The 144,179-nt window shown below is 44.2% G+C and overlaps 3 protein-coding genes across 3 annotated transcripts in view; all 3 read left to right on the forward strand.

The window, feature by feature from the left end:
* LOC137411570 (inositol 1,4,5-triphosphate receptor associated 2-like) overlaps positions 1–40,136 on the forward strand; it is a 169,520-nt gene extending 129,384 nt beyond the window's left edge. Inside the window, exons 15-17 of the mRNA XM_078781155.1 lie at positions 930–1,025; positions 39,288–39,346; positions 39,551–40,136. Coding sequence (XP_078637281.1) covers positions 930–1,025; positions 39,288–39,346; positions 39,551–39,719 — 324 coding nt within the window. The 3' untranslated portion in view covers positions 39,720–40,136. The remainder of the gene's footprint in view (positions 1–929; positions 1,026–39,287; positions 39,347–39,550) is intronic.
* Positions 40,137–73,819: 33,683 nt separating this feature from the next.
* LOC144893085 (uncharacterized) lies at positions 73,820–90,927 on the forward strand. Its single transcript, XM_078782733.1, has 8 exons — positions 73,820–73,945; positions 74,051–74,062; positions 74,302–74,380; positions 74,508–74,656; positions 79,452–79,545; positions 79,621–79,859; positions 84,533–84,636; positions 90,654–90,927. The coding sequence occupies exons 1-8, from the start codon at positions 73,820–73,822 to the stop codon at positions 90,925–90,927; spliced, it is 1,077 nt and encodes a 358-aa protein (XP_078638859.1).
* A 1,487-nt stretch (positions 90,928–92,414) lies between these two features.
* Positions 92,415–117,641, forward strand: LOC144893086 (dynein axonemal intermediate chain 7-like). The gene is made up of 8 exons (XM_078782735.1): positions 92,415–92,456; positions 92,753–92,837; positions 93,365–93,519; positions 100,028–100,235; positions 109,766–110,013; positions 116,540–116,716; positions 116,870–116,983; positions 117,172–117,641. The coding sequence occupies exons 1-8, from the start codon at positions 92,415–92,417 to the stop codon at positions 117,460–117,462; spliced, it is 1,320 nt and encodes a 439-aa protein (XP_078638861.1). The 3' UTR covers positions 117,463–117,641.
* Positions 117,642–144,179: the final 26,538 nt, after the last annotated feature.

Genomic DNA, 144,179 nt, shown 5'->3' on the forward strand with positions numbered 1-144,179 from the left:
ATATTCGGTCGGGCTGTAATGCGAACACCATGGCGGCCCGGTCAGCACCACACCCTTGGAAAGGACTTCGATGCTGTGCAGAGATCGAAGGAAGCCTCCTTGTTCAACAATCGAGGGTGCAAATTGACTCCATCATCTATTCTCTATAGATGAATGGCTCTATTCTCATCATCTTTCGCAAATCATCATTTGTCTTCCTCTCTCTCAACGATACTCCGCACATCCGTCGAACCATTCGCATTTCCACCCTTTCCAACCTTCGTTGCTGCTCTACGTTCATTACCCATGTCTCGCTCCCATAAATCATAACACTTCTCACACATGCAGCATACACCTTTCCCTTCAGCTTCAACGACACTCCCCTCCTCATCAGCACGCCACTCAGTTCCCGAAACTTCTTCCATGCACATCTCGCTCTTGCAACCGTTGCCGAGTCTGATCCACCTTCTCCATTCAGCATGTCTCCGAGGTAGCAAAATTAGATTAGACATCCCACAATGCACTGCATTTTTAAGATTGTGGCACCCAGTAACGAAGGTTTTTCTTGTGTCAGTGTGAGAGCTGTGGAGAAATAGAGCTTTCATTTTTAGTGGATAATATGCACCCCAAAGTTTGATCAAGTATTTCTGGGGGAAAAAAGTGCAGCTTATACACAAGTAATTACAGTATTGCATCTACATATGGAAATTGTGGATGCATTTTTTTCTTTCTAATGTGCATGAATGTAAAGTATGGTTTTCTTTGGCAACCTATTTATTTCAAAATAGCAAAGTTTGTAAGAAAAGGCACACATGATGGTGGCAAACAGAGGTAGTAGAAATTAATACATTTAATGGACAAAGCCCCTCATTAAACAAATATCTAAAGATGAGGAAGGTCTACAATGAAAAATGGTAACTAATTCACGTTCTTGTCTGCTGCATGTCCAGGAAGTCGAGTCACAGCTACCTTCTCCTTTCTGTGGTATTCTACCTTCCTACACGGGCCGATCGGCACTCCCCATTGATATTTCTCCCTTGCTGCAGGTAGGTATCTGCATGTGCCACTTGTTCCTGCAACAAAAGGTGCTACCTACACGTTGTGCGAGTTCCTGTGTCAGCACCACTTACAGCAGGGTTCAGTGTGGTAGTGAAGTTAATTTAGGGAATTTTCCATCTGAAGGTAGCACTTTACAAGGATACTTTGGACATTGTTGAAAACCATCAAAAGGTTCCTTTTCAGACATTGTTTCCTCCTGCAACTAATAACTGACATGCGAGTCAGAGATATCACCAACATGGCATTCATTGTTGGAGTCATGATATGTTTTATCGTATTTGTAGGAAACCATGTTTGATAGTTTTTAATGTACAAGTCGTTTGACAGTACAAGGAAAAGTTGCCAACATTGATAGTTCGATACTAGAAGTCTAAAATCGCTGATCTCTTTTACACACACTGATCCTTTCCCATTTTTCCCTTCTGGTCATTGTTACTTGTTTTTGTGTTAGTCTGAGAATCAAGTTTAAAAAGGACCACTAAAAATCAATTTTGTTGCACCCATCCCCTCCACAACATTACTTGTATGGTACCTTTGAAAAGAGAAAAGCTTCATTAGTATCATGAGCTAGGGTGTCACTTTCTACGCACACTTTCGAGCGAGTTATGTGTGGTTTTGTGAGGTGCCCCGCTGCTTGCAAAAAAACGGACATATTGTAGTTTTCATATCACGATAGCCTAGTGTGGGCTTAACGGCTAAGGTGGCTGTCTTTTTTTTGTGTGTGTGTGTATACAAGATCGAGACTCGTGTAAGACTACATTAATGACAAAAAAAACAAACGGACACATCAGACAAAATAAAGGGAGCGGGAGACAAGATGGGGAGAGAGGGGGAAGCACACAAGTACAACATTTGTGAGCAGGCACATCAGGAGATCTGTGGGAGGGAGAGGGCTTTGGGGGGAGGAGGCGTGGGAAAGGGGGGGAGGGGAGTGGTGGGTGGGAGAGGTATAAAACACATGGACACAGCTCGGACTTCCAGGAAAGAAGTCGGTATTTCATAAAAGTGGATCTGGGGTGAATTAACAGCGGTAGAACAGATCAAGGTTTTGGATGGGGGGAGATAAGAGATGGTGGTGAACAGCTGTTTTAAAAACCTGGAGGGATGAGTGGGATTGAAGAGAGTGAGGGAGTTTGTTTCAGAGGCGGGAGAAAAGAGCAATGAAAGAGTGAAGGTGAGCAGGGAGTCTTGATTTTGGCAGTTTCACCAGAAGAGGGTTGCAGGCAGATCTTGTGCGACCTGTATGAGTATTTGGGGGACATAGCACAGCCAGGGTTTTTTTTTTTTTTTTTTGTATACAAGATCGAGGCTCGTGAAAGAGCGAACATTAATCACACAGAAAGACAAACAGACACACAAAACAAATAACATCGGGAGCGGTAGACAAGATGGGGAGAGAGGGGGAAGGACACAAACACAACATTTGAGAGCAGGGACCGAGAGACATGGAGACATCGAGAGAACTGTGGGAGGGAGAGGGCTTTGGGGGGAAGGCATGGGAAGGGGGGGGGGGGGTGGGAGAGGTATAAAACATATGGACACTGCCAAGACTTCCAGGAAAGAAGTTGGAATTTCAAACAAGGTGGATCTGGGGTGAATTAGTGGGGGTAGAAAAGATCAAGGTTTTGGATGGGGGAAGATAAGAGATGGTGGTGAACAGCTGTTTTGAAGACCTGGAGGGAGGAGTGTGATTGAAGTGAGTGTGGGAGTTTGTTCCAGAGGCGGGAGAAAAGAGGAATGAAAGAGTGAAAGTGAGCAGAGAGCCGAGATTTCGGCAGTTTAACCATCAGAGGGTGGCTGGCAGATCTTGTGCGACCTGTAGGAATATTTGGGGGACAGAGCACAGAGAGAGCTGGGGGAGCAAGGCCGGAGAGGAGTCGGTAGAAGACAGAAAGACCACCTACCTGCCTGCGGTGAGTGAGTGAAAGGCCCTCAGAGATAGCTTCATCGCGGGAGATTCCAATGATTCTGAAAGCTTTGGATTCAACAGCGTGAAGCCGAGCCAGGTGTGAGGCAGGAGCACCAGCCCATAGGGGAGAACAGTATTCCATTGAGCTGCGGATGAAAGCCTTGTATGTGGTGAGGAGCTCAGGTGTGCCTAGGAAGGACTTCGCACGACGGAGGATGCCCAGTCGGCGACTGGCTTTGGAGGCCAGCTTGGAAATGTGGTTTTCCCAAGAAAGATCATGGCAGATGGTGAGACCCAAAAGCTTGAGCGACAGAACTTCTTGGAGAGGATTGTTGAGAAAGTAGATGGGAGGGTTGTCCAGTCGATCTTTTCGGAGAGACATAGTAAGAGTGTGAGATTTGTCAGGATTGAAAGACATGTTCCACATGTTTGACCAGTCTGTGATTTTGTCCAGGTCTTCAGAGAGTGAAGACGCTGCAGACTGCCGATCTGAGGGAAGAGGAATGGAGCGGCAGAGAGTGGAGTCATCAGCAAAGAGATACAGAGAATTTTCCAGAGAGTCGGAGAGATCATTGATAAAGACCAGAAAAAGCACAGGGCCCAGCACACTGCCTTGGGGAACTCCAGCCTGAACGGGAAGGGGAGATGAGAGAAATCCATTCAGGGCCACACGTTGACTACGACCAGAGAGGAAGTCCGCAAGCCATGCATGGAGATTTCCATGGATACCATAGGAGGAGAGTTTGGTGAGCAGAGCTGGATGCCAGACCGTATCGAAGGCACGTGATATGTCAAGGGAGACAGCTCTGATTTCCTGTTTGGCATTGAGGACCTCCATCCATTGCTGAGACAGCAGAAGCAGCATGTCCAGAGTAGAGTGACCTGGTCTGAAACCAAATTGATGATCAGAGATCAAGCCATTGGAGAAGAGGAAAGATTTCATATCCAAAGCAATGATGGATTCCATGACTTTACTGATAATTGGGAGCAGGCTGATTGAAGCTGGGGGGGGGGGGGGGGGGGGTTGTAGGGGGCTGGGCCAGAGAGGAGTCGGTAGAATACAGAAAGACTACCAACCTGCCTGCGGTGAGTGAATGAAAGGCCCTCAGAGTTAGCTTCATCGAGGGAGATTCCAATGATTCTGAAAGTTTTGGTTTCAACAGCGTGAAGATGAGCTAGGTGTGACGCAGGAGCACCAGCCCACAGGGGAGAGCAGTATTCCATTGAGCTGCGGATGAAAGCCGTGTATGTGGTGAGGAGCTCAGGTGTGCCAAGGAAGGACTTCGCACGAGGGAGAATGCCCAGTCGGCGACTGGCTTTGGAGGCCAGCTTGGAAATGTGTTTTCCCAGGAAAGATCATGGCAGATTGTGAGACTCAAGAGCTTGAGTGACAGAACTTCTTTGAGAGGATTGTTGAGAAAGTAGATGGGAAGGTTGTCCAGACGGTCTTTTCGAAGAGACATAGTGAGAGTGTGAGATTTGTCAGGATTGAAAGACATGTTCTACTTGTTTGACCAGTCTGTTATTTTGTCCAGGTCGACAGAGAGTGAGGAGGCTGCAGACTGCTGATCTGAGGGATGAGGAATGGAGCGGCAGAGAGTGGAGTCATCAGAAAAGAGATAGAGAGGACTTTCCCGAGAGTCGGAGAGATCATCGATGAAGACCAGAACAAGCACAGGGCCCAGAACACTGCCTTGGGGAACTCCAGCCAGAACAGGAAGGGGAGATGAGGGAAATCCATTCAGGGCCACACGTTGACTATGACCAGAGAGGAGGTCCGCAAGCCCTGCGTGGAGATTTCCATGGATACCATAGGAGGAGCGTTTGGTGAGCAGAGTGGGGTGCCAGACCGTATCGAAGGCATGTGATATGTCAAGGGAGACGGGTCTAATTTCCTCTTTGACATTGAGGACCTCCATCCATTGTTGTGAGACGGCAGAAGCAGCATGTCCAGAGTAGAGTGACCTGGTCTGAATCCAAATTGATGATCAGAGATCAAGCCATTGGAGAAGAGGAAGGATTTGATATCCGAAGCAATGATGGATTCCATGACTTTGCTGATAATTGGGAGGAGGCTGATTGGTCTGTTGTTGCAAGGATCTGTTTTTGCACATTTTTTGTGGACAGCGGTAATGTTGGCTGCTTTCCAAGCTGAAGGCAGATGACCTTGAGCAAAAGAGAGGGTGAAGAGGACAGAGAGAGGGTGTGAAAGAGTGGCAGAGCAGGATTTTAGGACCCTTGGGCTGATGCCGTCTGGTCCAGTTGCAGTATCAGAGTCGAGGATTGACAGAAACTTCTCCACCTGTTAGGAGAGAAGGACACAGAGTCCAGGAGCAGTTGGGTACGACTGGGTACGGTGGGTACAGAGAGAGGCAGGTTTGGGAAACAAGATTTTGAGGCAAACAGATTTGAGACATTCAGCTTTTTCACTTTGCAGGGAGGCTGATTGTAGCTGTGTAGCCGTTTGTGGTAAGGGAGGGGATGGAGGGGGAACAAACACCAGAAATAGATTTGACAAGACACCCACCAGAATTTGGAAGAGGAAGACAGGTTTGAGAGTAGAGAAATATTGTTTCCTTGCTCTCCTGAGGGTCGACACACCCTTACTTGTTCCAGGCTTTGTGAAAGTAAATGAGATTGCCTTCTGTTGGATTTGCCTTCCAGGAGGCGAAGGCAAGTTGTTTCAGGGCAACTGCCTCACTACAAGAATCCGTGTACCATGCACGGGAGGAAGGGTATGACAACTGAAGACGGGATGGGATAAATCTGTGCATGAGAGAGAGCAGTTTACTTTGGAAGAATTCCCAGGATGAGTTGATGTCAGAGGCAGTAGAGATGGCAGACCAGTCCAGATGATTGATGTCTGCTTGAAGACCGTGTCAGTTGGCCTGAGTGAAATGCCAGACTCGTCGACGTTGAGGAGGCTCTCTGAGAATGGCCAGAGAGATGTCCACTTTAACAAGCATATGGTCAGATGAACCGATTGGAGCAGAAGAAGAGCAGCAGACGTTTGCAGGGAAGTTTGTCATAACCAAGTCTAGAAGAGAAGATACTCCATTGGCTGAGATCCGGGTCAGGAAATTGACAGATTGTGTCAATCCCAGTGAGTCACAGAAGTCTTTGCTGATGTGCCATGGCTGGTGAGAGAGGAACCCACACCCAACCAGCTGGCATGATGACAGTTGAAATCACCACATATGAGGAAGAGAGAGTTGGTATGAGTCGATAGAAGTTGGTCCATGTTATCAGACAGCAAAATGTAAATGGAGTCATCACTGTTTGGTGGACGGTACAGAACACATATGAACAAAAGGTGGGAGCGAAGGGGAAGCCGTAGCCAGAGGTACTCCTGGGGGTGAGGTGGAGAGAGGGCAGTTCTGGGAGAGTGAGGAAGAGAGTTTTTGATAAAGATCGTGACCCCACCTCCAGGACGAAGCTCAGGTCTATCAGGCTTGAAACCTTCAAGTCGTGAGTATGAGCCTGTCTTCCGTTGAATTAACACCAGGTGGGTTAACTCAGCCTGTCATCCTTCCGAGGTTGGCAAAATGAGTACCAACTTACTGGTTATAGAGAGGCATTGCATCAGCAGCAGTGGCTCCCCCAGAAAATGATGCAACCAGCAGGCATAGGCTGCACATGAACCACCACCATATCAATATGACCAAACTTGTTGTAGACATATTGTCATACATATTGATATTCTGTTACAAAATTCCTTTTTCAGGTAATAGAAAATATTTGTGTGGTCGATGACGTTTTAAAAAATTATCTTTGAGAGTTTGATTTGGAAATCATTCATTAGATGTTGGAAGAGGTAAGTATATGGCAATAGATGATATCCCATAACTTAAATTACGGTCATATATCTTGAACCGACTTTGTTAATTACATGCAAAATAATACAAGAAAAGCATAATTATAATTGGGACAAAAAGCAGAGAAACAATACCAATATAGCCTAGTATGGTAATTAGACATTCTATGCCTTGTGTATTTATTTCTCTAAAACTGAGGAAGTAACCGGAGGAAGTAACCGCATTCACGGAAGTGACGTCTTGTTGGTCACCGAAAGGGAGCACATGCAATATCAGTGTTAGCCCCAGTCGCCATTTTTTCCCACTCAGGAAATGTGAATTTATTCCATTCAAAACTTTTGCCACACACATCTGCATTGGATTGATCGCATGACAATTCCGGTTGTTTTCACATTTATAATGCTAGAAGTGAGACGTTCGTAAAAAATGTTTGCTGTAAAAATATATGCGGGTGAGTAATTTTATTCAGTCATTTGAAATTCCATTATCACTTTGATAATATATTTCCAAAATAATCGAAATTTTCTTTATGAAACAAAAGTAAATCCACAAGCCTGTAATTTATATTCTTTACATCTGTGCTGTGATGTTTGTGATTCTCTTGGCCCCATCATTTTTGAAGACATTTACTCTAGTATTATGTATTGAGTAAAAAGATAAAGAACATGAAGATCGACATGTCCCCACAAAAACGCAATTATATCAGATACTGTTACAATGCACGTTACGAAAGGCAGTATTATTTTAATATGAGTACATGGTGATTGAATTCCTGGAAACTTTATTTTTAAGCTGTGAAGCCTCTTCAGTATTCGGCCTTCCATGCATCCATCCAGGCATCCTTCAAAAATGAAGAAGAACCCATCTAACCCACCATGTTTAATTCTAAAGGGTTCTAAAGGCTAATTCTAAAGGCTAATTATAATGGTTAATTCTAAAGGCTAATTATAAAGGTTAATTCTAAAGGCTAATTATAAAGGCTAATTATAAAGGTTAATTACAAAGGCTAATTCTAAAGGCTAATTCTAAAGGCTAATTCTAAAGGCTAATTCTAAAGCCTAATTCTAAAGGCTAATTCTAAAGGCTAATTCTAAAGGCTAATTCTAAAGGCTAATTCTAAAGGCTAATTCGAAAGGCTAATTCGAAAGGCTAATTATAAAGGCTAATTATAAAGGTTAATTCTAAAGGCTAATTACAAAGGCTAATTATAAAGGTTAATTCTAAAGGCTAATAATAAAGGTTAATTCTAAAGGCTAATTATAAAGGCTAATTCTAAAGGTTAATTATAAAGGCAAATTCTAAAGGTTAATTATAAAGGCTAATTATAAAGGTTAATTATAAAGGCGAATTCTAAAGGCTAATTCTAAAGGCTAATTTTAAAGGCTAATTCTAAAGGCCAATTATAAAGGCTAATTATAAAGGCTAATTATAAAGGCTAATTATAAAGGCTAATTATAAAGGCTAATTATAAAGGCTAATTATAAAGGCTAATTATAAAGGCTAATTCTAAAGGCTAATTATAAAGGTTAATTCTAAAGGCTAATTACAAAGGCTAATTATAAAGGTTAATTCTAAAGGCTAATTATAAAGGTTAATTATAAAGGCTAATTATAAAGGCTAATTATAAAGGTTAATTCTAAAGGCTAATTCTAAAGGCTAATTCTAAAGGCTAATTCTAAAGGCCAATTCTAAAGGTTAATTCTTTAGGCTAATTCTAAAGGCTAATTCTAAAGGCTAATTATAAAGGCTAATTCTAAAGGCTAATTATAAAGGCTAATTATAAAGGCTAATTATAAAGGTTAATTATAAAGGTTAATTCTAAAGGCTAATTCTAAAGGCTAATTCTAAAGGCTAATTCTAAAGGCTAATTATAAAGGTTAATTCTAAAGGCTAATTATAAAGGCTAATTATAAAGGTTAATTCTAAAGGCTAATTCTAAAGGCTAATTATAAAGGCTAATTATAAAGGTTAATTATAAAGGCTAATTCTAAAGGCTAATTATAAAGGCTAATTATAAAGGCTAATTCTAAAGGCTAATTATAAAGGTTAATTATAAAGGTTAATTCTAAAGGCTAATTCTAAAGGCTAATTTTAAAGGCTAATTATAAAGGCTAATTATAAAGGTTAATTATAAAGGTTAATTCTAAAGGCTAATTCTAAAGGCTAATTCTAAAGGTTAATTCTAAAGGTTAATTATAAAGGCTAATTATAAAGGTTAATTCTAAAGGCTAATTCTAAAGGCTAATTATAAAGGCTAATTATAAAGGCTAATTATAAAGGCTAATTATAAAGGCTAATTATAAAGGTTAATTCTAAAGGCTAATTATAAAGGCTAATTCTAAAGGCTAATTATAAAGGCTAATTCTAAAGGCTTATTATAAAGGCTAATTCTAAAGGTTAATTCTAAAGGCTAATTATAAAGGCTAATTATAAAGGCTAATTCTAAAGGCTAATTATAAAGGCTAATTCTAAAGGCTAATTCTAAAGGCTAATTCTAAAGGCTAATTCTAAAGGCTAATTATAAAGGCTAATTCTAAAGGCTAATTATAAAGGTTAATTCTAAAGGCTAATTCTAAAGGCTAATTCTAAAGGCTAATTATAAAGGCTAATTATAAAGGCTAATTATAAAGGTTAATTCTAAAGGCTAATTCTAAAGGCTAATTATAAAGGCTAATTATAAAGGCTAATTATAAAGGCTAATTATAAAGGCTAATTATAAAGGTTAATTATAAAGGTTAATTCTAAAGGCTAATTCTAAAGGTTAATTCTAAAGGCTAATTCTAAAGGCTAATTCTAAAGGCTAATTCTAAAGGCTAATTATAAAGGTTAATTCTAAAGGCTAATTCTAAAGGCTAATTATAAAGGCTAATTCTAAAGGTTAAGGTGTGCAGCGGGGTGAAAAATAAGAAAATTAAAACATTGTTGTTTTTCATGTCAAAGTGTTCTTTGAAGTATATATTTTCAGAATCAAACTGTTTTGATTGGTACTTATTTCCAAAGAAATTTGGTCCAAATTATTTCCAAAGAATCACTTATTTCCAAAGAAATAAGTTGAAATAACTTGAAAACTAATCATCCAAGTTGAATGAAATTTGGCATTAATAATCATCTCAACATGTTGGATGAATTAATGATGGCTTTTTAAGATACCCCTACAACAAATTGAGTTTTGAAAAAAATCCTTGTATTTTTCTTTAAAAACAAAGAAAAAATATTTTGTGTAATTATCATTACAATTTACTGAAAAGCCATCATAGTCCAGGACCTGACTCACATATGTATGCAAATAATTTAGGAGAGGATACCTCAACTGTTATAGGCTAATATCACCCCCAGGAACAACCTGGGATGTGTGCCAAAATCTCTATCCGGGGCGAAAAGCCCGAAAATGACCACGCCCTTTAAAAAATGACCACGACCTTTTTCATAGGAAGTGCTATTTCCGACATAGCTCTATCTTCTATACCGTTGGAGCTACAGATTTTCTGAGGTGCTTAAAATGTTCAGAATGGCCATGTTTAAGAGGTCATATATTTCCAAATGGGTTTTCTACGAGAAAATGACTAAAAAGCGTTAGGTCAACTTATTACCATACAACTACCTACATACTGGAATTGCCATATCATAGTAAAGAAAGCGAGCATTTGATTATTGTAAAGAAATTGTATTTTCAATTATACTATTATCAATGGAATGTTAACTTAAAATGAAAAAAAACAAAAAAAAAACTTATTACTTTAGTAGGCAGCAGTACCGAGAGAGCTTAATGTTTCAAAGATCAGCAGGGAATTTGCCCAACAGCCAACAATACAACTTTGAACACCACAATAGTACTGTTTATGTGTCACATAAACCAGGGTTGGGAACAGGAACATGAAGAGTAACACAACAGAGTCCAGTTATGAGGATGATGAGCAGTGTTCATTCAGTGATAGGGTTTTTACAACAATCACCTCCTTTGCATATGCAGTACTTGCAACACTTGAAATCAGCTACCCTGCATGGACACCCATTCTTACGAGCACACTTGCCACACCTACAGGGATCTGGCAGGCCTTCGGGTTTTGAGATCACAATCTCCGGGACTAATAAACTGCCCCTTACAAAACCATAAGACTCGGCATTCATAATCAAGGTGGCGTCTCTAAATGGGGCTTGGACCCACAGTTGCTGTTGGTAATAGCCTCTTTGGATATGTTTTCTTGCATTAGTTGACGTGCAAGCGGTTCTCTCAAAGTCCATCTTGAGGGCATTGCTATCAAATGCAGCGACACGCAGGTCGTCAAATATCTCCAGGTCTGTTGATGGTTTGAGACACTTGACCAAGAATGTCTCCGCCATCTCTATTGTGCTTTCTGTTAGCTGTGGGCAGTCGAAATTCAGGATCAGAGAGGAATTTCCTAGTTTGCGGACAGCATTCAGGGCTGCAAGTTTAGTTGATATCTTGCTGGTTGTATCGCACCCAGTCAGCGCATGGAGTGCTGGGAGACACTTTGTGAGCTCGTCTCCCAGTGCTGTGCAGATATCATAGAGTGGTAATATTGATCTTTTCACTCCTGAGTTGTGGACGAGCCAGAGCTCTTGGAGGCCAATATCTCTCCAATTGACTGTGATGTGGTATAACAGGCACACAAAGACATCTGTGTCACCTGATGACAGCGTCACAGATGTAGGTCTTGACCGGTGACTTAGAATGTCCTCCACATGAAACAACAACCCTAACCCTAACCCTAACCCTAACCCTAACATCCAAAAGGCTAATTATAAAGGTTAATTATAAAGGTTAATTCTAAAGGCTAATTCTAAAGGTTAATTCTAAAGGCTAATTCTAAAGGCTAATCATAAAGGCTAATTATAAAGGTTAATTCTAAAGGCTAATTCTAAAGGCTAATTCCAAAGGCTAATTCTAAAGGCTAATTCTAAAGGCTAATTCTAAAGGCTAATTCTAAAGGCTAATTCTAAAGGCTAATTATAAAGGCTAATTATAAAGGCTAATTATAAAGGCTAATTATAAAGGCTAATTATAAAGGTTAATTATAAAGGTTAATTCTAAAGGCTAATTCTAAAGGCTAATTCTAAAGGTTAATTCTAAAGGCTAATTCTAAAGGCTAATCATAAAGGCTAATTATAAAGGTTAATTCTAAAGGCTAATTCCAAAGGCTAATTCTAAAGGCTAATTATAAAGGTTAATTCTAAAGGCTAATTCTAAAGGCTAATTCTAAAGGTTAAGGTGTGCAGTGGGGTAAAAAAAAACAAAAAAAAAAACATTGTTGTTTTTCATGTCAAAGTGTTCTTTGAAGGATATATTTTCAGAATCAAACTGTTTTGAATGGGACTTATTTCCAAAGAAATTTGGTCCAAATTATTTCCAAAGAAATTTGGTCCAAATTATTTCCAAAGAATCACTTATTTCCAAAGAAATAATTTGAAATAACTTGAAAACTAATCATCCAAATTGAATGAAATTTGGCAGTTAAATTAATCATCTTAACATGTTGGATGAATTAATGATGGCTTTTTAAGATACCCCTACTACAAATTGAGTTGTGAAAAAAATCCTTGTATTTTTCTTTAAAAACAAAGAAAAAATATTTTGTGTAATTATCATTACAATTCACTGAAAAGCCATCACTGGTCTCTTTGGATATACCCATACTAACTACCCAAAGGGATAAATAACAGATTGACTGACGCAGTTAGCAGTAGTTCCAGTTTCAATTATGTCAACCAAAAAAACATATTTTTGTATGTGTCTAGAAAATTAAAGCTCACATGTTTATTGTCCCCAGTCACACAGCGGAGCGAAAGGGGGACTATGGTTTTCCCCTCCGTCCATGTGTCCGTCCGTACGTCCATCCTTCCGTCCGTCCGTGCGTGTGTGCTTGCGTGCGTGCGGGCGTGTGTGTGTGCATGCGTAAGCGAAGGACCGCATTCGAATTTGGTGTGTGGGTGCAACCCAAGTCAAAATCCAAGATGGCCGCCGCCATGTATGTCTGATTTCATGGATGTCTGAACCGTGTGAGCTGAATATCTTGAAAAATAAGCGAAGTACCAACTTCTAATCTGGTGTGTGGGTGTATCGAGGCATAAGGAAGAACGCTGTTGAAAATTGGGTCGCCACGTCAAAATCCAAGATGGCCGCCACCATATATATGTCTGAACCTTGTGAGCGAAATATCTTGAAAAATAAGCGAAGTACCAACTTCTAATCTGGTGTGTGGGTGTATCTAGGCACAAGCAAGAAGGCTGTTTAAAATTGGGTCGCCACGTCAAAATCCAAGATGGCCGCCGCCATGTATGTCTGAACCTTGTGAGATGAATATCTTGAAAAATAAGCGAAGTACCAACTTCTAATTTGGTGTGTGGGTGTATCTCGGCATAAGGAAGAACGCCATTGAAAATTGTGTCGCCACGTCAAAATCAAAGATGGCCGCCACCATATATATGTCTGAACCTTGTGAGCGAAATATCTTGAAAAATAAGCGAAGTACCAACTTCTAATCTGGTGTGTGGGTGTATCTAGGCATAAGGAAGAACGCTATTGAAAATTGGGTCGCCACGTCAAAATCCAAGATGGCCGCCCCTCATGTATGTCTGAACCTTGTGAGCAAAATATCATATCATAGCATGTTTTCTGCGTCTTCCACTTTGTCAACTCACATCACTTCCCTGACGGGGGACCGAGGCGTAACGCTTGTTTGTATCTGAAATTCACTTGTGTCTGTATTTTTGGATTCCTCATACTCTAAGCTTTCGAGCAGTATTTGGTTTGTGGGGAGTATATACCGGGAGCCCAGGGGGGTCAGCCTAGCTGGAAAGTTAACCAATTTTCATGCATATAGCAATGGTCCATGTGCATGTCCATATAAGGAAATGGACGTCTGCCGGGCACATTATGGTGGGTGTGGTCAAAAGGGCCATTAGAAAGGGACTCCAAAATTGAGCTAGATCAGCTCTGTGAGTTAACCTGGTGAAACCTACTGGAAAATGTTCGGCATAGTCCCAGATATCATGAATGACCACTGCCAGACAGTTTCAGTGGTGGGTTGTGCCTACCAGACTTACATAACCGGTCCCCCAAAATTGAGCTAGATCAGCTCGTGAGTTAACCCGGTGAAACGTCCTGGAAAATGTTCGGCATAGTCCCAGATATCATTGATGACCACTGCCAGACAGTTTCAGTGGTGGGTTATGCCTGCCAGACACCCCCGAATGACTCCACCCCCAAAATTGAGCTATATCAGCTCGTAAGTTAACCCGGTGAAACCTACTGGAAAATGTTCGGCATAGTCCCAGATATCATGAATGGCCACTGCCAGACATTTTCAGTGGTGGGTTGTGCCCGCCAGACACCCCCGAATGCCTCCACCCCCAAAATTGAGCGAAGTCAGCTCATAAGTTAACCCGGTGAAACCTACTGGAAAATGTTCGGCATAGTCCCAGATATCATGAATGGCCACTGCCAGACATTTTCAGTGGTGGGTTGTGCCCGCCAGACACCCCCGAATGCCTCCACCCCTAAAATTGCGCTAGATCAGCTCGTAAGTTAACCCGGTGAAACCTACTGGAAAATGTTCGGCATAGTCCCAGAAATCATGAATGACCACTGCCAGCCAAGTTTCAGTGGTGGGGTGTGCCCGCCAGACAGCCCCAATGCCACCACCCCAAAATTGAGCTCGATCAGGTCGAGAGTTAACCTGATGATAATAAAATTGAGAATAAAATACTGTGGAATAACAGCAACATAACTTTTGAAAATCAGATGTTTTATTTCAAGTCATGGGGAAAGCAGGGATTTGTAAGGTATAACACGTCATTTGTCGTGGGTATTGTGAAGACGCTGACGTTATCTGTTTAATGTAATACGTTGCCGAATACGTTAAATGTAATACGTTAAACCCATCCCTCTCTGTACCCACCATACCCAGTCGTACCCTGCTGCTCCTGGACTCCGTGTCCTTTCCTCCTGACAAGGTGGAAAAGTTTCTGTCAACCCTCGACTCTGATTCTGCAACTGGACCCGACGGCATCAGCCCACGGGTCCTAAAATCCTGCTCTGCTGCTCTATCTCACCCTCTCTCTGTTCTCTTCACCCTCTCTTTTGCTCAAGGTCAACTGCCATCTGCTTGGAAATCAGCCAACATCACCGCTTTGCACAAAAAAGGTGCAAAAACAGATCCTAGCAACTACAGACCAATCAGCCTTCTCCCAATTATCAGCAAAGTCATGGAATCCATCATTGCTTCGGATATGAAATCTTTCCTCTTCTCCAATGGCTTGATCTCTGATCATCAATTTGGTTTCAGACCAGGTCACTCTACTCTGGACATGCTGCTTCTGCTGTCTCAACAATGGATGGAGGTCCTCAATGCCAAACAGGAAATTAGAGCTGTCTCCCTCGACATATCACGTGCCTTCGACACGGTCTGGCACCCCGCTCTGCTCACCAAACTCTCCTCCTTTGGTATCCATGGAAATCTCCACGCATGGCTGGCGGACTTCCTCTCTAGTCGTCGTCAACGTGTGGCCCTGAATGGGTTTCTCTCATCTCCTCTTCCTGTTCAGGCTGGAGTTCCCCAAGGCAGTGTTCTGGGCCCCGTGCTTTTTCTGGTCTTCATCAATGATCTCTCTGACTCTCTCGAAAATCCTCTCTATCTCTTTGCTGATGACTCCACTCTCTGCCGCTCCATTCCTCTTCCCTCAGATCGGCAGTCTGCTGCCTCCTCACTCTCTGAAGACCTGGACAAAATCACAGACTGGTCAAACAAGTGGAACATGTCTTTCAATCCTGACAAATCTCACACTCTTACTATGTCTCTCCGAAAAGATCGACTGGACAACCCTCCCATCTACTTTCTCAACAATCCTCTCCAAGAAGTTCTGTTGCTCAAGATTTTGGGTCTCACTATCTGCCATGATCTTTCTTGGGAAAACCACATTTCCAAGCTGGCCTCCAAAGCCAGTCGCCGACTGGGCATCCTCCGTCGTGCGAAGTCCTTCCTCGGCACACCTGAGCTCCTCACCACATACAAGGCTTTCATCCGCAGCTCAATGGAATACTGTTCTCCCCTATGGGCCGGTGCTCCTGCCTCACACCTAGCTCGGCTTCACGCTGTTGAAACCAAAGCTTTCAGAATTATTGGAATCTCCCGCGATGAAGCTATCTCTGAGGGCCTTTCACTCACTCACCGCAGGCAGGTAGGTGGTCTTTCTGTCTTCTACCGACTCCTCTCCGGCCTTGCACCCCCAGCTCTCTCTGTGCTCTGTCCCCCAAATATTCCTACAGGTCGCACAAGATCTGCCAGCAACCCTCTGATGGTTAAACTGCCGAAATCTCGGCTCTCTGCTCACCTTCACTCTTTCATTCCTCTTTTCTCCCGCCTCTGGAACAAACTCCCTCACTCCCTTCAATCCCACTCCTCCCTCCAGGTCTTTAAAACAGCTGTTCACCACCATCTCTTATCTTCCCCCATCCAAAACCTTGATCTTTTCTACCCCCGCTAATTCACCCCAGATCCACCTTGTTTGAAATTCCAACTTCTTTCCTGGAAGTCCTGGCAGTGTCCATATGTTTTATACCTCTCCCACCGCCCCCTTCCCATGCCCCCCCCCCCCCCCCAAAGCCCTCGCCCTCTCTCAGATCTCTCGATGTCTCCATGTCTCTCGGTCCCTGCTCTCAAATGTTGTGTTTGTGTCCTTCCCCCTCTCTCCCCATCTTGTCTACCGCTCCCGATGTTATATGTTTTATGTGTCGGTTTGTCTTTCTGTGTGATTAATGTTCGCTCTTTCACGAGCCTCGATCTTGTATACAAAAAAACAAAAAAAAAACTATTATTTCCCTTTAAGTTCGTAATATTAAAGAAAGCGTTTCCGATATCATGGTTGGATAAATTGCATACTGCTGAAACAGGTATGGATTAGTCAGGGGAACAATTTATGGAAATGTCAACTGAAAATGCTATCAATGTTTTAAACATGAAAACAAAACACTTCTACTCATTGACTGTGGAGAAAAAAAGAAAAAGAAAAAGATAGAACCTGATGTATTTAATCTTTGGCAACAACGATGAGCTGTGGTACCATGAGGTCGATGCTGACATCAGTACCATGTGGTTTTACGGTACCATGAGTGCTGCTGTAAATGGCATCCGATGCCATTGCAGGTACCTTTCGGTCGACTAACTTGTAAGTTAGTGTCATGCCACCAAGGAGACATCTGAAGAACAGGTCCAGCTGTGCTGGTATCTCTGGCGGTGCATTCCTTCAAATTTTGGACTGTTGCAGGATTTGGGGTCTTGGTCTTCAGGAGCTGCATCATCAGAGATCTAAGATGGAGAGCGGCCCATCTTAACTTGTTATCCTGTTCATACCGTTTAGAATCCTCATAAAGGCGAGCCTTGGCATCCTCTTCTGGAAGAGCAGAAGTATAGATGAAGTTGCCTTTCCGAGGGTCTGCCAGTTTTATTGTGATTTTTTTTCTTCTTTGAAATGTCTTTTACCTTCCTGGTAAGATTTTGAGCTGTGTAGGCCTGGATGTCTGCCCCATCTCCTCAGACACTGGTGTAGTCCTCTTTGTACATGCAAGTAAATCACTAACTAACACAGATCGTTGCTTTCCTAGCACCTCGTTCTGGATATATGAAAGCAGAGATGCAAATGCTCTCTTGTGGTAGGACTGAGATGAGCTCCCTTCATTGGGCCTATCTTGATCATCAGTCTTCCTCAGGAACTGGACCCGGCATGATTTGTGGTATTCTGCTTCCTTTGCGATCAGGTCCACGCCACTCCGAATGAGACTCTTGATACGTTCGTTTTTCGAAGACTTTACCCGATGGCAAAGTGACTCACAACCGGCAACTGTCGCTATCTTCAGTCTGGGCTCCTCTTTTTCCATTTTTCTTACGGATTTTGCCACAGAAAATACAAGTCCCTTTCAACAGGCCCTGCTGATCCGACTTGGGTAGGACACTGCAGCGTCTTGTTTGGATAGAAGCCTTTTTGGCAGTAGGTTCATCAGGTGGCAGGGGTTCTGTTAGGTGCTTCACTGCTGTGTAATGCTTAAGACAAGAAGGGTGAGAGCTGACAGTAGATTCGTGATCACTGCTTACCAAAATCTGTTGTGTGAGAATAATGCATTGTATTAAAAAATCCCCAGAGCCACACTTTTGCTAACACCCATTATAAAAAGAAATGACTGCAGTAATATTAAATATTAATTGAGAGGAATCAAAATTGACATTTTTCGTAGAATGGGCATTAGCTTACCTTGAGGGAAATGGTTCAGTCACATGTACAAGAATGATCATAATGGTCCAGTCAGACACGAAAAATATATGCCTTCATTTTCCTCAATCAATCCCTCAAAAAACGCACTTTTCATTGTGAGGCAGTTACAGGAGAAGTACGTGGAGAAGAGGAAGAAGTTGTTTCTTGGGTTTGTTGATCTGGAGAAAGCATTCGATAGGGTTCAACAACAACACAACATGCATTTTAAGGCCATTTTCCCTGCTAGAGCGGGGGTTAGCCTTGCGGCCCCCATGACAATCTTCTCCATTTTGCCCTATTTTCTGCATCTCTCCTTGTTAACCCCCTTGCCCGCATTTCTTCTTCCACCATCTTTAGCCAAGTCTTTCTCGGTCTTCCCCGTCCTCTACTTCCTTCTACATTCATTTCCATCACTCTTCTCAACCAGTCACTTTCATCCTTCCTCAACACATGACCAAACCATCTCAACCTGTTCCTCTTTACAGCATCAATCACAGGCAATATTCCCATCATCTTTCGCAATTCATCATTTGTCTTCCTCTCTCTCAACGATACTCCGCACATCCATCGAACCATTCGCATTTCCACCCTTTCCAGCCTTCATTGCTGCTCTAGGTTCATTACCCATGTCTCGCTCCCATAAATCATAACACTTCTCACACATGCAGCATACACCTTTCCCTTCAGCTTCAGCGACACTCTCCTCCTCATCAGCACGCCACTCAGTTACCGAAACTTCTTCCATGCACATCTCACTCGAGCAACCATTGCTGAGTCTGATCCACCTTCTCCATACAGCATGTCTCCGAGGTAGCAAAATGTTTTCACACCTTCCAGCTTCACGCCGTCTCCAAGATCCAAGTCAACATTTCCTCCATCTGCAGCTCCCTCTGTGCACACCTTACATTTGAATGTAGCTGCCACACTGGTAAATGACCCTCTCAGACCACTACATTTTTGATGAACCCACTCAGCGCACATTGTACATTGAATGGAGTTCACTCTGGCACCCTTCCTGCACACAGCACACGGCCACTTCCCAGTTCTTTCCACCTCACCACATGCTTTACCACTTGCCATAACCTTCGTCTTTCCGATATTCACCTTCAGACATTTTGTCTCCATACATTCCTTCCACTTGTTCATCTTTTCCTTCAGTCCATCCATACTTTCCGCAATCAACACCAGATCATCTGCATACAACAACTCCCACGGTAAACCCTCCTTTACGTTCTGAGCCAGCACCTCCATCACAGCTACAAATAGTAGTGAACTTAGTACCGACCCCTGATGCACTCCCACCTTCACCTCAAACTCACCACTGTTTCCGTCCTTCGTCCTTACAGCTGTGTGCGCTCATTTGTACATTGCCATCACTACTCTGATCAACCATTCCTCCACTCCTAACTTCCTCAATGCCCATGTCAATACTTTGCGTGGAACCCTATCGAATGCTTTCTCCAGATCAACAAACCCAACAAACAACTTCTTCCTCTTCTCCATGTACTTCTCCTGCAACTGCCTCACAACGAAAAGCGCATCTGTCGTTCCTCTTCCTGGCATAAATCCAAACTGCATTTCGTCGATCTTCACTTTCTTCCTTATCCTCCTCTCCAACACCCTTTCCAATACCTTCATTCCATGCTCCAATAACTTTATCGCTCGGTACGAGCCACACTCCAGAGGGTCACCTTTCCCCTTGTATAGAGGGACGAGGGTACTCAGTTCCCAACCACTGGAATGCGGCCTTCTTTCACCACCAGATTACAGATCTCTGTTATTCTCTTCACACCCCAACTTCCTGCTGCCTTCAACATATCTCCCACAACTCCATGCAAAGTATTGACATGGGCATTGAGGAAGTTAGGAGTGGAGGAATGGTTGATCAGAGTAGTGATGGCAATGTACAAAAGAGCGTGCATAGCTGTAAGGACGAAGGATGGGAACAGTGGTGAGTTTGAGGTGAAGGTGGGAGTGCATCAGGGGTCGGTACTAAGTCCACTACTATTTGTAGCTGTGATGGAGGTGCTGGCTCAGAACGTAAAGGAGGGTTTACCGTGGGAGTTGTTGTATGCAGATGATCTGGTGTTGATTGCGGAAAGTATGGATGGACTGAAGGAAAAGATGAACAAGTGGAAGGAATGTATGGAGACAAAAGGTCTGAAGGTGAATATCGGAAAGACGAAGGTGATGGCAAGTGGTAAAGCATGTGGTGAGGTGGAAAGAACTGGGAAGTGGCCCTGTGCTGTGTGCAGGAAGGGTGTCAGAGTGAACTCCATTCAATGTGCAATGTGCGCTGAGTGGGTTCATCAAAAATGTAGTGGTCTGAGAGGGTCATTAACCAGTGTGGCAGCTACATTCAAATGTAAGGTGTGCACAGAGGGAGCTGCAGATGGAGGAAATGTTGACTTGGATCTTGGAGACGGCGTGAAGCTGGAAGGTGTGAAAACATTTTGCTACCTCGGAGACATGCTGAATGGAGAAGGTGGTTCAGACTCGGCAATGGTTGCTGGAGTGAGATGTGCATGGAAGAAGTTTCAGGAACTGAGTGGCGTGCTGATGATGAGGGGAGTGTCGTTGAAGCTGAAGGGAAAGGTGTATGCTGCATGTGTGAGAAGTGTTATGATTTATGGGAGCGAGACATGGGTAATGAACGTAGAGCAGCAACGAAGGTTGGAAAGGGTGGAAATGCGAATGGTTCGACGGATGTGCGGAGTATCGTTGAGAGAGAGGAAGACAAATGATGAATTGCAAAAGATGATGGGAATAGAGCCTGTGATTGATGCTGTGAAGAGGAACAGGTTGAGATGGTTTGGTCATGTGTTGAGGAAGGATGAAAGTGACTGGTTGAGAAGTGATGGAAATGAATGTAGAAGGAAGTAGAGGATGGGGAAGACCGAGAAAGACTTGGCTAAAGATGGTGGAAGAAGAAATGCGGGCAAGGGGGTTAACAAGGAGAGATGCAGAAAATAAGGCAAAATGGAGAAGATTGTCATGGGGACCGCAAGGCTAACCCCCGCTCTAGTAGGGAAAATGGCCTTTAAAATGCATGTTGTTGTTGTTGTTCCCTCAATCAAGAAAAGAGCATAAATTCACATTGTTTAGCTTTAAAGTTAATGACCGTACAGCTTAGCATATAGGCTCCACTTGTTGTATATAGTGTGAGTAACCTTGGCTGCATAAGGTTCATTGACATGTCTATATCAGTGGATCAGGTAGGCCTAATTAATGGACAAGTGGCCCTCCATATGATGGATGGACAGCATCAGCAGGAGGGTGAGGGTTAGGTGAATTATATGCATTTTGTGATTAGGCCTCAGCGCTATTCTGGTAACATACACGTTCCTGATGGATTCAAAGGGATGTAGATGTACATGTACCGCTTTGCATCATCATAAATACACTGATTCTGAGTATAGTTACAAAGGAGAGACCTCTCTTAAATCTTTAAGTTTTAAAGCTTGATTAATGAGATAATAGGTGGCAGCATGATATCTATGGGGAGCAATTTAAGTAACAAAACATACCTCTCGTACTGCTTCTAATATCTTCTTGGATGTGTTGATGACTGATCATTAATAAAATGAGTTGGGTTGCAGTGAAAAGAGAACTTGACCACTTGATTCCTATTTTAAACTGACTATTTCCCACACATATACCAGTAAAAGTGTCACAAAAAGTAATACATGTAAAGTAACACGCCTGGCACCTTGTTGTCCAGGTTCAGGCTTGGTCAAATACATGCTATATTGATAATTGTGAGTAAATTACAAAGCCACAGAATCGAGAGATAAATTGGGCTTTTTCTCAGCTCAATCTAGCCGTCTCGCTTAATTTTGGGGTGGTGGCATTCGGGGGTGTCTGGCGGGCATAACCCACCACCGAAACTGTCTGGCAGTGGTCATTCATGATATCTGGGACTATGCCAAACATTTTCCAGTAAGTTTCACCGGGTTAATTCACGAGCTGATCTAGCTCAATTTTGGAGTACCGGTTATGTAAGTCTGGCGGGCGCACCCCACCATTGAAAATGTCTGGCAGTGGCCATTCATGATATCTGGGACTATGCCGAACTATTTCATGTAGGTTTCACCGGGTTAACTTACTTGCTGATCGAGCTCAATTTTGGGGGTGGAGGCATTCGGGGGTGTCTGGCGGGCACAACCCACCACTGAAAAAATGTCTGGCAGTGGCCATTCATGATATCTGGGACTCTGCCAAACATTTTCCAGTAGGTTTCACCGGGTTAACTTACGAGCTGATCTAGTTCAATTTTGGGGGTGTCTGGCAGGCATAACCCACCACTGAAACTGTCTGGCATTGGTCATTCATGATATCTGGGACTATGCCGAACATTTTCCAGTAAGTTTCACCGGGTTAACTCACGAGCTGATCTCGCTCAATTTTTGGGTACCGGTTATGTAAGTCTGTTAGGCACAACCCACCACTGAAACTGTCTGGCAGTGGTCATTCATGATATCTGGGACTATGCCGAACATTTTCCAGTCGGTTTCACCAGGTTAACTCACAGAGCTGATCTTGCTCAATTTTGGGGTCCCTTTCTAATGGCCCTTTTGACCACACCCACCATAATGTGCCCGGCAGACGTCCATTTCCTTATATAGACATGCACATGGACCATTGCTATATACATGAAAATTGGTTACCTTTCCAGCTAGGCTGACCCCCCTGGGCTCCCGGTCTAGTAGCTTCACTGGAAAGACTGATAATTTCAATTTATTGATGGCACGTGAAACGTGCTATTTTACCCCACTGCGCACCTTAATTATAAAGGTTAATTCTAAAGGCTAATTCGAAAGGTTAATTCTAAAGGCTAATTCTAAAGGCTAATTATAAAGGTTAATTCTAAAGGCTAATTATAAAGGCTAATTATAAAGGTTAATTATAAAGGTTAATTCTAAAGGCTAATTCTAAAGGCTAATTATAAAGGTTAATTATAAAGGCTAATTATAAAGGCTCTTTATAAAGGTAATTCTAAAGGTTAATTATAAAGGTTAATTCTAAAGGCTAGTTATAAAGGCTAATTATAACGGTTAATTATAAAGGCTAATTATAAAGGCTAATTTGGAAGGCTAATTATAAAGGTTAATTCTAAAGGCAAATTCCAAAGGCTAATTATCAAGGCTAATTATCAAGGCTAATTATAAAGGTTAATTCTAAAGGCTAATTATAAAGGCTCTTTATAAAGGTAATTCTAAAGGTTTATTATAAAGGTTAATTATAAAGGCTGATTGTAAAGGCTGATTCTAAAGGCTAATTTTAAAGGCTAATTATAAAGGTTTATTATAAAGGTTTATTATAAAGGCTAATTATAAAGGCTAATTATAAAGGCTAATTATAAAGGCTAATTACAAAGGCTAATTATGAAGGCTAATTCTAAAGGCTAATTATAAAGTCTAATTCCAAAGGCTAATTCTAAAGGCTAATTATAAAGTCTAATTCTAAAGGCTAATTATAAAGGTTTATTCTGAAGGCTAATTATATAGGCTAATAAAGGCTAATTCCAAAGGCTAATTCCAAAGGCTAATTCCAAAGGCTAATTCCAAAGGCTAATTATAAAGGTTAATTCTAAAGGCTAATTCTAAAGGCTAATTATAAAGGCCAATTCTAAAGGCCAATTCTAAAGGGTAATTATAAAGGCCAATTATAAAGGCTAACTCTAAAGGCTAATTCTAAAGGCTAATTCTAAAGGCTAATTCTAAAGGCTAACTCTAAAGGCTAATTCTAAAGGCTAATTCTAAAGTCTAATTATAAAGGCTAATTATAAAGGCTAATTCCAAAGGCCAATTCTAAAGGTTAATTCTAAAGGCTAATTCTAAAGGCTAATTATAAAGGCCAATTCTAAAGGCTAATTCTAAAGGCCAATTCTAAAGGGTCATTATAAAGGCCAATTATAAAGGCTTATTATAAAGGCTAATTATAAAGGCTTATTATAAAGGCTAATTCTAAAGGCTAATTATAAAGGCCAATTATAAAGGCTAATTATAAAGGCTAATTATAAAGGCCAATTATAAAGACCAATTATAAAGGCCAATTATAAAGGCTAATTATAATGGCCAATTATAAAAGCTAATTATAAAGGCTAATTCTAAAGGCTAATTCTAAAGGCTAATTATAAAGGCTTATTATAAAGGCTAATTATAAAGGCTAATTCTAAAGGCTAATTATAATGGCTCATTATAAAGGCTAATTATAAAGGCTAATTATAAAGGCTTATTTTAAAGGCTAATTACAAAGGCTAATTATAAAGGCTTATTATAAAGGCTAATTTTAAAGGCTAATTATAAAGGCTAATTATAAAAGCTAATTATAAAGGCTTATTATAAAGGCTAATTATGAAGGCTAATTATAAAAGCTAATTATATAGGCTTATTATAAAGGCTAATTCTAAAGGTTAATTATAAAGGTTAATTCTAAAGGCTAATTATAAAGGCTAATTATAAAGGCTAACTATAAAGGCTAATTCTAAAGGCTAATTATAAAGGTTAATTCTAAAGGCTAATTCCAAAGGCTAATTATAAAGGCTAATTATAAAGGCTAATTCCAAAGGCTAATTCTAAAGGCTAATTCCAAAGGCTGATTATAAAGGCTAATTCTAAAGGCTAATTCCAAAGGCTAATTCCAAAGGCTGATTATAAAGGCTAATTCTAAAGGCTAATTATAAAGGCTAATTCTAAAGGCTAATTATAAAGGCTAATTCTAAAGGCTAATTATAAAGGCTAATTATAAAGGCTAATTATAAAGGCTAATTCTAAAGGCTAATTCTAAAGGCTAATTCCAAAGGCTGATTATAAAGGCTAATTCTAAAGGCTAATTCCAAAGGCTAATTATAAAGGCTAATTATAAAGGCTAATTATAAAGGCTAATTCTAAAGGCTAATTCTAAAGGCTAATTCCAAAGGCTGATTATAAAGGCTAATTCTAAAGGCTAATTCCAAAGGCTAATTCCAAAGTGTAATTCTAAAGGCGAATTCTAAAGGCTAATTATGAAGGCTAATTCTAAAGGCTAACTCCAAAGGCTAATTATAAAGGCTAATTATAAAGGCTAATTATAAAGGCTAATTATAAAGGCTAATTTTAAAGGCTAATTATGAAGGCTAATTATAAAGGCTAATTATAAAGGCTAATTATAAAGGCTAATTTTAAAGGCTAATTATGAAGGCTTGTTTTCAAGGCTAATTGTAATGGGTTTGGCTCATTTCTAGGCGTTGCCTATTTCATATTAAAAATGCCAAAGTGAACGGATTCCTTGAACATGGGTGGGATTTTTTTTTTCCCCAATACCAATGAATCATTTACATACAGTATCTGATATTGATTGTAATATGTAATCAGCATTTAGTGACAACTGTCACAAATTATTTATACATTTTAATACCAACATTATTGTGCAAAGAAAAGCAAGTATTTGTAATACCGTATCACAATAAAAACACTAACTGTTACAGTCATCATGAACAGTGTTCATTCTATATCGGAGGATTCACTGTCACTTCCTCAATTCAATGAGCTGCTACCAGCAAGCTTCTGCGGGTTTTAGCACTCATCATCTCCTTCACAGCCACATGCTGCTGTACAATGTAGACCTTGTGAAGAACAGCTCCAGTGTCCTTCACATTGTGATGCTTTGCATCCGCATGTTACAACTTATAAAATTACCTTTGTTGCGGGATCCTGTGACATCAATTGTGAGTTTCATCACATTGCATTTCCCATCGATTCCCAATTGGTGATGGATTGGTTTCTCGCGACCTCTTCCAAATGTTGGTCTGATAATTCACTCTTTAAAGGTGTTGATTAAGGCATTGAGAGGATGAAGGAAGATATTAATTATTGGCCTGTTTTCTTCAGAACAGTTTGTACTATGTTTCATTTACGTCATCTGTTGTGCTCTTTGCATCATACATCTTGCAAATGAGTTTGCCGCAAATTGTTTGGTGTCTTTTTTTTTTTCACATCATTTTTTTTTTTCTATACTCAGTCGAGGCTCATGTAAAAGCTAGTGAAGAAAGTGGTGCGGCATTGTGGATGTTTGTTCGATTGTGCTTGAGAGCTTTTGTCTTTCCAATAATGAATAGGCCACTAATGCAATCACAGCTCGTCAAATATGCAAACCAGGGAGCAAAGAACAAATTACAGGACCCAACATTCAGTAACATCACTGATGGAGATGTATCGGAGTTTATCTCTTCGTCCAGTTTTGAACCATAGACGTGTATCAAGTCGTGTGAAAAATGAATAGAATGCACTTCTACATCTGTGTCGGGTGACCAAACAAGACATGAGTTTTTCCCCTTACAGCATCTGCAGTATGAAGGATCAATTAAGTATCTACTTCTTCTTGTGTAGTCTTCAGGTACTGCACTGTGGATGATCCTACAGTTGATACCTTCTGGAGATCACAATCCAGCTCAAACCCACTAGCGAGAACAAGAAATTTCCCTAATTGCATTTTTTCAGTGTCAACATCTGACCACATCTCACACAAGAACCAGACAAGAGATGCCTTGTCTTTGGATGAAGACAATCGTTTTTTCCCCAACTTTTTTGTGGTCCATGTGTCTTAATTTTAATGAAGTTTATTTGATTGAATCTTGCATGTGCAAATTATTTGAACAAGTTGTCTACATTGTGTCTGTCAAATATGGCATATCGGTCACAGTGAAAATCGTGCAAAGGTTTTGCATTCCTCCATGTTTTTCCCTGCCACATCTGCCACATCTTCCATCACTCGATCTGCATCTCGTTTCATCACAGTCACCTCTTTAAATTCGGATTTGGACAAATAGCCAAGTCTGCCTCAAAAGAAACTCGGAGTTCTATTCAGATGTCGAAGATTCTTCTCTGAACAGTTGCTTCAACAATATAAAGGACTGATTCGTCCTTGTATAGAGTACTGCTCCCACATCTGGGGTGGTTCCAGCTCCACATACTTACTGCACAGAATTGAATCCAAATTAATCCGACCTATCTCTCCCAATCTGACCTCAAAAATCGACCTGCTCGAATTACGCCACAAAGGTGGATCTCTTTCTCGTTTCTACAGGTATTACTTCGCTTTCTGCTCCCGATAACTTGTGTACCTCAGCCATTACCGAGACCACGGAATACTTGACAAGGCACTACATCGCATGATTATTGTGTGGCCATTGGCAACTCAAGGGTGGGCCGTTATGATGTTTGTTTCTTATCATCCACTCCCAAACTCTGGAACTCTTTACCTTCTCATGTCTTTCCAAACACTTATGACCTTCCCCTTTTCAAAAAGCAGATTTTTTACTTCCTCAAAAACTCTCAGACTATTCTCTCTTTCTTCAGTTCTCTATCAATGCAGCTCTTTTATTTAAGGACTGGCCTCGATGAGGACTATTTAGTCCGTGACTGGAGCCTTCAACATTAAAAAAAAATGATGGTCCTTTCGTTAATGACCCATGCTGCTTTGTCTCCTGGTTGACGGGCCATTTCAGTTTGCACATCGACTACATTCTCCAGCTCAGCAAGTAGTGTACTCTTGGTAGCTTTCCTTCGTGTGCCATCCACATGCACCAATGAGTAAGGAGCTGAAGGAAGTTCCAAGTTGAATACTGTTCTCAAATCACCTTCCCTCATCTTAGTTACAATAATTATTCCGCTAAACAGCTCAATGTCTGCATTCAATGATGCCAACTGCACTGCTGTACTAGGTTTCTTCTTAGCAGAAGCTGTGAGAGTGGTAAATGTCTTGATCTTCAACTTGTGTTAGAAGAATCTGATACTTACTTTCTGATATTTTGTTTCCACAAAATTGTTCATTGCAGTGATGTCAGTAGCCTTGATATTGACCATATAATTTGCTGTGTCATCTGGTATAACATCACCAGTAGCCAGGTTACAAGACTGACTTCTTCCCCGCTGAAGGTGTCTATCATTTGATTGTGCACTGTCGATAATCTTCTGTACATCATCTTCATCTCTCTCTTTTAGTTTCTCACTTTCTTCTTTGTGTACCTGTTTTGCTTGGTTTCCATTGATGCCAAATTTACTCATCCTTGTCATAGCAGCACATATCGATGCCCGATCATGTGCTGTGAGGAACCATCTATTAGGCGCACCCGATGATGCCGCCACTTGTCTTCCTGTCACGGTTGGCAGATTGTTCCAGTGCCATGGCTGTCGAAACCTGAGTGTGCCTACCTTCAGATCTTTTGACAGGATGATTTCTTTTTGTTCATTTTTCCTGCATCTGTGCATGCAATTTCCTGTGCGCTCAGTGTGTTATGTTTGAAAGCCTTATTAGTCCCCTACCGGTGTGCACCGGAGGGGACTATAGGTTTGCAAGCCGTCCTTCCGTCAGTCAGTCCGTCACGCAAAGAACAGTTTTCCGGACTTTTTTTCCTAAACTCTTAACGCTAATAATTTCAAACTTGGTACATGGTTTCCTCATGATAAGTTACAGATCAAGCTCGAACTTCACGACGTTTCGATCATTTTTGACAAAGTTATGGCACTTTGAACTTTGGGAATTCTGATGATCCTTAACTCAGTGCCATTTTAAGTTTTAATTTCCTTTAAAAAGGATTTTCTCTGCAATAATAGGATCGATTGAGATCAAATTTTCACTGAAGGGGGGACTCAGTCTGGAGAATATTTTAATGGTAATTATGACGTCACATGTCACGTGGTTTGGCCGCCATATTGTTTTTCGTGAAAACACGAAAACCCCTTTTTCTCTGCAACGGCTGAACAGATCGAGGCCAAACTTTGTGGCCAGAATCGCATACCCATGACGAACCAAAAAGTCAGCGAGCATGACATCATGCGTCACATGGTTTCAGAGTTATGACGTTTTTAAGCATGAACCTTTAAAACCGAGCTCCTCCCTCATTTTTGATCCAATCGAGGGGAAACTTCACAGATCTGTTCAGCATGTCAGTCTACTAAAATGTCCTTTTGGAATTTGCGATAGGGCACGTGGTTTGGCATATATCGTTAATTAAACGGAAATTTAAAAGAAAATGGATATCTCTTGAATCGCTAGTACCTCAGACCGTGAGTTGGTAATTATATAATTCACACAGTGCAATACGTCCAGGCGGCTCCACGGAGCAACCTTGCGGGCTTATCAACGAGGCGAGGCGTGACACACATGTGTCTCAGCATACCTCAGATCAACTTTGAAAACCAGCATCAACTGTGCATAAATTTGCATATTTGATCATTTTTGACAAAGTTATGGCACTTTGAACTTTGGTAGGGGACATGTATTGCAGTGCAATACTCAGAATGCTTGTTAAACCCTTGTTTATTTGTTATCCATCTCCGTTTCGGTATGGGATCACGACGGTTCATGGAAAAAGCTTTTCAACCTTTTCAGAGTTTTGTTCCAAGGGCTCTTTTCAGGATTGTCACCGAACCCCGGATTGCCCCCAGTTGTAGTTCATTTGTGGTAATATTCCTGGGTATTGTTTTTAAAATCTTAGTGAGGTTCTTCTTTATCACTCCTGTTGCTCCAATTATCACTGGTACAATGTTGACGCTCTTCAGCTTCCAGGATGTTCTCACTTCATTCTTGAGGTCGTGGTATTTGGTCATTTTCATGATTTTTGGGATGTTTTGGCCAAAATCGCTGGGTCCTGATATCTCACTCAATCAGCAATGCTGGCTTTTCCTTTTTGTTCCTGAGTACAATGTCCGGATGCAATGTTTTGTTTTATATGTTCATGCTCAATGGAATCATTAGGTCGTACATCAGCACGACGTCCTCATTTTAAATGATTTCCCTTCGTGATGCTTCCTTGAGTTTTCTGGTATTGGGATGTTAATTTTTTTGCAGATATGCCAATGAATTACTTTGTATACTTTGTTGTGCCATTGTGGGTAAAGTTCTTCTGATCGGTGTGTGTGTGTGTGTGTGTGTGTGTGTGTGTGTGTGTGTGTGTGTGTGTGTGTGTGTGTGTGTGTGTGTGTGTGTGTGTGTGTGTGTGTGTGTGTGTGTGTGTGTGTGTGTGTGTGTGTGTGTGTGTGTGTGTGTGTGTGTGTGTGTGTGTGTGTGTGTGTGTGTGTGTGTGTGTGTGTGTGTGTGTGTGTGTGTGTGTGGTGTGCACACAGCTTTCTCAGGCCAATTGACATCTATTGGCCTGAGGAAGCCTGCAGTGAAGCGGGTGAAACGTCGCCTGAGACCGAGTCTGCTCTTGCTTATTTCCTCAAATTTGTAGATTATATATACTTTTTTTTGTTTTTTTTTACTTTCTGGCTGGAAGCACCTTCTTTAAAAAAAATACACCGGTGTATTGCAAGATTGTGTCGCTAAAATAAAACTTTCTATTTCCTGAGTATTCACACCCCTTCACTTTTTCACATTTCGTTGTTACAGCCTGAATTTAAAATGGATAAAATTGAGATTATTTTTTAATCACTGGCCTACACACAATACCCCATAATGGTCATGTATATATATATATCTATATATATATCTACATATATATATATCTATATATATATATATATATATATATATATATATATATATATATATATATATATATATATATATATATATATATATATAATTATATATATATATATATATATATATATATATATATATATATGTATATATATGTATATAGATGTATATATATATATATATATATATATATATATATATATATATATATATATATATATATATATATATATATATTGTTATGAATTTGGTAGAGCAACATCTAGAGCTAGGTAGATCTGAATAGGTAGGTATTCGGCTGTCGTGACAGGGACTCTACATGTAATAAGTTCTTGATGTTTAGGCGTTTGTCGGGGGAAGATGTATGATTGTGGATCTACCTGGAGGTTCGAGTGTTAAATAGTGAGGGATTAAAGGTAACGCCCCTGTGAGTCTCACCTAGTAGTCAAACCTTTGTCCATTATGGCACTGCAAACCACATAAACATTAGTTAGGTCCTTAGCGCAACATTAAATAATTCCTTTCCCTGACAATGACTTCGGAACAAATGGACAGGAAACCAGGCCAAAAACACCGCCACAATTGGCCGCCACCATTTACACCTCCAAGGCCTACAAACCTCGCCTGGCACGTGTTATAACACAAGGACCGCGGGGTCGCGGACGGGGAGCGTGGAGTGGTTGTGCAGAGGGCGTGACCTGAGCGAGTTGGGAGGCTTTTGATTGGCTGAGGAGTGCGCCAATGTGACGTCATCGGCGAGAGATATTAGCGACGGTCGGACGCCATTTTAAAGGCAGTTCGTTGAACAGTTGGCACACAGCAGGCAGTTCGTTGAACAGTTGGCACACAGCAGGCAGTTCGTTGGCAGTTGGCTGCTAGCAATCCCGGTGTAAGTTGAGAGCAGAGCAGTTCGGAGGCGCGCTGAACCGAGTGCAGGCGAGACCAGTCCCGGAGCGAGTTGGAAGGACGAGGCGTGCAGTTGCACCTGCGCGCTCTCTCCTCCTTTTCGCCATTCCTCTTGGTTCTGGAGTTTGTGCCCGCGTTGGAGGTCGTCGACGCATGGTGCTTTTTGGTGCGTGGTGCTCGGCCTTGTGGGACTTGGAGCGAGGGACCTCGTGGTGTGCGATCGGGCCGAAAGGAGCGGTGTTGGACGGCCGCCACAAAGACGACGAAAGACAGACAAGATAAGCCCGCATCCGCGTACATTTTGAACGACGTGACGTATTCCTTTCGTAATTCATCTCCCTCGTTTTGTGTTTGCTGTCAGTCGTGTGGGGACGTCCCGATCTAGGATATTAGATTTACCGGCGTTGCTTTGTCACTGTCTTTGCTTTTATTTAATAAATCCTTGTATTATTTTTGTATATATCTGAACGCAGTTTCCTGGGTGTTTGATTTTAATAGGTAAGGTTGCGGAGCCTTCGCTGTGTCCCGCCATTCCGCGCGTTTATGCTTGATTGGAATCCGCTATTGAGTTTTCGCCTCGGGAGTGTAAAGTCTCGCAATCGGCCATCCGTAACTGTGGTGTTAATCACGGTTGCGTAACAATATATATATATATATATATATATATATATATATATATATATATATATATATATATATATATATATATATATATATATATATATATATATATACATATATACAGTGAAACCTTGACTTACGAGTTTAATTCGTTCTGTGACCGAGCTCGTAACTCAATTTGCTCGTTTCTCAAATTAAATTTCCCCATTGAAATGCTATTAATCCGTTCCAGCCCGCCAAAAACCACACCAATTTTTTTTTAAATATACAGTATATATAAAAATATCTCGCGCTTTATATTTCACCTGTATGCAGCATACAAGTTGGCAGGATGGCCTGGACTGGAGGTACGCACACTTGACTCTAAACTGTCCAGCCTGGGTTTGAATCCCGACCCAGCTATAACCTGTCATGGGTGAATCACAGGCAGGGTGATTCATCAATGTGTGTACCGCTAAACTGGGCGCCCCGTTTGCGTCCCATTAGTTGTTGGATGTTAAGGATCTCACCGTGTTTTCCACAAAGAGAAGGCGAGCTATCGTCGGCACTCTGAACAAGTTGTGGCCTGGCATGCTCTTCTCCTCTGCCGTTATATACGTCCTCCTCGGCATCTTTTTCCAGAAGAGCCCTGTCTCGTCACAGTTGAAGATTTGCTGGGGGATGTATCGTTCGGCTTCTATCAGTTCGGCAAAAGTTATAATAAAATCTTCAGCTGCCTTCACATCCGCCTCACCAAGTCGACAACACGCACACCTCGCTCATGTTTTTCGACGATTGCGTGTTTTATATCCAAGCACATCATCCTCTTCTTCTTCTCAGTACTGCCCTTGGCACTCAATTTATTAGGACCCATGGTTAAAACTAAGAAATTTTCCAAAATAACCAAAATGCGAAAACAAAGCAGCAGCGATATACGGCAGAGATGCTTGCACGGCAAGATAACCACGTGACCGGAACCCACCTGGTGGCGGGTGGCGTAAGCTCGTAACTCAGATCTCGGCTCGCATCTCAAAGCAATAAACCGCCCGAGCGACGGCTCGTATCTCGGAAAACTCGTAAGTTGGTGCACTCGTAAGTCAAGGTTTCACTGTATATATATATATATACAGTCACGTGAAAAAGTAAGTACACCCCATGTAAAGTTTTGACTTTTTCAACATATTTCAACATGCAGCTATTTGATCTTCATTTCAACAATATTGATAGATAAAGGTGATATAATTTAACAAATATCATGAAACATTTACATTTTGTAGTCCATTGTATCATTTAAAGAAACATAAATGCAAATTTCACATGTAGAAAAAGTAAGTACACCCCTACATTTATCACGACTTCAGATACCTAAAATTAGAATCAGGTGCACCTGCTCAGGTGCAAATGATTAGAACATCGTCAGAGAGGATCTTGGAGGAACCTGTCTTATTTAAACCTCAGACATTTAGTTTGGTTTGCTCTTTGTTGTTGAAGTGTGCGGCGTCACCATGCCTAGATCAAAAGAGCTCGCTGAGGCCTTCAGAAAGAAGGTTATAGATGCCTACGAGTCGTTGAAGGGATTTAAAAAGATCTCCAAACAATTTGAAATCAATCATTTGACTGTCTGGAAGATCATCTACAAGTGGAGAAGATTCCAAACAACTGCCAACTTGTTCAGGCCAGGCCGCCCGAGCAAGTTCAGCCCGAGAGCAGACCGCAAGATGCTGAAAGAAGTCTCGAAGAACCCCAGAATGTCATCACGGGACTTACAGGTAGCTCTTGCCACTGTTTTTTTGAATACTGAATCGAGGCTCGTGAAAGAGCTAACATTTATTTCACAAACAAATCAACCAGACAAATAAGATATATAAAAAGAGGGAGCGGAAGACAAGATGGGGAGAGAAGGGGAAGCACACAAACATAACATTTGAGAGCAAGGAGATGTGTGGAGGGAGAGGGATGTCAAATGTCAAAGTGCACGAGTCTACCATTAGAAAGAGGCTGCACAAATTTGATCTACAAGGGAGGTGTGCCACGCGGAAACCTTTGCTTTCTCGAAAGAACATCAGGGCAAGACCAAAGTTTGCCAATGAACACCTAGGCAAAGACCAGCACTTCTGGAACAATGTGCTCTTGACCAAAGCATTTGACCTGATGCATTTGACCTGAAGAAAACCAAAGACAGCATTTGACCACAAGAACCTGATACCAACTGTAAAGCATGGTGATGGAAATATTATGGTGTGGGGCAGCTTTGCTGCATCAGGGCCTCGGCAGCTCACCATCATAGAATCCACTATGAATTCTTCATTGTACCTGAGGGTGCTTGAGGATAATGTGAGGCTATCTGTCGGAAAGTTTAAGCTCAACCGAAGGTGGACCTTGCAACATGACAATGATCCACCAAGTAAATCCAGTAACCAGTAAATCCACCAAGGAATGGCTGAAAAGAAAGAAATGGAGGGTTCTGGAATGGCCAGGTGAAAGCCCGGATCTAAATCCCATCGAGATGTTGTGGGGGGATTTGAAACGAGCTGTGCATGCAAGAAACCCCTCAAACATCGCACAGCTGAAAGAATTCTGCATGGAGGAGTGGGAAAAAAATTCTCCCAGTAGATGTCAGAGACTGGTAGACAGTTATAAGAAACGCCTACTTGAGGTTGTTTATGCCAAAGGGGGCAATACCACCTATGAGAGCCATGGGTGTACCTACTTTTTCCACATGCGAAATTTGCATTTATTGTCCCCCGTCGCACCGCGTAGCGAAAGGGGGGACTATGGTTTTCCCCTCTGTCCGTGTGTGCGTGCGTCCGTGCGTGTGTGCATGCGTGCAAACGTGCGTGCGTGCGTAAGCGAAGGACCGAATTCTAATTTGGTGTGTGGGTGCAACCCACGTCAAAATCCAAGATGGCTGCCACCATGTATGTCTGTACCTTGTGAGCGGAATATCTTGAAAAATAAGCGAAGTACCAACTTCTAATCTGGTGTGTGGGTGTATCTAGGCATAAGGAAGAAAGCTATTGAAAATTGGGTCGCCACGTCAAAATCCAAGATGGCCACCGCCATGTATGTCTGAACCTTGTGAGCGGAATATCATGAAAAATAAGCGAAGTACCAAGTTCTATTCTGGTGTGTGGGTGTATCTAGGCATAAGGAAGAACGCCATTGAAAATTGGGTCGCCACGTCAAAATCCAAGATAGCCACCGCCATGTATGTCTGAACCTTGTGAGCGGAATATCTTGAAAAATAAGCGAAGTACCAACTTCTAATCTGGTGTTTGGGTGTATCTCGGCATAAGGAAGAACGCTATTGAAAATTGGGTCGCCACGTCAAAATCCAAGATAGCCACTGCCATGTATGTCTGAACCTTGTGAGCGGAATATCTTGAAAAATAAGCGAAGTACCAACTTCTAATCTGGTGTGTGGGTGTATCTACGCATAAGGGAGAACGCTATTGAAAATTGGGTCGCCACGTCAAAATCCAAGATGGCCGCCACCATATATACGTCTGAAACTTATGAGCGAAATATCTTGAAAAATAAACGAACTACTAACTTCTAATCTGGTGTGTGGGTGTATCTACGCATAAGGGAGAACGCTATTGAAAATTGGGTCGCCACGTCAAAATCCAAGATGGCTGCCTTGCGTCTTCCACTTTGTCAACTCACATCACTTCAACGACGGGGGACCGAGGCGTAACGCGTGTTTATTTAAATTATACAATGGACTACAAAATGTAAATGTTTCATGATATTTGTTATATTATATCACCTTTAACTATCAATATTGTTGAAATGAAGATCAAATAGCTGTATGTTGAAATATGTTGAAAAAGTCAAAACTTTACATGGGGTGTACTTACTTTCTCACGTGACTGTATATATAGATATATCATATGTGCATACAGTATTCTAAAAAAAAAATCACTGACATTATGGGGTATTGTGTGTAGGCCAGTGATAAAAAAAATAATCTCAATTTTATCCATTTTAAATTCAGGCTGTAACACAACGAAATGTGAAAAAGTGAAGGGGTGTGAGTACTCAGGAAATAGAAAAAGTCTTCTTTTAGCGACACAATCTTGCAATACACCGAATATGGACGAAGTTATGTTTTCACTGCTGTCAGGATATCTCAAAGTTGCAGATGGATTCGGACAAAATTTGGTGGAGAGTTTGGGTGTGTGACGGGGATTAATTTATTTGATTTTGGTGAACATCCGGATCCGGATACTGTAATTATTTACACCACCGAAGGTGGGTGGAGGTTATTTTTTCATCCCTGTCTGGTTGTTTGTTTGTCTTTGTTTATTTTATTTTTTTGTGAACAGGATTTCTCATAAAGGTGTCGACGGATTCAGGCGAAACTTAGTGGACAGGTTGGGTTTGTGACAAGGACGAAATTATTACATTTTGGTGAATATCTGGATCCGGATACTATAATTTTTAAGTGACTTCACCATTGAGAGATAGGGTCAAAAAAGATATATAGCATAATGTTACAAAAAATATTGGACAGCTTATGACAAAACTAGGTGGATGAGTTGGTTAGGTGAAGAGAACAAGCCGATTCGATTTTGGTTAAGGTCTGGATGCAGATCCGACCTATCAGTGTGATACAAGACGTATACTGTTCAGCCTGCCGGAGGTAGTAATATCCACTTGTTTTAACGAAAATACACAGGCAACAGTTTGTGGATTTTCCAACACTAAATAATAATAATAACCCATAAAGCATCTGAAAATGCAAAGCTCGTCGGCTTTGTACTCGGACTTGTTTCGTATGCTAAACATGACGAAGACTTTAAAAAAAATTTTTCAAAAAAGATTGACGATTTTAAGCGACCGTGGTCTTTTCACTTCAAAAGCAAGTAACCCAATATGCAAACCCTGCTCAAATTTGAAGGCAATCAGATGGAAATTGATGATTTTCTGACTTTGACCTTTTAACCTTGTTGACAGAACACAGGTTACACTCAATTTGGGTCAATTGGGTCGCTGACATATTAATGTTTTTGGCAACCTTCATCTTTTGATCTAAAAACATAAAAAAACAATTGGCAAACCAATTCGGTGACCTAATATGCAAATTCTTCCAATTTCAGGTCAATTTGATGAACATTGAAGAATTGGAGATAGGTTCATATAATTTGGTCAAAGTGACGCTGACATTTTGACCAAATTATATGAATTTATCTCCATATTTTCATGAAAGCTTTGAAAATTTGATGATAAAATCCCAAATGGCCCGGAGAGACAGACACACATAAGTGATTGCAAAACCCAGTCTCCCGCTGCATGGGGGATGTGCTAATTTTTGAAGTGAGCAACACCAGTCACATTAATGTGAATTACAAGAAATCACAATATATATAAAAAAAATAACCACCTTTAGAGGCCATTTTTCCCCGCAAGCTGGGGTTGGCCTTTTTCGGGAACCGTGGTTGTTGTTGTTTTTTGGTCCCCTTTTTGAAGCAATGTTTTATGGCCGGATGCCCTTCCTGACGCCAACCCTTTTTGCCGCCTTTAACGACAAACAGGGAATTACCAGTGAACTGGTACTCAATTAGCCGACCTCGGAAGGATGACAGGCTGAGTCAACCCCCCTGGCGTTAATTCAGCGATCGACCGGGATTCGAACCCAGGATCCTAGTATCCTAAGCCGGCACCCTAGCCGCTAGCCCAACAAGAAATCACAATATGAGTTGCAAACTAGTGAATATGTGAAATTAGTTTTAATCAGCTTGTTCCCTTGCTTGAAAGTCTGAGTGGGTTCAGAATGATGTCAAGGAAGCAACATTCAACAGAACAGCTTTTTTTCTTTTCTTTTTTTCTTTTTAATATGTAGAAGGCTCCAGGCATGGACTATGTAGTCGATATCGAGGCCAGGCCTAAATAATAAAACATGTGAAGATCCAAACTCTGTGAGAAGGACACACTGAAGTAAGAAAAGCTGAATATCTACAACGGTGTGAGATACACTTTGCAACACCTGAAATAAACTGGCTCGATACAAGACAAGAAAAGGCCAGGAAGACGCAGAAGAACCTCCCCAAGGCAAGATAAGCACTAGAAGTTGCTCAGCTTGAAGGAGAGAAGAAAATCAAGTCAGCTGCTGTCAAATGGAAGGAGAGCAGGCATGAACATTAACATGTAGTCCAGCATTGTCCACAGAAGGCTGATTGGAGTCTGTCTCGATGGCAGCGTTGCAGCAAAGAGATCAAAGAATAACGTGAAAAGAATGAAATTTGCAAGGCAGCACCAACATTGGACAACTGAACAATGGAATTGGGTACTCTGGTCTGATGAATTGGAAGTTTGAACTTTTTGGATTTAAGAGATGCCAGTTCGTGCGCCGAAGACCTGAAGATCGTTATGGCACACAGTGTTTGTAGCCTCCTGTTAAACACAGGAGACTCAGAGATGTAGGAAAACTTGTAAAAAATCAATGAGACACCAACAACAGAGAAGTACAAGCAAATACTGCAGCACAATGCAGTTCCATGGGGAAATTGTTTAATCGGAAGAAGATTCATTTTCCAACAAGATAATCAAAACACACTTCCAATATAGTAAAACAGTATTTGGAGAACAATGTAACTGGTGTGCTCCAAGTGTTAGAATGGCCACCCCAGTGTCCAGACATTAGACCCATATAGGTCAAATGGAATTAACTGGAAACAAAGAAGAACAGGAGGAACTCAGCCAACCTTAAAGAAGTGTGGAATGTACTATCGGATATTTGGCACAATATTCCTGTAAGTCCTTCAGTCTGATACAGGAAGGAATCTGTAAAAGACTGTTGGCACTCAAGAAGGAAGTGCTGGGAACAACATATTCACCAATACAATGAAATTAAATTCCCTTTTTAAGGCCATTTTTCCTGCTAGAGCGGGCGTTAGCCTTGCAGGCCCCATGACAATCATCATGGTTCCCTTTTTGAGGCAATGTTTTTATGGCCGGATTCCCTTCCTGACGCCGAACCTTTAGTCGCCTCTTTCAGGGATACTGTGTACCTATTCTAAACCGGGGCACGCACCGGCATGATACGACAAAATAACACCGATCTTATTTCTCGAGTCGTTTATTTCACACACATTTATAAAGGCTGGCAATTAAAAAATAATAAACACATATGACCGTTATCAATTTGATGAATTTACCCTCAAAGGAAAAGTATAAATATCATTGGAATAATCGAAAGTTTGCACAGTGCTGTTACTGTATAATGAATACATCATGTTATGGTTTTGATGACAACTTTGTTTTACCATTGTATGTTTGGTAACCAGACTGAACCGGCTGAAGACAAAAAGCAGAGCCTGAGCACCAAAGCACCCTGTGCATGCAGGTAAATGATGCATGCAGCCAGTTTTCATTGCCTTTATTGATATGTGAATGATTTAAGAGTCCTCCTTCAGCTGCTGATTCCTTTGGACATGGTAGACTCTGAGAGTATAAATGCTTTTCTTATTCTATTTATTTTCTTTCAATGACTGTTCACCTGAAACACAATGATGACTGTGCACACCTACCTTTCCCTCCCCTCTTGCAGACTTTTTCTACCTTGGTTGCTGTTCTTTTTCTGCTTCATTGCTTGTGTTTGGCTATTTGTCATCGCAGCATATTCTTGTGGGCCATTCAGTGGCACCTCAAACCATCCATTCTGTAGTTTCCTCGAGCCATACGTGTCCTTAACCTGGCGGGAGGCGCCACCGATGTGACTTTTTATTCAGGCAATAATTTATTCACTGCATTAACTTAGTAATGCACTTTCTGTTTGCACATTTAGTTGCTGATACTTAACAGCATTAACAATAATAAACATGCTTTGGGTTAACATGGCTGAGTTGACTTTTTAGTGCTTTATATGACCTCTTTGTCACTTTAATATCCGAATTGTTGTTGCTTCATAAATTCGGTTATCTTAAATTTGTTTGTTACAGAACCCTTGTTGATGTTCCTTTCCTGGTTCTTGTTCTTTTGGATAAAAAAAATGTGTATTGCAACCCTGATTTATTATGACCCAGGAACCTGCAGATGTTGAGGAAATGTTAGCCAAGTCTGTGGTTTCTGTTTCATGTTTGCATTGTATTTTATTGTTGAATAAAGTTGCAATCGATGATTGATCCATCCACCTCAACAAAATATACTTTTGGAGATGAGAACAAGCCGATTCAATGTTGGTTCAGGTCTGGATGCAAATCCGGCCAGCCCATTAGTGAGATACAAAACGTAAACTGTTCTCTACCAAAAAGTATGCTCTCTACCGAGTGCCGTTCTCGTTAACTCAGTCCTCCTTTGGTGGTTTTCACCCCTCAGCCCAAATTGGGCTAAGGGGTGTTGTTGTCATGAGTGGGCGTCCGGGCGTCTGTCAACTTTTGGTTTCCGTCAATTTCAAGGAGAACGGCTTGTCCGATTAAATCCATTTTTGCAGTGTGTGTTGGGGTTGAGTAGAGGAAGGTTCCTTTCGAAAATGGGCGCTTCGATTTTCAATATGGCCGCCACGGTAGCCATCTTGAAATTGGTTTCCATCAATTTCGAGCATAACGGCTTGTCCGATTAAATCCATTTTTGCAGTGTGTGTTGGGGTTGAGTAGAGGAAGGTTCCTTTCGAAAATGGGCGCTTCGATTTTCAATATGGCCGCCACGGTAGCCATCTTGAAATTGCTTTCCACCATGCATGGGCTGAGAGCTTACGCCTGCTTTGCGGTGCTATTTTTTTTACTCCTGTTTGTCTGTCGGTCTCTGTCTGTGAGCAGGATATCTCAAAGGTTATGGACGGATTCAGACGAACCCTGGTGGACAGGTTGGGTGTGTGACAAGGACGAATTGATTAGATTTTGAAGATCCGAATACTATCCTTTTTTTGTCGAAATATCTCACTGGAAGCTGGTGATGGGAGTAAAAGTAGCATCACTACCCCCGAGAAGATTTTATATTTTGTACAGTATATTAATATCCTTTAAATTGTAGGATTCTAAACATGTTTTATTATCGCCAATATCCAAACGAATACATTTTTAAAATAAAAATGAATTGTAAATTGCTGAAGTACAAAATTAATATTGTTGATGCAATTTTACCAACTATTTCATCATTGCTTTTTCCACGGACATTTAATCTTATGTGCACATGAAAGCAATTGAACACATTTGGTAACGATGACATCACTCCGAGCGATTCGTCCTATGACTCCATTACAGGTTTAGACTGCTGCTTGGTCCTGTTGGTGGTATACTTCCCCTTTTTCAAATATTGTTAATAGTATGTACTTGTTACCCTGCGCTCGCGAAGCGAAAAGTGGGGTTAATCATTCATGTGCGTACATGTGCCGTGTGCGTACGTGTCTGCATTTTATAAATTCATTTTCTCGGCAACTGTTGGTCCGATTGACATGAAATTTTCACCATAGGAGCACCTCCTCCTGTAGAACATTTTAATGATTATTATGACGTCATATGTCACGTGGTGCATGCGCCATCTTGGAAAAACTTCACACCTCTATCTGAAACGACTCCATCGGAAAAAAATTGAGACCTGGCTCATTGTCAAGTACTCCCTATGGGGAATAAGATATGTTAATGATGTCATCGGTGCCTTCGTTGTGACGTCGTAATTCGACAAGTACAACACTTATCCGATCATTATTTAAAAAAAAAAAAAAAAGTTAGCAACTGTTGGTCTGATCAACACGAAATTTTCCCCATAGGAGTGCCTCCTTTAGAATATTTTATTGATAATCATGACGTCATAGGTCATGTGGTACAGGCGCTATCTTGGAAAAACCGAAAATTGTTGCACCTCTATCTCCAAAACTGCTGCATGGAAAAAATTGAAACATGGCTCATTGTAAAGAACTCCATATGGGGAATAGGTGTTGTGAACGATGACCTCATTGGTGCCATAATTATGACGTCATAATTCGACAGGGACAACGCTTAGTCTGATCAGTTTGAAATGTATTGAGCATGATCTATGCAACAATTATATTAGAGAATATAAATTTATGTCATCAGTCACGTGGTCTGGCAGCCATATTGGATCAAAGAAAAAAATGTTCAAAAACAGAAGAGTTGGCGCGCAACAAGTTGACTGCGCAGGGTAAGTATTCTATGAATACCATCTAGTTTTGTATGCAGCCTGTGGCTGCTAGTTATATTGTTTCTTTAAGCGCTGCTGTGTCGCTGATGCAGTGTCCCTGTTACCTGTAAGCTGGTACCCATTTGTATGACCTTGGAAGGCTGACACGCCTGGTGTTATTTCAACGGCATGACAGGGGCTCAAACTCAAAACCCGAAGATAATTCGACAATGGGCCAATTGGGAAACGCGCATTTAAAGCACTCTTAAAAGATAAACAGCACGATTGGGAAACACATTTAATGCGCTATTGAAAGAATAACTTGACACCTCTTATCCATGTCACTTTCCCCATGGTTATATCTGAACGACCTGATTGGTCACACGGCCATGTATTGTTTAACCCCAATATGGGACCATTCGTAAGACTGGACTTTTGTTTTATGTAATACTGGACTTTTGTTTGAGGGATGCGGATGGTGGTGCATGCTGATACAGGCTTAATCAAAGAAGAAGAAGAACACTCCTTTTGAATCTTCAGATGTATCAGGCTGCCAAAGCAGTTTGTGAGGCTATTGGGCACAATCCTGGGTGGGTCACCACTCCAACGCAGGATACACAAATGGATCATTCCTCCAAGAAAGCTGGTACTCAATTTGCTGACCTCAGAAGGATGACAGGCTGCGTCAACCCACCTCGTGTTAATTCAACAGAATGACAGGGGCTGGAACTCAGGACCCTGAGATCTCACACCAGCCCCTTTAATCGTAAAGCTGACACCAGGCGTCAAGGCTTAATTAAACCATACTAAGTTTTATTAGACATCCGATTAGATTTTTTGGGGTCCCTCTTCATAACATTCGACCCAAACAAAGCCAATGGAAATCTGATGCAACAAACTCGGGCAGTGTCTAATTAGCAGGGGCCTACAGGCCTGATGTCTTTGGTCCACCAGAAAATCCAAAATGGCGGCCATATTTTGTTTGGTTGCCATGGTGTTTGGAGTCGAATGACAAATGTGGGAAGGTTCTGGCAGCTGTCTGGAAAAAAAAAAGCGTGACTGCTGTACAAACATATGGGAAACCTTGGTGGGGTAGTTGGTCTTCAAGCATTATGTTGCATTGTGATTGTATTATTGTGTGTGATGGTATTATTGTGTGTGATGGTATTATTGTGTGTGATGGTGATGAGGCAGATTGATTAGAGCAGAGTCACCATTCCAAATGTCACCATTGCAATCCAAAGCAACTTTCGCAGCAACCGGAAATGCTGCAAGAGCGACGTTGTTGCCGCCAGGTGGCCAGAGGCTGCATGTCCACTTGATATTATTATCCTGTATTCAGGTTGGCTTCTGAGTTTTATTATCAATTTCATTATTAGTCTGAATTTTAATGGGGTGGTAATTTTCTCGTAACAGTTGCGTAATATCTTAGGGGGTGTCGTCTGTCTGCTGAGCGTTACAGAGCGGTAGGGTGGGGTGAGTTTTCGATTCGAGAAAAAACAAAGTGTAACGTAATTTTTGAACGCCAACCTACCTGTGATGTTTAAATGACCCTTTTGTGCGATCCGATTCTCATTTTGGTCTTGGGACTGAGCAAACGCAAAGCCTATACCCTTTATGAAATATTTAAAGGTATGCACGCCATTACGAAGAGCATCCTCTGATCATCTACAATCTACATGTGCCACTGAGCTCTGTAAGATCGAGGCACTACTGCCCGATGAGAATGCGTTTGCTGATGAGGCCACGCGGCCGCCATATTTGGACTCCCAAAAGTTCCACAGTAAAAAACGTGGAAAAAAAAATTACATGAGAAGGTTTTTAAATAAACTGTGGGTTTTTATCGAGCGTTGTACCTCCCCCACCGAAAGTGGATGGAGGTTATGTTTTCACTCCTGTTTGTATGTTTGTGAACAAAATATCTCAAAAAGTTGTGGACGGATTCGGACGAAATTTGGCAGAGATGTAGCGTAAATCGAAAGGACGAAATGATTCGATTTTGGTGAAGATCCGGATTCGGATCCGGCTAGAAGAATTTTTTAAAGTGATTCTTCACCATTGGGAGATAACAAAAACGATACATAGCAGGATATCTTAAAAAGATGCGGATGGATTCGGACGAAACTTGTTGGACAGGTTGTGTGTGACAAGAAAGAATCGATTCAATGTTGGTGAAGATCGGGATCCGGATCCAGCTCGTATAATTTTTGAAGCGATTCTTCACCATTGGGTGATATGGCCAACCAGGCGGTGGTATGCTCTCCACTGAGTGCCGTTTTCGGTCACGTTGTGGTGAGTACCAAGATGGCGGCCGGTGACCACTTTTTTAAGCAAACCAGTTACGTGTATTTAGATCAGTGGTGCCATTAAAGTTGGGATTCAAATCCAATCTATTAAAAGATTGATACTATTAATACCTACCAATTAAAAGTTGGGAAGGTTTAGTTATGGGACATGAAAACAGTTTTATTAAAGACGACATGTTACACATGCTGAATAGTATATCCCTATAAATGTAAAATGTGTATTGCATAACGTTATACTTATATGAGTTATAACTTACGTTATAGGATGCGTTTTAGAAGGGTGAGAGGACTGTTAAACAAAAAAGGAGATTGAATATTGTGCCACTTTTGCCTGAGGTGATATACTCTCAGGTTCCGTTCAGGGGAAGAGAACGAAGAGCCTAAAGAGCCAAATGTAAAAGGTGTCCGTTACTGCGACAGAAAGTCGACTTTACGACCCTTCGACCCCTTTGCGGCAACTCCGGTTGCCATGACCACGGGATCATGGTGAGTGCCGCTTTCGCGCTTCGCTTGGTGAATGCTCGTGAACCTAAACTGGTTGGTTATTCGCTTCGTTTATATTGTTTAACTCTCTTCAATTGGTGATTGAAAATGCGATCCTGAACCAGGATCTTTGAACTTTGGTCATAATAATGATAATAAGAATAAAAGCTCCTTCACAGAACTTCAACGCAGAAAGAAGCTGCTGGGCCCATCAAGTCTTGGGAATGGCTGCTAACCTATGGTTGTTTTTCCGTGATATGTCCGTTTGACATGCTCGGCGACAAGCAGGTCTCGGCTCGCGTCGGCTTCGAACTGCCGACCTCCCAGATAGAGTGGACCACCGAGTCTGCTTGTTGTTTTGTTGTGGCTGCTGGTTGCATCATCTTCTGGAAGCGCGGCTTTGCCGCTGATGCAGTGTCCCTTTTTCGAGTCATCTGGTACTCATTTTGCTGACTTGGGAAGGATGACAGGCTGAGTCAACCCAACTGGTGTTATTTCGACAGATCGTCAAGGCTCCAACTCAAGACCTTAAGATCTTAAGCCAGCCATCTTATCCGTTAAGCCAACACCAAGCTTACCGAATATGGTTAAAAGATGGGCCCATCATTAAGGACCTTTCATCGATCATCCTTCCTTCTCTTCCTTTTCTCAATTTTAATTCTTCTCATTTTAACCCTATTTCTCATACTTGTACAATAACTTCATTCATTCCTATACAGCAGGTAGCCACTGCTTCCCACCATTCATGGTGCAGTGCCCCCTGTAGGTTAGAGCAGGGATTCGTAATTTGTTCATGGTGCTGGTGATAGGTCGCCGATTCTTGACGAAAAAAAAACCCAGCGAGATCGTTAACTTCCACCAACTAATGCTAGCAGATGGGACACCCAGCTTAACATCAGTCCGAGGGATGGCGTACACATTTATGCCTCACCCTGCCTGCGACTGCCTGCGAAACACCAGGGTGGCAGTTTATAGCTGAGCTGAGATTTGAACCCAAGTTAGCTTAGAGGTGAATATGCATACCTAAAGACTATCCGACCAGCTCAATAAAGAGATTGGCCCAAATGAAGACCAAATCCCTTGATACCTTTCTACATTGAAATACAAACCTTAAAATACAGTTTTTCCATGGAGAGTAAACCTCTGAAATGCTTTATAAATCAAGGGTTCACATTCTGAAGGTGCACCTAAACGAGCTAATGAGATGGTCGACCCATGAGAAGAGAGTTCCAATCATCCATGAGCCTCGTAATGAGAGCACACATTAAAACTTCCACAATAATCTCTTCGGCGTGAAAGTTTTCATGCATGCTCTCATTACCATATTGTCTTCTGTCTATTTGGGCTGACAGGATGACCTAGAGGTATACACACACTCACCTCCATGCTGTCTGGCCTGGGGTTGAATCCCGACCCAGCTATAAACTGTCATCCTGGTGTTTCACAGGCTGGGTGATTCATCGATGTGGGTGCCATCCCTCGGAGGGAGGCTAAACTCAACGGCCCGTCTGCCAGTATTAGTTGGTGGATGTTAAAGATCACAGTGTCCTTCGTGAAGAGGAGGCGAGCGATTGCCGGCACCTTGAACGAATTACAAATTCCTGCCCCAACCTTTGTTGCATGTCAGGCCTGGCCACCCGGTTTGTGAAAGACTAGGGTCAAGCTTACCCTGGCTAACCCCACAACAACGTGGGAATAATTGTGGTCGTTAAAGAATAAGAAGAAAGAGGATGTGTTCTTGTACTATAGATTTTGTCATAAAGAAAAGTGAAAATAAATCGAGCTCTGTGCCAAAGTACTGCTTTGTTACTAATATACTGATGTGCATTGTGTCCCACAATCCTTTTGTCCAGGGTCCAAAGAAACAAGGCGGATCTAAAAAGAGTGGGGGGAAAAGTAAAAACAGCAAAAAAGATCTCATCAAATTGCAGCAAGGTGAATATGTTTGAATACATTTGCAATCTGCACTTAAATTAAAAAAATAAAATTGTAAACAAATAAATAAATACATACTAGTACCAAGACTTAAAAAATGGTACATGCTGCTTCCTCACATGACACTAAGCATTTAGAGGACTAATACACCCACTCCCCACAGAAACGGCCGGAAGGGTCATGCTATTAACCTCTTTGGGGTATATAGATTACAGTAGATCTACGCTCAGGTCCGTTAGTCTGTGGTGGATGCGAAAAGCATAGCTTGCTCAGGATGTCGGGATTCCTCCAGATTTCTTTCAGTCTGTTCTCTTTCAGATGTCCTCCAGACTGTTCAAAAGGTAATCATACATGTAACTTTGTGGTTTATAATTTTGTACTTCTGGTTGGAGTGCCCCCACGAAACGTCATGCTAAGCCATTTATACACATTAACACGGCGTTTGTTCAAGGAGAAAAAACCCCTTGGGGAGAGGGACATTATTAGTATTAATATTGTTTTGCAATAACATTAATATTATGCTATTATTATTATTAACGTTGTTAATACTTTTGTTTTTAGAATCGGCCTTGGAAAAACGCCACGATAAGCTAGCTTAACACGGGTATACACCTCAATACGCAACCCCCTTGGCAGGGAAAAGCCTTTTGGGGATGGGAACAAATTAAGTCGCTACAACCTCTATTGTGTGACCCGTAGTCCTGCAGCGAAGTTTGGTTGAGAATGGATAAGTAACGACCAAATGTAGCACCGTCAAAGTGTCAAAAGTGGGAGGAGAGGGCAGGAGCTCTTCCATTAGCCTCAGAAACCAGAGAGAGAAAAAGATGGTTGCTCATGAGAAAAACCTTAGAAATATATTGCAGGCACATGTCACTCCACATCCACCAGAAGGGAATTTGAGATTTGAGTACACATGACACATCCTCCCTGATGAAAGCCAATCTGTGAGGCTTTTCTGACGTTTCCTGATTTTAACTTTTGTGTTAATGTTGCCATCAGAGCTGCAGAGGCAGGCGGAAGAAACAAAGGCCGCCGAGTTGGAAAGAGGAATACAATTATTGTTGGAGAGAAAGCAACAGCAGGAACGTGAACAAAAGGTATGGGTATATGACAGAGCCTCACTGCACACATTACTTTACATCTTCATAATGGATTCTATGATGAGGAAGCAAATTTCTTCAAGAGAAACAGAGCCTTTCTTTCAATATTCCAAGGTTAATTATTCATTGAATATGTTGAGTATTACTGCATTTGCTTTATTAAATTATTTCCCCTTTTCACATGGGAAACCTGTACCCTAATTGTTATGCCATTTAGGCCTTAGTTCTTCAAATTGCTCACCCCACAGAAAACAGATAATAGATGAGGTAATTGCTCATCCCCACAGAGATCTGAAGATAACTGACCCTGTTCATCAGGCAGCTTAACCAAAAAATGGGGACACTGGACAAAAGCACCAAATTTTGTGGATTGCTTTGTAACTGACACCTTACTATAAAATATTTTGCTGGAAACCATGAAATTTGACATCTAGAAAGCTGTAGTTTGCATAATTTAGGATTGTAAAGCATTTTTACCAACCAAATAACATTAATATTAAATAATGCAGGATAGTATCAAGTGAAGACCTATTTTTTTGTTTAAGCTGCCTGGCTATAGCAAGTAAAGATACATATATTGTGGAGTTTCCTGCAGGTTAACGTCACTCGTGGTCCAGATCCCAGCCTGGTGGACAGCTCGCTTTGAGTGCTCAAATAACGTGTCCTGCGTAGGTGGGATGGTTTCCATTGATTTGCCTTGTTGGAAGACCATCTCTCTCCGTACCTCGTTGACAGAGTCCTGGTTACTGGTCTTGTCATGGAGGACAACTGTGTAGCGTTCTAAGAGTGTGAAGATGTTGCCGTCCATGTCTATCTCACAGTTATGATTGACTGTAATGTAGGAGAAAGCTTCTATGACTTGGGGATATGACTTACACGATTCCCATGCAGACTTCTTCCCCTTTCCATAGAAGGCAGACCCAGTATTACAGCCTGTGAAGTTGTGTAAGATGGGCAAAGCCTTGGCTTGTTCTTCTCTGAGCCCATAAGCGATGGCATTGACATGCAGATGTGTGAAATTGTTTCCGGTACCAAAGGCCAGCCATATATACACAAAGAATTAAGTTAAGCACCCCCCCCGTTTTTTTACAACCTCGCACATTACAAGTTTGTTGTCGTCAAAACAGTGTAATATACCCATGATATTGCTATATTTTCTGGAGAAGTGATATTATGGTCACATAAAAACATAACAATCATGCCGTTTTCAATATTTTATTCTGAATAATTTAAGGTGAAAATTTTTGGGAATTTTAGGCATATTTTCACCTCAATTTAAGTATGGAGCTATAGGTCCATCACGGACAGTGTGGATGACGTTTATGTTTTCTAACGTACAGTCATTGTTCTGAGAAGACCTCTAGCGATCTTTGCGTCAATAACGTGTGTAGGACCCACGTGATCGGATCACTGACTCAACCCTACGTCTCATAGACCCTGTAAGCCGTCGTATGCGTTGCTGTGGCAGGTTGTTCCATTCCCGATGTAATGCACGTTCCAATTCATCCAGATTGGCTATTGGAGGGACCATCTTCGCAATTTGTCGTCCCAACATGTCCCAAACGTGCTCGAGGGGGTTCAGGTCAGGACTGTACGCAGGCCAGGGGATGGTTGTCACAGCACCTTGCTCCAGCAAGGCTCGGACGCGTCTCGCACGGTGAGGCCTGGCGTTGTCATCCATGAAGATGGGTCTGCTGGCGAGGGTGTGGTCATCGAAGTGCGGGATTACGGTGGTATTCAGGATTTCCTCGGCATATCGCTCTCTGTTGAGGTTACCTCGCACAGTTATCAGGTCCAACTTACAGTCATGGGAGAAGCATCCCCAGACCATAATCGAGCCACCACCAAAGGGTACCGTTGGTTGAATGTTTTTAGGTGCACACGCGGTGTTTTTGTGGCGCCACACCCGAACACGCCCATCTGTCACGTACAGCAAGAACCGGCTTTCATCCGACCAATGAACTCGCCTCCAAGACCGGATGTTCCATCCACGTCGCGCTAGGCACCATGCCAAACGCTCCCTCTGATGTCGTTCGAGTAGCCTTGGACGCTTGATCACTCGTCTTGACCTTAAACCGGCCGATTTCAGGCGGTTCCTCACGGTACGGTGACATAGCCTTCTGTTGGGCAGCCAGTTGTCCTTCAGGAAATGGCTCGAGGCGAAGGGATATCGTCGCACCAGTCTCAAAAGCGCTCTATCTTGGCGGACTGTTGTCACGCGAGGTCTTCCAGACCTTGGGCGGTCCTTCACCGCATCCGTTTCCTGGTGTTTCTGCACCAACCGACTGATCACCGAATGGTGGTAACCAAACGTTCGAGCTACAGCTTTTCTGGACATTCCGGACTCGATCATGCCTATTATCCGCCATCGTTCTCCGTCCGACAACCGTCTACGAGCCACCATTACGAGAAAATGACCATGTAACCCCCACACGAGCTCAGGCGTGACTTGCAATAACCCGTGATGATAGTGCATTTACAGAAAATCACGACCACGTGGATGATAACACGTGCTGCACGAGCGATGGGCGTCACAGATGAGTGCACTCATCTGCATTTCATCAATGGATAATTGCTAATGTCATACCAATCATTATTTGATCTCACATACCTTAGAATATATGCCAATGTATACATATACACAAAGAATATATATTAGGGGGTGCTTACCTTAATTCGTTGTGTAGGGGTGCTTAACTTAATTCTTTGTGTATATTTACAGCTGGACACACCATCAGCAAATGGTAGAACATTCCGACCGGGGTTGCAACGTATTCCACGTATTGAGATGTTGCATCCAGTAGCGTATTGAGATGTTGCAACGTATTGCATCCAGTATCCACTGTCCGAATCAGGCAGGTTGACAAACCACACTTTAATCGATCATGCAGGTGAATCAGAATTCTGGTGTCCACTTCCTTGTGATTGCATGGGGGCATGCTCTGACTCCTTCCTCTGGAGATCACTCCCTGGCCCAATGTGATGCCAACCTCCTTTTCAGGCAGGAAGTCTATGCTTGCAATCTTTCTGGAGAGGAATTTGAAGAGTCCCTGCTTATTGTTTTGATCCCGCAATTAGTCCTGCCAGTTTCCAGGGATGTTCTCGCCAACGACTGTCCTGCGAATGCCTTTGCCCCCTCTTCTCGCTTGTTGACTCCTTAATACTGCTGGAAATGTAAATGTCCCACACCATATCTAACCTGGTAGAGCTCTCTAGTTGTTTCATGATTTGGGAAAGGAAGATTTAATGTGCATATTGATTGAAGGTGTTGACACTGCTGGGCGAAGGAAGATGCGCGACAGCTGCACCATCCAGGATATTGATGTCAAATGAACTTGGGGGATCTGGCGGCATGGTTAGGATATGCTTCTCCAGGCATGTTAGCAGATTAGACTTCCTTCCCAGCCAGAGTTTTCCCCTGTCAGAGAGGGGAGGAGGATATGGGTGATTTTGATTCTTGAAAAACTGCATCGCAATGTACAATCTGGAGAAGATGTCCACACCCATCTTGAGCATTGCGATATGTTGAGGATGTTTTGTCTGGATCTTGGGTGCTGTAGATCTGGACAGTCGCAGGGAGTTTTTCTTGATTGGCTCATGGATAGAGGAGGTGCAATCTACCTGCACTGACTTGCGGTAGTTGTTGTAGTGACCCTTTTCTAGGGTTTATGCTGTGTGGACTGTAATAACCACAGAGGCGTCCAGGACATTACACATGTCCAAGGTGAGCAATTCTTCAGTTTCATCGAGAAAGGGATTGCCAAGGTCACTGACGGTCTGATCCAGATTCAGAGCCTGCTGTCTGAAAGTTTTCTTGGTAGACATACCTTCTCCTTGGTGGTGATGAGATTCGTCTTATTCAGGAGAATATTCCCTCTCAAACTCACTCAGAAGATGATCTTGCTATGAGTGCAAAACTATCCTGGGGGAGTGGAAACTTCATGCCAAGTGTGAGTGAGCCTCATGGGTGAAATGGTGTACACAGCATATGGAAGCAAACACACATGGTTGGGGTGGGGTGGGGGAGGGGGGGGGGGGAGGAGGGGTGAGGGTGGTGTCAGAGGGTTTGGGGGGAGGTTTATAGTGCAAAACCACCCTGAGGGAGTGAGCAGTCTTCATGCCAACTGTGAGTGAGCCTCATGGGTAAAAGGTATACCTAGTATACGGAAGCAAACGCACATGATGGGGAGGGGGTGGGGTTGGGTTTGAGGATGGTGTGGGTGGGAGGGGGGTTGGGGGCAGCTTATAGTGCAAAACTGCTCTGTGGGAATGAACAGTCCTCGTGGCAAGTTTGAGCCCCATGGGTCAAAAGGTGTGACCGGCAAATCAAAACACACATACACAAGGCTCAAATATGCCAATTGATAAAACAAGAATATATACAGTACTTTATAACAAGTACATGTGTGTGTGTGTGTGTGTGCATATGCAGTCACGTGAAAAAGTAAATACACCCCATGTAAAGTTTTGACTTTTTCAACATATTTCAACATACAGCTATTTGATCTTCATCTCAACAATATTGATAGATAAAGGTGATATAGTATAACAAATATCATGAAACATTTACATTTTGTAGTCCATTGTGTAATTTAAATAAACATAAATGCAAATTTCGCATGTGGAAAAAGTAAGTACACCCTTGGCTCTAATAGGTGGTATTGCCCCCTTTGGCAGAAACAACCTCAAGTAGGCGTTTCTTATAACTGTCTACCAGTCTCTGACATAGACTGGGGGGAATTTTTGCCCACTCCATGAAGAATTCTTTCAGCTGTGCGATGTTTGAGGGGTTTCTTGCATGCACAGCTCGTTTCAAATCCCCCCACAACATTTCGATGGGATTTAGATCCGGGCCTTGACTTGGCCATTCCAGAACCCTCCATTTCTTTCTTTTCAGCCATTCCTTGGTGGATTTACTGGTATGTTTAGGGTCATTGTCATGTTGCAAGGTCCACCTTCGGTTGAGCTTCAACTTCCCGACAGATGGCCTCACATTATCCTCAAGCACCTTCTGGTACAATGAAGAATTCATAGTGGATTCTATGATGGTGAGCTGGCCAGGCCCTGATGCAGCAAAGCTGCCCCAAACCATAATATTTCCACCACCATGCTTTACAGTTTGTATCAGGTTCTTGTGGTCAAATGCTGTCTTTGGTTTTAGCCAAACATGTCTTCTGGTACTGTGGCCAAATAGCTCTACCTTTGACTCATCTGTCCAGAGCACATTGTTCCAGAAGTGCTGGTCTTGGCCTAGGTGTTCATTGGCAAACTTTAGTCTTGCTCTGATGTTCTTTCTGGACAGCAAAGGTTTCCTCCTGGCACACCTCCCATGTAGATCAAATTTGTGCAGCCTCTTTCTAATGGTAGACTCGTGCACTTTGACATCAACAGTGGCAAGAGCGACCTGTAGGTCCCGTGATGACATTTTGGGGTTCTTAGAGACTTCTTTCGGCATCTTGCGGTCTGCTCTCGGGGTGAACTTGCTGGGGCGGCCTGGCCTAAAGAAGTTGTCAGTTGTTTGGAATCTTCTCCACTTGTAGATGATCTTCCGGACAGTAGAATGATTGATTTCAAATTGTTTGGAGATCTTTTTAAATCCCTTCCCAGACTCATAGGCATCTATAACCTTCTTTCTGAAGGCCTCAGAGAGCTCTTTTGATCTAGGCATGGTGATGCCGCACACTTCAGCAACAAAAAGCAAACCAAACTAAATGTCTGAGGTTTAAATAAGACAGGTTCCTCCAAGATCCTCTCTGACGATGTTCTAATCATTTGCACCTGAGCTGGTGCACCTGATTCTAATTTTAGGTATTTGAAGTAGTGATAAATGTAGGGGTGTACTTACTTTTTCCACATGCGAAATTTGCATTTATGTTTATTTAAATTATACAATGGACAACAAAATGTAAATGTTTCATGATATTTGTTATATTATATCACCTTTATCTGTCAATATTGTTGAAATGAAGATCAAATAGCTATATGTTGAAATATGTTGAAAAAGTCAAAACTTTACATGGGGTGTACTTACTTTTTCACGTGAATGTATGTACATATATATACAGACTTGGCATTTAATATGGAATATTTTTTTTGCGGGGGTGAACTTACTTTTCAAGATGTCTTAGAACCAAAAGTTCATTGGAATTATGTTGAAATTATTCTAGATTTTGTTAATGTGACCTTTAAAAGAAACAAAAACCACATTTGACATTTTGAAACAAATAAATTGATCCTTGAATGTGATGTAAACTGATATCGAACTCAATTCATGGACAGTACTGTGTTAAACTTCTGTACGTTTTCCAGAAGTATCTCTTTATTTTGCACTTTAGCCAAATATTTTTTTAACAAAAACAAAAGTTATATTACGACTGGGATTACGGACAATAAAATTACACTTCAGTACTTCGTGTAACCACCACGATCATTCAGGAGAGCACGTACACGTTGAGGCATGCTGTTCACGAGATTTGCCAAGGTTTGGACAGGAATCGCTTGCCATGGAGTGACAATAGCCTGCTGCAATTCACGCACAGAGGTCGGCTGCTGGTCCAAGTGGTCGATTTTATGCGTTATTTCTGCCCACAAGTTCTCTATCGGATTCATATCCGGGGACATGGCAGGCCACTCCATATGCTCTACACCACGGTCAGCAAGAAAGTGTTGGATCATGCGAGCACGATGAGGCCGTGCATTGTCATCTTGGAAGACAAAGTTTCCTCGAAAGGTTGCACGAGCAAATGGAAGCAATGTTTCTTCCAGAATGGCCCTGTACTTGAACTGGTTCAGGTTTCCATTCAGAACAACCAGGTCAGTTTTGCCCCCTGCATGAAAAGCAGCCCAAACGGTCACCCCACCACCTCCAGCTTGGACTCTTGGCACTATACAATCTTTGTTGTAGGCTTCATGCACTTGTCTGCGCATTCGGACGCGGCCATCTTGTTGATAGACCAGAAATCTAGACATGTCACTGAAGATCACGTGATTCCATTGTCCTGGCTGCCATTGACGGTGCTCTCTGGCCCACTGCAATCGGCGCTGGCGGTGTTGTCTGGTCAGGCGTGGCTTTCTCAGGGGACGCCTGGCACGATAGCCTGCTTGAACCAGTCGTTGGTTGACTCGCCTTCTGGATACAGGCACATTTGTCAGTTGCTGCCACTCAGCCCTAAGCCGACTAGCTGACTTGGTACAGCCATTGCAGACTAACCGGTGCAGCTGGCAATCATCCCTCCTTGTGGTTCTGTGGGGACGTCCTGGCCTCGGTATTGGAGTAGGGACACCCCTCTGAGCATTTCGTTTCAGGATCTTTGACACCTGACCTTGAGTGATGCCATACTGCCGAACAATAGCACGCTGTTTCATGCCGTAATTTCGTAAAGCCAACACTCCATGACAAACAGCATTGTCGAGTTGACGGACCATCTCCAGAGGAAGCGGCAATAACTTTTGGAGACGTGCAGCAGTTGTTTTCCACTAATACAGAACGCAACAACCCTTGTATACCCGACTGTGAAGAAAATCATCAAATGCACCTGTCCGTACATTTTGCCACGCCACCTGTGATATAATCCTGTTGTTGACTTCTTGCTGCGACAGACAATCAGTGACATGGTTCTTTTAACAAAGAAATCACCAAAGTGGAAAAGAAACTCACCAGACTGATATACTGAGTTAAGAAAGTAAACCCAAGTCAAGAAAAAAAAAAAATTCCATATTAAATGCCAAGTCTGTATATATATATATACACTCAACCCTCGGCTATCGCGAACTCAGCTATCGCGTTTCTCTGCTATCGCGGCTACCTAAAAAACTGCACAACACACGACTATCGTGCCCCAAATACGCGCTATAGCGCACCGGAAATAATGGAAAGGGTGCTACGTCATCACCGAGCGTTGGGAAAGAGAAATCAAGGGAAATCAAGAAGAGGAAGAACTTAATTTTTACGTTCAGAAATTCGAAATTGTGCAGTTGATAGACAATGGTGAAACAAAGCGAAGTGTTGGAAAGAAATTTGGGATAAATGAGTCAACAGTGCGAGGTATTTACCGGAACCGCGATTATCGTAGAAACGTCGATATTAAGATTTAACAATCGACAGTGAAGCAAGGTGCTCCTTTATTAATACGGCTCTGGCAGGTTACGAGGAGCAGTATCATGCCCATGTCCACTCCCTCCACCAACGCCAGATCACCGAATTCTTACGGCCAGATTCGGCGTCAGAACAAGTCTAATCGGGGGACATGAGGGTAACCGCGGGGGGGGGGGGGGGGGGGGCACAAGCTGCCGTTCCAGACCTCAATCTATGATGTAAATGCTTGATAATAAGAGTTTGCCGTCAACAACCAACACACCAAACCAGTTCCAATTTAAAAACATGCTGCAAAGTCTCTCTCTTTCACACAAACACACACACACACACACACACACACACACACACACACTGCACAAAATATAGCCGACATGCAAGTTTGGCGCCAACGGCTTGGCCTGCGGGTGGGTGTGGGGGGGGGGGGGGGGACAAAAACTCATTTGGGTGGGCATGGCCCGCGAATGCCCCCCCATGACGCCGACCCTGCTTACGGCGTCGCAACGAGGCACAGCCCTCTGTTTTTGACGAGCCCTCTGACGTTGAGCGCTTCTCTGGTGCTTCAGCTAACGCAATCCTGGACGAGTTAGAGGCACGTAGGGCTGGTCAATAAGACTCCACCCAAGCCTCGGAACCTACCCAACCATCTGAGCCCCTCATCGTCCCCAAAAAGGTAAATAAAATGGTAAAAGAAAATGTACTTTTTTTTACCATTTTATTTTTATTTACATATTGTGATTCTTGTTTTAATGTTTCTTCATATGTTAATGTTTCTTTATATGGAAGAAACACTTGGTAAAAAAGTAGCAAAAATAGGTTAAATATGTGGTCAACTTGGGGGTCCTGGCACCAATTAGAATTATTACCATACGTTCTTCAGTTCGGCTATCGCGATTTCGGCTAACGCGCACCGATGGCGGCACCAATTAGGCGCGATAGCCGAGGGTTGAGTGTATATATTGTTACAGACGCGGTTTTAGATGTTAGTTTACCGAGCGGTTTGGTATTACCGCGTCCGCACAGTTACTCCCCAATTAGAACCCTATCCCGCCCGATTCCACTCGAACGTTGGCCAAATCGCGCTATGCTAAATCAATGAAGGAAAGGACACAACGGCTGGGATTAATGCAACGACACAAGGGGTACAGTTCTCAAGACCTCCGGAGGAGGATATAATATTGGTGATGCAGAAACGGGTAGATTACACGGTAAGAGGTAAAGCACAGAAAAGATGGGCACTTAGACACAGTCTTATCTTATCCCCGACAGACCACAGACAAACGGGACAAGACTGACTTACACAGGGATTGATGGCAAGGAAGGGCAGGCAGTCAATAGCTCAAGGTGCACCTTGGCTCAGGGGCAGAATCAAACGCGGTCCGGTCCAGAGATGCGGGGAGGTATTCAGCGCTTGGAGGTGGCGTCTTCTCTCTCCGTGGTGTGGGCGCATCTGACGTCACCTCCCTCTCCCTGCGCATGCCCAGCGGGGAGTGACACGCCCTCGGCTCGTTAGCTCCGCCCCAGATGGAATCGGTCCGCCGCTTCTTATTGGGTGCGGGGGGTTACCGGGCTCCGCCCTTGACGAGGAGCTGACAGCGAGCCCCTGCGTGGTAACCCCGTCGGAGCACATGTTCAATGGCGGCTAACCAAGCCGGAGTGAGGACGCACACTCCCCGCGCCGCCGCCGCCGTTGTTGTTGTTGTTGTTGTACCATGAGGAAGAGCTGCGGGGAGGTATTGTGAGGTCCTAAACTTTCTAACGGTGCCATACAATCACATTCTGGTGCAACGAAGAGTCAGAATTAATGGAAACGAGTCCTTAACTGACATAGACTAAGAATAACTAGCAAGATGTCCTATAGTTGTCTACGTGAGATGCGGTGAACCTGGGTGCGACATTTAATGGGGGAAATAGGGGAAGGTCGGTTCTACAGAGTGTTGTTTACAGAAAATGGGACTAGGGAATGGGGGATTGGGGATAGTTGGGAAGTATTGGGGAAATAGGGGAATATTTACAAGCGGATATGGATGGAGGCCAAATCCCATATCCGCAACAATATATATATACCACCATGCTTTACAGTTGGTATGGTGGTATATATATATCTCTTTATTTTACTCTCTTTTTTACTCCAACTCTCTTTTATTCGAATATATATATACACTCAACCCTCGGCTATCGCGCCTAATTGGTGCCGCCATCGGTGCGCGTTAGCCGAAATTGCGATAGCCGAACTGAAGAATGTATGGTAATAATTCTAATTGGTGCCAGGACCCCCAAGTTGACCACATATTTAACCTATTTTTGCTACTTTTTTACCAAGTGTTTCTACCATATAAAGAAACATTAACATAGGAAGAAACATTAAAACAAGAATCACAATATGTAAATAAAAAAAAAATGGTAAAAAAAGTACATTTTCTTTTACCATTTTATTTACCTTTTTGGGGACGATGAGGGGCTCAGATGGTTGGGTAGGTTCCGAGGCTTGGGTGGAGTCTTATTGACCACCCGTACGTGCCTCTAACTCGTCCAGGATTGCGTTAGCTGAAGCGTCAGAGGGCTCATCAAAGACAGAGGGCTGTGGCTCGTTGCGACGCCGTAAGCAGGGTCGGCGTCATGGGGGGGCATTCGCGGGCCATGCCCACCCAAATGAGTTTTTGTGCCCCCCACACCCACCCGCAGGCCAAGCCTTTGGCGCCAAACTTGCACGTCGGCTATATTTTGTGCAGTGTGTGTGTGTGTGTGTGTGTGTGTGTGTGTGTGTGTGTGTGTGTGTGTGTGTGTGTGTGTGTGTGTGTGTGTGTGTGTGTGTTTGTGTGTGTGTGTGTGTGTTTGTTTGTGTGAAAGAGAGAGACTTTGCAGCATGTTTTTAAATTGGAACTGGTTTGGTGTGTTGGTTGTTGACGGCAAACTCTTATTATCAAGCATTTACATCATAGATTGAGGTCTGGAACGACAGTTTGTGCCCCCCCCCCCCCCCCCCGCGGTTACCCTCATGTCCCCCGATTAGACTTGTTCTGACGCCGAATCTGGCCGTAAGAATTCGGTGATCTGGCGTTGGTGGAGGGAGTGGACGTGGGCATGATACTGCTCCTCGTAACCTGCCAGAGCCGTATTAATAAAGGAGCACCTTGCTTCACTGTTGATTGTTAAATCTTAATATCGACGTTTCTACGATAATCGCGGTTTCGGTAAATACCTCGCACTGTTGACTCATTTATCCCAAATTTCTTTCCAACACTTCGCTTTGTTTCACCATTGTCTATCAACTGCACAATTTCGAATTTCTGAGCGTAAAAATTAAGTTCTTCCTCTTCTTGATTTCCCTTGATTTCTCTTTCCCCACGCTCGGTGATGACGTAGCACCCTTTCCATTATTTCCGGTGCGCTATAGCGCGTATTTGGGGCGCGATAGTCTTGTGTTGTGCAGTTTTTTAGGTAGCCGCGATAGCAGAGAAACGCGATAGCTGAGTTCGCGATAGCCGAGGGTTGAGTGTATATATGTGTGTGTGTGTGTGTGTGTGTATGTATATATATATATATATATATATATATATATATATATATATATATATATTGTTACAGACGCGGTTTTAGATGTTAGTTTACCGAGCGGTTTGGTATTACCGCGTCCGAACAGTTACTCCCCGATTAGAACCCTATCCCGCCCGATTCCACTCGAACGTTGGCCGAATCGCGCTACGCTAAATCAATGAAGGAAAGGACACAACGGCTGGGATAAATGAAACGACACGAGGGGGTACAGTTCTCAAGACCTCCGGAGGAGGATATAATTGGTGATGCAGAAAAGGGTAGATTACAAGGTAAGAGGTAAAGCACAGAAAAGATGGGCACTTAGACACAGTCTTATCTATCCCCGACAGACCACAGACAAACGGGACAAGACTGACTTACACGGGGATTGATGGCAGGGAAGGACAGCAGTCGATAGCACAAGGTGCACCTTGGCTCAGGGGCAGAATCAACACGGTCCGGTCCAGAGATGCGGGGAGGTATTTCAGCGCTCGGAGGTGGCGTCTTCTCTCTCCAAGCTGAGGGCGCATCTGACGTCACCTCCCTCTTCCTGCGCATGCTCAGCGGGGAATGACACGCCCTCGGCTCGTTGTCTCCGCCCCAGATGGAATCGGTCCGCTGCTTCTATTGGGTGCGGGGGGTTATCGGGCTCCGCCCTTGACGAGGAGCTGACAGCGAGCCCCTGCGTGGTAACCCCGTCGGAGCACATGTTCAATGGCGGCTAACCAAGCCGGAGTGAGGACGCACACTCCCCGCGCCGCCGCCGCTGTTGTTGTTGTTGTTGTTGTTGTTGTACCATGAGGAAGAGCTGCGGGGATGTATTGGGAGGTCCTAAACTTTCTAACGGTGCCATGCAATCACATTCTGGTGCAACGAAGAGTCAGAATTAATGGAAACGAGTCCTTAACTGACATAGACTAAGAATAACTAGCAAGATGTCCTATAGTTGTCTACGTGAGATGCGGTGGACCTGGATGCGACATTTAATGGGGGAAATAGGGGAAGGTCGGGTCTACAGAGTGTTGTTTACAGAAAATGGGACTAGGGAATGGGGAATTGGGGATAGTTGGGAAGTATTGGGGAAATAGGGGAATATTTACAAGCGGATATGGATGGAGGCCAAATCCCATATCCGCAACATTGCACCCTTATCTACCTCGGGGCGTCCCGACCCGATAAATTTTTACCTACGTTAGTGTGGCACTCAGATGTAGTTCCCTCTACTATTAACTCTACCCTGAGTGCGACAGTTTTACAGATGTTCACAAATGAGTAAATATGTCCCCCTGCGACGTTGCACCCTTCTCCTCACAGAAACACACCCACAGGATAACCGAATCACGGAAAGAATCCTCAAACTAAACATACAGCCGGTAGGGAGCATCATTTATACAAGACTACACTGATATTTACACTACGATCCAGGACCTGTTTTTGGAGGAACACATGCAGATGTTATGCATAGAGAGAGCACGCATGCCAGCATCGATACACCAACCCACGAGTGCCCTGTGGCCCTACGGCCTTTAATAATGTGCAGAGCACCCCATCCAAGCACCAAAAGCACCACCCCATTATGTACAGTCAGCACCATCCGGTGCACCAATAAAGTGTTCAATAATCACCGGTGGTGTCGCAGCCGGCCGATGTTCTGCCGCTGGTCTTGCCTTCTTGGAGCACTTGGCCTTCTGGTTTCCTTAGAAATAAAGAAAGGCGCCAACCGCGTCCATTTCTAAATTGTGGCCGTCAGGGGGCCAACTATAGTGGTTCACCTCTATGGCATAGGTGCCACGTTGACCCAGAGGTCCATCAACGGGTGGTGCTTGCCCGCAAAAGAACTGCGGTCCATGGTGGGCGGCCACAAAAATTGCGGTCCATATGGTGTATCGATCCAGGCAGCAAGCAGCGAAAGTACAGGCCCACAACTGCAGAGCCAGCACCTCTCTCTCCTCTCTCTCTGCCCCAAAGCCAGATCCTCGGAGGTGGGAGACAAAAGAAGACAATTGAGTAAGGTGGTAAGGGCGCAAAAGTGCACGCAATACAAGGTAATGCACACTGGGGGCACATGGGAACCAGGTGAGACAGGTACGTTCCTACCGTACGCCCCCCCCCCCACCAGGTAACCTACATTGCCCCTCCCTTACCCCTTACTGTATCCACAAAACACAACACTACCCATAAACATCTACTTTACACATCAAACAAACGTCCCTACTGTCTTCCCCGTTCCTCCCATAAACCAAATTCGTCTTCTCTCCCTCCTAACCAATCAAATTTGCCGTTTCCAACTCTCATCAAAATTTGCCATCTCCAACTCAACATCAAAATTTGCCATCACCAATTCATCATCAGTCCCTCCTTGGGAGGGAGAGATGGAATCACCCCAATGTCTCATCCACGTCGTGATGCGTCTCACAAATCCACACAGCAATTCTTATTTCCTGCAACACAGAACAAAGGAACACAGGTGTGGAGTCATCATCATCACCTCAGGTAAGTGGCTGCGTATGGTGCGACAGGTTCGTCAATCCTAACTATTTCCTAAATGACTTTAACAACTTTACATTACCCGGGGTCTTTCCCTGCCAATCCATTGGCCAACTTACACTATGGGTTCTAAAAACCAATTCCCATTGACCAAACTGTGGTGCTTCTCAATTTGGGGTCTCACTCCCCCCGATTCAACACTCGGTGCTCTCGCACAATTTCTGGGCTGTGACGTGTAGCTCTCCCAGCAGGTCTACCCACCTGCACACCTCCACCACTGTAGTTGCCACCCGAGCTTACCTGCTCCTCACCCTAACCTAACTAACTGGGGAAGGCCCTCTCGCACTCTCACCCCCTCAGTGCCCTCTCTGGCACGGGCTGCCCGATCCACACCCGGGATCCTCAGGCACCCACTGACACTAACGGCTCCCAGAGCCCACCTGCGGCCTCACCTGGCCGACATCCTCACAGTGGTGGAGTGCCCAAACCAACTACACACACTAACAGGCTACACGCCCAGCCATTTCCACAACACTAATGCACCCATCCACAATACCATTCTGCAACCGCACCACAAATGCCAATATCCAACCACAATTTACCTATACCCTCTACCTAACACTTACACTACCCGCCCCGGGTACTCGTGAAAGGGGTCCACTCTTCCCCCATCCACACCTTCGCACCATGCACACCACTCCGTACCACTTACTCCATGTATTCCACACACCTGTACTTGCACACCTGTGCTCTCATACTTGGTGCCGCCTGCACCCTTCTCTCCCCAAGCACATTCGCGCTGATCCACAACACTCACTGCTCCACACACCTGTCCAGTTCTCACACAGCATCATCTCATCTAACTACTCCCCTCCGAAACTTGCGCTTCCCAGTCGTCCCTTTAAACTATTGCGCTCCCTCGTCATTATCATCCCCTCTAATCTACCTGCGTCCCCACTACAGGTATCAGTCACTATCTAACCTTAACGTTACCTACTGTCATCTTCTAGGGCCCTACACACCATATATCCTTACCCACCCGGGCTAGTTTTCACTGCCATACACCCCATAAACTATAGCGCATCTGCCCCACATGTTTGTGAGGGATGACAGAGTTGCCATCCCACCACATCGGGCATCTCCCACTACCAATTTTGCACATCAAATTTCAACAAATCAAAAATTTGCCAATCACTACTCATCATCTGCCAATCATCACTGCCAATCCTTTGCCAATCATCAAATTTTGTTTTTTTCTAATTTCGGGTCCAAAACACTAACTTCATCACACAGTCTACTCACTAATGCCTCTCGGTGCGCCAATTCCTGTCCAAAGCCCGGCTTCGTAAAGCCGAGCAATGAATGCGGGTTGTTTGGTGCCAGCGGCTGGATACGTCCCGCATTCGGTGCAGGGAAGGAGGTTTACCCGGGCCGAGGTCCCACGCACCATCTCGGCACGGAGCCATCCCATGGCCCGATCTCGACCTGCCGGAATGCCTCAACAAAAAGTGGTCGCCATGACGACCCTTCCTATCGGGCTGCCCGCTCCGCCTAGTGGAGCACGGACGCGGCCGTTCAAAGCGAGGCCCAGCGTGGATCGCGTACGGCGGTCCTTTCGAACCCGCCGTGGCTCGGATCCCCGCTGGTTCTCGCGGCACGCGAAGCCCGGCACGCACCGAGGGCCCGATTCGGCTATAAGTCGTTCTAACCTCTAACCCGGTTACCGTCGATGCTTCACCTGCATGCTTACATGCATACGCTACCCCTTTCTTGCTCATACATCCAGCCGTTTCCATGCTCCTCGTACCTTTCCTTACACACCCAGGTACACTCATTCCACTCACAGCCTTGGTCACACACCTGACCACCGAACACTTTGGCACACATTCGTTGGTCGCACACCTCACCAACACACCTCTTCGCGCCCCTTCCTCGGTCACCTCCTCTGTGACAATCACAGGTGTGCTCTCACTCGCACACCCAACCACGTGCCTCACTACCAATTCCAGCGTGCATTCCCACACACGCTCTACCATTCCAGGTGTGCTTCCTTTCTCACCTGTCACAACCAACTCACGCTCCGTGTCACTCTTACTACTCTCACCTCCACTCTTGACAGCGCACTCACCCTTACTCTTGACAGCGCACTCTTTCCTCATGCACCCGTCCGTTACACACCTTTCTCGCGCACACTCTTGCGCACACTCTCCCGTCACACCCTCTGTAACACTCACCACAGGCGTGCATTCTTCCTTACTTTTGACAGCGCACTCTTTCCCCATGCACCTGTCCGTTACACATCGTTCTCGCACACCCTCTCCTGTTACATCCTCTGTAACACTCACCACAGGCGTGCATTCTTCCTTACTTTTGACAGCGCACTCTTTCCCCATGCACCTGTCCGTCACACATCTTTCTCGCACACCCTCTCCCGTTACATCCTCTGTAACACTCACCACAGGCGTGCATTCTCCCTTTACACTCTCCGTAACACTCCTCACTACGCGCTTCCATGTGCTCCCTCGCACACGCGCTACGACCGACTCACTCTCGACAGCACCCTCACTCCTTGGCACGCACTTTTTCCTCACACACCCCAAAGTCGGACTTTCTCGCACACCTCCTTTTTCACACACCAGACCTGTCGCACACTTCACCAACGGCCTCTCACGAACACCCGGGTCCATCTCGACCCCCAAGCTTCTTAAATCACCTGGCGCATCATACGCACGACCATATTGGTCACCACTTATACCGGGTCCTCTTCCTCTTCGCTTCTCCTCCATCACCTGCGAATCCCTCATCCGGTTAATGAGCACATCATCACGATCCAAACACAGACTTTGGACCAATTCTTTTACTTCCTCCTTTATCTCTTTCTTATCCTCTCTCCGTCGCTTCTTAATTTCGCTCACCCCTTCTTCCACTTCTTCTAATTTCTGCTTCACCTCTTCTATTTCCCGGTACGTCTCCTCAAGCTCGTCCTCTAAGGCTACCTTGACCATTTCCATGTGCGTCCTCACCTGCCGGTCCTTCGTCTCCATTACCTCTGTCACCTCGTCCAACCTCGTTGTCAGTCCCTCACGTACCATCTGACATTGCCTCTTTGTCGCTATCAAGTCGTTTTTTATGTCGTTTTGTGTCGCTTTTAACCCTCCTAATACCGCAGTGTTCCTTTGAACCTGCTCCGTTAGTCCTTTTTGTCCCTCCGTCAGCTGTTCCACCTCCTGCGTCAGGTCCTCTATGCCCCCTTGTAACTTTACAGTCCCCTTTCTCACCTCCTTCTCCATGCGCTCCTTACAGTGCCTCACCTCCTCGCGCACTCCTCCGACCTCCTCACTCACACCTCTTCTGATCTCTTCTCCCATCACTTGCATCTCCTGCCCAGATGCCACCCTCATCTGCTCCATTTCCTCCCTGTGAGCATCCAATTTAGTTTCTACCCCCATTCTGACCCCCTCTATCTGCTGCCCCATTTGTTTAACTTCCCTTTCCGCTTGGTCCCTCATGTCCCTCAATTTGCCTTCCATACTGTTTTCTAACCCCTCTAACCCCTTTTGCATCCCTTCCATTTGATTCTCTTGAGCGGCCATTCTGTTTTCTACCCCCAATAACCCCTCCTGTATTTCCCCTAATCTATTGTCTAATCCCTCTATTCTACTCCCTAACCCTCCGATCTGGGCCCCCATCCTTTGTTCTAACCCCTCACCGGTACCCCTCGCTTCGTCCCTCATTACCCCCATTTGGCCCTCCAATCGCTCACCCTGAGCATCCATCCGGTTCCCCATTACCCCCATTTGGCCCTCCAATCGCTCACCCTGTAGGTTGAGGGACGCCTGCATTTGCGCCATAAATTGCTCCATGAGGGCCTGCATTTGGCCCATCCCTCCCGCTTGTGCAGCGAGTACGGCCGCCGCAGCCATGTGCAAGGCGCCATTTTGCGAACCTGCCGCCCTCCCTGCTTCGCTCTCCTCTTGTCCCTCAATTTGGTCCTGGATCGACCCTGCCTCACTCTCCTCTACCGGAACCCAGCCGTCTTGATCCGCCATAGCGCGACTTTCAAAATTCGGGTTTTTATTTTTGTAAAACAAAATCAAATTTCGCCGTTAATAATTTTGAGCGCGTGAAGCGCGTTTCGGGTCCGATCTCACTCCTCGACACCAATTGTTACTCTAATAGTACAATTGGTGTTCCAAAATTTGGGCCTAACAAATTTAGTCCCAGGTCCGAATCCAACTCCTGACAACAATTGTTGCGGATCGCGGACAGATGTTATATTGACCGAGCGGTGGTGTATTACCGCGTCCGAACAGTTACTCCCCGATTAGAACCCTATCCCGCCCGATTCCACTCGAACGTTGGCCGAATCGCGCTACGCTAAATCAATGAAGGAAAGGACACAATGGCTGGGATAAATGAAACGACACGAGGGGGTACAGTTCTCAAGACCTCCGGAGGAGGATATAATTGGTGATGCAGAAAAGGGTAGATTACAAGGTAAGAGGTAAAGCACAGAAAAGATGGGCACTTAGACACAGTCCTATCTATCCCCGACAGACCACAGACAAACGGGACAAGACTGACTTACACGGGGATTGATGGCAGGGAAGGACAGCAGTCGATAGCACAAGGTGCACCTTGGCTCAGGGGCAGAATCAACACGGTCCGGTCCAGAGATGCGGGGAGGTATTTCAGCGCTCGGAGGTGGCGTCTTCTCTCTCCAAGCTGAGGGCGCATCTGACGTCACATCCCTCTTCCTGCGCATGCTCAGCGGGGAGTGACACGCCCTCGGCTCGTTGTCTCCGCCCCAGATGGAATCGGTCCGCCGCTTCTATTGGGTGCGGGGGGTTACCGGGCTCCGCCCTTGACGAGGAGCTGACAGCGAGCCCCTGCGTGGTAACCCCGTCGGAGCACATGTTCAATGGCGGCTAACCAAGCCAGAGTGAGGACGCACACTCCCCGCGCCGCCGCCGCTGTTGTTGTTGTTGTTGTTGTTGTTGTTGTACCATGAGGAAGAGCTGCGGGGAGGTATTGGGAGGTCCTAAACTTTCTAACGGTGCCATACAATCACATTCTGGTGCAACGAAGAGTCAGAATTAATGGAAACGAGTCCTTAACTGACATAGACTAAGAATAACTAGCAAGATGTCCTATAGTTGTCTACGTGAGATGCGGTGGACCTGGATGCGACATTTAATGGGGGAAATAGGGGAAGGTCGGGTCTACAGAGTGTTGTTTACAGAAAATGGGACTAGGGAATGGGGAATTGGGGATAGTTGGGAAGTATTGGGGAAATAGGGGAATATTTACAAGCGGATATGGATGGAGGCCAAATCCCATATCCGCAACAATATATATATACACAAAGAATTAAGTTAAGCACCCCTACACAACGAATTAAGGTAAGCACCCCCTAATATATATTCTTTGTGTATATGTATACATTGGCATATATTCTAAGGTATGTGAGATCAAATAATGATTGGTATGACATTAGCAATTATCCATTGATGAAATGCAGATGAGTGCACTCATCTGTGACGCCCATCGCTCGTGCAGCACGATCACGTGGGTCCTACACACGTTATTGACGCAAAGATCGCTAGAGGTCTTCTCAGAACAATGACTGTACGTTAGAAAACATAAACGTCATCCACACTGTCCGTGATGGACCTATAGCTCCATACTTAAATTGAGGTGAAAATATGCCTAAAATTCCCAAAAAATTTCACCTTAAATTATTCAGAATAAAATATTGAAAACGGCATGATTGTTATGTTTTTATGTGACCATAATATCACTTCTCCAGAAAATATAGCAATATCATGGGTATATTACACTGTTTTGACGACAACAAACTTGTAATGTGCGAAGTTGTAAAAAAACGGGGGGGGGTGCTTAACTTAATTCTTTGTGTATATAAACACGCAGCTGAAGATTTTATTCTAACTTTTGCCGAACTGATAGAAGCCGAACGATACATCCCCCAGCAAATCTTCAACTGTGACGAGACAGGGCTCTTCTGGAAAAAGATGCCGAGGAGGACGTATATAACGGCAGAGGAGAAGAGCATGCCAGGCCACAACTTGTTCAGAGTGCCGGCGATAGCTCGCCTTCTCTTTGTGGAAGACACGGTGAGATCCTTAACATCCAACAACTAATGGGACGCAAACGGGGCGCCCAGTTTAGCGGTACACACATTGATGAATCCCCCTGCCTGTGAAACACCGACATGACAGGTTATAGCTGGGTCGGGATTCAAACCCAGGCTGGACAGTTTAGAGTCAAGTGTGCGTACCTCCAGTCCAGGCCATCCTGCCAACTTGTATGCTGCATACAGGTGAAATATAAAGCGCGAGATATTTTTATATATACTGCATATTTAAAAAAAAATTGGTGTGGTTTTTGGCGGGCTGGAACGGATTAATAGCATTTCAATGCATTTTAATGGGGAAATTTAATTTGAGAAACGAGCAAATTGAGTTACGAGCTCGGTCACAGAACGAATTAAACTCGTAAGTCAAGGTTCCACTGTATATATATATATATATATATATATATATATATATATATATATATATATATATATATATATATATATATATATATATACGTATATATATATATATATATATATATATATATATATATATACACACACACACACACACACACACACACACACACACACACATACATACATACATACATACATACATACATATATATATATATATACATACATACATATATACATACATACATACATACATACATACATATCAATAATTATGATCTAAGTTCGATTTGCAATGTCATACAAAAAAGGCATTTTTTTTTATTCGAAAAGTAGGCACAAATATTTATTGGTCATTATAATGACCCAGAACCTTTTTTTAATAATCCTTTAAAAAATTTAATTACACACCTTATGATACTTACATTATATCATACCTTGCATTAGTTTCACTTTTTGAATGCCTCTCATGGGTGCTCCAATGCCTGGCAACACCAAACAGGGCAAACAGAGTTGTTGATTATTCTTCGGTTTAAACTTTAAAGCAGATATAGCATAGACCCTGTCCTTCAACCATAACCTGGCCTGGCAGGAGCGAATACACTACATGCAAGAGCTGATGGAGCTGAAAGTCCGACTCGACGGAGAACAGAATAAGATCATCGGCATTTATCATCAGCAGCACATACAGGAAAAGGTATGTACAGTAAAACAAGATCGAGTACAGTACAGTGGAGTACATTGTATCATCAGATGCAACTCTCTTCTGGATAAACAGAAATACGTTACATTATTCTCAATACCATTGAAGGTTTAAACAATTGAGGGGAAACATTTGGCTGTTATATCGTGGGAGAGTGGTCAAACCTATTAAGTGTGGAACACCCACAGAACACCATTGTATGTCACACCTGGTGCTTTGTGACACAGGACTTCTTGAAGCAAATAGAAGAGGCTTCGCTCATTTTGTTTCACCCCCTTGCAGAGAGAAAACCTTCCCATCACTGATCTTATGCTGCTGCAAAAAAAAATAGATGCTCGTATACAATGATGGTAGTGATTATCTACTATATAAGAGAGATGTTGGTCTGTATGTGTGTCGCCATTTTTCTCAGAGTTGGTTGAACGGATCTTCGTAAAACTTTCAGAGGTTCATCAGTGAGTGCCTGGGAGTGTTTTAGGTAAAAAAAAAAAAAAAAAAAACATTTTGGAAAAACTTGTTTTTTTTTAAAAATCGCTCGATAGTGCCTAAGCCTTTTTAAATTAATGACAGTTATATACAAGTACACATTCGCATAAATAAATACAAAACAATCACCAGACATTTGAATACAAATAAATCAAACAATTCCGGAAGTGTACGAAGTTGGTAGTACGGCTTATGCGTCTTCTTCCTGATCGGCATCACACTTAACTCAGAAACGTGATGAACGCCACATTCACCCACCAGCATATATATGAACCCCTTTCCTCTCCTGCCTACCCCCCTCACTCCCAGTTCCCCTCCCCTTTCCCCCTCACCCCCAGTTCCCCTCCCCTTCCCCACTCACCCCCACTCCCACCCTCTCCCCCACCCTCCCCCCCCCACTCCCCTCCCCTTCACTCTCTCCCCTCCCCCCCGTTCCACCCCTCCCCTAGGGCAACGCCGGGTACTTCTGCTAGTTATTTATATGATTGTTATTAATATTCTTCCTAACATTATTATTATTATTATTATTATTATTATTATTATTATTGTTCACTATTCAGTGAGGGTGAAGAAAGTTCATGCACAACAAGTTTATAGTACGAGAAACACCCGCTCTGGAATGGAGAATAATACAACCTCCCTATGGCAGGGGTCAGTAAAGCACTTGTACTTGCATATGAGTTTAATGCAAAATTCAAGTCTTCTTCTTCGTTTGTATGCAGCACAAAGCTGCGGGGTAGTATCATTGGCTGAGTGCGTGGCTGTGCCACTGTTGAAATGCCCTCTTGTTGGTTAGGGAATGCATTTCTAATTTGTTCAGGGTGCTGGTGATAGCTCACCAACTCTTCGCAAAGGACAGCATGGGATCTTTTACGTCACCAACGAATGCTGCCAGACAGAACGCCCATTTAATGTCCATCCGAGGGACTGCACACACATTGATGGATCATCAACCTGTGAAACTCCGGGATGACAGTTTATATCTTGGTCGGGATTCAAACCCAGGCGAGTCAGCTTAGAGGTGAGTGTGCAGACCTCTAAGGGCTAGGCCATCCCATCAGCCAAAATTGCAAGTAATCTCCACAGATGACTTGTAATATCCTCTCCCACCACCACCAGGTGGTGCTATGCGGTACACATTTACATCGAGAATTTGCATTATCGACCCCCTCCCAATCCCCTTCGACTATTATTTTTTAAATTCCTAAATCTTAGAAATCATTCTCGAGTTATCTCAGAATCTAGGGTTATCCCCTAGAAATCATTTGCACAATAGTATGCTCTCTCAGTTGTGTGACCCTCCCAGGGGCGGATCCAGGAATTTCAAAACGGGGGGGGGGGGGGGGGGGGGGTGCATGAAACTATAGCGCTTGGGGGGGGGGGTTAAGGGGAGTCTGGGGGTCCTCCCCCAGGAAATTTTTTTAAATTGATCGTCAGAAACGCCATTTCGTGCGTTCTTGGAAGTTTCTGCGGTTCCTTGTGTTCTTCCCTGGTCCAACAGTTCAACAGATTCGCGATGACTAATGGTCAGATCGATGAACTGGGGAAACGACTTGCCCAGCTGTTCCTTCCGCTATAAATTGATGAATTTTGTATGTGTGTGTGATGATCCATGCAGTCGGGGAACTAGTCAATTGCTTACGGGTTAACGTTCTTGCTTTAAGTGGGGAAACTATGTTTGAGGTTTGCAATTTAAATAAAGTTGAATATGGGATGTTGTGAAATTAACATCATTTACAGTAATACTTTAAATTATTTATATTTAAGTTTAGGAACAACCGATACTGTACAATTAAGTGTGTGTGTGTGTGTGTGTGTGTGTGTGTGTGTGTGTGTGTGTGTGTGTGTGGGGGGGGGGGGGGGGGGGGGTGGGGGAAGAGACAGAATTGTGAGGAACAGAAATGAAAAAACGAGATGTGTGTCTTTGGTGTGCATGCGTGCGGCATGTTTTTTGTGTAGTTCTACTGGAGCTTTCTGAAATGGAATTTCTGATTTGTGTAGTTCTCGCGAAATGATTGTTATGATCTCCTGAGTTAATTAGGCTAATTAATGACAAAAAATTCAGAAGAATTCCCATGTTTCTAAACGCACGCCATGTTGAGGTGTATAGAGCAGCTTAATAGGTGCTGGTCAAAGCCCGGCACCACCATGCACCGAAGTTGTGAAGCTCAAGGCAGGGGGTTCTCCCCACAGAAGAGATCAGATAGGACAGCGGAATGTGAATTATTTTATTAATCGTAAATTAAGCTATTTTGGAATAGACGGCGCTTGTGTTTCTGAATGAAAATGTCACACACATCATGTGGGGATATGGTGACGTCATGGTGTATGTTCATGAGGGCCAGAGATGCCATCCCCCTTTCCCCCATGGAATTTCTTAGGTAGGTCTTCAGACGACGCAGGTAAGAAAATGAGCGTTCGGCCTCACAGGAGCCCACGGGGAGGGTGCATCCAATATGGAGTAGGACTTTGATGGATGGAAATTCGTCTGCATCAACTGCACAGAAACAATCCATGAATGTGCTTGGAAGCGTGTTGTTGGGCTTCCTTCTCCAAAACATCTGCCAGTCTCTAAGCTCATTTATCAGAAACAATCCATGAATGTGCTTGGAAGCATGTTGTTGGGCTTCCTTCTCCAAAACATCTGCCAGTCTCTAAGCTCATTTATCAGAAACAATCCATGAATGTGCTTGGAAGCATGTTGTTGGGCTTCCTTCTCCAAAACATCTGCCAGTCTCTTAGGCCATTTATCAGAAACAATCCATGAATGTGCTTGGAAGCATGTTGTTGGGCTTCCTTCTCCAAAACATCTGCCAGTCTCTTAGGCCATTTATCAGAAACAATCCATGAATGTGCTTGGAAGCGTGTTGTTGGGCTTCCTTCTCCAAAACATCTGCCAGTCTCAGCTCATTTATCAGTCCTGCGGGATGTTCTATGTCGTTTTTCCAACGCAATAGCTTCTGATGTAGGGCTGGAATGTCGCAGGTATCGGCGATTATTGCAGATGGCATCAGCAGAAACAGATCACTACCTTCCCGATTTTCAGCACAGAATCGGTATCCGGCTGAGGTGGTCGAGAAATGGAATGCACATGTTTCTGAGGTAGAAGAGCAAGGGAATATTGGCGGCAGTGTTTGGACGATGGATTTGTCGTTTTACAACTCTGGGCATTGTGACATCACCTCCTACAGATTATATCATGGCCTTAGATTATATCATCACCTCCTACAGATTATATCATGGCCTTAGCGCGATCGAACCACAGAGAGAATTCAGTTTCAAAATTTGACGTAGTTGAGTGAGCGCGTCCGTCTTGTCGTCAATCATAGAGTTTGCCTCCAGCACATCCATGCCGTTGCGTTGCAGAGGGGAGGGGGGGGGGGTGCGCACCCCCTGCACCCTCCTCCTGGATCGAAGGGGGGGTGCGCACCCCCTGCACCCCCCCCCCGGATCCGCCCTGCCTCCCCAGCAGCACCAGGATATACGTGCTCTTCCAGTAACCCTCTCCTGATTAAAGTTCTAAAATCCAGGCTGACTTCACACCTCAACTTTTTTGTTCCTCACTTTTTTCCCACTCTTCCCTCCAGGGATTCAGGCAGGCAGTACATTGCCATCTTGTGTCATCCCCCATCCTAACCCAGGATCTTTATTTCCCCCATTAACCCTTCCTTAGCCCAACCCTCTTGCTGATTTCAGTGTTTCCTCCCCTTCTCTCTCTCTCTCTCTCTCTCTCTCTCTCTCTCTCTCTCTCTCTCTCTCTCTCTCTCTCTCTCTCTCTGTCTCTGTCTCTGTCTCTGTCTCTCTCTGTCTCTCTCTTCATTAATTCCTTTGCTGGTTCTGCCCAAGTGTTGCTTCCACAACCCCACTGTTTGTTCAACCTTGCTCTTCCACGAGCCTCGCTCTTGTAGAGAGAAAAAAGCTAGGGCAGCCCCAACAATCGCAAAGCAATTGCAGCAAAATTAATTAAGATTTCTTAAACAATGTAATGTTTCAAATGAGAATTGTGTCGCAAAGTAGACAGTGATGGAGTACTGAACTGCATCTCACCCATGCTGTACTGCATCTTTGGTTGGCTATCTGAAGTGGGAGAGGTATATGCGTTGTGATGGCACACCAGACCCCATTGATTGGTGTGAAATGAACACGTTCTTAAGCCTGTGGACCGAAGAGCCAACCAGAACCACTGACAGCATCCTACAACTAGCACAGTCTATGCTCAAGGTACTTTAAAATTAATGTATTATATGGCATTACTACTTTACTATCACTATGCTGGTTGTATGCCATCTAGTTTTGGTTTTATGTTTGATGGGGCTTAACCTACAGTGCCTTCAGAAAGTATTCACAACTCTGAAGTTTTTTCACATATTCCAGCTTTTTATTTTTAATTATTTTGTAAAATTTCTATTAAAAAAAATCCACTTTTTTTTTCTTTCGAAATTTGTGTCGATCATTGACAAAAAAAATCTCAATTTAATCCATTTATAAATTCAGGCTGTAACACAACAAAATGTGAAAAAGTCAAGGGGTGTGAATACTTTCTGAAGGCACTGGAACTATAAACTGCTGTTTTGAAGCAGTACCTTGAGGTGATGCTGCATGTTGGACCATGCCATGGTTTGGATGTAGATATGAACCTGGCTATTCCAGTCTGCAGTTAAGTTGCGTGTGTTAAAGATCCCATGATAGTTCTTGCAAAACCTAGGCCATTGTGTGTCGTCATCTTCAGTTGATTCCCTGTTTGACATTTACTGCATAGTGTTATAGTGGGAGTATTGTGCAGGGTGTGGATATGGTCCACCAATTATGAGCCAAATGACCTTTTCCCATTTCTTAAGTTTCCTTCAAATTACTTTTTTTAATTCGCCACTGCTTTTACAAATCCTTCGCAAAAAAATTTACACGTGTAACGTATCACCTCCACCACCGAAGGTGGATGGAAGTTATGTTTTCACCCGTCTCTTTGTCTGTCTGTCTGTGAACAGGATATCTCAAAAAGTTGTGTACGGATTCGGATGAAGCTTGGCATAGAGGTTGGGTGTGTGACAAGGAAGAATTGATTAGATTTTGATGAAGATCCGGATCCGGTTAGTAGAATTTTTAAAGTGATTCTTCGCCATTGGGGGATCGGGCCAAAAACTATATATAGCAGGATATCTCAAAAAGATGTGGAGATTCGGCCAACACTTGTTGGAGGGGTTGCATTTGCGACAATGAAGAATCGATTCAGTTTTAGTGAAGATTTAAATCCGGATCCGGATCAGAGAATTTTTGAATGATTCTTCACCATTAAGTGATAGGGCTAAAACCAACATATAGCAGGATATCTCAAAAAGTTATGGACGGATTTGGATAAAACATGGTGGACAGGTTGGGTGTGTCACAAGAGAAGGACGAATCGATTCGATTTTGGTGAAGATCTGAATATGGATTCAGATACAATAATTATTTATTTGTTAAGTAATTCTTCACCATTGAGAGATCAGGCAAAAAGCGATATTTAACATGATACAGTTGTGGCCAAAAATATTGGCACCCTTGCACTTTTTTCAAATAATGCACCATTTCTTCCAGAAAACGGTTGAAATTAAAAAATATTTTGGTGTCCACATATGTATTTCTTTGATTTGCAGTGGAACAAAACAAAAAAAGCTGAAAAAATTACGAAATCTTAGCTTATTCCACACGGCAATCTTAAAATGGCCCGGACAATATTATTGGTACCTTTTAGAAGTTGTTAGAAATAATTAGATTTCAAGCAGGTGATTCTTCCTTACTTTGGAATTGAACTCACCAATGGTGAGTTGCAGGTGCCTGCAATATAAAAATCACTCATTCAACCAATTTGAACAGAGAAAAGGAGTCATTCTGCTGTTTTGTGTCACTGTGTACCACAATGAGCATGGAGACAACAACAACAACAGGCATTTTAAGGCCATTTTCCCTGCAAGAGCGGGGGTTAGCCTCGCGGTCCCCATGACAATCTTCTCCATTTTGCCCTATTTTCTGCATCTCCCCTTGTTAACCCCCTTGCCCGCATTTCTTCTTCGACCATCTTTAGCCAAGTCTTTCTCAGTCTTCCCCATCCTCTACTTCCTTCCACATTCATTTCCATCACTCTTCTCAACCAGTCACTTTCATCCTTCCTCAACACATGACCAAACCATCTCAAACTGTTTCTCTTCACAGCATCCATCACAGGCTCTATTCCCATCATCTTTCGCAATTCATCATTTGGCTTCCTCTCTCTCAACGATACTCCACACATCCACCGAACCATTCGCATTTCCACCCTTTCCAGCCTTCGTTGCTCCTCTACGTTCATTATCCATGTCTCGCTCACATAAATCATAACACTTCTCACACATGCAGCATACACCTTTCCCTTCAGCTTCAACGACACTCCCCTCCTCGTCAGCACGCCACTCAGTTCCCGAAACTTCTTCCATGCACATCTCACTCAAGCAGCCGTTGCCGAGTCTGATCCACCTTCTCCATTCAGCATGTCTTCTAGGTAACAATGTTTTCACACCTTCCAGCTTCACGCCGTCTCCAAGATCCAACTCAACATTTCCTCCATCTGCAGCTCCCTCTGTGCACACCTTACATTTGAATGTAGCTGCCACACTGGTTAATGACCCTCTCAAACCACTACATTTTTTGATGAACCCACTCAGCGCACATTGTACATTGAATTGAGTTCACTCCGACACCCTTCCTGCACATAGCACATGGCCACTTCCCAGTTCTTTCCACCTCTCCACATGCTTTACCACTTGCCATCACCTTTGTTTTTCCGATATTCACCTTCAGACCTTTCGTCTCCATACATTCCTTCCACTTGTTCATCTTCTCCTTCTGTCCATCCATACTTTCTGCAATCAACACCAGATCATCTGCATACAACAACTCCCACGGTAAACCCTCCTTTATGTTCCGAGCCAGTACCTCCATCACAGCTACAAATAGTAGTGGACTTAGTACCGACCCCTGATGCACTCCCACCTTCACCTCAAACTCACCACTGTTCCCGTCCTTCGTCCTTACAGCTGTGCGCGCTCTTTTGTACATTGCCATCACTACTCTGATCAACCATTCCTCCACTCCTAACTTCCTCAATGCCCATGTCACTACTTCACGTGGAACCCTATCGAATGCTTTCTCCAGATCAACAAACCCAAGAAACAAATTCCTTCCTCTTCTCCATGTACTTCTCCTGCAACTGCCTCACAATAAAAAGTGAGTCTGTCGTTCCTCTTCCTGACATAAGTCCAAACTGCATTTCGTCAGTCTTCACTTTCTTCCTTATCCTCCTCTCCAACACTCTTTCCAATACCTTCATTCCATGCTCCAATAACTTTATCGCTCGATACGAGCCACAGTCCAGAGGGTCACCTTTCCCCTTGTATAGAGGGCCGAGGGTACTCAGTTCCCAATCCACTGGAATGCGGCCTTCTTTCACCACCAGATTGCAGATCTCTGTCATTCTCTTCACACCCCAACTTCCTGCTGCCTTCAACATATCTCCCACAACTCCCGTCGGCCCTCCCGCTTTTCTACTCTTCATTGCTTTTATCGCTTCCTCAACTTCCTTCTCAGTTATCTTCTCTGCCGGTCCTAAAACTGGGTTACTCTCTATGTTTCCATCCCATTCATTCTCTGCATTCAACAGTATTTCCATATATCTCTTCCATCTTCCTTTAATTCCATCTGGGTCCACAACGATTTGGCCCACTTCATCCTTCAAGCAACTCACCCCCATCACATCACACCTCTCTTTCGCTATCTGCTTTGCAATCCTGAATACTGCTCTCTGACCCTCTTCCAAATACAATGAACATGCAGAAAAGAAAGAAAACCAGGGAATTGTCTGAGGAGGTAAAACACAAGAATGTAGTTAAGCATGGATAATCAAGGCTACAAGTCCATCTCCAGAGACCTTGTTGTTCCTGTGTCCGCTATACGCAATGTTATCAGGAAGTTTAAGGCCCATGGCACTATAGCCAACCTCCCTGGACGTGGCCGCAAGAGAAAACTTGATCGAACATTGTAGCAAAGGATTGTTCAAATGCTGGAGAAAGCCTCTCGATCAACTGCCAAACAGATTCAAGCTGACCTTCAGACACAAGGTACGACAGTTTCAACTTGCACCATCCATCACCAACTCAATGAAAGGGGGTTCTATGGTAGGAGACCCAAGAGGACACCACTGCTGAGAGAGAGACACAAGAATCCCGACTGGAGTTTGCCAAAACACACCTGAACAAGCCAAAACCCTTCTGTGGACAGATGAGACCAAATGAGAGCTTTTTTGTAAAGCACATCATCTCTATGTTTATATAAAACAAAATGAAGCCTTCAAAGAAAAAAACACCTTACCTACAGTCAAACATGGAGGAGGTTTAGTGATGTTTGGGGTTGCTGTGCTGCCTCTGGCACTGGGTGCCTTGAATGTGTGCATGGCATCATGAAATCAGGAGATTACAAAGCCATTTTGGAGCACAATGTTCAACCCAGTGTCAGAAAGCTAGGTCTCCGTCGAAGGTCATGGGTCTTGCAGCAGGACAATGACCCCAGACACACTTCAAAAAGCACCCAGGAATGGTTGAAGGCAAAACGCTGGACTGTTCTGAAGTGGCCATCAATGAGTCCAGATCTCAATCCCATTGAACACCTGTGGAGAGATGGGAAAACAGCAGTTGGGAGAAGGCCCCCTTCAAATCTGGGAGAACTGGAGCAGTTTGCACAAGAAGAGTGGGCCAAACTGCCAGTAGAGAGGTGTAAGAAGCTCAATCATGGCTTTAGGAAGCGCTTGACTGCAGTTATTTTGTCCAAAGGCAAAATATTTGGTGCTACCAAATATTAAGTCTAGGGTGTCAATAATTTTGTCAGTCATTTCTTTTTATTTTCTGATTTAAAAGGATATATTAATTTCTGAATCAAAAACAAAGGTTCTGTAATATCAACAGTGAATGAATGAATGAATGATCGTTTTAAGGCCATTTTCCCCGCTAGAGCGGGGGTTAGCCTTGCGGGCCCCATGACAATCATGGTTCCCTGTTTGAGGCAATGTTTTTATGGCCGGATGCCCTTCCTGGCGCCAACCCTTGGTCGCCTCTTACGATGTGCAGGGATACAGTGTACCTATTCTAAGCCGGGGTACACACCGGGATGTAATATCAACAGTGAAATAAAGAATTGTGGAGAACAAATACTTTTGTCAATTTCAACTTAATTTTAGGACATTGTGCAAGCGTGGTAATATTATTTGAAAAATAATATTGAAATTTGAAAAAACCTTCAGACAATAGTTATTTGAAAAAAGTGCAAGGGTGCCAATATTTTTGGCCACGACTGTATTTTAAAAAGTTATGGACGAGTTAAGACAAAACTTGGTGGACGAGATGGTTCGGTGACAAGAACAAGCCAATTGGATTTTGGTTCAGATCCAGATCCAGATCCGGCCTATCAGTGGGATACATAACATAAACTGTTCAGCCTGGCAGGGGTATGCGCTCTACCGAGTGCTGTTGTAGTCTTACCTATTTATTTATTATCTGAGGGGAAAAAAGTTGATATAAACATATCTGACCCAAACGTTTTTAAAATGCCTGATGTGCTGTGTAAATAGCTATAGATAAAGATCAACTGCAATAGGAAATGTGTGCATTGGATTTTATACTGTCGTGTTGTCTGACTCAACTGTCTGAAATGTCTGACTCAACAGCTGCTCGAGGAACTGGAGATGAGATTGGAAGAATTGGGTGATGTTCAGGATCTGCAGAGCAATATTGATTTTGAAATTGGAGATCTACTAGACGGTAACAGCAAAGCTACAGAACAGAATGAGGTTGAAACCAACAGTGGAGATGACCTCTCAAATGGATGTGTTGCAGATTCACAGAAGAGCACTGGTGAACCGAGAGACCAGCAGGAACTTGTTGATGACTTTCCTGAGGTAGTGATAGAGGAGAAGGTGGATGAAGACAAAGTGGATGGGTTGGTGGAAAGTGAAGATGTAAGAGAAGAGAGGGATCGAAGAGAGAACCTCTGCACAAGGTTGAACGAGTCAAAACAACAGTTGCAGAACTTGCTGCAACAGAAGTTTGATGAGTTTAGCTTGAGCCTACTGCAGGTGGGAACCATGGTATCGCACAGCACAGCATTACACATATTACACATAGCGTAACCAGCTATGACATTGCCTTGTGGAGGACAAACTTGTAGAAATGGTTTGACAAGTGATAATATCACCTTTCATACATATTATCGCATTTAAGGAATAGTTTGTATAAATATTATGGGCAACATGAATACAAACTTTTGATGTTACTTCTTGTAGTGCCCTTTTCCTATTTTCTGCTACAATTCTCCTTTTCCTTTGTTTTGTTTGTTGTTGGATAGGAGAGATGTTTGTCTATCTGTGTGTGTATCGCCACTTTTCTCATAGATGGCCAAACAGATCTTCGTCAAACTTCCAGAGGTTCATCAGCAAGGGCTGGGAAGTGTTTCAAGTAAAAATAAAAAATTGAAAATTTTGAAAAAGGAGTTTTTGTGTTTTTCAATCGCTCTATTGGGCTTTTGACCAATTGGCGTAAGCTTTTGTAGCTACGTGAAATGTAATATTAAATGATTCCCGACCCCATTCCTTAGTGGGAATTTAATTTCTTCGTGAGAATTTCATTTAATTTCTTCAAAATGCCAACAAGATTAGAACGGCGCTGGGTGGCCCATCTGTTTTAAATATAATGCAAGTACCGTAGGCGTCAATGAACGTGTTGTCCAACTCAAATGATGTAGAAAGTTGTCTTGTAAAAAAAAAGGCTGACGTTTTTAATGTAAGATCTCGGCTCATGGAAGATGTAGGCGACAGAGGTAAAAGGTTACGCACTGACAGTAGGGTAAGGATGAGATCGAGAGTTGAAGTGTGCAGTCAACCTGGATTTTGGGAAGTTAACCAGGTGGGAGTTACTGGAAGAAAACGTGCGTTCTGGGTCAGCTTGGGGTAGGGGGTTCGGAGGACTGAGAAAGCTAGACCAGAGGAGAGAGGAAGCTTGACAAAAGAGAGGTTAAAGTAGCTAAGACTGTGTCCTGTGGCTTATGACTCATTATATACAATGTCACTCGATAGAGAGCGTACCTCCGCCAGGCTGAACAGTTTACGTTAATGAGGGTGGGGGGGGGGGGGAGTACTTTCACAGTACTTTCACGGACTGGACCTAAGACGGCCTTGGGTGAGGGAGGGGGAGCACCAGGAAGTGCCTCTCATGTGCCATCTGGGAGCAGAGAAATGTAGTACAACTGTTTGATTAACAAATATGTCCAAAGATTTCCAAGAAACTTCAATGCAGGTGGAAACCTTTGAATCTATTTGCCTTTCCCATTCACTTGCCTAATGCATTGGGCCGATCAAGCCTGTACAATCATACCAGTATCTAAGTACCCCCGACTCCCACTACTTCTAGATACCTATATAACTAAATTTTAAAACTATGTAATGTTTATTAGGTCACCATCTATAAAGATAGCTGTTTCCCCCATATTTGGCTCACCATGGCCAAATAGCAAATTTATTTCCTTTCAACTTTTTAACTCTCAAGGATCTCTCACAGTTCAGATATTATTAAGCTTATTGGCTTATACCTGTTGTAGGGTTTGTTTCAACAATTAGTGCCCCCAATTTTGAATGGTACCATAGTTTCTTATACCCCTAGGAGTACTAAATAACTATTTAGGTTTTTAAAAACTTTTTCTTCCTTTTTTTTCTGCCAATGTCTGAGCTGCATCTCGGAGCCGGCTGGGACATTTGTAATGCAATTTTGCATCAATAATGGGAATACAAAGTATATGTGGCGCGCCACGTAAAAAGGGGGCTCACGGGTGGTCAGAAAACGATGAAAAGTCAGTTTACCCAAGGAACACCCATAAGCCCCCTTTTCACGTGGCCCGCCACATATGGGGTTGACATAATTTATTTTTACCTTGGCCTAATGTTTATGGTCATGATCTTTTTTGTTTTGTATACAGAATCGAGGCTCATGTAAGAGCGAACACATTAAACATGAAAACATGCACGGACATATAAAACATACAATAAAGGGAGCGGGAGACACTAAGGGGAGAGAGAGGGAAGCACACAAGCACAACAACAGAAGAGACAAGGGACATCGGTAGATCTGGGGAAGGGAGTGGGCTGGGGGAAGGGGGAAACGCTTACATTTATTGTTACCATAACTCGACAAACTTTGGTCCAATCGGAACAAAATTACCCTCCATAGATAGCCTAAAGCAAGGTGCATTTACGTGTAATCTACATCATACCCTTCCGAGTTAAAGGTCAAGGTCAAATGGCGGTCTGAAAAAAAAAAATGCGTTATTGTCATCGCTCAATTTTGCCAATGCGGAATCTCAAAGACCGCCTGGCCTTCCAAGATGTACTTGCTTCATAATAGTGTACGTGCACTGAAGTTGTGCACCTGATATTTGATTTGTCCTTGACCTACTTTTTTCGGATCATGACCTAATTAAGTAAAAACACCTTTTTGATCGCAACTTGAATAATTTTCCTCCAATTTTCATGATGTTGAGTTTTCTGGATAGATTGTGGATGGGGACACATTTTCTTAATTTAGACCCTTTCCCTAAAATGTTGAAAGTCAAGGTCATATGACAGTTCAAAGAAAATATGGCCATCATTGGATCACGGGTGCCAGGGGAGGCTTACCTTTGGTGATCGCTTTGTGATCGCAGATATATAGTTTATTTTGAAGTTTGTCATGATGTCATCAATTGACATTCATCACACAGGCCTGGCGTTGGCTTAGTGGTTAGGGTGTCGGCTTGGGATCCTAGGATCCTGGGTTCGAATCCCGGTCGATCGCTGAATTAACGCCAGGGGGGTTTACTCAGCCTGTCATCCTTCCGAGGTCGGTAAATTGAGTACCAGTTCACTGGTAATTCCCCGTGTGGCGCAAGAGTCGACTAACAGGGTTGGTGGCAGGAAGGGCATCCGGCCGTAAAACATTGGTTCAAAAAGGGGACCATGGTGCCCGAAAAAGGCCAACCCCTGCTCTGCAGGGAAAAATGGCCTCTAAAGGTGGTTCTTCTTCTTCACACAGCTTATATAGAGCAAATACTTATGCCTAGGTCACACATAGGCGGATATTTTGGCGACTACTGGCGACTGCCGGCGATCAAGATTTTTCGGCGACTACTGGCGATTTCGGGTGGTCAAATATGGTCAGGCGGCAGTATGGCGACTGCAGGCGGCCACATTGCGACTGCATTGCGACGACGCCCCGAGTGGGATGGCGACTGTTGAAGATCGACGACTGCATTGCGGATGCACGGCGGCAGCGTGGCGACAGTCTGGCGGCTAGATTACGACCGATGGCGGATCGCGGCGACTGCATTGGGGCCGGGTGGCGGTTTACTCCGACGTCCGCAAGACTGCAATAAGACCGCCGGCGATTGGAGACGATTCACACAACTTTTTAAATCTTTATTTCTCTATTTTACATTTCACTTTATTCATTTCAATGATGTGTGACATGAAGCATAAAGATGTTTGATGTGCAATAAGAAAGTTAATAAAGATGTATCATTGTAATGTAATAATCAAACTTTTCTGCAGGGAGAGAGAATGGAAATAAAGTCCAACAAATTATTTCCACTGGTCCCAAGTCCCATAAATAAAGTTTCCAAAGGACCAAAGTCCCAAAAATAAAGTTCCCAAAAGTCCCAAGTCCAAACAATAAAGCCATATCCTTGTCGGCACTACAGGACCTCACTCCACGGAGACCCTCACACCATCCTGTCTTGCCATGGAATCGTGGTATGTCGTAATGCAGTCGCCAGGCAGTCGTATCTCTGTCGCCAATGGCCGTAACTCGGCCGCCACTAGTCCTACTGCTGTCGTCGTCGGTCTCCCATAGCCGCAGGGGAGACGTGGCAGTTCTTCTGTAGTCGATACGCAGCCGCAACAGTGTCGGCCCGTAGTCGGGAAGATGCCGCAGGAAGGCCGTATGGCATTCGCATCTCTGCCGTGCTGGCTGGTGGGGCGATGCTGGGGCGATTGCGGAAGACTATGAGCGACTGGGTTGCGGCCGCTTTACGGTCTTATTACGGATACCGACGACAGCATGGCAGTTCCATCGCGACAGCATGGCGGATTTTTTTCGATTGCGACTGAGCGCGCCGTTTTTAAACATTTTAAAAATTATTTTACCCCTTTGCGGCTCTTGCCGACTGCAGGCGACCTGGGGAGGATAACCACGACTACAGGCGACCGTCCATTACGGTTTCATTACGATTGTCGGCGGGTGGTGGCGATTTTTTCAGTCGCCAGTAGTCGTCGACAAATCCGCCTATGTGTGACCTAGGCTTTAAAGAAAGGTCATATTATGTGAAGTGTTGCAATAATGATTGTTTTTGAAACCAAGACATTGTTGTAAATGAATATGTGGAGACATTAAACCATCAAGGGATGACTTTTGAGAGGATATGTAAGGCGTTGGTACAGAGGATTGGGCTGGAAAGATGAGATCACTGGCATTCTGGAAACGAAGAGTGATTCGAGGAACATGAGAGAACAGTGAATGAGGTAAAGGAACAATTGAATGACATGCTTGTTCGTTCTATGTTCCTATATGATCACTTATCTTTTGGTTTGTAACTTCCTGTTAACTCTTCTGTATTCCTCAACATCTGTGTGAAAAGGTGGATGAAAAAAAACAGTGGTTATATGAGGCATGGAATAAATGTACTTTGAAACATCCCTTAATATTGACATAATGAGTACTTTCACAGGCTGCGAGTGAGAAAGCTGACCTGGACACTGGAAACCTTCAACTCTGTTTGCCTTTCCCATTCGCCTGCCTCATGATATGGGGAAACCTGAAGAAGAATCCACGGTACTGCATCGTGCTCTTAAAGCATCCCCAACCCATAAATATTCTTCAATATATATATATATATATATATATATATATATATATATATATATATATATATATATATATATATATATATATATATATATATATATTGTTGCGAATATGGAATTTGGCCTCCATATCCGCTTGTAAATATTCCCCTATTTTCCCCAATACTCCCCAACTTTCCCCAATCCCCCATTCCCTAGTCCCATTGCATGTAAATAACACTCAGTAGAGCCGACCTTCCCCTTATTCCCCCATTAAATGTCGTGCCCAGGTCCACCGCACCACACGTAGACAACTTTCGGACATCTTGCTAGTTATTCTTAGTCTATGTCAGTTAAGGCCTCGTTTCCATTAATTATGACTCTTCGTTGCACCAGAATGTGATTATATGGCATCAGTAGTGAGTTTAGGACCTTCCCCATACCTCCTTCCATCTTCCATACCTCCTTCCATCTTCTTCCACAACTATAACTACAACAACAGAGGAGATGGGGGCGGCGCGGCGGCGCGGGGGAGGATGCGTCCTCACACCGGCTCGGCGCTCCACGGGGTTACCAGAGGGGCTGGCTGTCAGCTCCTCGTCAAGGGCGGAGCCTGGTAACCCCCCCGCACCCAATCAGAAGGGCGGACCGATTCCATCTGGGGCGGAGCTAACGAGCCGAGGGCGTGTCACTCCCCGCCGGATATACGTGGCGACTTAGCGGACGTGACGAGAGATGCGCCCCCAGCTGGAGAAAGAGGTACCTGCGAGCGCTGAGTCAGATGCGCCCCGCCTGAGAAAGAACGTTGCCTGCGATCGCTGAGAGAGAAAGACCCGCCTGAGAAAGAACGTCCCCTCCGAGCGCTGTGACCTCCCCGCATCTTTGGACCGGACTGTACCCTGCTTTGAGCCAAGAGTGCACCTTGAGCCATCGCTATCTGCCTTTCCTGCCATCAACCCCCGTGTGAGTCAGCCTTGTCCCGTTTACCTGTCGTCTGTCCGGGGTTAATATAAGTGTGTCTAAGTGCCTGTCTTCCTGTGATATATCTCTAGCCCCTGTAATCTAACCTTTTCCGTACGAATATAATTGAGAATCGAAACATTGGTGTCTGTCATTATAACCCAGCCGGGTGTCTTCTTTTTCCTTATTGATCCAGCGTAGCGCGGCTCCGTCAACGTCGAGTATAATCGGTAACTTGTGCAGACGTGGTCATACCAAAACCGCTCGGTAAACTAACATCTAAGCCACGTCTGTAACAATATATATATTGTTGCGGATTCGGGGGGTAGGCGCTCCCCTTATCAAGGGGGGGGGGGGGGCGGGGGTAATCCCCTTGTCTTTTAAGCTGGCCGCCCCCCAATCCTGGAAATTATGACGTCACTTCCGGTCGGTGGTAAGTAGGGTTGTAAGCCTAATTAGTCTTAGTACCTAAGTACTACCACCGGCCGTGAAGCAAGGAGATAACTCCCTCCCGAGGCACAGCGTTAATGGACACGCCGAGCGAAGCGAGCCGCGACTCGGGCCGTTAACAAATACTACACCCGATTATAGCGGTTTCCAAATCATGCCACAGGTACTCAATCAAGAAAAGACTAAAGCGATCGAATAAGAGGAAACCAGAGTAAGGGAAGAACAAAGAGTGGATTTATTAATTATGTACAAAACCAAAAGAAGAGGAAACGAAAGCATGTACAAGAAGAAGAAGAAACAAAAGGACACAGGGCAAGCTTATCTAAACAGTCTTACTTACAACCCCGGACAAACAGACAGACTTACACGGGATGGTAGCTGGTAGGGGAGGAAGGTCCAGGTGATGGGATCCGGCTCCGGTCCAGGCTCCCGGTCCGCGGGCGAAGATCGGCAGGCAGCTTCGCGTATCGTTGGCGCGCGACCGGACCTTACATATGCGAGCGGCTCGAATGCTGCGCACGTATAGCGTGCCGAACGCTCTATCTCTCCCGATAAATCAAGGTCCGGATCAAACGGCAGTTCGTATCAAACGATGGTTCCCTGCGCAGTTCGTTGAAACAAGCGCGCCTCCGCGCTGTCCTCTGGATAACGTTACAATCAGACGTCTCCGCACAGTTCTGTTAATAACGACGGCCCCCTGCGCAGTCCGTGATATTCGAGCTCTCCCCGCGCAGTCCTTTATATTCGAGCTCTCCCCTCGCAGTCCTTTATATTCGAGCTCTCCCCACGCAGTCCTTTATATTCGAGCTCTCCCCACGCAGTCCGTGATATTCGAGCTCTCCCCGCGCAGTCCGTGATATTCGAGCTCTCTCCGCGCAGTCCGTGATATTCGAGCTCTCTCCGCGCAGTCCGTGATAGGGCTTGGCGCGTGCGCTTATATAGTGCGCTTATAGATCAATCCACGCCACGCCCGCCAGCGAGCTCACCTCTGCCCTGGTTGGTTAGCGAGGACTCACCGGCTCCACCCTTGACGGATCGTTGACAGGGCCACACCTCGTTCTTGGCGCTCCGACCCCTTCTTCTCCAAGCTTGACCGTGTGCATAATGGCGTTTGGAGCGAGGCAGCGAATGCTGCTGTGCGAGCAGAGGCGCGTAACACAATTTGGAGAGAGAGACTGGCAAAATGGACGGAATGGGGCCTATCTTATTTAATTAATGCAACGCAGATTCAACTATTGGGAACACAGCCTTATCTGAAACACATACAAAGGAAATAACTGACAGTCCTATGGTGTCCTACGTGTTGCATATGGACTAACTATGGGTGCGACCTTTGACCTTTTAAATGATGGAATATTTACAAGAAGTGATTATTTATTTACAAAGTGAGGGGTTCTCAAAACTACAACTATATATATATATATATATATATATATATATATATATATATATATATATATATATATATATATATATATATATATATATATATATTGTTATGTCGATGTGGTAGAGCAGTTAGATCTGAGTCTGTAACATGCTTCGTGTGTCGCGGTAAGGAAAACTACCTTGTAATTTCATGTGTAGGCGTTTTGTCAGTTAAGATATATACTTGTGAATCTACCAGGAGGTTCGAGTGATAAGTAGTGTAGGGATTAAGGAGTAGCGCCCCTGTGTGTCCTCACCTGGTTAGCCAAACCTTTGTCCCTTTTGGCACTGCACACCACATAGACATTCCGACGGATCCTTAGTGCAACACTAAATAACGCCCTCCCCCCTGACATGACTTAGGAAGAAACCAGGCCAGAACACCGCCGAATGGCCGCCGCCATTTACACCTCCGAGAGGCCTGTCCACCTCGAAAAGCACGCGCTATGACACCAGGAACAAGGAGCTGGCGTGGGAGTGACGCAGTGGGCATGCACCTGGGCGAGTCGGTGGAGGAGACAGATTGGTTGGCAGTGTGCCAATGCTGACGTGACGGGCCAGCAGATACTAACAGGGCCGAACGCCAATTTTCGGGCAGTTTGTTTGGGCAGCAGGGTTGGACTTTTCATGCGCAGAGTTGAGTCTTCAGCACTGTGTCTTCAGTGTCTGTGTCTTCAGTGTCAGCACTGTGTCTTCTGTGTCTTCAGCACAGAAACTAGAGTCAAGGTGACAGCGGATAACGTTTTTATGCAAATAGTACATTTTTGAAGTTTATGTGATCTATGTAAATGTGAGTCGAGTTGGGAAAGCAGTTACATTCCTGAGAGTCGAGTTGAGAGGAGAGACGAGTTGGAGTTGAGTGGAGAGTTCGCTGGAGTGCACGCAGTTTGTTCAGAGCAGTTGCTTCTGGCAGTGGTTCGAGAGACGCAGAAAAGTGACTCGCTATTGCAGCTCTTTTTCGTCTTGCGCAGCCCGAGTTGGGCTGAGGTGTAGCCCGAGTGGAGCTCGCTGTCCTGCTGTGGGACCTAGTGGTGCTTGGAGCGGTGCTGGTGCTTGGAGCGGTGCTGGTGCTTGGAGCGTGCTCGGTGCTTTGGAGCTTGGTGCACGGACCTCGTGGGAGCGGCGAGAGGCTTGGAGTAGGGCCGAGCGGGGCCGTGTTACACTGGAGACGAGGAGACCAGATAAGACCGAGCTCCGCGTTCACAATAACATAACGAACATGTTTCTTTCGTATTTCTTCCCCCTGCTCGTGTTTGAGGTCTGATGTGCGGGATCCCGATTTAGGCATTAGATTTACCGGCGCGTGCTCCTGTCCCTGCCTTTATTTAATTAACCCTTGCATTATTTTTGTACATATACCTGAACGCAGTTTTCCTTCGCGATCGGCATCCGCGACCACCTGATATTAATTAAAGGTGGTTGCGCGACAATATATATAAACGTTTTCTGAGTCTTCAGCACAGAAACTAGAGTCAAGGTGACAGCGGATAACGTTTTTATGCAAATAGTACATTTTTGAAGTTTATGTGATTTATGTAAATCGTTATTCTGTGGATTGCAGATCAAGATGCAGAGATAATCCAAGGTGAAGAGTTCGTGTGTGTATGTCGTAGCTCATACGCAATTAATGAAGGGAGCCTTTTGGCCCATTTATACTTCATGTTCGTGTCCAGAGAAGTAAAGCAGGCCTCCTATGATGGAGCGTCGATAGTTTACCTCCTTGGCCGTTCAAGCTTCTCACTCAGTCCATCCAGAAGGGATGTCCACTTCCACTTCTCGGCCACTTCTCGGCCAGGGTGGTTAACAGAAATGTCATCATCGCGTTCCTGGAGTGTCATCGCACATTGCCGAGGGTTTTCGAGGTCGAAAGCAATGAAACGGAAGAATTATCTTCACCTCACCTTCAAAAAAGGTTTTTGATGAAATATCATGAAAAACAATGGTGTCCTTATCTCTTTTGACATTTTCTGCTGAGAACACTTTCTCTTCAACCCACTCAAACCTCATGAGAGCACGATGATCTTGATCTTCAGTCAATACATGAAGAAGAGAAAGAAACTTGCGCATGATGCAATTCATAGAAACAGCCTTGTCTGGACCCTTACCATCTATATAATAATAGCGTAAGGACTCGACTTTGTTATCCCTTTTACCCCGCACCCAGTGACCCGATGCCCACGGCACTAATGGATTTACGATCTACGAACCGCGCTCTTTGTTTATCAAGTACGGACATACTCGAAAAATCTGAATTAGCCGACGTTGGGGCCCAAAAGCATCCGATTAACTGCCGATACGATGCCATCTTACGACGCCATCGTATTGGCGTCTGCTGGCGGTGCTGGGCGAAGGCGAAGCAAGCCGTCCGCTGATTGGACAGGCGAAGGCGAAAGCAAGCCGTCCACTGAGTGGACAATCCAGAGCATGCATTTGTGCCGGTGTTGGCGATCGTTGTTCATATACGCACTCTTCATTCTCATCTTTCTTCCTAACTCTTACTCGGACAAGCAAATCCCCTATGCCATCCATAATGGTACACTCTATCCATACACCACATCCTCCCTTCCGTGGATGTTCCACGGGTTTCGGCTAGTATAAAGTAAAATCGCTTCGCTGCTGTCTCAAGTGGCCCTTCTGGCCATGTTGACTTGATGCAAATGCTGTACTATAAACTAGGCCTTCTGATGTTACTACCCAAGGTGTACATGCCATGGACGAGACATGTCAAAACAGAAGCAAAATGGAATGTTTCAGTCTTCAGCGATGATTTCTTTCAGGTCTTTACTCATGATCATAGCTTACTGCGGTTGAGGACTTAAAGTTGGGATTTGATTATTTTGGATTGTAGAATATTGATAACCCTCCATGGAGGTTTGATGCAGTGCTCAGAAAAGGCCTTTGTAAATAATGGTGAGTAGTCTTGAAAAACAGTTAAATTTTGCTTAGGAACTTTTTAATGTAATGTCAAACGGTGAAACGATGTGACATGTTTAAACAACTGCACAGTAGTCATCTTATGATGGCTGCGGCCATGGTGGCTTTCATCTCCTGATGATTTGTTAATGTGATGATGAGCACGTGATGATGTGATGATTCATCTCCTACTTTGTGAGAATAATTCAACTTCTCATGCTTCATTGTGGAATGCTTCCTCACATGATTCCTCAGGTTCAAGCAGTACGAATTCACAGAGGGCAGTGTAAAGTTTGAGTTGCCACGACTGCTTTGCAAGCGTGAAATCGCTCTTCGCTTCTTGTGGACGCGCTATGACCATCTCACTCCAGCTTCCTTTCCACCCTTCACTCTGCACTCGGAATCGTTTTACCATGGAGCTCAAAACGTCCTTTCTGGATGCTGCATTCATCAGGAATCCGTTTCGAGTATACGGGAATCCAGCAAAGGCAGTAGTTTGCAGGTAACGTGCACAGCCAGCCCGGATTGATTGGTTTGTCGGGATTGTCATCTGCTACACATTCCGTCACAATAAGAGAAACGTCTCAGCCGAACCTCATTCATAGAAACTGCTCATTTGTTGTTGTTGTTGTTGTTGTTGTTGTTGTTGTTGTTGTTGTTGGTAACTCCACTACCATGGGTGGACGTACGTTGTGTTTTCACCCCTGTTTGTCTGTCTTTGACTGTGAGCAGGATATCTCAAAACGTTAATGATGATTCAGGCAAACTTGGTGGACAATCCCCCATTGAAAAGTCAATCCCCCATTGAAAAGTCAATCACCCCATTGAAAAGTGAATCCCCCATTGAAAAATGAATCACCCCATTGAAAAGTGAATCACCCCATTGAAAGGTTAATCCCCCATTGAAAAGTTAATCCCCCATTGAAAAGTGAATCACCCCATTGAAAAGTGAATCACCCCATTGAAAGGTTAATCCCCCATTGAAAAGTTAATCCCCCATTGAAAAGTGAATCACCCATTGAAAAGTGAATCCCCCATTGAAAAGTGAATCCCCCATTGAAAAGTGAATCCCCCATTGAAAAGTAAATCACCCCATTGAAAAGTTAATCACCCCATTGAATAGTGAATCCCCCATTGAAAAGTCAATCACCCCATTGAAAAGTGAATCCCCCATTGAAAAGTCCATCCCCCATTGAAAAGTCAATCACCCCATTGAAAGGTTAATCACCCCATTGAAAAGTGAATCCCCCATTGAAAAGTCAATCACCCCCATTGAAAAGTTAATCCCCCATTGAAAAGTTAATCCCCCATTGAAAAGTGAATCACCCCATTGAAAAGTCAATCCCCCATTGAAAGGTTCATCCCCCATTGAAAAGTTAATCCCCCATTGAAAAGTTAATCCCCCATTGAAAAGTGAATCCCCCCATTGAAAAGTCAATCCCCCATTGAAAAGTGAATCCCCCATTGAAAAGTCAATCACCCCATTGAAAAGTGAATCCCCCATTGAAAAGTGAATCACCCCATTGAAAAGTGAATCACCCCATTGAAAAGTGAATCCCCCATTGAAAAGTGAATCACCCCATTGAAAAGTGAATCCCCCATTGAAAAGTCAATCACCCCATTGAAAAGTGAATCCCCCATTGAAAAGTTAATCACCCCATTGAAAAGTGAATCCCCCATTGAAAAGTGAATCCCCCATTGAAAAGTGAATCCCCCATTGAAAAGTGAATCCCCCATTGAAAGGTTAATCACCCTATTGAAAAGTTAATCATCCCATTGAAAAGTGAATCCCCCATTGCAAAGTTAATCCCCCCATTGAAAAGTTAATTCCCCCATTGCAAAGTTAATTCCCCATTGAATAGTTAATCACACCTTTGAAAAGTTAATCTTGGAAAAAAGTATAGTGGGCCAGGGCCACTTATCATCACCATGGAAGTGACATTCCACAATCACAAGGCATGGATACTGTGATGGCTCCTTTGTTGTAACCCTTTGTTAAGCGATCAATAGTCCCAAATGAAACCATTGGTTCTCACGCACCTTCGTTATGCAAACCTCGTTAAGCGGGAGATACCTGAATAGGATGGTTTTACAAAAAGTTTTGGACAGATTATGACAAAACTTGGTGGATGAGTTGGGATAGGTGACAAGAACAAGCCATTCGATTTCGGTTAAGGTCTGGATGCAGATCCGGAATATCGGTGGGATACAAAACGTAAACTGTTCAGCCTAGCGGAGGTACAGTATGCGCTCTATCAAGTACCACTGCAGTTGTCATCTGTTTCATCGTGTGTGGTGTGTGTGTGTGTGTGTGTGTTTTTTTGTTTTTTTTTGCATGTGCGTGATCTCACAAGGACCTTCAAGATCTGTCAGAGTTTGAGGGGCCCACAGTGGTAGAATCAGATGCAAACCAGGACTTATTCAAGAAAAGTACCGAAGGTTTGATATATGTCGATACTGCACATACTGAACCTGCACTCAAGGCTATTTACACTCCTCCCAATATCGCTTGTATACTCATGGATGCTACATTTGACCTTTTTATCCCTCACCATTAATTAGACATTGTGTGCACTCTATCTGTGAGTTTTCCTGTGCAATATTCTGTACATTTGGACAGGTGGCTAGTAAGCATACCGCATTATAAATCTGCTGTTTCAGTGCAGTGGCAGCATGGAAAGCTAAAGCTACATTGAAAGCTACATCTGTACGAAGGAGATATTAAACCAGTAATCTTGTCTGTAGTGATTTTCCCCTCCCTTTACTCCTATCTCCTCACACTCTCCTCTGCCATATTTTTCTCTCCCATCAACTCCGCCCCTTCCCCGTCTTTACTCAATTTAAATTTTCTTCGTTTAGCCCAAATGCTCCAACCACCACCACCACTAACATCATGTCTGACTCAAGACTAAGTAAGTAAAGTCTCAGATATTCTTATATACTCAGACATGTTCTCTTGCCCACAGATATTCTTTGTGACATGCAAGCAGATCGTGCTTTGGATTTCAAAGGAGCACCTATTAACTTGTACCAATATGGTGTGATAGGAGGCATCATGCACATTTCCCTTTTCCAGATTCCTCCTCAGCCCCACATAGCTGGACAATGGACGATCACACAGGTGACATGGGAAGAATTATGTGGCATGGCCACGTGTGCTGTTTGCTCTTACATTAAGGAACTCCTTTTTATTGGAGGAAAAGTTACAAATCAATCTGTAAATGTATTAAAGGATATAGTCCTTCAATGTTGTGAGACCAGGGGCCATGTGTCACACCAGCTATTGCCACATGGATCTTTTGTCACACATTATCCTGTTTGTATTCCAAACAAGCAAATCTGGAGAGGAAGCTATAACAAATATACATATAACTAGAGCAATGTTGACTGTCACCAATATGCCTCCTCATAGTCCCACAATGGGTAGATGCCCTCGTTCACCATCCTAAAAATAAGCAAGTTTGATTTAAATCTGTTAAGCTATTTTCAAGTATCACATTTTCACCAGCGTGGACAGGTTTCACATCGATCAGTGAAGCGGTTTCAGAGAAGGGTTTTTTTTTTAATGTCAGCTTTCAAGCTAATATGGCTGCCACACCACATGACATATGACCTTAAATAATGTACACTCTGCATATGTATGGATAGGGAAGGGATCACGTTTGTGAAGTTTCGTGTTGATCGGATAAGGTTCGTTTATCTATCCAAGATGGCTGCCAAACCACATGACCTACGACATCATCATTTTCAAACTATATGCAACAATGCTGTCAGATGACACTTGTAAAATTTTGCATCGATAGGGTAAGCAGTTTCAGAGATATAATTATTTAATATTTTCCTCATATCACAATATTGCACTCATATCACAGTGAAGGCCAGTGCCCTTATTGTGTACAGACTATAAAATTTTCTCAAATACTTTGGCCTTGTGTCTCACCCCTACGAGAAGACATTATACACATGGACCAGACTTATTGTGTTCCTGGTCGCAATATTCAGGATAATATCTCTGTTGTCCGAGATGTCATTGAAATCTGTGAGATTAATTATGAAAGTTGTGGCTTGATCTTCCTCGACCAGGAGAAAGCTTTTGACTGTGTTTCGCATAAATATCTTTTTAAAGTGCTAAAATGTTTTGGTTTTGGACCTCTCTTTCTATCCCATATACAATTATGTTATTCAAACATATTGGCTATCTTAAAGATAAACAATGAACTTGTACCCCCCTTTTGTGTTGGGAGAGGGGTAAGGCAGGGCTGCCCTCTTATCAGGAATTTTGTACGCTTTATCCCTTGAGCCCCTCTTAAATACCTTTCGGAAGTGCTTGTCCGGTGTTGCTATTGGAACCCACCCCTTAAAAAGCATTGCTTATGCAGATGACATCTGTGTCTGCATCAGACATTCAAAAGATGTTGGTTTGATGATGAGTGCATTGGATCTCTTCAGCAGGGCATCATCGGCCAAGATAAATTGGACAAAAACAGAATCACTGTGGCTTCAACCCTCTACCTATCCCCTACCTGCCCCCCTATTCCCTACCTGCCCCCCTATTCCCTCTCCCCCCACCCCCTCCTCTCCCTGCCAATCTTTCGTGGAGAAGAGATGGGATTAGGTTCCTCGGGGTGTTCCTTGGCCCTGGGAATTTTGAGAGGCATAACTGGGAAGGCTTGTTGGCACACTTTGAAGTACTTTTACTGAAATGGAAGAACTTGCTCTGCCAACTGTCCTACCGAGGTAGGGTACTGGTCATCAACAGTCTGGTCACCACTAAGTTATGGTACAAGGTTCTTTCCCTGCAGCCGCCCAAAACTCTGGTGGAGGATATACAAAAATGCATCACCCATTTCCTCTGGTCCGGAAAGCATTGGCTGAGACCAGAGATTCTAAACTTACCAACTGCAGAGGGTGGCCAAGGGCTGGTCAATGTCAAGTGCTGCATCATGGCTTTCTGCCGACGAACAACATGGCGCTTCTTGTTTGAACCATGTTTGGCCTGGAGACAGCTTATCAGCTGCATCTTACGTCAAGCGGGGAAGTTGGACCTTGCACAGGAGCCGTTTCTGATGCTTTCGACCAAGATAGACCTATCAATGCTATCTGCCTTTCACCAAAGCCTACTGAATGCGTGGCGAGCCTTTACCTGTCTCCGTGACCCTTTTACTTATGTTCGACCCATGTTCTTCAACGAACCATTATTTCACAACTCTTTATTTGGTAAGTGTGTGAATGAAAGCACCTTCATTCAACAGTTTATATATGCCTCAGTAACAAAAGTGTGTCATTTGAGAAACACCACCAATGACAGGTGGATAAGTGCTACTGCTCTGGCTTCGACGGTTGGCATTAGATTGTGTAGGTTGGCATTAGATTGTGTCGCAGAGTTGACAGCATTTTGAAAATGGTGCTTCGCATCTCCTGTGCCTCAAATGGCTGGGCAAGCAACCCTCCCGTACCCACCTCTGAATCTTCTCCACCCTTCCCCAATCTTTGTCTATCTGGTTCTCTCAGTTTGGAACCGATTAGTTTTGGCCGCTCTCTATCCTTTTCTGGGAGCAATCGAAGAGACCCTGTATTTGCAATGCTTAAAAGTCCTTTTTCCTTTGTTGTCCTCCCCTGTACCCTGTAGATGGCCTGCAGTCCTGCCGAATACCCCTCCCCTTTACCCTATTTGGGGGTGGTACTATAAACAGCCTGTACTGAAACGTGTTGGGGATCTTCAATGGAGAATTGCTCATTGGATCCTACCTACAAATTCCCTAATTCACTGATTCTCACAAGCGATAAGTGAGCAATGTCCATTTTGTGGACAAACTGAAACCTTGCCCTATGCGTATGTACGCTGTGAACGGTTAACTCCTTTATTTGTTTTCTTTAAAATGTTACTTGCACGGTTTTCCTTTGTTTTTGATTTTCTGCCTTTATTTTTGGCCCTAGTGGACGTTTCAATTCCCCAACAACAATTTATAATTCATTTATTTCTTGCGCAAGCCAAGTTGGCGATATATAAGACCAGAAAATCAAAGATATGCAATGATTCTTGCAGTAAAGATGTTTTGTAAATGTTTAAAGCTCTCTGTGTTTCAAGAATTAAGCTGGAATTTTGTTGTTGTTCTGAGTTACAACTCTTTGAGAAGCAGTGGTGTGTAAAAAAAAAAGTATTTTGTAAAATAGCTGAGGGTCAGTTAATATTTACTATGTAGTTGATTTCCTTTATACTTGCTTGTTCGTTTGCTTAGAATTTGTTTATTTATCATGTGAGGTTTGTGCAAATGTTGTGATTGTTTTCTTTGAATCATCATTTATTGTTTTTTATGCTTTTGTAATAAAAGGACATAAAAAGTCAAAGTCTCTGTCTGTCTGTCTTTCTCTCTTTCTCTCTTTCTCTCTTTCTCTCTCTCTCTCTCTCTCTCTCTCTCTCTCTCTCTCTCTCTCTCTCACTCTCTCTCTCTCTCTCTCTCTCTCTCTCTCTCTCTCTCTCTCTCTCTCTCTCTCTCTATCTCTGTCTCTGTCTCTGTCTCGGTCTGTCTCTCTGTCTCTGTCTCGGTCTGTCTCTCTGTCTGTCTGTCTGTCTTCATCTCTCTCCCTGTCTGTCTGTCTCTCTCTCGGACAACATGAACCATCTTTTAACCACTCATCTCAACTCTCTCTTCCTCCTTTGTGGTGATATCAATTGTCACCATGAAAATTGGCTGGGTGTTGGTACCTCTTTCACCAGCCATGGCACTTCCGCAAAGGACTTCTGTGACTTGATGGGACTGACTCAATCTGTGAACTTTCCAAACCAGATTTCTCCCAATGGCAAATCCTCCCTTCTTGACTTGGTGATGACTAACTTTCCCACAAATGTCTATTGCACTTCCTTTGCTCCAATTGGTTAATCTGATCATGTGCTTGTGAATACAACATCTCTCTGGCTATTCTCAGAGAGCTATCTCTATGCTGGCGTGTCTGGCATTTCACTCAAGCAGATTGATTGGGACTGCAGGCAGCCCTATCTCTTTAGGATTGGTCTCATATCTACTGCTCCTCATATTAACTCAGCCTGGGAATTCTTCCACAGAAACATGTTCTCTCATATGCACAGATTCATCCCATCTTGTCTTCAGTTATCCTACCCTTCTGCCCACCCATGGTACACTGAATCCTGTGGTGAGACAGTTGTTCTGAAAGAATTTGCCTTTGATCTCTTCCTGGAAGGCAATTCCAACCGAAAGCAATCTCAGTTCATTCCAAAAAGGCTGCAACAAGTGTGTTTCCACTCTCAGGAGGGCCAGAAAACAACATCTGTCCAACTTCAAGATTGAACTTTCAAACTTGCTCCCTCTAAAAATTTGTGGTGCCTTGTTAATTCTGTCTCTGGAGTATTCTCCCCTTCCATCCCTTCCCTCACTTCAAATGCCATCGTAGGTGACTCCGCTCGTGAGAAGTCCGAATGCCTCAATTCTATTTGCTTCCAAATCTTGTGTCCCCAACCCTTTGCTCTCTGTACCCAACTTCTTATGGACCATGTGCCTTTTGCACCTGAGAAGGTGGAGAAGTTTCTGTCAACACTCGACCCTGACTCTTCAACTGGACTGGACGACATCTACTCACGTGTCCTAAAAACCTGCTCTGCTGCTCTTGTACATCCTCTCTCTGCTATTTTCACCTGCTCTCGGTAATCTTCCATCTGCTTGGAAATCAACTGACATCACAGCATTACATAAAACGTGCAAAAACTGATCCCCTTAACAACAGACCTACCAGCTTACTTCCAATCACCAGCAAGGTCATGGAATCCATCATCGCAGTTGATATGAAAACCTTCCTTTGCCCCAACAGCCGCACCTCAGACCATCAATTCGTATTCAGAGCAGGTCACTCCACCTTAGACATACTGCTTCTACTTACCCAACAATGATGGAGGCCCTCAATGTCAGACATGAGATCCATCTGTCTGGACATATATCATGCTTTTGATACAGCATGGCATCCCACCTTACTTTCAAAACTATCTGCCGATGGCATCCAAGGCCAACTCCACACAAGGCTTACTGACTTCCTCTACTCTCGTAGCCAACATGTGGCTCTCAACGGAATCCTTTCATCTCCTCTCCCTGTCAAGGCTGGAGTGCCCCAAGGCACTGCTCCGGGCACAGTCCTATTAATGATCTTCATCAATGATCTATCTGACTCTGGAAAATGCTTTTCATCTTTCTGCTGATGACTCCATCCTCAACCGTGACATGTCTCGTCCTTCAGAGAAGCATGCAGCAGCCTCTTCCCTCCCTTCAGACCTTGAAAAAAATCACAAGCTAGTCAAACACATGGAATATGTCTTTCAATCCAGACAAATTTCACACTCCCTCTCGCCAAAAGGGCAATTCCCTTCTCTTTGCCAGCCACCACCCACTTTCTTAACAATCCTCTTGAGGTAAGTCACTCAAACTCCTGGGTCTCACTACCAATCATGGTCTTTCTTAGGCAAACCACATTTCAAAGTTGGCCTCCAAAGCGAGTCGCCAATTGGGCATCCTCCACCATACAAAGTCCTTCCTTGGCACACTCAAACTCTGATCCACATACAAGACCTTCATCTGCAGCTTGATGGAATACTGCTCCCTATTTTGAGCTGGTGCTCCTGCCTCACACTTTGCTCTGCTTGAGACAATGAAAACCAAGGCCTTCAAGATTATTGTAAACTCCCACAATGAAGCTGAGTCTACGTGCTTATCACCTACCCACTGCAGACAGGTTGATGGTCTCTCTATCTTCTACAGCCTCCTTTTATGGTCGTGCACACTCTGTTCTTTATGTACTTTGTACCCTCTGTTCTATTTCTCCTCCCCCCCCCCCCCCACCCCCCCAGGTTCCTGCAGGGCACTCACGGTCTGCCATCAACCCCCTTCAAGTGAAACTACCTAAATCCAGGATCACTGCTCACCTCCACTCATTTGTTCCTCTTTTTTTTCCCACCTGTGGAACCAACTTCCACATTCTCTTCAATCTCATTCTGCTCTCAGGTCTTCAAGACAGCTGTTCACCGCCCTCTCAGATCTTCCCTAATCCAGAACCATGATCTCTTCCACCCTCGTTAACCCCCTCTCTCCACCCCACCACTCAACCTCACCGCTTCTGCCCCACCCATCCCCTGGCCATCCCACCCTAAGCCCTCCTTCCAAATAACCAATTCTGAGAGCTTCTTCCTGTATTCATCCTGTCCACCCCATGCGTCCTTTTCTGCACCCGGTCCTGCCCCACACCCATTGTTTTTCCATATCTCCCTCTATTTTGACCCTCCACTCTGCTGTTGGTGTTTACTTCGCCCCCTCTCTACTGTCCCTTTTGCCCTGTTACATCCTAGTCTGTTCTGTGTTCTCTCTCTTCCATGAGCCTCGACTCTGCATACAAAAAAGAGCACATGACTTCAAACACTTGGACACTTTAACACCACAATGTCATGCTGGAGTCAGTGTTAACTTTTGTTCTGATATGTATGTTGCTGCTATTTCTTTTGGGGGTTTTTTAAGCACAAAAGTATATATTGTGTTTGCACATATTGCCGCCACTTCGCACACAGTGCTATTCTTTTATTTTTCTCGACCATCTGCTCAACAGTAATAACTGTCAACTCACATTCCATGCAGATTCTTGAAGGAGGTTTGAAAGAGATCCCATTCCCAGATGTGATGATTTCCACATTGAAGCTCTCGGCCTCATCAGAATCTCAAAAGTCACTGTTTTCTTTGGGAGATTCCAGCATTCCAGCCTCACAGCTCATAACTCTTACCATTTCTCCACCCGCTGGACTCTTCATCGCTCAGCCCCCGTTGGTGGCTCGGTGGGAGTGTTCAGGTGGGTCAATAAAAGGAGGAAGTATAATTGACTGATACGGATGGAACACTTATGAACACTTATGAAAACAGATTTTAGGAGTTATGGGGAAGAGGTGTTTTGCAATGACAACTAGAACGGCATTCCGTAGAGAGCATACCTCCGCCTGGTGAACAGTTTACGTTTTGTATCTCAGAGTAGACCAGAAAATCATAATACAGAATCACATTTAATCAAATTCAGTCACAGGAATTACCATAGGTCCAGTCTTTCATACCCTGATCTACCCCTCGTTTTCAGCCATATCACTCAATGGTGAAGAATCACTTTAAAAATTCTACTAGCTGGATCCAGATCCGCATCTTCACCAAAATCGAATCGAATCGTCCTCGTCACATACCCAACCTATCCACCAAGTTTCGTCCAAATCCCTCCACAACATTTTGAGATATCCTGCTATATATCGTTTTTGGCCCAATCTCCCAATGGTGAAGAGTCACTTTAAAATTCTAGTTGCCGAATCCGGATCTTCACCAAAATCTAATCATTTATTCCGTGTCACATACACTACCTCTCTGCCAAATTTGTCCGAATCCGTCCACAACTTTTTGAGATATCTTGTTCACAAACAGACAGACAGACAGACAGACAAACAAACAAACAGACAGACAGGGGTGAAAACATAACCTCATCCACCTTTGGTGGTGGAGGTAAAAAGGATGGAGAGAGGTCTGATTGAGAACATACATTGGAGATTGAAAGACAAGTACATTTATCAGGAATAACTTTCTTCGCAGTCAGACAATAATAGACATTTTTCATATTTATTTATCAGCCAAGATGATTATCTTTTACTTCTTTGTGCATGCATTGACTTTTCTCTATAAATTCTGGTGGATAAAGAAAAGAAAGAGCAGTTTACAAACTGAATAAAGAACACTGAGAATGGTAAGAGGAATAACAGACAATCATGTTACAACAATTACATGGAAAAGTACAGATAAAAACGGTAATACTCGGCATGAAGGAGCCTTGAATAGACACTTTTGAAATGTTGGAGAGGCATTAAAATAGGATTTCTGAGTTTAGGAGGACTTTCCAATAGTATGAATGAAAGATGAGTCAGCACAAGCAGACAAATTGTATCAATGAAATGTTACCTTCTGTTGATGTCAACTATTCTTTTAAGGCTTTAAGGCTCCTCTACTTGTGAAAATCCCAAAATCCAGACTCACTGCTCACCTCCAATCCCTTGTTCCTCTCTTCTCGCACTTTGGAGTCTCCTTCTTCAGTCTGATCAATCCTGTCTTCTCTTCGCGGCTTCACGTAGGTGGTATGCCACCACTTCAGGTCACCCTCCATCACCATAAAATGGCATACAGTCTGACAGCAGCGACACCAAAAAACCCACTTTTAAAAACTGGTGTGTTAATGGAGGAATATTACGTGCAGTCCGACAACCATTGTTGCCAGATGTACGATAATTATCTGTATACTGTATATAAAACTGAACGAGTCAGGAGACGACGATGGTTCACGAGCGAGCGGTATTCAATGACAAAGGACGGACTATAACCGAAACAGGCCCGGACAGGCCAGGCCCGGAAATGTCAAAACGAAGGTTACTGACCTTGAAATGAGATAGAAAATAAAGTATAATCAGTTATGAGGTTAGTTAGCTACACAATACCGAAAATTCGGTGAAAAATGAAATGAAAAAAAGAAAAGAAAAAACAAGTACAGATACATTCAAAGTACACCGCCCCCATGCCAAATAATTAAATATCCTACAGCGCGGCATTGCCGGGGCGCCTCGGGGCGCCCGGCAATACCGCAGTGCAGTTCATTGAGGTTGCATTGGGAGGGAGAAGTGTACACTAATTGATTGATTAATTGTATAATTAAAATCAATAAAAGATTATCACAAAATATTTTCTTAATCAATTGGCTAATAGCATAACTAAACCACGAGTGCTTCATCTGAAGATGTATCTTTTAGAAATTTAATTAAATAAGTCATTAATAAAAAATTAAATAATTAATTGATTAATCAATAATTAATCAATTAATCAATAAATAATTAATCGATTAAATGATTAATCAATAAATTAAAAATATCCTTGATAGCCACATCACTTGGTCACTGTCATGTCCAAATATTAGCTTCCCAGCTCAAAAGGTGCCTGAGATATTGGCCAAATGAGAAAGAAAATAAATAAATGATTAATAATGAAAATAAATAAATAATAATCATTAAGAAATTAAATTATTAATCAATTCGGTCACAGAACACATAAACCACCACCATTTCATCAGAATCTAACTGAAAAAAAAAAAAAATTAGTAATTAATCGAATAATTAAATAATTAATCGATTAATTGATTAATCAATAAATCAAAAATATCCTTGATAGCCACATCACTTGGTCACTGTCATGTCCAAATATTAGCTTCCCAGCTCAAAAGGTGCCTGAGATATTGGCCAAATGAGAAAGAAAATAAATAAATGATTAATAATGAAAATAAATAAATAATAATCATTAAAAAAATTAAATTATTTATAAATTCGGTCAGAGAACACATAAACCACCACCATTTCATCAGAATCTAACTTTAAAAATTTTTTTTTTAGTCATTAATCGAATAATTAATTGATTAATTGATTAACTAATAAATCAAAAATAGCCTTTGCAGCCAAATCACCTGGTCATTGGTATGTCCAAATATCAGCTTCCTAACTCAAAAGGTGCCTGAGTTAGTGGTCAGAAGAAAAAGGAAATTTGATTAATTAAATAAGTACTTAATTAATCGCTAATAATTAAATAACTCCTCAATTAATTGATTATTCAAAAAAACAAAAAATACCGTTTTTGACAAAGGACCTGCTCACTACTGTGCCGAAATTTCAGCTTCCTAGCTCAAAGGATGGCTGAGATATCGTCCGGACAAACAAACAAGAAAACAAACAAACAGAGTGAAAACTGAGTACTCCCTTTCAGCGTGCGTCACTGCCGAGCCCCCTTCGGTGCCCAGCAATGACGATTTGCAATGCCTGGAGATGGCATAGGAAAGGTGCGGTGTACAAAAATCGAGCTCCGTGGGGCTAGACACATGACATTGGCCGAACGAAATATCAAAACCCCTGTCAGATTCCACCAAACCCCTCGGAGAGGATGTAGCTTGAACTTGATTACCCCCTAAAAAGACATCTTTTTTGGGCGTCGCTCCGCCCACAATGGGCGCAATACGCCAACTCTAGGCAGGACACAACTAGATCATGATATCAACCTCCCACCCAAGTTTCATCAAGAACGGATGATGTCATCGGGTAGTTATGCTGCGGACAGACAGACACACACACAGACAGACACACACACATGACGAATATAGTGGTCACTTGATAACTCGTGAACCAAAAACATGGTGTAGTCTTGGTCGACCCATGTGAGTATGTCTATTGATTACGTATCATTTGAATGTGAGTACTGTACTGCACTGTACTTCTATCAACTTTTTAATTACATAATATTGGACTTTGAGTACATATATTAATTATATATGATTACACCGTGACCACGTCTATATCTTTCAATTTGGCCTTTAGACCTATCATACCATTAATCCGTCAGACCCTTATGGTGTAGGTTGTACTGAAAGGACAGTGTGCTTGAACACATCGATGTGAATCAAGTCTAGAAATTCCAGAATTTCAGTTTTCTCACAAATTATACACCGCACCAGAGACAAGCAAATCAACTCTTCTTAAAGTCTGATAACCTTCATAATAACGGCTTGCTCTTTATCCAGTGTTCTAATAAACCAATAGCCACAATGGAGCAAGCCAGTTTGCCAGATAACAAATGTTATAATTCTATGTGGTATTTCAAACTTTAAAAAATACTTCCTTGTATATTTGTTAGCTAGAATTATAGAATTACAACTTCAGATCTTCTTGTGTATGTCTGCATCAGCTTTGCACATCGGGATTTGGGGAGTTTCTCCCATTCTTCCTGGCAGATTTTCTCAAGCTCTGTCAAATTGGATGGGGAGCATTGGTGAGCAACAATCTTCGTCTTTCCACAGATTCTCAATGGGACTCTCAAAGTCTGGGCTTTGGCTGGGCCACTCAAGGACTTTCACGTTCTTGTCCCTAAGCCATTCCAGTGTTGCTTTGGCTGTATGCTTGGGGTCATTGTCCTGTTGAAATGTAAAACTTCACTGCAGTCTATGGTCTTTTGCACTCTGAAGCAGGTTCTCCTCAAGGATTTGCCTGTATTTGGCTCGATTCATTGTTCCCTCTAGCCTTACAAGTTTCCGGTTCCCTGCTGCTGAAAAGCATCTCAATAGCATGATGCTGCCATACCACCATGCTTCCCGGTAGGGATGGTGTTAGATGGGTGATGAGCTGTCCTCGGTTTCTGCGAGACATAGTGCCTTGCATTAAGACCAAAGAGTTCAATTTTCGTCTCATCAGACCACATAATATTTTGCCTTGTAATGAAATTGATTCAAGACATCGTTCCCAGATATGAGGCTTTATTGAAATCGATCTTCACAAGTCCTAAGCACATAAGCAATCATCTCATTAGTCCTATGAAGCATATGTAAATTGGAAAAGCTTTCTAACACATTAGCCATCAATCGACAGTCTCATCTTACCAAGATAAACCAGCGCAGATCTCAACATAGCCCATTTAGTCAGCAGAATCCTCCTACTCTCGCACACAAAGCGCTCGAATATAAATAGGCATGCGAGAAGCATCACGCCTCCGAATCCTCTTCTTCTTCTTCATTTTTATCACATGCCTCATGCTCAGTCTTTCACATGCCTTTTTCCAAACTCCAGGCATGCTGTTATGTGCCTTTTTCTCAGGAGTGGCTTCCGTCTGGCCACTCTCACATAAAGCCTAGATTTTTGAAGTGCTTCAGAGACTGGTGTCCATCCAATCGGTTTTCCCATCTCAGCCAAGGAACTTTGTATTTCTGTCAGAATGCTCATTGGGTTATTGGTCACAACCCTGAGTTTGGTCAGATGGCCAGCTCTAGGAAGAGTCTGGGTAGTTCCATATTCTTTCAATTTCCTAATAATGGAGCTCACTATGCTCTTGAGAAATTTCAACACTCTAGAAATAGGTTTATACCCTTCCCCAGATCTATGCCTTCTCACTTATATCTCAGAGTTCTATGGACAGTTCATTGGACTTCATGGTAGAGTTTCTGCTCTGACATGCACTGTCAACTGTGGAAAATTATATAGAAAGGTGTGTTTCTTTCTAAATCATGTCCAATCAATTGAATTGGTCACAGGTGGACTCTGATGAAGTTGTAGAGACCTCTGAAAGATTATTAAAGGAAATTAGATGCACCTGAGCTCAATTTGCACAATAGCAAAGGGGTTTAATACTTATTGACTCGAGACATTTCAGCTTTTCACTTTTAATTGATTTGTAAAACTTCTAGAAAAAAAATTACACTTTGACATTATGGGGTATTATGTGTAGATCAGTGACAAATAAATATCAGTTTAATCCTCGTTAAATTCAGGCTGTAACACAACAAAATGTGAAAAATTCAAGGGGTGTGAATACTTTCTGAAGGCACTGTGTGTTAACAGGGTAGGAATGGTCACAATAAATTATCATCTGAAACCATCCGCTACATCTTTCTTTCAATAATGGTTGTTCCCTGTCCATCTCTGCATATATTTACAATGTTGATTGTTTCGAAGTATGCATTTGACCAGTAAAATATTAAACAGTTAAAACGCGCGCGTGCGCGCGCACACCCACCCCCCCCCCCCCCCCACACACACACACACACACATACACACACACACACACACACACACACACACACACACACACACACACACACACACACACACACACACACACACACACACACACACACTTCCGCTAACCAAATTGAAAGAGATGTATAAATTGCTAAGATGATAAATAAAATTCCTTCTCACCATTTATTACGTGGATTGATGAGCAGTTGAATAAATTATCACGAGTGAAAATTCAGCTTCAAGTTCATAATAAAACCCTCTCCACTCGGAAATCATGATATGAAACAAATTACGAGCAGTATTGAGATAACGAAATATCTCTCGAAAAGTCCGTGATAAAAAAAACGAGGCCTCAGAGACAAAATTCTCAAGGTAGACGTGGAATGTCTTCGAGTAAAAAAAAAACAAAAAACACTTTTGGCAAACACAAGCACAAGTGAGAAATTTCAAGTGATAAAGTAAAATCCACAACCAGGTCACGTAAGAGACGTCCAGGAAAAAGTGATGCTTCGCTGGGTATAACTCCAATTCGGTGGGAACTCGACTGAGTCCTTCCATCATCCTCCCCTTTCCGTTATTCCAAGTGACACATCTTTCTCTCTCGATGAAGATCAGCCGAGAAAGAAAATAAATCGACTTTTCTCCTTCTGAAACCAGGTCACATAGTGGAATAAGCACCCAGAAGGAAAAACGATCATTGGTGGGTAAAAACGGTGAAACCACGCTTCACGGTAAAACAGTAACACGACTCATGGAATAGTGTAGCAGATGGCAGGAGACACTACAGAGATGGTTTGTGCCATTTGAAGACACAACCATTATATTCAAAGAAAGATGTAGGGATGGTTTCACATTATAATTTATTGTGACCATCCCTACCTTGTTTACATACTTTTTGGCATACCATCCCTACATCCTTGAACACCATGGAACAACATTGAACAGCATTGAGGCTCATGTCAGAGCGAAATGACAGAGGGTAAAAAGGCAACTGTCTCCATAGTGAGGCATTGGAGAACATTTTAATATTGTTACGGAACCCAACGTCGGCCTCTGTTCCCCTTATCGAGGGGGGATTAATCCCCTCGTCTACAACTGACCGACGTGGTCCCTGACGCTGCACAGCTCCCTCCGGAAAGGCAGGTGCGCAACCCCGTTCACGACCGCGGACAGATGTTAATTGCCGAGCGGTTTTAGCAACCGCGGCACGAACTATTACCAAGAACTAGACCCGATTCGTAACGTCGGCCGAATCGCGCCACGTATACTCAATGGGGAAACCTCTAAAGCGACCGAACGAGCATGAAGAAGAAAAAGACAAAGTAGGGAATAACAGGATTTATTATTATTTACACACAACTAAGCAGAAAGGAAAGGAAATACGATTTACAAGGCAATGGAAGGAGCAGGAGACACAGTGCAATTTATTAGCTTAACTATACAGTCTTACTTATAAACCCCAAGACAACATGAAAGATGGACAAACGGGCAGACTCGCACGATGGGGAAATTGCCGATTGGATTGAATGCCAGCAGGACGGGGCACGGTCCAGGGAGGTCGCTTCGAGAAGGTGTCGGGGCCGGTGGCGTGATGCTGGTTTCTCCCGCGTCGATTCCGCAGTCAGCAGGGCCCAAGACGACACGAGGCGGCGCAAGCTCCAGAGCAAGGGGGCAGCACGTTGAGGCAGTCCACGCACGTAACCATTCGTGTCCGCATCTCTCTTATAAAAACCCGCGTGTCCCCTTTTATGACGTGCTTTTGGGATCAACCCGCGTGCGTTGGAAACGCCCCTCGGTGAGCTCTCCTCGGCCTTGATTGGTCGCGAGGGCTCACCGATCCCGCCCCTTTTGATGAGGCGTTGGCAAAGCCACGCCTTGTTCCTCGCGCTTGGCTGACTCCTCCCCCCGATGACGAGGCGGGGCCACACCCTTCTTCCCCGGGTTAGAGCACATGTAATGGCGTCTTGTGGAGAGAGGGAAATGGGCCTACGCTCATTTAATTGATGCAACGCAATGCATTAGTGGACCACAGAGCCTTATACTGACATATATTCAGGACATAACTACTGAGGGGAAATCTATGATTTGCTACGTGTGTGCGATGAATTAACTAAGGGCGACCTTTGACCTTGACAATTGGAGGGTGATATTTACAAGATTTACAGCATACAAAAGGGGAAAATTTACATCAAATTACACACACAATTCCCAAATCCCCAACAATATAAAACGGAGAGAAAGAAAGTAAACATAGCAACCTGCAAGTCATTTGTTTGAGTAAGATGTGGATTGATTAAAGATATGATAGATGTGAAAGATACGATTGAGGGTAGGGATGGGGGATGGCAGGAGATGGTGATTTAGTGTTTACTTGTACCTTGGAGGGAAGAAAGCAATTGAACCCTATCTGAAAGACAGTTCTGCAAACGGCAGAAAAGAGGAATATAAGAGTGGAGGTGTATGAAAAGCCTGGATTTTGGGAGTTTATCAGGATGTTATTGGACGAATGCATGCATCTTGGAGGAGCTGTGAATGGTTGGTGGGTTGAGAGAAAATGGGAATAGAGCAAGGTGGTGAATAGAGGAGATGCATATTATCAATTCCCGATCAGCAGAGTGTGACACAGCTGCTGCCAGCCTATCATTGGGATGGGCGAGTGGACAACACAATGGGGAGTCGTATGATAAAAGGAACATAAGGAACCACCTTTAGAGGCCATTTTTCCCTGCAGAGCAGGGGTTGGCCTTTTTCAGGCACCGTGGTCCCCTTTTTTGGGCACCGTGGTCCCCTATTTTGGGCTCCGTGGTCCCCTTTTTTGGGCTCTGTGGTCTCCTTTTTTGGGCACCGTGGTCCCCTTTTTTGGGCACCGTGGTCCCATTTTTTGGGCTCCGTGGTCCCCTATTTTGGGCTCCATGGTCCCCTTTTTTGGGCTCCGTGGTCCCCTTTTTTGGGCTCCGTGGTCCCCTTTTTTGGGCACCGTGGTCCCCTTTTTTGGGCACTGTGGTCCCCTATTTTGGGCTCCATGGTCCCCTATTTTGGGCTCCGTGGTCCCCTTTTTTGGGCTCCGTGGTCCCCTTTTTGAAGCGATGTTTTATGGCCGGATGCCCTTCCTGCCACCAGCCCTGTTAGTCACCTCTTGCGACACACAGGGAATTACCAGTGAACTGGTACTCAATTTGCCGACCTCGGAAGGATGACAGGCTGAGTCAACCCCCTGGCGTTAATTCAGCGATCGACCGGGATTCAAACCCAGGATCCTGGGATCCCAAGCCGACACCCTAACCGCGAAGCCAACACCAGGCTCACATGAAAAAAAGGAATGGAGGGTTTTCCAGAGCATTGGAGAGGTTGTTTATGTAGATGATGAACAACTGTGGACCCAATACACTACCTCGGGGCTCTTCATCCGCCACCGGGAGGGGGAGGGGATGGTGGAGAGAGTTACATTGATTGATCGTAAAGTGTGACTGTGCAATAACATTTAATGGACATGCCAAATGTCGGCATTTTGTCTCCGCACCATGCTTACTTATTTTCTTCTCTCCAGTACCGCAACTAATGTCACTGAGGATTAGCCAACAGCATCACTATTTTTGTTTGATATAGATATGTGCATCTGTTTGGTAATAATACCATGTTCACTACAAATAATTTCTTGTGCTGCTTATACTATTATGTGCTTGTAATGCATACTCAATGCAGTGACTGTTCTTAGCAATTTGCACAGAGGTTCCATCTTGGATGCTTGACTTGACAGATCAAGTGTGGACATCCCAAGGCATCTCACATGCTTCGTACAATGCCACTTCTGGTCATGTCTCTTTCCGGCTGTCCATACCTAGTCCCGTGGCTTTGTTTCAAGACTTGTATGTGGGTGTGCCGTACGCACATTGGGAGCTGCGACCATGTGCCATGAGCAATGGAGAGGTGAAAGGTGTGGGCGAGAGTGCTGTGGTACTCGTGTGTGAACTTGCCACTGGCATCAAGGTTCACATTGGGATTGCGGTGAGTGATTGCAGAAAGGCCAGTAATAGGCCTGGATACAAGTTAGGGACTTCAAAGTGAAACACAAGTCATTAGATGCATTGGTTAGCTTGAAACTTGTCTTGATGTACCTTCACATTTTTATTTAATACAACACTTTAACAATATTTAAACTGGTAATGCTATAGACATAACAAGGTTGTAGACAGGGCCTGATTTACGCAAGTGCAACCGAGGCACTTGCCCCGGGTCTTACACCACCGAAGGGCTCATCCAGGATTATTGTCATTATATACTACAGTCGTGGCCAAAAATATTGGCACCCTTGCACTATTTTCAAAAATGCACCATTTCTTCCAGAAAATTGTTGAAATTAAACAATCTTTTGGTGTCCACATATGTATTTCTTTGGTTTGCAGTGGAACATAACAAAAAAAAAGCTGAAAAAATAACTAAATCTTAGCTTATTCCACACAGAAATCCGAAAATGGCACGGACAATATTATTGGCACTTTTTTTTTTTCTTAATACAAGATCGAGGCTCGTGAAAGAGCTAACATTAATCACACAAAAAGTCAAACCGACACATAAAATACAAAATAAGGGGAGCGGTAGACAAGATGGGGAGAGAGGGGGAAGGACACAAACACAACATTTGAGAGCAAGGACATCGAGAGAACTGTGGGAGGAAGGGGGTTTGGGGGGAGGTGGGAGAGGTATAAAACATGGACACTGCAAGGACTTCCAGGAAAGAAGTTGGAATTTCAAAAAAGTGTATCTGGGGTGAATTAGCGGGAGTAGAAAAGATCAAGGTTTTGGATGGGGGAAGATAAGAGATGGTGGTGAACAGCTGTTTTAAAGACCTGGAGGGAGGAGTGGGATTGAAGGGAGTGGGGGAGTTTGTTCCAGCGGCGGGAGAAAAGGGAAATGAAAGAGTGAAGGTGAGCAGAGAGCCTAGATTTTGGCAGTTTAACCATAAGAGGGTTGCTGGCAGATCTTGTGCGACCTGTAGGAATATTTGGGGGACAGAGCACAGAGAGAGCTGGGGGAGCAAGGCCGGAGAGGAGTCGGTAGAAGATAGAAAGACCACCAACCTGCCTGCGGTGAGTGAGTGAAAGGCCCTCGGAGTTCGCTTCATCGCAGGAGATTCCAATGATTCCGAAAGCTTTGGTGTCAACAGCGTGAAGCCGAGCTAGGTGTGAGGCAGGAGCACCGGCCCAGAGGGGGAAACAGTATTCCATTGAGCTGCGGATGAAAGCCTTGTATGTGGTGAGGAGCTCAGGTGTGCCAAGGAAGGACTTTGCACGACGGAGGATGTCCAGTCGGCGACTGGCTTTGGCGGCCAGCTTGGAAATGTGGTTTTCCCAAAAAAGATCTTGGCAGATAGTGAGACCCAAAAGCTTGAGCGACAGAACTTCTTGGAGAGGATTGTTGAGGAAGTAGATGGGAGGGTTTTCCAGTCTCTTAGATGTTGTTAGAAATAATTAGACCTCAAGCAGGTAATTCAACTTTTAGAAGTTGTTAGAAATAATTAGACTTCAAGCAGGTAATTCTCCTTTACTTTTGAAATGAACTCACTTGTGGGGAGTAGCAGGTGCCTGCAATATAAAAAAAATCCACTCATTCAACCAGTTTGAATAGAGAAAAGGAGTCATTCTGCTGTTTTGTGTCACTGTGTGTACCACAATTAGAATGGAGAAAGGAAATAAAACCAGAGAATTGTCTGAGAAGGTTAGACACAAAATTGTAGCCAAGCAATTACAATCTCAAGGCTACAAGTCCATCTCCAGAGATCTTGATGTTCCTGTGTCCACCGTACCCAATGTTATCAGGAAGTTTAAGGCCCATGGCACTGTAGCCAACCTCCCTGGACGTGGCCGCAAGAGAAAACTTAATCGAACATTGCAGTGAAGGATTGTTCCAATGGTGGAGAAGGCACCTCGATCAACTGCCAAACAGATTCAAACTGACCTTCAGACACAAGGTCCGACAGTTTCAACTTGCACCATTTGTCGCCAACTCGATGAAAGGGGGTTCTATGGTCGGAGACCCAGGAGGACCCCACCGCTGAGTGAGAGACATGAGAAAGCCTGACTGGTGTTTTCCAAAACACACCTGAACAAGCCAAAATCCTTCTGGGAGAATGTCCTGTGGACAGATGAGACCAAATGAAAGCTTTTTGGTAAAGCACATCATCTCTATGTTTACAGAAAACAAAATTCAGCCTTCAAATAAATGAACACCTTCCTTACAGTTAAACATGGAGGAGGTTCAGTGATGTTTTGGGGTTACTGTGCTGCCTCTAGCATTGGGTACCTTGAATGTGTGCATGGCATCATGAAATCAGGAGATTACCAAGGCATTTTGGAGCGCAATGTTCAACCCAGTGTCAGAAAGCTGGGTTTCCGTCGAAGGTCATGGGTCTTGCAGCAGGACAATGATCCCAAACACACTTCAAAACGTACCCAAGAATGGTTCAAGACAAAATGCTGAACTGTTCTGAAGTGGCCAGAAATGAGTCCAGATCTAAATCCCATTGAACACCTGTGGGGTGATCTGAAAACAGCAGTTGGGAGAAGGCACCCTTCAAATCTGGGAGAACTGGAGCAGTTTGCACAAGAAGAGTGGGCCCAACTGCCAGTAGAGAGGTGTAGGAAGCTCATTCATGGCTATAGGAAGCGCTTGACTGTAGTTATTTTGTCCAAAGGCTGTGCTTCCAAATGTTAAGTCTGGGGTGTCAATAATTTTGTCAATGCCATTTCTTTATATTTTCTGATTTAAAAGGATATATTAAGTTCTGAATCAAAAACAAAGGTTCTGTAATATTAACAGTGAAATCAAGAATTGTGGAGAACAAATACTTTTGTCAATTTCAACTTATTTTTCGAGAAAATTGTGAGTTATGTGAAAAAAGTGCAAGGTTGCCAATATTTTTGGCTACGACTGTATATACTAAATAGCCGAACTGTGTTTTTTAATTGGATGTTTGGATGTACGGACGGACTATGTATTAGTAAATCGGTGGGCAGATCATTGAAGGACTGCCTTACACCCATTGGCTGCACAGCTGACCTCGGCCACCATGTTCCTGCCCGGGTTGGCCCAAGCCATCTACGGAAGCGTTATACATTATTCACAATCGTTATGCCTTCCATTTCAGTTTTCCCTTTAGGTAAAGCAAGGATTATCAAATATATATTGAAAGGTTGCAGCCGATAGCCATCACAGGCCTTGAGAAGGCCATAGCACGTATGGGCCTCACTCTCAGGCTTTTGGCCTTCAGGCCTTGACAGCTTCTTTCTCCGTCAATCCTGTTATTCGAGGTGTAGTTGTTGTTCTGAAAGTAATATGTTCAAGGTAATATTTCTTTTTCCAGAGCGATCCTCTTATTGTATGTGTAGTTGTTGTTGTTGTTGTTGTTGTTGTTGTTGTTGTGAAGGATAATATTTGTTGTGTAGAAGTTCCGTTTGATGTAAAAAGTCGACATTTACTGCTCCGAACAATCAGAGATTTTGTCAAGGAGATATTTTGGTGATGGGAACTGTTTATTTTCAAGTCTTACTTTATTGGTGGAGGGTGATCAGAACACTCATGTCTACCTGAGATGGAAAACTGCTCATCATGTATGCATATGTTTGGACTGGTCATGGCCCAGATGGAATACCACTGTGTGTAGTTAGTTACAAGAGACCAATATCAGGTGTACATGGGCGCCTTGGCATATTTGCAGGAAACCTGGAGATAAAGAAGATTTGCAAGATGTACAATTTGACAGCAATGTTTACTTAAAAAATGAACAGCATTTCGATGCACAACCTATTGTCATAACAGGAGGTTTCACAGTTCACACACACCTTAACGACTGATGTTCCACTTTTCCGAACATCATGATCACTCGGCGCATCTACCTTGTGTTGATAATTACAAACTGCAGTGGTGAACGCCCATTTTTCAAGCTCAAACTCATAAAACCGCTTGTGCACAGCTATGACACAATGTCAGATGACCTGTCTTGTTCTCTTGTCAATTAAATATGAATTACTTCGTGCTATTGACTTCTCTGACTTAATTTGTGACTTTGCTAGTCGAAAGGCTCGTAAGGTACCTATCCACGTTTAATCAGTCTCTGTCTGCCCTTTACGTGTCGCTATCACTGTCAGATCGTGCAACGCTACATGTAAGTGTCTGATTGTTATTGTGAATTATAGCTTATTAATCGCATATTAACCAGTGTATCAAATTTGTGACAAAAATTGGGCATTCAATGGGTATTTGACAAGTCTAGTTGGAAATTGTTTTGCTAATATAGTCCGCATTTACTTGTTCCAGGGAATTTTAGCTTATTTGGAATTGGAATTCCAGATAAGATTTGTCATTGTGCACGATGTGTCCATCCTTTTCCGGCCAAACTGCTGGACCGATCCGGCTGAAATTTTGCAGTAAGGTTTCGCTCCTGACTGGAAACGGGATTTCAATGCTCATTCTGAAGTAGTGACATGGGCATTGAGGAAGTTAGGAGTGGAGGAATGGTTGATCAGAATAGTGATGGCAATGTACAAAAGAGCACGCACAGCTGTAAGGACGAAGGACGGGAACAGTGGTGAGTTTGAGGTGAAGGTGGGAGTGCATCAGGGGTCGGTACCAAGTCCACTACTATTTGTAGCTGTGATGGAGGTGCTGGCTCACAACGTAAAGGAGGGTTTACTGTGGGAGTTGTTGTTTGCAGATGATCTGGTGTTGATTGCAGAAAGTATGGATGGACTGAAGGATAAGATGAACAAGTGGAAGGAATGTATGGAGACAAAAGGTCTGAAGGTGAATATCGGAAAAACAAAGGTGATGGCAAGTGGAAAAGCATGTGGTGAGGTGGAAAGAACTGGGAAGTGGCCGTGTGCTGTGTGCAAGAAGGGTGTCGGAGTGAGTTCCATTCAATGTACAATGTGCGCTGAGTGGATTCATCAAAAATGTCGTGGTTTGAGACGGTCGTTAACCAGTGTGGCAGCTACATTCAAATGTAAGGTGTGCACAGAGGGAGCTGCAGATGGAGGAAATGTTGAGTTGGATCTTGGAGACGGCGTGAAGCTGGAAGGTGTGAAAACATTTTGTTACCGAGGAGACGTGCTGAATGGAGAAGGTGGATCAGACTCGGCAACGGTTGTTAGAGTGAGATGTGCATGGAAGACGTTTCGGGAACTGAGTGGCGTGCTGTCAAGGAGGGGAGTGTCGTTGAAGCTGAAGGGAAAGGTGTATGCTGCATGTGTGAGAAGTGTTATGATTTATGGGAGTGAGACATGGGTAATGAACGTAAAGCAGAAACGAAGGCTGGAAACGGTGGAAATGTGAATGGTTCGGTGGATGTGTGGAGTATCGTTGAGAGAGAGGAAGACAAATGATGAATTGCGAAAGATGATGGGAATAGAGCCTATGATGGATGCTGTGAAGAGAAACAGTTTGAGATGGTTTGGTCATGTGTTGAGGAAGGATGAAAGTGACTGGTTGAGAAGAGTGATGGAAATGAATGTAGAAGGAAGTAGAGGATGGGGAAGACCGAGAAAGACTTGGCTAAAGATGGTCGAAGAAGAAATGCGGGCAAGGGGGTTAACAAGGGGAGATGCAGAAAATAGGGCAAAATGGAAAAATTTTATGGGGACCGCAAGGCTAACCCCCGCTCTTGCAGGGAAAATGGCCTTAAAATGCCTGTTGTTGTTTGTATTCTGGTCACGTAATCAGAAGTGTATAAAAATGGTGGATTTAGTAAATTATTTTAAAAATATTTTTCTCCAGACCCACCAGTCAGAATGCTATCAAATTTGGATGACAACATTAGGCCAGGGTATGGTTGGTAAGTTGCGGAGATCATGCCGATCACTTGACCAGAAGTGTGTCAAAATGGCCATCTTAGTCAATTTTTTGGAAAATCGCATACATTCCTTCAAGAATTTTCTTCTCCAGACCCACTGGTCAGAATGCTACCAAATTTGGGTCACAACATTAGGCCAGGGTCCAGATAAGCTACAGGTCCAGTGGTCCTATTTTTACAAACTAAGCAACAAGTAACAAACAAAAAGAGGTGAGGGAGAGGGGGGAGGGTGGGAAATCATAATAATCTGAAAAAAGGGAGTACTTGGGAATGTGTCATTTGGGTAGCACTCAATACAAAGAACAATGGACACAAATGGAGAACATAAAATTGACAAAAGCACAGACTGATCCGGAATGATTCTTAGCTTTTTAGAAACAGGTCATTCGGAGGATCAAGAGAGATCTTCTGAGTGATCTGCTTCCTCTTTCTTTTCTTCACATTATTTTTACCAATTTAACAGCTCGCTTTACATTTTCCCTCCCCTCTTTACCTTTGGCCAATTGGACATATAATTAATGGGTGGTAGATAAGAATGACTAAAACAACAGAGATAGTTATAAATACAGCATTATCATTCTTACACTGCAAACGTTCATAAGGTATGTCACTTAAACTCTTCCCATGTTGATACTTGGACTTTGTCCACCTCCTTTAGAACTGCTTCTTTGTTCCTGTCCTGTATAGCTGCAGGCGGCAAAGTACCAGCTCCTCCCAGGGGATGATCAGTGGGCAGAGCTGGCTTTCCCATCAGTGTGTGGCCATTGGTTGAGTTTGGCTCAGCTAAAGAGTGCATTGAGATACATGGGTGTTAACTTGTTTTCAGAACACCATGCTCAGCAGTTCATAAGCATCACCCAGAAGGTGAGCAGGGCCTTGTCAATAACCATAGCCCGAGCAGCTCCTCCTTGTGTTGTGATGGGGAAGGGGCAAGCATGATGTGTTATCAGCTCAGCTTAGTTTATGGCAGTTGACTCCTCTCCAAACAGACATTAACAATATCGTGTTCTCATTTAGGATCGGCAGCTGGAAAAGCAAAGCTACAATCAAATGGCTTTCTTGGCTTCAGTATTTGCCTTTTCTCGGAGTCGCTGGAACATGCACTCTGCGTCTGAAAAATTCATTCTGCAGGTACAAGGTGGAGGAATGTCCTTTTCAGCATTTCATATTCGGGCAATGTTTGTGTGCCGTCACGTCTCACTGCTCGGTACTTCATAATCGTTCATTGTCTCTCCTCTCGGCTTCGGCAACATCACGTCCTGTTGAAGGGATTTTGAGTTTGACATTTGTATTGTAACTTGCAATGCCAATTCCCGCAGGTGTGTGAGCCAACCGACGTCTTATCGGCCACATCAACACTTCCGACATCCACAGATTGGAAGTTAATAGCCGTGACCGCAAGGAGTGCTCAATGGCTAAACGGAGGTGAGCTCGACCCAAAAATGCCCACAGAACCAACTCCTGGGCAATTATTCCACGGTCTGCTCTGGAATGCCGTGTATACCAGTGCGTCACCTGCTGGCACCGACAGGCTCACCAGCTTTCCTGCTGGCCTAGCACATGCTGTGCGCAAGATTTTACATGCCACCCGACCACTGGCTTTCTCGTGAGCACAGTGGTATTTTGATGTGGGTGTGCATTGTAAAGTCAGAAGAAACTCTTTCCAGTTTCCTTTCTTTTCTCGATTAATGTATGCGAGTCGGATCTGAATTAAAAAATACCCTTGAGTGTGAAAACACCTGTGTTTATGACACCAACGATTATTCAAAATAAAGGATTTCACAAAGTCCTTTATTTGTAATATGATTATTTTTTATGCTTCTCTACATAATCCTCCTCTTATCCCATTTGTGGAACCATCTTCACCTTAGGTGTGTGAGCCAACCAAAGTACATGTACATGGTTTGTAGCTATGTGGGTTGGCTACTTAGTGTCAAGTGGGAAGATATGAAAAGGCAACGAAAGGCCATTTGTGTATTTACCATCTCTGCATCATATTTCTGACCTCAGAAACTTGAATTAAGAGTCAAAATAAAGATTTTTGCTGGAATTAAACCATATGTGGTCAGCCAGGGAGCAGTCAGAACCCAGGACTTGCTGCTAGGTTATGTGGTGGTCGCTAAAACCGATCGATCCTATGAGTATGCGTTTGTGGTGGTGTAACTGTAAGCACCAGGAAACTAAATTACAGTATAAATTGTGAAATGAAAATAGTGCAAAACACAGTCAATTCATGTAGAACCTGAAGTTTAATTCATCTTCTTGGCTATCACGTGTTATTTCCCATTGGTGAGAAAGACCTTTCACTCCGCCATCCCCTATGAATAACTGAGTGGTTCAACTCGATGCATGTCGGATTACTAATTTCACTTCATGCAATTTCACCTCTCAAACTACGTATGCACACGGTTCCAGGATTGCAAAAATAAAACTTTTTAATCTTTAGAAACCTGGCACTTAAACTTACAAGAATACACGTCGTTGTGGTAAGTTGTTCACGTACTAGGTATGCACATTCTCATAGTGCTTTGGTCATCGGTCGGCCATTACTAAAGTACCCAGCTTATAGACTTTACCTCAGTGCTGCATGTAATTCCCTTTTGCCTATGTCCTAACGTTCATTCTATCAGCAAAGTAAATTGCTTTAATAATGGATACAAGACATTCATGATGTACAAAGGGAGCATAACCCAAAGCTTTCAGAATCATTGGAATCTCCTGCCATGAAGGTAACTCCGAGGTCCTTTCACTCACTCACCGCAGGCAGGTTGGTGGTCTTTCTGTCTTCTACCGACTCCTCTCTGGCTTTGCTCCCCCAGCTCTCTCTGTGCTCTGTCCCCCAAATATTCCTACACGTCGCACAAGATCTGCCTGCAACCCTCTGATGGTTAAACTGCCAAAATCAAGACTCTCTGCTCACATTCACTCTTTCATTCCCCTTTTCTCCCACCTCTGGAACAAACTCCCCCACTCCCTTCAATCCCACTCCTCCCTCCAGGTCTTTAAAACAGCTGTTCACCACCATCTCTTATCTTCCCCCATCCAAAACCTTGATCTTTTCTACCCCCGCTATTTCACCCCAGATACACTTTTTTGAAATTCCAACTTCTTTCCTGGAAGTCCTTGCAGTGTCCATATGTTTTTTTACCTCTCCCACCTCCCCCCAAGCCCTCTCCCTCCTTCAGTTCTCTCGATGTCCCTGCTCTCAAATGTTGTGTTTGTGTCCTCTCCCCCCCCCTCTCCCCATCTTGTCTACCGCTCCCCTTATTTTGTGTTTATTAGACCGAGCGCCAGCGAAATTTGTTCAACCGGAAAGAGACAGAAGGTTTCATTACATGAGGTGGTTGATCGTCCATCACTGACTGAAGGTCGGGATTGCTGCCGGATCATAGCCTGTACCTTAGGCCTACAGGTGACCTTTTCGGGTCACCAAAAATGCACTTATTCAACCCAACAGCGACAAGGAAACTAATTGCACCATGACATTTGGTAGGGACCGTAGTTCACCAAAAGTACCGTGACAGCAATTTTATACTGTACATTTTCGAGAACAGCAGCTTTTTAAATAGGGCACGTGACCACATTTATTCAACCCAAGAGCGACAAGCATCAAACTTGGTTCATATAATGCAATGGTTATTGCCAAACACGAAAATACCAATGACAGCAATTTTCTCCTGTACTTTGACCTTGACAGCAACCTTTGACCTCGACACACCCACAACGCAGATGCTTATGCAATCCAAATGCGACAAGTATCGAACTTTTTAAAACGCGATATGGAGATATTTTCAAATACAAAAATACCAATGACAGCAATATGTTCTCCTGTAGGCCTAATTTGACCTTGACCCACTTGAGCGACCCGGATGCGGGCAACCTACTTCCGGATTTCAATCGCTGGTCAACGTCTGTAACATGACGTACATATCCAAAAGCGATTCAACTCTCACTGGCCGTATTGAATAAGAGGAAAGAGGAAGTGGTTTGAATCAATTACCGGTGACCAATAATCAAACAAAAACAAATAGCGAGTACCGTTAACCGTCAATTTTAAATGCTAACCCAAAAATATGGAAATATTATGTGGCGATACCAACAATGACGTCATCCAAAACCAATACCGACAAGCAAATCCCAACCTACTCAGTTTATCCGAATATGGTACGGACTGTATTGACAGTAGTTCCATAAGCATAAGGTTCCTGCCGCATTGATCACAGTGTATAAACTGTGTTGATCACTCCGTTTCGGATTCGCTCCCACTATCCCCACTCCAGGGTTCACCATCACTATCAGGTGAGCGTGTCTATGGGCTGGTCTCGGTCGGCCTCGTCCTCCACGTCTGTGTCGCATTCGTAGGGATCCTCTACAAACTCCTCAGTCTCTGGGGCAGCAGGCTTTTTCAGCTCTTCAGGCAGTACAGGTCTGAGAAACCACTGGAATGTGTAGTTGCCAGTTGCATCCACTTCCCAGCCATAGTTGGTGGGATACATTCCGGCCTTTGGATTCGCTTTCGAAGCCGATTTCCACATCAAGGAGACATAGTGAGCCCTATGGAGATGCTGCAGAAGGGTTCTCCTGCACGGCGGCAGCGAAGCACAGTTCATCTTCCTCACTTGGTCAGAGAACTTTCCCGCCCCTACCATCTTGAAAAAGGCCTCTGCTCGCGCCTCATCAACACATTTGGCGCTTTTATTGCCGTACACGTGGCAAACGAATCTTTCCAACCCCACGACATCCATTTCGTCATCACACAAAGACTGCAAAGCCTTGACATGCCCTTTCTCCATTATTTCAAAGGGTTTCTGTTTACCCTTTCTGTAGAACGCTGATGTGTAGTCGCATCCTGTTAGGGCGTGAAAACCAACGACAGCCTCTGTTGCACCGGCTTCCCTGTCCTCCAGTACGTGTGCAATTTCAGACACGCTGATGAAGCGGCGACTGTTTACGCTTCCGTAGTCTAGCATTATGCGGTGGGGATGCTTTGCAGCGATTGGCAACAGTATCACTAAAACATCAGTGTCCGAGGAGCGCACGGTTATGTCACCTGACATCGCCGTCACGGCATGATAAGCAATTAAAGTGTCTGCCTCTTCATGTTGGCCTTGATACTGTGAGGGAACGGACACCACCAGCAACCCCTTACTGTTCACCTTTAGTTCTATACAACTTCCCCCGTGGGAAACATACACGGTTTTGCGGTCAATGATACTAGCGTACTGCTCGTTCTGGACTTCTTCCATCATGAATTTCAGAAATGCATTCTTGAAATGATAGTTTTTCAGGAGTTCACTGCCATTCTTCGTTTGCCTCTGTTCTGGCCCTGTTATCACAAAATCCTCATGTCCACCACCCCGGTTCCTCCTCTCCAGATCTTTTATTGATGGCGTCACGTACTTGTCAAGAAGCAGGTGCACCTCAATTGCGGTACCGGCGTGCGAACAAATGTGCACCATTATATCTCTAGCTATTGAGCGATACATTGATTGTTTGTGGCGAGTCAAAACCTCGTAAAGAATAAGGCCACCATCAACGAGATATACCGATGGCCTCACTGAGAGGGAGATGTCCATGTCGCTGGAAGGTTCTTTCTGTTTTCTTTCCAGAACTTTCGTGAGCGCTGACTTCGTCGTCTTCGTCACTGACCCATCACTGTGTGCGATTGACAGGGGAATCGGGGTGATTGGATGGCTTAGTAGATCTCGGAGGTCGATAGATTCTTGTACCGCATCCATCGCCAGTATGTGAGCGAAGGCCTCTCTCACACCTTCGGTACCAACTTTTTCACGTTTGGTCGCTTTTCGAGCGTTCTCGGATGCGAAGTTTTGCACTTTGATGCGCTTCACCGTTTTTACAAACCTTGCTCCGTCTTCTGCGCACTCAAACAGAAACTCCGATCTAGCTGCTTTTCCCTGTTGAAGAGTTGTGGTGAGGTAGGTGGTCGTCGCCTCTACGGCACTTTCTCCCGTAGCCAAGTTGACGTGGGTGTCTGGTGTGGCGGCATCGAAGGGGTTGCATGTTTCAATGAACTTCTGCTTGAGACGGTCGGTGCTTTCTTTGTCTTTCCGCAGACGTTGTGTGCGCAACTGGTTTGCCGGTGTTTCTCCCCTTTGGATTCCACACATCTCTTTCAACTCAGTTACGGCCATGCTACGTTGGGTAAGGCTGACACACCACCGCCGAAAAGCCTTCTCCGAATTTGCGAAGTGAACGACTCCGGAGGCTGCAGATGCGGCGTCGCGATTCGCTGTTTGCTCCAAAGTTAGGTCAATCGCACTGCGGGAGTACGACTTATTCGTACGTTTTGTGCTGAAGGCACCGGCTTTCAGTACATCCATTGCAGCTGAATCTAGGTGACGCAGCTTGTCCAGATAGAGTGAACCCCACCGAGAATAATTTGGTCTGTTCAATGCGATGAAAATGTCCATCAGATGAGGCAGAACTGTCACATACAGGTCGACATCGTTGGTTCGTACAGCCCTTTGCAGCTCTCGGTAAATGCGATTGATGAGATAGACGTACACAGCCCAATATGCCGCTGTCTTGCCTAGGGAGCCGTTCATGGTCTCATGAAAATACTGCTCGTAGTCACTGACAAGCCGATGGAAACATTCCTGTGTAGACAGTTTGAGCAGCTTGTTCGCATCATGTAAATCTGACGACATTATCTCGGCGAGTACTTCATACTGATCACTTCGGTCTGAGAGGAACCGTTCATACAGTAACTGCTCCAGGACCCCAGCTGTTATCTGGTGAATGCGGGTACATCGGTTATAAAATTTACCCTTCACGAATCCATTCAAAGAACCCTCGGCAAGAACATCGCCCTCGGTCAACAGATATTCCAAACCGGAATCAGATATATAAGTTCCAACAGCACCGAAAAATGCTAGTTCTATGTGGAAGTTGCCCAGTAAAATGATGAGCTTATCAAATGTGGGTGCACGGAGAGCTTGAATGGCGAACGCCTTCATGGCAACGTTCAGATCGTACGTGACTGGGTTCCATATTTGACCAGTTTCTTCAGCCACTTTAAGGGATTGTTCCATGGTCACCTGGACGACTTTGCTAAGTGTTGGAGACTCATTTATGGGGTCCATATAGGCTATCACTGTCATTGGAAGGCGATCTTCCACGAAGAAAGAGTAAAATCCATTGAACTGGGGTACCGTTTCATACATGGACTTGATCACCCACAAAATATCCAATGCGCGCGCTCCAATATAGTTGTCGCTGTCATTTGTCGACAGTGGGAATTTGGCTGCTCGCAAATTTAAACGGAAAGCGGGGCACTCTTTCACAATACCTTCAAACGTTCTCCTGGCTCTCCCACTGAGATTTGACGTCTCCCTTGATGGTCCAGCAATGATTTCGGTGGGTTGTTCATCTTGGCACGTGTTGATTCTGGTAAGCTATACCCACGGTCACGTGTAGATTGTTCTTGCCATCCAGGGTTTCCACGTTCAAGTCGAAGTTGTCCCAGGCTGTACCTGAAGCAGAAATTTAGAAATAATTATATCCTGCCTGAATAATATGGGCTGTGGACTGTCTCAGGTTTTAGCGCATTCAACCGAATATAATATTCATCACGTTCTTTCTCATTCGACCCTAATTTCAGAGACATATTTTATCATATATGAATATATAGGATTATTTATACAATATAAATTACTTATAGTCAGATGTTTATAATCATATTTACTGAAGTATTATATACATACCAGTTGCAAGTTGTGAATCGGTCAGCAGTCCCGCCGGCGTCTCCTTCTCCTTTGAAGCACAGGTGTAGGCGATTTCGGAAATCAGTCTTTTGCACTCATCGTCGCTCACAGAATGTCCAAGTCTATGCAGTACTGTTAGTGCACTCTTGCTTCCCAACATCGAAGAAAACCCAATACCAAGCGCTGTGGTTTTCCAAGGTTTCACATTCCCCTGTGATACAGTGTATACTGCATCTGATGAGAGCGCTTCACACTTCCTTTTCTTAGCGGCTGATGGTGTGTCGCCGACTCCAGAAAGTAGGGTTTTGTAGAAAAGTTTCGTCAGCGGAGGTATTTCCGGGGCGTTTTTCTTCAAAGAATCAATGGTTGTATGGCTGGGAATTTTGGTCTTCTCCATTGGGAGAATTTCCGCTCTTACAAAAGAGCGCGCACAGCTGTAAGGACGAAGGACGGGAACAGTGGTGAGTTTGAGGTGAAGGTGGGAGTGCATCAGGGGTCGGTACTAAGTCCACTACTATTTGTAGCTGTGATGGAGGTGCTGGCTCAGAACGTAAAGGAGGGTTTACCGTGGGAGTTGTTGTATGCAGATGATCTGGTGTTGATTGCGGAAAGTATGGATGGACTGAAGGAAAAGATGAACAAGTGGAAGGAATGTATGGAGACAAAAGGTCTGAAGGTGAATATCGGAAAGACGAAGGTGATGGCAAGTGGTAAAGCATGTGGTGAGGTGGAAAGAACTGGGAAGTGGCCCTGCGCTGTGTGTAGGATGGGTGTCGGAGTGAACTCCATTCAATGTACAATGTGCGCTGAGTGGGTTCATCAAAAATGTAGTGGTCTGAGAGGGTCATTAACCAGTGTGGCAGCTACATTCAAATGTAAGGTGTGCACAGAGGGCGCTGCAGATGGAGGAAATGTTGAGTTGGATCTTGGAGACGGCGTGAAGCTGGAAGGTGTGAAAACATTTTGCTACCTCGGAGACATGCTGAATGGAGAAGGTGGATCAGACTCGGCAACGGTTGCTCGAGTGAGATGTGCATGGAAGAAGTTTCGGGAACTGGGTGGCGTGCTGATGATGAGGGGAGTGTCGTTGAAGCTGAAGGGAAAGGTGTATGCTGCATGTGTGAGAAGTGTTATGATTTATGGGAGCGAGACATGGGTAATGAACGTAGAGCAGCAACGAAGGTTGGAAAGGGTGGAAATGCGAATGGTTCGGTGGATGTGTGGAGTATCGTTGAGAGAGAGGAAGACAAATGATGAATTGCGAAAGATGATGGGAATAGAGCCTGTGATTGATGCTGTGAAGAGGAACAGGTTGAGATGGTTTGGTCATGTGTTGAGGAAGGATGAAAGTGACTGGTTGAGAAGAGTGATGGAAATGAATGTAGAAGGAAGTAGAAGACGGGGAAGACCGAGAAAGACTTGGCTAAAGATGGTGGAAGAAGAAATGCGGGCAAGGGGGTTAACAAGGAGAGATGCAGAAAATAGGGCAAAATGGAGAAGATTGTCATGGGGACCGCAAGGCTAACCCCCGCTCTAGCAGGGAAAATGGCCTTTAAAATGCATGTTGTGTTGTTGTAGTAGCATTGCAGTGGATCGTACCTCCTGTTCATCTCGACTGGTGTTTTTCAGAGCCGCGACTGCGTCAGCAAAACTGAGAGATGGCGCGTAAATGAAATTTCCTGTTTTGTTCGACTCTTTCCCGTGGCATAAGTTGTCCTTGTAGGTGTTTTTTTTATCTTATCGAGTAATTTCTGTGTGGTGTATCCTTCTATATCCTCGGAAATCCCACCGTTGGCCAAATATTCTGATCTGTATAACTCCATTACAGATGCAACAAGGACGGGATTACGCTTTGCCACAACTTGCGAGTCTATGAAGCCTTTCATTGCGTCAAATGCTACCTTATGAACAGCTGACGGTGCAGCGAAATCGTAGCCGCCACCGTTTTCTGCACCGGAATTCCGAAGGAATTTCAAGCGACATGTATTGTGGTACATGCCCTCAGGAGCCACAAGGGCGTCCGTACCTCTAGCAAGCGCCAGAATTTTCTGACTGGAAGCAGAATTTGGGTTCGCTCTTGCGCAGGCCACAACTGTTTTGCTACCATTCATAGTTAACATCGCACTCAAAGGTTCAAATGATTGTCCACACTTGGATCGTTTCTTTTCTTTTGAACAGAAAACGCAGCGTTTCTCCACTATTACACCTCGAGGAGTGGATTTTAACATGCCAGACAATGACCGTGTCTTTTTAGCTGGGCTGGACGGTTTGCTACTTTCATCCTCAGCCTTGCGTTTTTTTACAGCACTGAATTTGCTTAGACAGGCGGAATGGTATCGCAAGTATGAAATGTCTCGGCAATTTCGAATCCGTTCGGTCGTTTCTTGAAACATGTCCGTTTGCAGGCACTTTCGTCGATCCGCGGCATTTTTCACTCTTGCCCACTGTTTGTCATCCTTGATCTGTTTGAGCGCACCATCACCTTTCATCGAACACACGAAACAAATCTGAAATAGAAAAATAAAGCAAACTGAATTTGGTGTCGTTCTCGAGCAGACTATTCATGCAAACCCCCGCTTGAGACTCTCGCGAGATCTTGGAGACGGCGGCAGGGATTTTCGAAGCTCCACACGGTCTCCACGTTTTTCGAAGTTAAGTCTGTTCACAATTGTATTTTGTCGAAACTGTATTTATCTTTCGGGGTGTGAAGTTATTGTGTGCAACTTTGGTTGTTTCTCGGTGTTTATCTTTCATAAATTGATCGTCTGTTTGCCGTGTCGTGTCTTGAGGCCTTGTACAGTGTGCACTGTACAACCTTGAGGCTTTGTTTTTTTATCTCAGCGGTCCGTCTTTTGTGATCCAATAACTTTCGTTCTCTGTATTCCCAGGCTTTTCACCCATAGCCTACCTACTTCCTTGTGTAAATCTCAACTCAAAAAAAAACAAAAACAAACAAAAAAAAAAAAAAACATTTTCCTTCTCTGTTATCATTCGTTTATTCATTCTTATTCGTTCGTTCGTTCTTCGACCACGTGTTTCTCCCCCATTTCCCCAGATAGTTTTCACTCATTAACCTTCAATGTTTACACTTTCCCCTCAAGTTATGTATTCTGTCATATTTTATAACACCTTTTTCTTCTTCTTCTTTAAAAGGCTGCTTTCGACTTGCTCACCAAATCAATTCATCCCAAAAAAAATATCCATCTCCTATAGTGCCTTTTTTCTACATTCCCTAAACTCTCCTGCACTCCATCCTCCATCCAGCGTCCTTAAACGTATTTTTAACTCGAAGGTCACAAGCAACTCATTTTGCAATAAATGTTCGTTTCCCATAAATCGTACACTTTCAAAAATCCAATCTCACCCCTCCCCTCCAAATCTTCCCCATAACCCCTCCCCTCCAAATCTTCCCCATCACCCCTCCCCTCCAAATCTTCCCCATCACCCATCCCTTTCAAATCTCCCCCCTTGCCCCCTCCCTCCTAAACGACCCCCTCACCCCTCCCCGCCAAGACGCCCCCTCGCCCCTCCCCTCCTAGACTCCTGCCTCAACCCTCCCCTCCAAATCTCCCCCATATCCCATCCCCTTCAAATCCCTCCCCTTGCCCCTTCCCTCCCAAACTTCCCCCTCACCCCTCCCCTTCAAATCTCCCCACCCTCATTGCTTCTCAATTTCCCCCCTCTCACTCCCCCTCCTCAAAGCGTCCTCCCCGCTTCTTCCCCCTTCAAACTCTCACCTCCATCTCCCCCAACCTTCTGCCTCGCTCTTCCCCCTCCTCAAATAACACCTCATTGTGGCTCACCCAATCACCATCAAACCTTTTGTCCGCCCCATCCTTCCCTTTCTCCGAGCTATTCTGAAATCTCTGACACACCTTCAACAGCTCTCCCTACCTCTTCCACCTCTTCCACATCTTACCCTACCCCTCCTCCCCCCTGTTCTGTATCTGATGCTCCCCCTTCCTCTTCATTAACGGTATGGACCTCAAACATCCGGGGCCTTCGTTCAAACTTAACTGATCTCTCCATACAGGTTGCTTCTGTCAAACCAGACGTGATCTGCTTAACAGAAACTTTCCTCCTTTATGATGTCTCTGATTCCATAGTATCTCTCCCGGGCTACTCCCTCCTCCGGTATGATAGACCTGAGCCTCGTCCTGGAGGCGGGGTTGCTATCTTTATCAAAAACTCTCTTCCTCACTCGCCCTGCACTGCACTCTCTCCACCTCACCCCCAGGAATACCTCTGGCTACGGCTTCCCCTTCGCTCCCACCTCTTGTTCATATGTGTGTTGTACCGTCCACCAAACAGTGATGACTCCATCTACATCTCGCTGTCTGATGATATGGACCAACTTCTATCTACTCATCCCAACTCTCTCTTCCTCATATGTGGTGATTTCAACTGTCATCATGCCAGTTGGCTGGGTGTGGGTACCTCTCTCACCAGCCATGGCTCCTCAGCAAAGGACTTCTGCGACTCACTGGGACTGACACAATCTGTCAATTTCCCGACCCGGATCTCAGTCAACGGAACATCTTCTCTTCTGGACTTGGTTATGACTAACTTCCCTGAAAATGTCTGCTGCTCTTCTTCTGCTCCGATCGGATCATCTGATCATGTCCTTGTTAAAGTGGACATCTCTCTGACCATCCTCAGGGAGCCTGCTCAGCGTCGACGAGTCTGGCATTTCACTCAGGCCAACTGGCACGGTCTTCAAGCAGCCATCAATCATCTGGACTGGTCTCCCATCTCTACCACCTCTGACATCAACTCATCCTGGGAATTCTTCCAAAGTAAATTGCTCTCTCTCATGCACAGATTTATCCCATCTCGTCTTCAGTTGTCATACCCTTCCTCCCGTCCATGGTACACGGAATCTTGTGGTGAGGCTGTTGCCCAGAAACAACTTGCCTTCGTCTCCTGGAAAGCAAATCCAACGGAAGGAAATCTCATTTCCTTTCACAAAGCCCGAAACAAGTGTGTGTCCACCCTCAGGAGAGCCAGGAAACAATATCTCTCCATTCTCAAGACCGAACTCTCTTATCTGTCTCCCTCTTCCAAATCCTGGTGGCGTCTGGTCAAATCCGTTTCTGGTGTTTGTTCCCCCTCCATCCCCTCCCTTACCTCAAACGGCTACACAGCTGACTCCGCACGTGAAAAAGCTGAATGCCTCAACTCTGTGTTTGCCTCTAAATCTTGTGTCCCAAACCCATCCCTCTCTGTACCCACCATACCCAGTCGTACCCTGCTGCTCCTGGACTCCGTGTCCTTTCCTCCTGACAAGGTGGAAAAGTTTCTGTCAACCCTCGACTCTGATTCTGCAACTGGACCCGACGGCATCAGCCCACGGGTCCTAAAATCCTGCTCTGCTGCTCTATCTCACCCTCTCTCTGTTCTCTTCACCCTCTCTTTTGCTCAAGGTCAACTGCCATCTGCTTGGAAATCAGCCAACATCACCGCTTTGCACAAAAAAGGTGCAAAAACAGATCCTAGCAACTACAGACCAATCAGCCTTCTCCCAATTATCAGCAAAGTCATGGAATCCATCATTGCTTCGGATATGAAATCTTTCCTCTTCTCCAATGGCTTGATCTCTGATCATCAATTTGGTTTCAGACCAGGTCACTCTACTCTGGACATGCTGCTTCTGCTGTCTCAACAATGGATGGAGGTCCTCAATGCCAAACAGGAAATTAGAGCTGTCTCCCTCGACATATCACGTGCCTTCGACACGGTCTGGCACCCCGCTCTGCTCACCAAACTCTCCTCCTTTGGTATCCATGGAAATCTCCACGCATGGCTGGCGGCCTTCCTCTCTAGTCGTCGTCAACGTGTGGCCCTGAATGGGTTTCTCTCATCTCCTCTTCCTGTTCAGGCTGGAGTTCCCCAAGGCAGTGTTCTGGGCCCCGTGCTTTTTCTGGTCTTCATCAATGATCTCTCTGACTCTCTCGAAAATCCTCTCTATCTCTTTGCTGATGACTCCACTCTCTGCCGCTCCATTCCTCTTCCCTCAGATCGGCAGTCTGCTGCCTCCTCACTCTCTGAAGACCTGGACAAAATCACAGACTGGTCAAACAAGTGGAACATGTCTTTCAATCCTGACAAATCTCACACTCTTACTATGTCTCTCCGAAAAGATCGACTGGACAACCCTCCCATCTACTTTCTCAACAATCCTCTCCAAGAAGTTCTGTCGCTCAAGATTTTGGGTCTCACTATCTGCCATGATCTTTCTTGGGAAAACCACATTTCCAAGCTGGCCTCCAAAGCCAGTCGCCGACTGGGCATCCTCCGTCGTGCGAAGTCCTTCCTCGGCACACCTGAGCTCCTCACCACATACAAGGCTTTCATCCGCAGCTCAATGGAATACTGTTCTCCCCTATGGGCCGGTGCTCCTGCCTCACACCTAGCTCGGCTTCACGCTGCTGAAACCAAAGCTTTCAGAATTATTGGAATCTCCCGCGATGAAGCTATCTCTGAGGGCCTTTCACTCACTCACCGCAGGCAGGTAGGTGGTCTTTCTGTCTTCTACCGACTCCTCTCCGGCCTTGCACCCCCAGCTCTCTCTGTGCTCTGTCCCCCAAATATTCCTACAGGTCGCACAAGATCTGCCAGCAACCCTCTGATGGTTAAACTGCCGAAATCTCGGCTCTCTGCTCACCTTCACTCTTTCATTCCTCTTTTCTCCCGCCTCTGGAACAAACTCCCTCACTCCCTTCAATCCCACTCCTCCCTCCAGGTCTTTAAAACAGCTGTTCACCACCATCTCTTATCTTCCCCCATCCAAAACCTTGATCTTTTCTACCCCCGCTAATTCACCCCAGATCCACCTTGTTTGAAATTCCAACTTCTTTCCTGGAAGTCCTGGCAGTGTCCATATGTTTTATACCTCTCCCACCGCCCCCTTCCCACGCCCCCCCCCAAAGCCCTCGCCCTCTCTCAGATCTCTCGATGTCTCCATGTCTCTCGGTCCCTGCTCTCAAATGTTGTGTTTGTGTCCTTCCCCCTCTCTCCCCATCTTGTCTACCGCTCCCTATGTTATATGTTTTATGTGTCGGTTGGTTTGTCTTTCTGTGTGATTAATGTTCGCTCTTTCACGAGCCTCGACCTTGTATACAAAAAAAAAAAAAAAAAAAAAAAAACTGCTCTTTTTACACTAACAAAAGCCAAAAGATGAAAAAGGGGCGCCAACTATCCTTAAATATTGATATTAGCCCTATAGGCACGACGGATTCACATAGGCATCCAGGCACCCCCCGCGATTCACATTTTAACGACCACAGTGGCAACCAAGTCGCTGGTCAGCCTGTACAATCTAATACCTGTGGAGTCTGTTGGGACACCATACACACACCTGCCATCTTTTGGTCGTTACTTGAAGTACAAAACCAATTTCAAACAAAACTTGAACTTTGTATTCAGTGCCTATAGGGTTAGGACATGCCACAATCGAACAATGGACTGACATGAGTTATTTCAGGTAATACAGACACACAGACGAGAAAAACATACGTCAGAAAAAGGATCGCTAGTCCGCGAATCAGTAAGACACTCACCTCATTCTCCATGATAACACGTCTAGTCCCAAGCAAGCCTTCAGACTTTCATGTAAACAGCTTCAGTCGTGATTTCTGTCACGAGCGAGTTTCTCACAAGTGGAAACACCTGCAGGGGCGGTTCTAGGGGGGGGGGGGGGGGGGGGGCCGGGGTGCGACTCAAAAAATGTATGGGATGTGTGGGCTGCCGAATACAGGGATCGGTTAAAAAAGGCGGAAGCATGGAAATCGATGGCAGAATAGTTAGATAAAGATCGCGTTTTAAAAAGTTCGATACTTGTCGCATTTGGATTGCATAAGCATCTGCGTTGTGGGTGTGTCGAGGTCAAAGGTTGCTGTCAAGGTCAAAGTACAGGAGAAAATTGCTGTCATTGGTATTTTCGTGTTTGGCAATAACCATTGCATTATATGAACCAAGTTTGATGCTTGTCGCTCTTGGGTTGAATAAATGTGGTCACGTGACCTATTGAAAAAGCTGCTGTTCTCGAAAATGTACAGTATAAAATTGCTGTCACGGTACTTTTGGTGAACTACGGTCCCTACCAAATGTCATGGTGCAATTAGTTTCCTTGTCGCTGTTGGGTTGAATAAGTGCATTTTTGGTGACCCGAAAAGGTCATCTGTAGGCCTAAGGTACAGGCTATGACCCGGCAGCAATCCCGACCTTCAGTCAGTGATGGACGATCAACCACCTCATGTAATGAAACCTTCTGTCTCTTTCCGGTTGAACAAATTTCGTTGGCGCTCGGTCTATATGTGTCAGTTTGACTTTGTATAATGAATGTTAGCTATTTCACGAGCCTCGATCTTGTATACAAAAAAAAACAAAAAACAACCCCACGCCTTCTTTTCCTTACCACTGACTTTGAAGAAGTACCTTTGTCTTTACGAGAGGGGCCCTTTACGAATGCAGGGATGGCTTTGGTCTCAGTGAGAGTGAGAAACAACAGGAGCGCCTCAAGGAGCACGCCCTATAGTTGGGGCACGTTTTGTCCCTTCGGAGTCAAAATCGATACAAGCGGATCCTTATGCCCGACTGGCTTCCAACTCGGCCGTGGAAGAATCAATACAGTGGAAAGACTGCACGTGGAATGACCTTCCAGCATGATGAACATGGCATAAAGGTCACATGTAAATGCCACCCAGGATAGGCACAATTAGGTTCTTGTTCAATTCCAGGCTATCGCTGACACTTCAGACCTCATTGCAGATGAATCGCTCCCACACCACCATGTGGCATGACAAAATGCTAAGACAGCAACAAGCATGGTGTTTATCATTGCTTTTTTCATTCAACAAAGTTCTCCCCACTGGCCAACACTCTTCTAGCCCTCTTAGCTCTAGCTGAGGTTCCAAATCCTTTGTTCCTATTCACAATAGTATGGTTGAGAGGAGAGACGGGTGTGGCAATGGGAGAAGCCAATTAGGGTACGTTCTCCCCCCACCCCTAGCATTTCTTCCCCTTTCCCCTCGCTCTCGAGTAAACATAGCTCCTAGTTTTTTCCCTGAAGGCACTTGCTGTCCAGGCCAAGATGTGGGCAAAATCATACGCATCTGGTATGTCAAGGCAAAAACCAGCATCTTGTCTGGAAATCTCTAGTTAGGCCACACATGCTATATTAAACCAGACTCAAATTTCTTGGCATCACATCTCAATATAAATCAGACGATTGTTTAGCAATTTCATTATACCGTTAATACGTGTAAGTTCAACGCAGGATACCATCAGACCTATATCATGCACACGCATTTCTGCCAATATCCATGTACACCTCTATCATCCATGTTTCTATTATGTACGTATATAATTCCAGTTTAAACATATCTACCTTTTGTATGACCATGGCCTTTCCAAGGGGACAAGGCTTTAACTACTCTCTGAGTGAAAGACCCAAACCTTAATGTCGTCATAACTCTCGTTTTCTTAATTCACAAGCTATGATCACTGGTCTATCGTTGTCTATTCTGCTGAAAACAATATCCACACTTATTCTGTCTCTACTGTTCATTATCTTAAACATTGCTCTAGGATCACCTCGTAATCACCTCTTTTGTAATAAATAAAGTTGTATCTCAAATTAAAGTCCTAGCTTGACTTCAGTTATGGGAACGGTGTTGGAGACATTAATTAAGGAAGGGATAGGGAACCATTTAAATAATTTCAAAAGAATTAAAGGTAGTCAGCATGGTTTTACCAACGGGAGATCATGTTTAAAAGATTATTAGAGTTCTACAAAGTCGTTTCTGATTGGATGGACAAGGGAAGATGTATATATCTGGACTTTCTGAAGGCATTTGATGAGGTAGCGTATAAGAGGTTGTTAGCTTCGGTGAGGGCTTGCAGTGTGGTCTGTAGAGTAGCTAACTGGATTGGAAACTGGCTTAGTGATAGGAAGCAAAGAGTGGTACAAGTGGGAGGGTGTCTTGCTGGGAAGGGTGTCTTGCGCTGCAGGAAAGTGTTGGGAAGGAGAGGGGTTAAGAGGGATGATGAGAGAGATTTTCGAAAGGGAAAAATTACAAATTGGAATCAAACCTGCTAATCCCACATAATCAAACAGAAAACCAAATACTACATTGGAGTGTTCAGAAGGAACCGGAATGAGTAAAGAGCAAAGATGGAGTCATCAGGTTTCAAGAGGAACCTGGATAGGATTCAGGTTTCAGCCGCTTCTCCACAACCCTCAATCCATCCAGGTGGAGCCAAGTGAACCTCACAGAAAAATCTCTGCAATAATTCACTTTTTCTTTGATAGATAAATAAGAAAGAGAGAAACAAAGAAAAACCAAGAATTAGAATGAACAAGTCAGGAGACGACGATGGTTCACGAGCAAGCGGTATTCAATGACAAAGGTCAAAACCGATATTGAAAATATATAAATAGGAATGTACTATCTTTTGTGAGACGATAGCTACACAATACCGAAAATTCGGTTCGATTCCGACAACTTTGAAAATTTGACCTTTGTGACCTTGAAATGTCAAAACGAAGGTTACTGATCTTGAAATGATAGAAAATAATGTATAATCAGTTATGAGGTTAGTTAGCTACACAATACCGAAAATTCAGTTTGATTCCAACAACCTTGAAAATTTGACCTTTGTGACGTTCAAAGGTCGAGGATTCTGAAATGTATTGGAAAACTTGTATTTCACTAGGGCATGCCCGTACTATATCTATATCTAAAATTATATCCCCCCCCCCCCCCCTCTATTTACATGAAATGGTTTGGTCCAAAGCGAACGGCTTGCGGAGTTTGGTAAAGAAATCGCCATAGCTCGGTAACTACTTCTCCGATTAATATGAAACCTTGAATTGGGACAATGTTTTTATGTTTTTAATTGAATTACTATCCGTAATGGCGCACGCTCTCACAGGAGCTCCGGAAGGTCGCATATCGCAGTTACGATGAATCGCAAAATAGTTTTAATTAGTTTTAAAACATAGTTTAACGGCAACATAGTTTGCCAACGTGAAATAAATGAATACGCTCTCAAATGTGCCGTCCGAGGCAGAGTCTGTTCGCCACGTTCGGCACACGTGATAACTCGCTGCTCTCTGATTGGTTGAATCGTTTTTTGGACATAGCTCGGTAACTACTTGTCCGATTAATATGAAACCTTGAAAAGGCACATCCTCGGGTCCCCGGCAATATACCTGGCAAGTTTCAAGTATATCGGACCGGTAGTTGTCGAGAAACAGCGGTCGCATACACACACACACACAGAGATTACTGGAATTATAGATAGATGATGTATGTGATAATATAAGATCATGAACGACATTTCACCCTATCAGGAAGCGAACAATGTCATAAAACCATAAAAATCGACTTTTCTAAATTTCGGGACCTTGACCTTGGGGCAAAAATGAAAAATCGAGCTCCGTGGGGCTAGACACATGACATTGGCCTAACCAAATATCGAAACCCCTGTCAGATTCCACCAAACCCCTCGGAGATGTAGCTTGAACTCGATTACCCCCTAAAAAGACATTTTTCGGGCGTGGCTCTGCCTCAGGAGCCTCCAGCTCTCGGCCGTGCTCACCCCCTCCAATGGTAGCTCTGCCACTCCCCATCGCAGGATCCCCCGGCTCAAGTCGATTTTACAACCGCTGGCAGTCAACAAATCCAACCCTATTAAGCATGGGTCGCACACCTCCGCCACCCAAACCTCTATCTCTTGCTTTACCGATCCCAACTTGAGGGTCACAAAACCACGCCCTATGATCGGGGCTGTTGCCCCGGTAGCCAACTGCAAACTATGATTTTCCAGACGCTGGATTTTACCCCAGCCGTCTGCACTCGAATTAAGGATCACGGGGCTGATGATCGTGGCGATGGCTCCCGTGTCCACAACGGTGTCTACCCCCACGCCGGCAATTTTGCACCGAATTGTTAAGCTACCTGTTCCAATTTGGCCACAATGAATGACCTGTCGCGTCAACGAGGGCTTCTCTCCATCCCCTACTGCCGAACACCGCCCTGCATGCCCGGCACGTTCTAGTTTCCCAGGCCCTGGCGGGGGGGGGGGGTGTCTGAGGTCGGCCAGGCCGATCGATACTGGGCGGAGTTGAGGGCATCGGCTGACGGGGAACGTCCCGGCGCGGAGCTCGACACTCCCACGCACGGTGACCCATCCGAGCACAATTATAGCACCTCACCTGGTAAGGTGCTTGCCTCCGGTATTCCAAATTTCCCCCCCTGTATGTCCGAATTGGGGTACTCTGTCGGGGACTACCGGGTGCCACCACTGGAGCCGCCTGCCATGGTCCAGGTCCCGCTAGACGCCGATCCACCAGCCTCCGAACCATGCTCTCCAGGTCAGGGCCCCCGTCGGGGGCCAGCCCCCTGGGGGGGGCGACCCCCATCACGGGCCCTACCTGACGCACCGCCACTGCGTGGCGCTCACCTCCCCGGGCCAGGGGCCTCGCTGCTTCCCAACGGGCCGCAGCGTCGGCCGCCTGACTCATGGTCTGCGGGCGCCACATGGCGAGCTGTTGTCGGAGCTCCAGATCCGGGAGGGCCTGGATAAAGTGATCCAGCGCCAGGCTTTCCTGGGAACTCGCTGCCATGTCCGCGTGTGCAATCCCTACCGCGCGGCGAATATCGTGAGCAAGTTCCCCGATGGTCTCCTGAGGCTTGCGTTTACGCTGCGCAGGTTGAGCTTTAACAAGCTCGCTTTGCTGCTCGATACCGAAATCGGAGATTTCAATCAAGCCACACGGAGAGCTGACAGGGTGAGAGCACCCGGTGGTAAAACTGTCAGCACCTCCGCCGCCGCACTGCGCAGCGCCCCTACCAGGTGTACTCCACCTTCGTCCGGACTCCAACCATTGCCTCGGCACACGTACTCAAACTGCGCCAGGTACGCCCTCAGATCACTCTTGCCGTCATACGGCGTGAGTGGTACCTTGTGGGCGCCCGAAGGCCGGACCCCGCGCGTCACTCCTGGCGGGATCAACGCGGGACCAAACCGTTCGGGCTCCCACAGTGCGCTATTCCCGGGGGGCTCCCGCGCGTCCCCCGTCCCTCCAAACACTACCCCTCTTGGTGTCGATGCCTGGGTCGCCCTTCCGCAACCCGCTACCCACTCCATACCCGCACATCCTTGCTCACCAGCACCCCCCTCACTCCCCATAGCCAGACCTCCTTGCACACCTCCTCTTTCCACACACTCCGGACCAGTCATACACCTCACTATTGGTCCCTCACGAACACCCGGGTCTACACCACCCCCCAAGCCGACTAAATCTCCCCTCACACCATATACATTTCCGCGTATATCGTCACTCACCTCGGTACCTCGTCGTCGCACCTCCTCTGCCACCTGCAAACTCTTTATTTGGGTAGTGAGCACATCATCATGATTTGAACACAGACCTTGCACATACTCCATCACTTCCTCCCTTATCTCCTTTTTAGTTTCCGTCCGTCTCTTCTTAATTTCACTCACCCCTTCTTCCACCTCCTCTAATTTTTCCTTTACCTCCTTCATCTCCCGGTGCGCCCCCTCTATCTCTTCCTCTAACGCCACTTTAACCGTTTCTATGTGCGTCCTCACCTCTCGGTCCTTCATCTCCATTACTTCTGTCACCTCTTCCAACTTCTTCGTGAACCCCTCATGTACCATCTGACATTCCTTCTGTGTCGCTATTAATTCATTTTTAATGTCTTTTTGTGTCGCTTTTAACCCCCCGATTATTGCAGTGGTCTTTTCTACTTGATCCACTAGTTCTTTTTGTCCCACCGTCAGCTGTTCTACTCCCCTCGTCAGACCCTCTATGCCCCCCTGTAACCTAGCCGTATTATTCCTCACCTCTTTCTCCATACGCTTTTCACCTCGCTTTATCTCCTCGCGTACCCCCGAGACCTCCTCGCTTACACCTCGTCGTATCTCCTCCTTCATCTCCTCCATCTCTTTTGTGGATGCCACCCTCATCTGTCCTAATTCATCCCTTTGGGCATCCAATTTGGTTTCTACCCTGATTTTCACCTCCTCTATCTGCTCTCCCATTTGTTTAATAAAGCACAAGGACACCAAGGACTTCCAGGACAAAAGTTGGTATTTCAAAAAGTGGATTTGGGGTGAAATTAGCGGGGGTAGAAAAGATCAAGGTTTTGGATGGGGGAAGATAAGAGATGGTGGTGAACAGCTGTTTTAAAGACTTGGAGGGTGGAGTGGGATTGAAGAGAGTGAGGGAGTTTGTTCCAGAGGCGGGAGAAAAGAGGAATGAAGGAGTGAAGGTGAGCAGAGAGTCTTGATTTTGGCAGTTTAACCAAAAGAGGGTTGCAGGCAGATCTTGTGCGACCTGTAGGAATATTTGCGGGACAGAGCCCAGAGAGAGCTGGGGGGGCAAGGCCAGAGAGGAGTCGGTAGAAGACGGAAAGACCACCAACCTGCCTGCGGTGAGTGAGTGAGAGGCCCTTGGAGTTAGCTTCATCGCGGGAGATTCCAATGATTCTGAATGCTTTGGTTTCAACAGCGTGAAGGCGAGCTAGGTGTGAGGCAGGAGCACCAGCCCAGAGGGGAGAGCATTGCTCCCCTATTTCCCGCAATTTGTTTTCCATCTTGTTTTCTAACCCCTCTAACCCATTTTTCACCTCTTCTATCCCATTGTCTAACCCCTCAAATTTCTTGTATAACCCCTCAATTTTGGCTTCTAGCCGCTCCCCCATTCTGTTTTCCAATCCTCCGATTTGGTTTCCCAATTGCTCACTATTCTTGGCCATAAGGGCCTCCATTTGGCTCCCCATACTCATCTGTACCGCTGCCTGCAGCTGCGCAATGAGGGCCTGCATGTCAATCCCTCCCACTTGTGCGGCGGGCGCGGCCGCCGTAGCCATGTGCGAGGCGCCATTTTGCGCGCCCGTAACCTCGTGCGCCATCTTGCGCGCCTGAAACCTCCTCAACCACCTCCTCATTGTTCTCCTCCCTCTGATCCTGGGTTACTTCTAACCCCTCTTCTAGTTCCCCCACCGGCATCCGATCGCCTTGACTAGCCATGGCGCGATTTAAAAATTCGGGTTTTTTTTTTTAAAACAAAACAAATTTCGGCAGCTCGTAATTTTGAGCGCGTTAAGCGCGCTTCGCGTCCGATCCCACTCCTGACACCAATTGTTACGGACCGCGGATAAGATGTTAGTTTTCCGAGCGGATGGCCCCGCGGCCCTAACAGTTACCCCAACTAACCCGATTCCCGAACGTTGGCCGGATCGCGCCACAGGTATTCAATAGGGAAAGGACAAAGGCGACACAGATGTGAAGAAGAAGAAGACGACAAAAAGGTTGGAAATACTACTAAATTTATTCCTACTATTTACACGCTCAAAGTAACCAAGGAGAAGGAAGGATAATAAAATAATATACAGAAGAATCAGAGACACAGTGCAATTATTAACTTATACAAGCTTAATTAATACCCAGGGACAAGACACACAGAACAAACTCACGTACACAAAAGGATGGAAAGGCAGGAGGTGGATGGCTGGAGGGATCCGGTCCACGGGTACTGCAGCACGATCGGCGCGTTGAGCAGCCGCCGTTCCTTCGCAGCCCTGCTCATAAACTGCCGTCAAGGCCCCAAGCTGCTGTGGCTGAAGCTGCTGTGGCTGCTGCTGCTGTAGCTGAAGCCGTTGTTGTTGCTGCTGTGGCTGCTGCTGCTGCTGCTGTGTGGACGTCGCGTGCTTTTTCCAGGACTCGTCTGAGGTGGGGGCGTCGTCTGCGGGTTATATATGCCACGCCCCTGAACCTTCGCGAACCTCCTTGATGTTTTTCTCCACACCCTCTCCAAGTCCAACCCCTTGTTCGTGGTTGGTTGAGTGGGGTTGACTCACTCCTCCCCTCTATGACGAGGTGGGGACACGCCTTTCTTCCCCGACCCGAGCACATGTTCAATGGTGGTTTTGGGGTGAAATCAACAACCCACAGCTGTAGCAAACCTGGCAAACTGCCCAGTGCAGTTGGCAATGGAGGCTTGGAGGGGATGTAGCTGGCAATTGAGGCTTGGCAATGACACAGTTGGAAATGGAGGTTTTGGGAATGGGAATGAAAGGGGATCTATCTTATTTCACTTGGTGCAATGGAGTGTCATCTTAATGGAAGACAAGGCCTTACCCTAATACACATAATAAGGAAATAAACTACTGAACAGGGGTATTATGGTGTCCTTCATGTATGCTTTATGGAACTAACTACGGGAACGCCCTTTGACCTTTATACAACACTGGAGTAAGGAGGGCGATATTTTACAACAATTTACACTACAACAACAAAAAAAACAAACCATTCTCATATCCACAATATATATATATATATATATATATATATATATATATATATATATATATATATATATATATATATATATCTATAATTCCAGTAATCTCTGTGTGTATGTATGTATGTATGTATGTATGTATGTCTGTATGTCTGTGACCGCTGTTTCTCGACAACCACGGGTTCGATATACTTGAAACTTGCCAGGTATATTGCTGGGGACCCGAGGATGTGCCTTTTCAAGGTTTCATATTAATCGGACAAGTAGTTACCGAGCTATGTCCAAAAAACGATTCAACCAATCAGAGAGCAGCGAGCTATCACGTGTGCCGAACGTGCCGAACAGACTCTGCCTCGGACGGCACATTTGAGAGCGTATTCATTTATTTCACGTTGGCAAACTATGTTGCCGCTATGTTGGCGTTAAACTATGTTTTAAAACTAATTAAAACTAATTTGCGATTCTTTCGCTTTCCTGCGCGTTTGTGCACGTTATGGCGATTTCTTTACCAAACTCCGCAAGCCGTTCGCTTTGGACCAAACCATTTCATGTAAATAGAGGGGGGGGATTGTCACCGTACTCGCAAGCCGTTCGCTTTGGACCAAACCATTTCATGTAAATAGAGGGGGGGGATTGTCACCGTACTCGCAAGCCGTTCGCTTTGGACCAAACCATTTCATGTAAATAGAGGGGGGGGATATAATTTTAGATATATATATAGTACGGGCATGCCCTAGTATATAAAAGATAGATAAAATATGTTGACATCAATCGATTAGCGTGGATCGGGATGCTGTGCTTGCCTCACTATACATCGCTGCAGAGGCACAGGTTTGTTTGAACTTAGGATAATGACTTTATGAGTTGTTGTGTTGTCATGATTTAAGCCAATGATAATGCAAACATTTTTTCTGCTCAAATTTATTTGTAATATCAGTGATGTTGCATCTTTATAAGCAATTTAAGTTCAAGATAGTGATAACACTTCACTGTAAACAATACAACAACATGTTGCAGTTCTTGGAAGGTGAGGCAACTGCTTGATAGCGAAACGAATATTGTCAGGGTGGCCAACGCGTCATGATCCTACATACAGTTGACCATGTGTGAAGACCGGTTGTTCTAGCCACAAGCACACCCTAGACAAACTCTGCCCCTGACTCTTGTTTATGGTCATGGCAAAGGCAATTCTCACTGGGAACTGACGTCGTTGCCAATGGAATGGGAAAATCCCATCTGTAGGTTGAAGAGTGATGCGAGGGATAAACACACTGCGACCTGCATTGTCACCATTAGCAATAATAGCCTTTAGGAGGCGGCCACAGATAACTTCTTTCACGATTAACCGTGTCCCATTTAATTGCAGAGTCCTGGCTTTGGGTTGAGGTTGCGGAGCAAGATTAAAGGCATGCCATCCTTGAGTGAGAGTTGATGAGGTGGGATTCCGGCAATGTTAAGGGAATTGAGATATTCAGTTGGCAAACGTGTGGCATCGTCATCATCATCATTTACCGTCTTGTCTGCACTTTGACAAAGTGTTGGTGTTCCAGGAAATGTATCTGACATGATCTCGTTGATGGTATCCACCAATGTGTTATTTGGTGCTAATATTGCACGATCTGCCATCCACTTATGATCTGTGTGGTGTCGGTGAAAGTCAGGAAAGACCCAGTCAATGACTTCACTCATGGATCTACTTGATTGTTTCACATGAGGTGCTGTCAATTTGCATGCACATTTCCTCTGGTATTTCAATGCATGCCTCATTGTTGTAGGGTAGCTGTCCGTTGCCAAGTTGTAGTAGCCAACGATCAAACTCCCTCGATTTTTTATCATGTCCAATGTCCATTCATAAGCACACGCATATTCTCGGTAAGGTGGAATATCTTGAAATGTTGCCACAACACAGAGAATATTTCAGAGAGGCATTGACAATCTGGGCACGTGATCTATGTTTAATAACAGGAAGCACCTGTCTAAATTGTCCAGCAGAGAACTATTACTTTTCCCCCAAAAGGTATGTCTTGGTTGATGATGTCTCGTAATGTACGGTGGTCAAGTGCCTCAAGTAGGTGCCTGTGACTCATTGGAGCCTTGTCCCATACAATAAGGTTTGCTCTACGAATTAGGTCAGCAAGAACACTTTGGTGAGATATCGATATTGATAATGTTGTTGAGTCAGTGACCATGATGGGGGCTTTGAACCTGGAATGAAATGTACGTCCACCCAGCAGAAGTGTAGCCGCAATACCACTTGAGGCAACAGCTAGAGAAACATTCATTTTGTCACTGTGCAGGGTGCGTGCAGCAGCTAGCAGAGTGTTCAGTGTATAGGTTTTACCTGTCCCACCTCTTGCATCCAGGAAGATAGCCAATGGTTCCTTTTTCTGTAAAGCAACTATAACAGTGTCATATACATATACCTCACGTTGAGAGGGTAGAAGTGCATTTGTCCCATGCAAGCGTTGGTTTACAATGTTTCTCAAAGTTTTAAAATCATAAGCAAGTTCAAGTTCCTCCTGAATAATCATTGGCAGTTGTGGTTGTGCAATATTTCCATTGATTGCTTGCACTGTTGCACGCAAATCATTTGTGACATTTGGCAGATGAAACTCAGAAAGTTGTCTGTCGTGGTGTTGAAGGCGACGCTCAACGTCCAGCGATACCATTGCACGCAGGAGTTGATGATCAGCTTGCTTATTGAGGAACCCGAGGAAGAAAGTCATCCCACCAGTGCATATGGTGATGGTCGAAGACCATAACTGGGTCAGCAGGGTTTCAAAAGAGTAGAGTAGGATGGTCACAAAGAGCTCCCTGATTTGTGGGCACATTTGTGTTGCTTCTGCAATCTGCATCTGTCAATGCAAAATGCCATTCTCTATCATTTTGAAGGAGACCAAGCGTCTCACACATGCACTTTGGAAAGTTTCATGGCACTGACCATTAATAGTCCTAAGATAGTCATATGATGTTGCACCTTTGCTGTGATCATGATTCAGTAGCATTTGAAGGTAGAGTTAGGTGAAAATATGAAATGAATGGGCAAAGCCCAAAAAAATTCCTATAAAACGTTTTATGGTGTTTTCCTGTAGTCTTTGGTCCAGAGAACAACATACCAAAAGTCGGCTGAAATAGGACTATCGCAAAGGGTCTAAATGTGACGTCAAAAAAAGATGACCGCCTCTATTAAAAAGTGCCTTATATCTGCTCATATCCTATAAATGTAGCTGTTTTTACCCATTTACGTGGGAAAATAAACTCTTCAAACCAGTATATCAGTGAATTCATCATTATGTAGTATTGCCCAATGTACCCAAGTGATGTAATGACGTCATCAATGATGTCATGATGTAGCTTTTCATTATTTCAAGTTTTTGTGGCAAATTAAAGATGGAAGATGGTACTGTGCAATTAAAGATGGAAGATGGTCTTTCAATTTCCTCTTCAACTCATTCCATTTCAAAAAAATATTCAATCTCTTATGATTCCAAATCACTCCATGCTCTAAATTCTCATTTATTCCATCCCTCCTCCATCGTTCTTAAACGAATCGCTAACTTGAAAATCACAACAAACCCAATTTGTTATGTATGTTCATCTTTCATTAAGCATCCACTTTCTAAACTCCCCCCTTGCCCCTCCCCTTCAAATCTTCCCCCCAACCATCCCTCCCAAATTCTCCCTCCTCCCACCTCCTTCTCAAAGCTGCCTCCTCCACACTTCGTCTCCCTCTATGTCATACCTCCACCTCCCCCAACCTTCTACTTTCCTCTGCCCCCCCCTCAAACTCTCACTGTGCCTCATTCCATCACCATCAAACCTTTTGTCCTCCTCATCCTTCCCTTTCTTGTAACTCTTCTGTAATCTCTGACACACTATCAACTGCTCTTCCGACAACCCCCTCTCACCCTTCATCTGACCCTACCCCTCCCCTCCCCTGTCCTGCACCCGATGCTCCCCCTCTCTCCTCACTAACGGTATGGACCTCAAACATCCGGGGCCTTCGCTCAAACCTGATTGATCTCTCCATTCAGGTTGCTTCTGAAAATCCAGACTTGATCTGCTTAACAGAAACTTTCCTCCTTCAAGATGTCTCTGATTCCTTAATATCTCTTCCTGGTTACTCCCTCCTCCGATACGATAGACCTGAGCCTCGTCCTGGTGGTGGGGTGGCTATCTTTATCAAAAACTCTTCCTCACTCTCCCTGCACTGCCCTCTCTCCACCCCACCCACAGGAGTACCTCTGGCTACGGCTTCCTCTCTGCT

Source organism: Myxine glutinosa, chromosome 7, assembly GCF_964187855.1.
Source record: "Myxine glutinosa chromosome 7, kmMyxGlut1.1, whole genome shotgun sequence".
Lineage (NCBI taxonomy): Eukaryota > Metazoa > Chordata > Myxini > Myxiniformes > Myxinidae > Myxine > Myxine glutinosa.

Bases quoted from the DNA above. Each gene is read 5' to 3' on its own strand.
- LOC144893085 (XM_078782733.1), top strand. From the start codon at position 73,820: ATGCGTTGTGATGGCACACCAGACCCCATTGATTGGTGTGAAATGAAC. The intron at 74,381-74,507 runs GTTAAGTTGCGT...AGTATTGTGCAG, and splicing joins CCTGGCTATTCCAGTCTGCA to GGTGTGGATATGGTCCACCA. The intron at 79,546-79,620 runs GTAACAGCAAAG...GATGTGTTGCAG, and splicing joins AATTGGAGATCTACTAGACG to ATTCACAGAAGAGCACTGGT.
- LOC144893086 (XM_078782735.1), top strand. From the start codon at position 92,415: ATGAAACCATTGGTTCTCACGCACCTTCGTTATGCAAACCTC. The intron at 92,838-93,364 runs GTTTGATATATG...TCTTGCCCACAG, and splicing joins ATTCAAGAAAAGTACCGAAG to ATATTCTTTGTGACATGCAA. The intron at 100,236-109,765 runs GTGGGTCAATAA...TTGACTTGACAG, and splicing joins GGCTCGGTGGGAGTGTTCAG to ATCAAGTGTGGACATCCCAA.